The sequence below is a fragment of the Ranitomeya imitator genome, chromosome 1, assembly GCF_032444005.1.
Source record: "Ranitomeya imitator isolate aRanImi1 chromosome 1, aRanImi1.pri, whole genome shotgun sequence".
Taxonomy (NCBI): Eukaryota; Metazoa; Chordata; class Amphibia; order Anura; family Dendrobatidae; genus Ranitomeya; species Ranitomeya imitator.
The window spans coordinates 505,925,596-506,047,491 of record NC_091282.1 but is presented as its reverse complement, the minus strand read 5'-3'; the positions used below and the strand labels follow the sequence as shown (position 1 = coordinate 506,047,491).

The window sequence follows — 121,896 nt, the reverse complement described above, 5'->3', positions numbered from 1 at the left end:
CACCAAGATGGCGAGTGGCAATGACACCATAATTGCATCACCATACCACTTCTCTTTGTTCTGAAATGCTCTCCGCTCACAATTAAAGAGGATGCATTGCAGGCGCAGCACGATAAGATGGAGCAAGGAACCATACAGAGTGATTACACACAGCCCAGCCTCATCTCATCCCAATGTGGATTGGGTGAAAATGAGGAAGAGGAGGAAGAACAGGAGCTAGTTTCATGCACTATAGATGGTACTACCTGCACAACTGTCATACCGTCTGTTCAGCATGGATAGCCTGAGGACAGGAAGGAAGAGGAGGAGTAGGAGGGCATGGTCAGTCCTCCTCTTGGTGAGGACATGGAAGTCTTGCCTGTTAAACTCAGCCATGCGTGCCAGACTGCCATGTTATGCTGCCTTTCCCATGATCCTCACTTTCTCCAAATTTTGGGTGACAATTATTACTGGTTGGTGACACTTCTAGACCCATGCTACAAGAAGAATTTTCCTTCTCTTATTCCTGAGGCAGACAGGTCTACTTAAATGGGGCAGTACCAGAAGGCTCATGTTGCGGAATTATTACAAAATTTCCCATCTGAAAACTCTGGTGGCAGAGGTCACAGTTCGATGGACAACCAAGGAGTACAGGCGAGAGAGACAACTCCAATCCAGCAGAGGCAGGGGAACACTGGCAAAGTTCTGCGAGAGTTTTCTCAGACCCTCCCATGACACAGGCCCTGATGCGCAGGGTACTCTCACAAGGAGTGCATAGTTTGGGAAGATGCTGATGAAGTACCTTTCTGACCGTACCAACGTCCATCCTCTGTGCCTTACAATTATTGGGCATCCAAGCTGGATATGTGGCATGAACTGGCTCTCTACGCCATGGAGGTCCTGGCCTGCCGCTAGCATTTTGTCAAAGCAGGTTTTTAGTGCTGCTGGTGGAATTATAACTGATAAGTGCATCCGCCTGTCAGCTGAAAATGCTGACAGGCTGACTTATAAAAATTAACAAGGGCTAGATTGGGCCAGACTTCTCAACACCACCGAATGATAGCAGCATAAACTCAAGTCCAGTGTCTTTTTTTGGGAGGTCTATTCCCATGCACCTCTTCACACCCACACATGGGTATGCACTTCCTGATTTTGGTTATTTGCTGTTGTCCTCCTCCTCATCCTGAACCACCACATCACCAGGGTGACCATGGTCCGTGTTGCAACACCCACATAATTTTTTTTAAATGTGTTTATGATGCTCGTAAAAAAAATTTGTTATATAGTATGATCATGTTCGTCAACCCATGCACTTAGTGCATAGGCATTACAAGTATAAGAGACCCGCTCCTTTCTAATGGGAACATTTTTTTTTTTTTTTTAAATGAGACCCTCCACGTGTTTTCAAAGGGGTATTGGAGTGCCTCCAAATTTTTGGCAGCCCTTGCATTCACTGCGTAGGCAAACAGTATGGAAGACCCACCTCCTAATATTGGCAACCTTGTTTTCAAGAGGGCCTCCTGTACGTCTCTTCAAAGGGGTATTGGGGTGCATCCAAATTTTGGGCAGCCCTGCCAATCACTGCATACGCAATAGTAGTATAGGAGACCCATTTTTTAATAATGGGAATAACAAGCCATAGCCGGCTGATAGATGAATAGTAAAGGTCACCTGGTGGCCCTATAAATATAGGCTTTGTGACTTTTAGAGTTCCTCCTTCATATATGAAACAGGATGTGTCTGATGATGGGCCACACACACCATATGGTCAGATAAGGTTGTAAAATGCTAAAAATGACATTTCCTAGTGAATGCATTTTTCTTGGTTGAAATCAATGCTAAAGTTGAAAAACGCATCAAAAACACTAAGTGTACACATAGCCCAAGGTGTGGAGGAGCATTTTTGTTTTTGGTTATTTATTTTGCCTTATATACAAGTCATTACCCTGGAAAGGATGTTCCTTAACATATTTCCCAGGAAAATCCATTTTCATTTTTTTTTGTATGTTTTATTGTGAGTCTGTAAAAGTGGCATAAGACTGACAACATTGTTCACCGAAATGACCTGGGAGTCAGAAATGCTTCCAGGGGTCTTCCCCATGCTGTTCCCATGTCATTTGAGCATTGTTCCCATCGATTTCCTCAATTTCTAGTCCCACTGCAGACCGCCGGGGGGGCCGCCAGAAAAATGCTCGAGTTTCCCATAAACTTACATTGGGCTCATTGCTTGGGTCGAGCACCCTGAGCACTTCAATTTGCTCAACACGAGCATTTTAGTGCTCGCCCATCACTAATTATTAGTGATGAGCGAGTATGCTCGTTGCTCGGGTTTTCCTAAGCACGCTCGGGTAGTCTCCGAGTATTTATGACTGCTCGGAGATTTAGCTTTCATCGTGGCAGCCGAATGATTTACAGCTACTAGCCAGCTTGATTACATGTGGGGATTCCCAGGCAACCTCCACATGTGCTTAGCCTGGCTAGTAGTTGTAAATCATTCTGCTGCTGCGATGAAAACTAAATCTCAGAACACTAACAAATACTTGGAGATCACCAGAGCATGCTCAGGAAAACCCGAGCAATGAGTACACTCGCTCATCACTACTAATTATCACTAACAGCGCTGGGTTGCACAAAGCGCATTGACACAACATATTTGTCCTCTCTATAGGACATACTACAAAATAAAAATAAATAAATCAATAACAGGAGTATGCTGCCTTTCCAATGCAAAATCACGGCAAAATGCATCATGATTGGGTAAAAGAGGAAAAAAAATTAATTCCATAGATTCATAAGCTCTTTAAAGATAACAAATATTGAAGACAATCCATTTTGTCGCTGGTATATTTGACTATTATTTTATGTGAATACAAACCATTTGATGTGGATATGAAGAACTTCTACAAGCAGCCAGAAAAACAAGAAAAGACCAAAATGACATGTTACACAAAACTAATTTAATCAGTAAATTTTCTGCTTCATGGAATTAATTGCATAATAGCAAATTATATGTGGATGACATATTTAAGCCTTAATAATTGCTTTCCCAGTATTCTCTCCTTTGAGCATTCCAATGAATCCAGCCGGCATGTTCTCAAAACCATTGGTGATGTGTTCATGATATTTCACCTTGCCCTAAAAGAAAATAACGCCATAACTTAATTCTGTACAAATATAGAAGCACATCTACACTGACCAGTCTAATTAAGTGATCTCTCAAGTACCGACATGTAATAAAAGTTAGCAGTTTTACTTTATACATCCTACAATGTAGATTATATATATATATATATATATATATATATATATATATATATATATATATATATATATATATATATACATATTTTTTTTTATTGCAGTTTTGCAGAACCCCTTTAATGAAAGTCTACTTATCAGACTACATTATTTTACATTGAAGTTTATCTGACGTTTCAGGTGAACTTGCGGCATAATATCTGCGTTGGCCATTCGCTTCTCCTCTCTCCACGGAATCTTATCGGAGCTGTTATTTCCATCTCAGTAATGAGAAAATCTGTATTCACTAAACACAGATTTTAGCCATGAATTCAGATTGAAAGAGGAGTCAGGCTTGAGAAAAAAGTGGATTTCTTTGATGTAATATACTGTATGTAACAAAGTATTCTAGCTTCACTTTTCATGCTGATTTAGAGTGGGAAAAAAATACATACATGAAACAATGGTTACTCTTTAAAAGGGAACTGGTTACTTGATTCATGCCATCCAAACCACAGACAGCATGGATCAGATCCTGGCACTGCGATTGTAGAAAGGTAGATCTTCCCTGAAACCCTCTAGTGTTTAAGAAAAATCCACCGCTGGCATCTTCAAACCAATTTTTTCTCTGAAATGCCAGTGTTTCAGAGAACAATATAACTTGCTGCAATCTTGTAGGCAGCTTCTGATTCATGCCGTCAAGGATTTGGGCATCATAAACAGATTGCATCTTTAACCCCTTCACGCCGCAGCCCTTTTTGTTTTTCCGTTTGTTTTCGCTCCTCTTTTCCAGAGCCTTAACTTTAAATTTTTCAATCAATATGGCCATGTGAGGCTAAGCTCACATTTGTGTATGTGTCCTCAGCGTATCGTCTGCATGCGCAAACACATTCCAAAACGCATGCAAAAGCATACTTACGCCTGCACATCATCTTGTGCATGACACAAACCAAAACGCTGCGTGTGCATGCGTTTACATGCGTTTTGGCATGCGTTTGCATTTTTTATGCGCACGGTGGAGGCGGTGACATCATTTACTGGACATGCGCAGTCTAAAGTATGCATGCATATTTAACATATGCGTACACGTCCTTGCGTACCAATGCGTTCCCATAGACAGTAATGTGTTTTTTGGATGCAATCGTCCACATGCGGACAATTGCAAAATTTTTGACGCCTCAAAAAAATGCAACATGTGTTTGCTGGACCCTGCCGCACACCTCAAAACAACACATGCGTACACATCCGCAAGCGAGCGCATGCAAAAACATGTCCCTGCGTACATAATGTTAAAGATATATACGCATGAAGCATGTGGATCGATGCAGATCGTACGCTGCAGAGATGAAATGTGAACCCGGCCTGAGGGCTTGTTTTTTGCAGCACAAGTTGTATTTTTGAACGAAACCATTGATTTTACTATATTGTGTACTGAACAATGAGGAAAAAAATTCCAAGTGCAGTGAAATTGCAAAAAAAGTGCAATTCCACAACTGTTTTTTGGATTTTTTTTTTTACCATGTCCACCAAATAGTAAAATTGACCTGCCATTATGATTCTCCAGGTTATTATGAGTTCGTAGATATCAAACATTTATAGGTTCTTTTTTAAGTGGCGAAAAAAAAACAAAACTATTTATATATTGTAAGAAAAAGAAAATTTGTGTCATTTTACAAGATCTGTAGCTTCTCCATTTTTGTGATCTGGTGCGGGTTGAGGGCTTATATTTTGCGCGCCGAGCTATCGTTTTTATTGATAACATTTTGGTGTAGATCAGATCTTTTAATCACCCATTATTGCATTTTATTGCAATGTTGCGGCAACCAAAAAAAGGTAATTCTGGCATTTTGACTTTTTTAGTACTCCGTTTACTCATCGGACTAATTCTTTGCATATCTTGATAGATCGGGCGATTATGAATGCGGCAATACCAAATGTGTATATATTTTTTGCTTTATTTTGAATGGGGCGAATACGGGGTGATTTGAACTTTTATATTTTTTATTATTTTTAAAACTTTTTTTTCCCACTTTTCATTTGCTTCAATAGTGTTTATGGGAGACTGACTGAAAGGTGCGATAACCCGATCACCTCTGCTACACACAGAAGATGATCAGATCGCCTGTGTGTAGCAGAAATGCTCACTTGCTATGAGCGCTGACCGCTGGGAAGTGCTCATAGCAATCCTTCATTGACAACAGATGTCTGGTGCAGATCCCGGGTTGTCATGCCAACCCATTGGCGACACATGGTCATGTGACACGGGCACCAATAAGGGGGGAATTTGTGACATGGTTCCGGCGCGATCACATTAAATGCCGATGACCGAGATTGACAGCAGCATTTAACAGGTTAACAGCTGCGGGTGGATTGCGATTCCACCCGAGGCAGTTAGGGGCATATGTCAGCTGTTCAAAACAGTACTGACATGTGCCGGGAAAGATGTGGGCTCAGCACCAGAGCCCATTCAAAAAGGGAGAGAAACAACATGCGCTGTACATGTACGCATGCCGTGAAGGGGCTAAAGTTTTTATCCTCTTAATAAATTGAAGTCATCATATTATATAGCACTGTGTACACACAATTGCTCCTTTAGCCTTTCTACCCAGCTAATTCTTCTCTTCTCCATGAGTTCTATGACATCGCATGATTAAAAACTGACTAGCTGAATCTTTCTAAGCTCTATGTAGACACAGGAGGACTCTTTTTCCCTGCATGAATCATTACTGCAAGAGGCCCTACTGGTGGGGAGGGGGGGGGAGAGGGAGCAGCTGGGTCAGGAGACTAAGCGAAGGAAGACTCATCCAGGAAAAATAGACTTCCTGTTTTCTACATAGAGCAAAGAAAAGAGAACAATTAACTGGGTAGAAAGGCAGAATGAGAAATTGTAAGTTTACAGTGTTATCTAATATGATGATTGCAACTAATAGAGGATAAAAACTTTAATGGGAGGGCTTCAATTTACCTTCTGTAAAGGAGAATTTCTCAGGTCCTGTTTTGCTCTTTATTCATCAGCCACTACTGCAGTTTTTAAAATGGAATTTAGAACTACTACTTGTAGCTCAATTTCAAGTGTCTTACATGGCTTAATTGAGGTTTCTGAAAACAGGGCCTTTGAAGTCCTTTAGGATAGGGAACATCATATCAAACCATATAAGATGGGTACAAGGCACTGATTGATTTTACTTGGCAGTGTCTCCACTCCGATTAGAAGGGCTTTAAACCAATTTTCTGCAAAGTGAAACATCAAATTGGGCAAATGACACCTTTGAAGACTTCTGGAACAGAGCCATCGGCTGCTGAAGGAAAAAACTAAAACAAAACACCATTACATGTTCCTTTTAAAAAGGGGTTGATTTATTCAGATTTCTCCTCTCTCATATGCAGCTTGTCTGGCTCTTAGGCTAGGTTCACATTGCGTCAAGTACATGGCGTTAAACGGATCCGTTAAACGCATGTACAGAAAAGGAGCCAAATTTGTGTAAAAATCGTTGTCACGGTAACGCTTGCGTTAACGCACGTGATCGCGTTTTTCTCATTTGGATGTCCATTAGCGAAGTATCCGTTTGTCTGCGTTTGTCACTGTCAATAAAGTTATTTTTTTTTTTTTTTAAGATAGTTGATATATAGATAGTAGATAGATAGTTGTTAGATAGAAGTTATTAGATAGATGATAGATAAATAGTTTAGAAATAGTGTATAGATAGTTGAGAGTTGAGAGATAGATAGTAGACAACAAGTGGATAGGTAGATAGGATATGTGTGTGGAAATGTGTGGGTGGAAATGTGTGGGTGGGATAGTCCTCCTTTAATGGCCGAAATCAGATTTCCTGTCACATGACCACATGGACCACCCTCAAACGCTAATAAAACGTGTGGTTCTATTTGGAAATTTTTCATGATTTGCGTCTGGCTGCGTTTGCCATAGCCTTCTATGCCAGAATGAACGCTTCGGTTAGTATTGCGTTAGCTTAGCCGGACCCGAAAACGCTGCAAGCCGCGTTCCAAGGTCCGTCAGAAAAAAACGTTATGTGATAAACGCATGCCAATTTTGGCATGCGTCAGACAATGCAAGTCTATGGGCGCGTTAGTATGTGTGTTATATTGCGTTTTCAGTACTTAAAAACGTGTCCGTTAGACGGACTCACCTAGTGCAATGTGAACCTAGCCTTAGCAGGATTTTCTAAAGTCGGATCAATGGTGATCAGCTATTGTGTTGTGTTAAAAGTAGCGGTCTGTCATGCATTTTCACTGCAGCGACACGAATACTATTGAACCTTGGTAGTTCATGCCTTCTACAGTTATAGCCGAAAAAGTGTTGGCACCCTTGAAAGTGTTCCAGAAAATGAAGTATTTCTCCTAGAAAATTACTACAATTATACAGCTTTTGTTATACACTTTTTTTTTTCGTGATCCAATACACAAAGAAAATAAAGACAAATTGCACAATTTTCACACAAACCCCACAAAAAAAGGCTGGACAAAATTGTTGGCACCCTCAACTTAATATTTGGTTGCATATCACTTGGAATAAATAACGTCAATTAATGGCTTACTAAAACCATCAACAAGCTTCTCACACCTCCCTACTGGAATTTTGGACCACTCTTTTGCAAACTGCTCCAGGTCTCTCATATTTGAAGGGTGCCTTCTCCCAACAGCAATTTCAAGATCCTTCCACAAGTGTTCGATGGGATTTAGATCCGGACTCATTGTCGTCCATTTCAGAACTCTACAGCGCTTTGTTTCCATCCATTGCTGGGAGCTTCTTAACCCCTTAATGACCAGAGTTATTTTCGATTTTGCGTTTTTTGCTCCCCTTCTTCCCAGAGCCATAACTATTTTTTTGTCAAAATGGTCATGTGAGGGCTTGTGTTTTGCGGGATGTGTTGTACTTTTAAATGATTCCACTGGTTTTAACATATCGTGTACTGGAAAACGGGAAAAAAGTTCCAAGTGCAGTGAAATTGCAAAAAAGTGCAATTCCACAGTCTTTATTTTTTTCTATTTAATTTTGTATTTTACGATGTTCATCTGACCTGCCATTACGATTCTCCAGGTCATTACAAGTTCATAGACACCAAACATGTCTAGGTTCTTTATTTAAGTGGTGAAAAAAAGATGCCATTTCCCCGAGACCTGTAGCGTCTCTATTTTTTTGTGATTTTGGGGTTGGGTGAGGGCTTATATTTTGCGCGCCGAGCTGATGTTAAATTTTTTTTTATTCATACCATTTTGGTGTTGATACGATCTTTCAATCGCCTGTTATTGCAAGGTAGCGGTGACAAAAAAAATGTAATTCTGACGTTTTTAATTTTTTTCTCGTTATAACATTTAGGGATTGGGTAAAAAAAAAATTTATATTCATAGATCGAGCGATTCGGAACGCGGCAATACAAAACGTGTACTTTTTTATTGTTTTAGGGTGGTTTCACACTTGCGTTTTTGTCTGCAGCGTTTTTTGCACAAAAAAACGCATGCGTTTTTTTTCCTATATTTAACATTGAAAACGCATGCGTTTTTTGTTGTACGCGTTTGGTCGCATTTTGAAACGCATGCTTTTTTTGCTGCATGCGTTCTTTTTCAGAAATGCAACTTGAAGTATTTTTGAGAGGCTTTTTTTGACACATAAACGCATGCGTTTTTAAAGCAAACAAACGCATGTGCTTAAAAACGCATGCGTTTTTATAAAAAAAAACAGAAAACACACTGATATGCCACCCCCCACCATAAAGGTGATAAAGGGATCCTAATCCTAACCCTAAAGGGATCCTAACCCTAACGGAATCCTAACCCTAACCCTAACGGGATCCTAACCCTACCCCTAACCCTAAAGGGATCCTAACCCTAACGGGATCCTAACCCTAACCATAACTATTTCTGTTTATAGTGGGTTTTTTACTTTATTTTGATGATTGGCAGCTGTCACACATTTCTCAGCATGCGTTAAAAAAACGCAAACGCATGAAAAAACGCATGTAAACGCGTCAAAACGCGGCGTTTTTTTCACCACATGCAAAAATGCACGCATCAAAAAAACGCATGCATTTTGAAACGCAAGTGTGAAACCATTTTGAATGGGGCGAAAGGGAGGGGGGCAATTTGAGTTAAAAAAAATATATATTTTTCCCACTTTTTGAATGCTTCAACAGTCTCCATGGGAGACTAGAAGCTGCACGACTTTGATTGGATTTGCTACATACAAGTGATGATCAGATCGCCTGTATGTAGCAGAAATGCTCACTTGCTATGAGCGCCGACCACCGGGCAATCTGGCTTTGACAACTATAGAGGTCTGCAGCAGACCTATGGTTGTCATGTCAACCCATAGGTGACCCGCACTCACATGACAAGGGGGGGGGGTCATCAATGGGCGGGATTTCTGGTGCACTGACAGCGGCATTTAGCTAGTTAACAGCTGCAGGAAAATGGAGGCATCTTATAGTCCGTATGCAGGCTTACCAGGGGGTTGCTGCGATGGTGGAGCAGTGTCCGTTCCTTAGGAAGTCGGTGGTGGCATTCGTGTGGTGATTCTGCTTGCCAGATGTCAGTGGTGAGCATAGCTGAGTGCATCATTGGTTTCTAGGCAGCAATTTTCCTGAAGCAATAGGCCGCCTCCAGCAGCGCATGCACAAATGAAGATCTCGCCCCAACGCACTCACCGCCTCCAGCGGCTACTTTCCTGAGGCTGTAGGCTTCAGGGAAATGACTGCTGGAGGACGTGTATTCGCAGATTGAGTTTTCAGCTGGGCCGAGATCACAAATTGAGCATGCGATGCCTCCTGCAGCCCACGGCTTCAGGAAAATGACTGCCGGGAAAACAATGATGTACTTCTCTCTATTCACAGCCGACACCATGCCTCAGTATCGCCACACTGCTGCTGGCTTCCTGAGGAAGGGACTCATCTCCATACAACACACTCTGCCTGACTGCCAACACCAGGCCCACAGTATCGCACCACTGGGATACCCTCTCCTCCCATCCACTGATTCCTGAGGAAGGGACATGCCTCCTGTGTCTCCGCTCCACCACCACTGGCCCCCAGGTAAGGTACTTTGTATTTGAACTATAATATGGACCCTCATCTTATAAGAATTAATTCTTTCCTATTTCACACCCCAAAATTTGTGGTGCGTTTTATGATCTGGTGAGTCTTCTAATCTGAAAAATATGGACATAAATTACTCCTGTGTCAGGAACAGTCATTAACATACAAAAGAAATTTATCAGGGGAGAAAATTATCCATAGAAATAGAGAAGATGCCACAATGTAGAAACCACACTGTAATCGTGAAATCAGTAAACACAGAACTTTTACAATACACATTTGAGGAACACATAAGGTCCTAATGGAATATCTGAATTTCCATATTCATGTAATACCCACCAATTACCAGATATAACATTGTAATTACCTCCAAAACCCATTGAAGGAGTTCTTTTTGTCCTTCTTGGTACCGATTTGCCCAGCGCGTTACAATGAAGCCTTCCATGCAGAGTTGCTTAAAAAGAAGAGTGGGTTGTATATAAGGCCCTGTAAAAGACGCAGAACAAAATGAGACATAATTAGTTTACTACTAGTCTTATTAGGTGAATTACCAAGAATTGCCTAAATTTTCATGCGTCTTTTAAAATAAGATCTCCATATTTGAGAGAAAAGGCCTAAATGTGAGAGACATTACAAGAAGTCTTAGAGCACAGGACAATGCTTTTTATAGGGCTCTTGTTTCACTCCACTATAAAGGCAGGGGCAAACCACTGTAGATTTTCTCATCCAAGCAAATAACACTCTGATCAAACTCTGGTCAGCATAGTCATGCCATGAAGAAGGATCATAATTGATCTGAAACACATAGCATATCTACACTGTCCTGTTGATATGTTTTGTGGATTGTTTATTAAAGCCATACACTATTTCATTTGGATTGAGGGAGCTGGGCGTTTGATCGTTTTCCTCTCATTGCACATAGATCGTGTGATCCATGCTTCTGGTTGTGAATGATCTGGACTTTAATCAGTGTAATGTGATCCGATTTTCTTAGATCAGAATTTGAGCACACTGAGGAGAAGATGGAGAACAAAATTTCTCCATCTTCTCTATTGTGTTAGGCCGGCATCACACTAGGCGAATTAAAATACGGTCCGTTATTTACGGCCGTAACACGCAGAAATGTTCCCAAAATAGTGATCCTTATGTCATCCGTAGGCAGGGTGTGGCAGCATATTTAGCGCATGTCATCCTCCGTATATGTAATCCGTATGGCATCCGTACTGTGAGATTTTCTCGCCGGCTTGCAAAACGACATACAATGGATCCATGGGCTCAAATATTCGTTAAAACATATACACAGTCAATATATCTTCTATATATATAATTGTCTAAGGGTTTTTCCGTCTGTGTCTGTCTGTCTGTGTCTGTCTGTCCTGGAAATCCCGCGTCTCTGATTGGTCGAGGCCGCCAGGCCTCGACCAATCAGCGACGGGCACAGCAACGATGATGTCATAGAGGACGTAGAAATCCCATGTTTCTGATTCAGCGACGGGCACAATATCGACGTAGATGTCATAATTAGGGTTGAGCGAAACGGGTCGTTCATTTTCAAAAGTCGCCGACTTTTGGCAAAGTCGGGTTTCATGAAACCCGACCCCTGTGCGGGGTCGGCCATGCGGTACGCGACTTTCGCGCCAAAGTCGCGTTTCAATGACGCGAAAAGCGCCATTTCTCAGCCAATGAAGGTGAACGCAGAGTGTGGGCAGCGTGATGACATAGGTCCTGGTCCCCACCATCTTAGAGAAGGGCATTGCAGTGATTGGCTTGCTGTCTGCGGCGTCACAGGGGCTATAAAGGGGCGTTCCCGCCGACCGCCATGTTACTGCTGCTGATCTGAGCTTAGGGAGAGGTTGCTGCCGCTTCGTCAGAAGCAGGGATAGCGTTAGGCAGGGTCCATTAACCCCCAAACCGCTTGTGCTGTAGCGATTTCCACTGTCCAACACCACCTTCGGTGTGCAGTGATAGTGGAAGCTACATTTTTTTTTTCTCAGCGCTGTAGCTCATTGGGCTGCCCTAGAAGGTTCCTGATTGCTGCATTGCTGTGTGTACGCCGCTGTGCAAACCAACTGCTTTTTTCAAAGCACAAATACTCTTGTTCCTTCCTTTCTGCACAGCTATCTTTTTTGTTTGTCCACACTTTTTATTTAATTTGTGCATCAGTCCACTCCTTATTGCTGCCTGCCATACCTGGCTGAGATTACTGCAGGGAGATAGTAATTGTAGGACAGTCCCTGTTTTTTTTTTGTGGGAGATTAAGATTGGCATTTCTGCTAGAGTGCCATCCCTGTGTGTGCCATCTCTCACTCAGTGGGCCATAGAAAGCCTATTTATTTTTTTGGTTGATTTGGGTTCTAAATTCTACCTGAAAAAATCATTTTATTTTATTTTGTTTCTAAAGTCTCCCTGAAAAAAAAAAAAAAAAAAAAAATCAGTGGGAGATTAATATTGCCCTTTCTGCTTGTGTGCCAGTCTTGACTCCTGGGTGTGCCATCTCTCTCAGATAGTGGGCCATAGAAAGCCTATTTATATTTTTGGTTGATTTGGGTTCTAAATTCTACCTGAAAAAAATCAATAAATCAATCAGTGGGAGATAAATATTGGCCTCTGGGCTTGTGTGCCACTCCTGACTCCTGTGTGTGCCATCTCTCACTCAGTGGGCCATAGAAAGCCTATTTTTTTTTTATTTGGTTTCTAAATTCTCCCTGAAAAAATCATTTTATTTTATTTGGTTTCTAAATTCATCCTGAAAAAATCATTTTATTTTATTTTGTTTCTAAAGTCTCCCTGAAAAAAAAAAAAAATGGGAGATTAATATTGACATTTGTGCTTGAGTGACAGTCCTGCGTGTGTGGCATCTCTGTGATTTGGTGCCACAGAAAACAGTGTGTAACATTGTGCCTGATTTTCCTTGCGGTCTCACCAACCTGAAAAGGGATATCGAAATCATACTGAAGTTATAGCTCACCGTGTAAGTTGTTTGACAGCAACAAATAAAGTTACTTTGGTTAAGTTTTTAAAACAATGAGGAAGTCTGGTGCAAGAGGTCGTGGCCGTGGGCGTTCATTGTCAGCTGGTAATGATGGTAGTGGAAGTGGAGCATCAGGTGGTCGTGGGAAAAAAAATATTCCACCTAAGTCTGGAGCTGTGGAGCCAGGTTCGTCGTCTGGCTACACAAGGCCTCGAACGCTCTCTTTTCTGGGAGTAGGAAAACCGCTTTTAAAGCCGGAGCAGCAGCAGCAAGTTTTGGCTTACCTTGCAGACTCAGCCTCTAGCTCTTTTGCCTCCTCTTCTGAAACTGGTAAATGTAAAAGCAGCGCGTCGTTTGTGGATGTTCACGGTCAGGGACAAGTCGCTTCCTTGTCCTCTTCAGCAAAAACAACAACAAGAGAGAAGGATGCAGCAGGCGACACAACGGGTTACTCCATGGAGCTCTTTACACATACCGTCCCTGGCTTAGAAAGTCAAACAGTTAACAGGCCATGCCCATTACAAGTAGATTCTGACATGGAGTGCACTGATGCACAGCCACAGCCAGACTACTATGCTGGTCCTTTGACTCAGACCACAACATTGCCCTCTCAGGGTACTGATCCACAATCAGACCCTGATGAGACTATGTTGCCCCGTCACGAACGCTATACCACCGACCGACACGGTGACATAGACGAAGTTGCACACGAGCTAGAAGAGGAGGTTATAGATGACCCAGTTGTTGACCCCGATTGGCAGCCATTGGGGGAACAGGGTGCAGGCGGCAGTAGTTCTGAAGCGGAGGTGGAGGAGGGGCCGCAGCAGGCATCAACATCGCAACAGGTTCCATCTGCCGGGCCCGTATCTGGCCCAAAACGCGTGGCAAAGCCAAAACCTGTTGGAGGACAGCGTGGCCATCCGGTTAAAGCTCAGTCTGCTATTCCTGAAAAGGGATCCGATGCTAGGAAGAGTGCAGTCTGGCATTTTTTTAAACAACATCCAATTGATCCGCACAAAGTCATCTGTCAAAAATGTTCAACTAGCTTAAGCAGAGGTCAGAATCTGAAAAGTCTCAATACAAGTTGCATGCATAGACATTTAACCACCATGCATTTGCAAGCCTGGACTAACTACCAAACGTCCCTTAAGGTTGTAGCACCCTCGGCCAATGAAGCTAGTCAGCAACGCCACATCCCTTCCGTCACTGTAAGGCCACCATTTTCCGCACCACCGGCAGTATCTGTGCAGGTTTCTTTGCCAGCCCAAAGCAGTCAGGGTCAGGGAATCACCAGTTTTGTAGGAGGAAATACTGCATCTAGGGCACTGGCGGAAACAATACCGTCTCCAACCGTCTCTCAGTCTGCCATGTCCACCGGCACACCCGCTAGTTCCACGATCTCCAGCTCTCCAGTTCAGCTCACCCTACATGAGACTCTGGTTAGAAAAAGGAAGTACTTATCCTCGCATCCGCGTACACAGGGTTTTAACGCCCACATAGCTAGACTAATCTCGTTAGAGATGATGCCCTACCGGTTACTTGAAAGCGAAGCTTTCAAAGCCCTGATGGAGTACGCTGAACCACGCTACGAGCTACCCAGTCGACACTTTTTTTCCAGAAAAGCCATCCCAGCCCTGCACCAGCATGTTAAAGAGCGCATCGTCCATGCACTCAGGCAATCTGTGAGTACAAAGGTGCACCTGACTACAGATGCATGGACCAGTAGGCATGGCCAGGGACGTTACGTGTCCATCACGGCACACTGGGTGAATGTGGTGGATGCAGGGTCCACAGGGGACATCAATTTCGGGACAGTTGTGCCTAGCCCACGGTCTAGGAAACAGTTGGCTGTAGGCGTTCGCACCCCCTCCTCCTCGTCCTCCTGCAGAAGCGAGAGCTCTTCCACAGACCGCAGTGGCCCAATCACTCCATCGGCAGCTGACACTGTTGCACACCAGTTGTCCCATTATGGGCCAGCTACTGGCAAGCGTCAGCAGGCTGTATTGGCTATGAAGTGTTTGGGCGACAACAGACACACCGCGGAAGTTCTGTCCGAGTTCTTGCAGAAAGAAACGCAGTCGTGGCTGGGCACAGTAGATCTTGAGGCAGGCAAGGTAGTGAGTGATAACGGAAGGAATTTCATGGCTGCCATCTCCCTTTCCCAACTGAAACACATTCCTTGCCTGGCTCACACCTTAAACCTGGTGGTGCAGTGCTTATTGAAAACTTATCCTGGGTTCTCCGACCTGCTCCTCAAAGTGCGTGGACTTTGCTCACATATCCGCCGTTCGCCTGTACGCTCCAGCCGTATGCAGACCTATCAGCGGTCTTTGAACCTTCCCCAGCATCGCCTAATCATAGACGTTGCAACAAGGTGGAACTCAACACTGCACATGCTTCAGATACTGTGCGAACAGAGGCGGGCTGCTATGTGGGAGGATACACATACACGGGCAGGCAGTAGAATGGCAGACATGGAGTTGTCAGGTGTGCAGTGGTCGAAGATACAAGACATGTGTCAAGTCCTTCAGTGTTTTGAGGAATGCACACGGCTGGTTAGTGCAGACAACGCCATAATAAGAATGAGCAACCCGCCTAATGTGTCTGCTGATGCAAAGTTTGACGCACATAAAGGATCAGGCGTTTGCACCAGAGGAAAGCCTTGTTGACAGTCAGCCATTGTCTGGTCAGGGCAGTGTACAGGACGAGTTAGCAGGCGAAGAGGAGGTGGAGGACGAGGAGGATGATGATGGGGATGAGTATATTTTTAATGAGGAAGCTTTCCCAGGGGCACTGGAAATTGGTTGCGTGGCAAGGCCGGGTTCTGGTTTTTTGAGGGACACAAGTGACGTAGATTTGCCTGAAACTGCCCCTCAACCAATCACAACCGCAGATTTGACAACTGAAACTTTGGCCCACATGGCGGATTATGCCTTACGTATCCTCAAAAGGGACACACGCATTACTAAAATGATGAACGATGACGATTACTGGTTGGCCTGCCTTCTTGATCCTCGCTATAAAGGCAAATTGCAAAATATTATGCCACATGAGAACTTGGAACTAATATTAGCAACCAAACAATCAACTCTTGTTGACCGTTTGCTTCAGGCATTCCCAGCACACAGCGCCTGTGATCGTTCTCACACGAGCTCCAGGGGGCAGCAGACCAGGCGTGTTAGGGGTGCACACATCAGAAGTGGCGTTGGACAGAGGGGTTTTCTAACCAGGTTGTGGAGTGATTTTGCTATGACCGCAGACAGGACAGGTACTGCTGCATCAATTCAAAGTGACAGGAGACAACATTTGTCCAGTATGGTTACAAACTATTTTTCATCCCTTATCGATGTTCTCCCTCAACCGTCATTCCCATTTGATTACTGAGCATCAAAATTAGACACCTGGCCAGAATTGGCAGAATATGCATTGCAGGAGCTTGCTTGCCCGGCAGCTAGTGTGCTATCAGAAAGAGTATTCAGTGCTGCAGGTTCAATATTAACCGTAAAAAGGACTCGTCTGGCTACCCAAAATGTTGATGATCTAACATTCATTAAAATGAACCACAACTGGATTTCGAATTCTTTTGCCCCACCTTGCCCGGCCGACACCTAGCTTTCCTATGAAAAGCTCTTGCCTGTGGACTACTGTGAATTACTTTTCTAATGTCTAATTTGCTGCAGCTGATTGTCCAGCATACGACATGTGTACACCTCCCTAAATGGTCAAACTCCCCACACGGGGCCGTGGTATCGCCACTTGGCGCAAGCACCCGTGAGAGTGCTGTTTGTCTGAAGAGGTGGGTGTGCCCGCTTTTGGTCGACAGCACTGCCACTGGGTCACTCATAGTACAATAAAGTGTCTCTGGCGGTGGTGGTGCGCACCCAACGTCAGACACTGTTGTAACATGAGGGGCCCTGGGCCTGTACCGCCGGCCACAAGAGAGTTCACGCACCCCCAGGTCAAACATTGCTCTACCACTTCCACAGTTATCTCTCACACTTCCACCAATGTTTAGTCTATGTGCTGACATCCTTCCATTCCTGCCACTGACAATAACATTGTGTTGACATGTATGATGGTACTTAACATAGTCAGGGGCAGTGTCCTCTATTTACCATAGTAAATACTTTGCGCTAAATTAGTAGGTCTGAAACTACACAGATGATCCCACCCCTGTACCTAATGATTGCACCCTTTAGTGTTTTCGTTTTGTTTTAATGCGAGACATTCACATTTATTTATTGTTTTGGACTACTAACTGGCAGACACTCATTACAATCGGCCTCCGCTGACCAGACCACTGCTGCCCGTGTACCCCTGGAACCAATTTTAAATTGCCTACAGCCAGCCCAATTTATTATGTTAGGCCTTCGAAGCCTGTCTGCGGTCCCTCCTTCCACTAGGCCTCCACTGACCTGTCTACTGATGCCCGTGTACCCCTGGAACCAATTATAAAGTGCCTACAGCCTGTCCAATTTTATTATGTTAGGCCTTCGAAGCCTGTCTGCGGTCCCTCCTTCCACTAGGCCTCCACTGACCTGTCTACTGCTGCCCGTGTACCCCTGGAACCAATTATAAAGTGCCTACAGCCTGTCCAATTTTATTATGTTAGGCCTTCGAAGCCTGTCTGCGGCCCATTCTTTCTACTACTACTACACTGACCAGTCTACTGCTGCCCGTGTACCCCTTGAACCAATGTTAAAGTGCCTACAGCCCAATATTTTTTTATGTTAGGCCTTCGAAGCCTGTCTGCGGCCCGTTCTTTCTACTACTCCTCCACTGACCAGACCACTGCTGCCCGTGTACCCCTGGAACCTATTTTTAATTGCATAGAGCATCCTTTTTTAAATAGTAGGCGTACAAAGTCTGTCTGCGGTCCACTATTGAAATTGTCCTCCACTGCCCAGAGCAATGCTGCCTGTGTACCCCTGTAACCTTTTTTAAGCTGCAGTGAGCCACATTTTTGGTTTAAGGCCTACTACCTGTGTCTGTCTGCGCCACTCAGTTCAGCTGTGTTCCTTTGAAAAAAGCTGAGCGTCAATAGTATTGTTTTCAGCCTCTAGAAATTTTAAAACTGCATTGGGGCTACAACTTTGGTAGGGCCTACTAACGGTGTCTGCCGCCCCAAAGTGTTCCCCAGGTTTCGTCCACATTGCTTCGATCTTCCTACTCTCGTTTAGTAGTTGGTGAAAACTACACTGCATTAGGCCTACAAATTGGGTATGGGGTGTAGAGACGGTGTGTTCCACTCCAAGGTGTTCCCCAGGTTTCCTCTCCATTGCTTCAATCTTAATGCTCTCGTTTAGTAGTTGTTGGAAACTACACTGCATTAGGCCTACAAATTGGGTATGGGGTGTGGAGACGGTGTCTTCCACTCCAAGGTGTTCTCCAGGTTGCCTTTCCTGAGCTTCTATCTTCAGGCTCTTGTTAAATAGTGGTTAAATGGAACAACTGCATTTGGCCTACTAGTTGGGTTGGGGCCTACTATCGGTGTCTGCCACTCCTTGCTGTTCTCCTCCACTGAACAAAGCTGTGCCGCCTGTTTACTACGGTTGCCAATTTTGAACTGCATTTCGACTACTTACTGATTTGAGCCTACTCTCTGTGTCAGCCTCTCATTCCAGTTGTCCTCCACTGCAATGCCCCTGGTTAGTCCTGTGTTACCAATTTTGAACTGCATTTAGCCAACTTTATTCTTTGGGCCTATATCTGTGTTTCCTCCTCATCCTGCCCATTGCCCAGCCAGTGATAGATGAGTCTGCTGGTACATTGACCCATAACGCAACATTCCTCGTGCACGCTACACAACAAGATTGTGACCCTGCTAAAAGTCAGGTTCCTCTTCCCGCATACCATACCACCTTACATGGGGACAAAGAGGAAGGTGCAGATGAAAGTGCAGGTTCCTTCATCAGGTGGGGGGAGGAATACTAGTTGGCGACGTCACTGGCACAGGGCCTCTCATAGTACGCAAAAGTGTTGCTGCCAGTGGGAGGCGCCCCGCCGTGCAAACACACCGCTGTACTTTGAGGGGCCCGGTGCCAGTGCCAATGCCAACGAGTGGGCCCCCCCTGCTTGCTCAGGATCACAGCACTTGCAAAGTTGAAATACTTACCTCTCCCTGCTCCACTGCCGTGACGTGGTCCAGATTTCCTGGGCCCACTAATTACTTGAACCAGCCCTACCACCCACAACTTTAGCCAAATGACCCCCCAATTTCAAATGCCTTCCAATTATTATAAGGTAAATTACGATTGACAAGCTTCTGTAACAAGAATGGATGTTTTTGCCATTAAAATGGGCAGTGTAGATGTTTTCCTGGCCTCCACTCACTGCCGACTATGCTCCCCCATTGACTTGCATTGGGTTTCGTGTTTCGGTCGATCCCCGACTTTTCGCGATAATCGGCCGATTCCCCTCGACTCGACTTCTAAGATAGTCGGGTTTCGCGAAACACGGCTCGACTCTAAAAAGGTCAAGGTCGCTCAACCCTAGTCATAATGGTTGCCATGGCGACGATGATGTCATAAAGGTTGCCTCGACCAATCAGCGATGGGCACAATCTGCCGCGAATTCTGGAATCATCATTGTCCATATACTACGGGGACATGCATATTCTAGAATACCCGATGCGTTAGAATCGGGCCACAATCATATATATATATATGTGCCCGTCGCTGATTGGTCGAAGCAACCTTTATGAAATTGTCGCCATGGCAACCTGTTGCGAGTTCTGTTTTTGGGCTTCTTCTGGTGGTTACTGATGGTACTGGGTGACTTGTGTTCTCTGCGGTCTCTGGTGTCCACCTGTTCCATCAGGATATGGGAGTTTCCTATTTAACCTGGCTTTCTTGTCATTTCCTCGCCGGCTATCAATGTAATCAGTGTGTCTTTTTACCTCTGCTACCTGCTTCTGTAATCTTCAGGACAAGCTAAGTTTTGATTTTCCTGTTCCACGTTTTGCTTATTTTTTGTCTTAGTCCAGCTTGCAGATATGTGATTCCTTGCTGCTGGTTGCTCTAGTGGGCTGAAATTACTCCTCATGTTCCATGAGTTGGCACATGAGTACAAGTAATTTCAGGATGGTTTTTTGAAGGGTTTTTCGCTGACCGCGCAGTTCACTTTTGTATCCTCTGCTATCTAGCTTTAGCGGGCCTCATTTTGCTGATTCTGTTTTCATAACTACGTATGTGCTTTCCTCTTATTTCACCGTTATTACATGTGGGGGGCTGCTATTTCTGTGGGGTGTTTCTCTGGAGGCAAGTGAGGTCTGTGTTTCTTCTAATAGGGGAAGTTAGTCCTTCGGCTGGCGCGAGATGTCTAGGAATCATCGTAGGCACGTTCCCCGGCTACTGCTAGTTGTGTGTTTAGGTTCAGGATCGCGGTCAGCTCAGTTTCCATCACCCTAGAGCTCGTTTTGTTTTTTGTGCTTGTCCTTTTGTGATCCCCTGCCATTGGGATCATGACAGCAACCATTATGACATCTGAATCAGAAACGTGGGATTTCTACGTCCTTTATGACATCATCGTCGCTGTGCCCGTTGCCGATTGGTCGAGACCTGGCGGCCTCGACCAGAGACGCGGGATTTCTATGTCGATGCTGTGCCGGTCTCTGATTGGTCGAGGCCGCCAGGCCCCGACCAATCAGAGAGGCGGGATTTCCAGGACAGACAGACGGAAAAACCCTTAGACAATTTATATATATATACAGTGGGGCAAAAAAGTATTTAGTCAGTCAGCAATAGTGCAAGTTCCACTACTTAAAAAGATGAGAGGCGTCTGTAATTTACATCATAGGTAGACCTCAACTATGGGAGACAAACTGAGAAAAAAAAATCCAGAAAATCACATTGTCTGTTTTTATAACATTTTATTTGCATATTATGGTGGAAAATAAGTATTTGGTCAGAAACAAACAATCAAGATTTCTGGCTCTCACAGACCTTTAACTTCTTCTTTAAGAGTCTCCTCTTTCCTCCACTCATTACCTGTAGTAATGGCACCTGTTTAAAGTTGTTATCAGTATAAAAAGACACCTGTGCACACCCTCAAACAGTCTGACTCCAAACTCCACTATGGTGAAGACCAAAGAGCTGTCAAAGGACACCAGAAACAAAATTGTAGCCCTGCACCAGGCTGGGAAGACTGAATCTGCAATAGCCAACCAGCTTGGAGTGAAGAAATCAACAGTGGGAGCAATAATTAGAAAATGGAAGACATACAAGACCACTGATAATCTCCCTCGATCTGGGTCTCCATGCAAAATCCCACCCCGTGGGGTCAGAATGATCACAAGAACGGTGAGCAAAAATCCCAGAACCACGCGGGGGGACCTAGTGAATGAACTGCAGAGAGCTGGGACCAATGTAACAAGGCCTACCATAAGTAACACACTACGCCACCATGGACTCAGATCCTGCAGTGCCAGACGTGTCCCACTGCTTAAGCCAGTACATGTCCGGGCCCATCTGAAGTTTGCTAGAGAGCATTTGGATGATCCAGAGGAGTTTTGGGAGAATGTCCTATGGTCTGATGAAACCAAACTGGAACTGTTTGGTAGAAACACAACTTGTCGTGTTTGGAGGAAAAAGAATACTGAGTTGCATCCATCAAACACCATACCTACTGTAAAGCATGGTGGTGGAAACATCTTGCTTTGGGGCTGTTTCTCTGCAAAGGGGCCAGGACGACTGATCCGGGTACATGAAAGAATGAATGGGGCCATGTATCGTGAGATTTTGAGTGCAAACCTCCTTCCATCAGCAAGGGCATTGAAGATGAAACGTGGCTGGGTCTTTCAACATGACAATGATCCTAAGCACACCGCCAGGGCAACGGAGTGGCTTCGTAAGAAGCATTTCAAGGTCCTGGAGTGGCCTAGCCAGTCTCCAGATCTCAACCCTATAGAAAACCTTTGGAGGGTGTTGAAAGTCCGTGTTGCCAAGCGAAAAGCCAAAAACATCACTGCTCTAGAGGAGATCTGCATGGAGGAATGGGCCAACATACCAACAACAGTGTGTGGCAACCTTGTGAAGACTTACAGAAAACGTTTGACCTCTGTCATTGCCAACAAAGGATATATTACAAGGTATTGAGATGAAATTTTGTTTCTGACCAAATACTTATTTTCCACCCTAATATGCAAATAAAATGTTAAAAAAACAGACAATGTGATTTTTCTGGATTTTTTTTCTCAGTTTGTCTCCCATAGTTGAGGTCTACCTATGATGTAAATTACAGACGCCTCTCATCTTTTTAAGTGGTGGAACTTGCACTATTGCTGACTGACTAAATACTTTTTTGCCCCACTATATATATAGATATAGATATAGATATAGATATAGATATAGATATAGATATAGATATAGATATAGATATATAGAGAGAGAGAGAGAGAAAGAGATATATATATATATATACATATATATATTTATATATCTACGTATATATATATATATCTATATATCTATCTATCTATCTATCTATCTATCTATCTATCTATCTATATATATATATATATATCTCGTTCTCTCTCTCTCTCTCTATATATATATATATATATATATATTTGTCTAAGGGTTTTTCCGTCTGTCTGTCTTTCTGTCTGTCTGTCCTGGAAATCCCGCGTCTCAGAGACGGGCACAGCATCGACGTAGAAATCCCGCGTCTCTGATTGATTGGTCGAGGCCTGGCGGCCTCGACCAATCAGCGACGGGCACAGCGACGATGATGTCATAAAGGACGTAGACATCCCGCCAGGCCTCGACCAATCAGCAACGGGCACAGCGACGATTTTGTCATTAAGGACGTAGAAATCCCACGTTTCTGATTCAGCGACGGGCACAGTATCGACGTAGATGTCATAATGGTTGCCATGGCGACGATGATGTCATAAAGGTTGCCTCGACCAATCAGCGATGGGCACAGTCTGCCGCGAATTCTGGAATCATCATTGTCCATATACTACGGGGACATGCATATTCTAGAATACCCGATGCGTTAGAATCGGGCCACAATCTAGTATATGTATATACACACATATACATATATACACACACACACACACACACACACACACATAGAGCTTAAAAGGATTACAACAGTCAGTTTTTAATTACATGATGGCATATATCTAATGGAAAAAAGTAGAAATAACTAGGTGGAAAAGCAAAACAAGCAATTGTAAGTACACAGTACTATATAATATGATTACTGCAATAAATTAAGAGCGTAAAAATGTTGATGGGAGTGCTTCTTTAACCCTTTGCTCCTGAAGCCAGTTTCCATTTTTATAATTTAGTATTTTCCTCCATTATATATTTTTTCAACTACATAGCTCGTTTTTTTCATGGGAAGAATAGAAGTTTTGAATGAGATCATCCATTTATCCATTTTACAATATAATTAGTGAAAAATTGTTAAAAAAAAAAAAAATAAATACATAAATTAGATGCCCACATTTGTTTGTATTTTTTCTAGTTTTTTTTGGTATTCACTGCATGATATAATTGGCCACAAAGCATAATTTAACAAGTCGATATAATTAAGGCATCAAACTTGCGTAGATTTTTTATTTTTATTTTTTTTTTACAGTGCTGAAAAAAATTCAGACGTTTGTAACAAAAATCTGATTTGGGTCACCACCATTTTCTGAGTCCTGTAATATTTTTATTCTTCCATCAATTGAACTGTGTAAGGGCTTGTTTTTTTGAGGTTGCATAGAATGTTTTTAATCTCTTAAATTGCATATTTTAATGGAGGTGTGGTGTGACCAAAAAAAGGAAATTCTGACATTTTTATTTTTTTATGGCATATGTGTGAATTATTTTTATATTTTGGATTGAGCAGACATTTACGGATGCAGCGACACCAACATGTTTTATTTCTTAATTTCTAAATTTTTAAATATGGGCAAAGGGTGGGTTTTAAATGTTCATATTTTGAAAACCCTTATCTCCTTGTTTTTAGTCCACCCTTGGGGACCTACACTTACGATTGTCCAATCGCTTATACTATATACTAGGAGTAAAACACTGTTGCAGTATGTACTGATAATCATATTCTCCTATGAAGCTCAACCAAGATGCAGTAATGTGGGCCTTCAGCAGGCCACTGGCTTACATGGTAACCCATCAGTGAACCTTCAACACAGGGGAAGGGATGCTGGAAACTAGCACCAGTAGCTGTGCCTTTTAAACAATGTTAAGATATTGACAGTGATATTTAAATGGTTAACAGCAGCAATTGGAACTCGGCTCTGGCCACTGCTCTTAGCCATCAACACACACTGTCACGACCATAACTCATATACATTACCTGATTATGTGTTAATGTTAATAAGTTAACACAACCCTTGGTATTGAAAAGTCACCATACATCTCAAGTACAATCCCGTTCCTCCTGCATCTAAGAGGGCCACCAAGGTGGCACTGGAAGTGCAGTGGTAAGGCCAAGCCATACTTTTCCCATGTGGGGAGTAGGAAAGGCAGAAAGCCGGAGGAATAGCATGCCAGTCTGAGTGAAGGTCTTGCAGGAGTCAAATAGAGTGCACCAAGTAGGGCAAGGGTGCATGATCAACGTACCTCAGCTCCAGTGTAGAGGGTCACTAAAATAAATTAAAGTAATTATTTTCTATAGTAATAGTACCTGTTGGTGGAGTAGCATCATTATACATGGATATTGCACCACACACAGCAATTCTTCCAAATTCCTTCATTTGCGGTAGAGCAGCATCAGCAAACTTTCCTCCAACCTACAGAGCAGAGGTGAAAACATGTTCATTTTATACATTCATATTCACATTTATGGATAAATACCTAACCCTATCGCCTCTTCAGATTGCAGTTTCATTATATAATTATCAATTAGCATTCTGGCCAGTGAATAACTTTTTATTGTCTTTTGTTTTTTTAGCATAATCTAACATAATATTTACCAGTATGTCTATTAATATTTGTCAGCTCAACATTCACGATTTTCTTTGCTGTTTGGCTGGGTTTTCCGTCAGATAAGGCAGGGAATCGCAGCAGTTTACTGCCCTAACCAGAATTTTAAATAATCCTACCAAGATAAAGGGATGTGCACCAACAAGCCACTCTAGCTATTCATTCCCTAATGGAAGTGGTGGACACCTAAAATATTCTAAAGTTCCCACTTGTTCATCTAATATATGTAAGCATTTGTTTCATCTCCCACGTATACACAGAGAAAGAATTGAGAGGGTGTAGACCATGTAGCGGTGTTGGCTCCCCAGGATACAGTGAAAATGTTGACAATGACAGCAACCAAAAAAATGAAACATTAAATCACACACACCCAGTCAGGACTACTGCACTGCACCATTCAGAATGCCTAGAAATAGTAACTATGATGGCCTAATTTATCTAGTCATGCACCCGCCTAGTGTGGTAACCGAGGGTTCACTGGAGACTAAGAAACAATCAAATGAACGTCAGGGGTGGCCTATTGGTGGTGCAGCACAACAGCTTACAAACTTGACGAAATTACTCTAAACACACAGTTCTCCCCATTGGTGTGTAGACGGGTACTGCTCAGCCGGAGTTGGCACACGAGATGAAGTGGGTGCGGGGGGACACTCCTAGGTAGAATGCAGTTATTGATTTAGTTCTGCACTGAACAGTGTTTCCTAATGAAGAATGTCTTAAGTAAAGGTAAGTTCACATCAAGAGTGATTTATAAACCGTGGTGTTCACTTTAACAACCGCGTGACCATGATGGGGGGCTTTCCCCGGAACATCTCTGTATAATCCGGTAGATTCCGCTTTACTGCTGTAGTCTCCATAAGACACTGGTGGCTCCAGAATTGGAGTCTGCAGGACACTAGGGCTACTAATTGGCTGTATCTCCTAGTCTAAGTTTGTCACCAAACTAACTGTTTTCATGCACGCTCCCACCATGATCCCTGCAATGGGCCTGAGCTCAAGACTTACTGACCTTTGTCTGACCACTAAAGCTGCAGAATTGCATCTGCTTGGCTAATGACTGAGTAAGCAGGAGATGGAGAGACTCCGGGGATGGTATCACTTCTGACGTACTGGAGGGCTCTTCAGCTTCCTCTCTAATACCTTCTCCCAGAGATTTCAGTTCCACTCTCTCCTGCTGATAACATCACGGAAAGCTGCTCACCTGTAGGTGAAACTGGAGCAGGACTGAATCCCCTGTTAGGCCAGTCTCACACGTCCAGATATTTCCGGTACCGGAATTATCCGTGTCTGTGTGCCCCTGCGTTTATGTAGCACATCAGTGTGACACACGTGTGGCACATGTGTGCCACCCGTGTGCCCACTGGGTACCACACGGAGCGTGCAGGAGACAGCGCTAAAGTTTAGCGCTGTCCCCTGCATCGTGCTGAAACCGCGATTCATATCTTCTGTGCAGCAGCGTTTGCTGCAGAGAAGATATGAATAATCCATTTTTTTGTGGTTTTTCGTGTATAAAATAAAGGTCCATGTCCCCAGCCCCTGTGCCCCCCCCAGCTGTTCTGAAAATACTCACCCAGCTCCCTCGTTGGCTGTCGCTCCTTCCTCTCCTGGCCACACCTTCTACTGTATGCGGTCACGTGGGGCCGCTCATTTACAGTAATGAATATGCGGCTCCACCCCTATGGGAAGTGGAGCCACATATTCATGTCTGTAATCGGCGGCCCCACATGACCGCATACAGTAGAAGGTGCGGCCAGGACAGGAAGCAGCGACAGCCAACGAGGGAGCCGGGTGAGTATTTTCAGAACAGCACGGGGGCGCACAGGGGGTGGGAGGGACATAGATCTTTATTTTAAACACGATTATTCATATCTTCTCTACAGCAAAACGCTGCTGCAGGGAAGATATGAATCGCGGCTTCAGCACCTGTGGGGGGGGGACAGCGCTTACTGTAGCGCTGTCTCCTGCATGGCACACGGACTGCACACGGACAACATCCGTGTCCGGTACGTGTTTTACACGGACCCATTGACTTTAATGGGTCTGTGTAATACGTGCGCTCCCACGAACACCGACATGTCTTCGTCTTTGGCACACAGAGACACGGTCCGCAAAAAATCAATGACATCTGCACAGATGCATTGATTTTTATGTGTCTACGTGTGTCAGTGGCTCCGGTACGTGAGGAAACTGTCACCTCACGTATCGGAGCCACTGACGTGTGAAACCAGCCTTAACCAGTGCGGTCTTTGTCTCCCTAGGACACACAGCTCCATGGATGGGGATGCAACACACACTTTCCTGTGACACACTTCATGCTAGTTGCTTGCACTGCTCCCCCAGGCTGAGCTTCGTCTCGTGCTGTCAAAGTGCAGCCCAAACGAGTGTGTAAAACAAGCATTGTGTGCCCAGTGCACAAATGTACATTCAGCAAAATGAATCTGAGCGAAAATCCCTATTTTGGGCATATAAAACATTATGGCCCCAAAGAGTATGGGTTACAAGAAGCTCTGAACTGCCCTGTAATTGTAATATAAAATATGTTAATAAAAAAGCACTAATATTTTTACACTTTGTACTTACATTATCAAAAAAGCAGTCATAGCCTTCCGGAGAGGCCTTCTTCAGAGCTTCATCCAAAGATCTCACTGTCTTGTAGTTAAAAGCTTCATCAAAGCCAATATCTTTTAAATATTGGATTTTGTCATCTGAACCAGCAGATCCAACAACTTTACAGCCCTAAGGAGAAAATTGACAATTAAACGTTCCAATTACAACAGACAGTGGATTATGCACAGATAATCATTTATTAATTTTCAAGTCTTTGCCACCATGATTTCCAGTATTAAGTTCTGTTCACACCTGTCTTTGAATTTTGGTTCTCCTTTCTATGCGATTAGCACACCACAGAGAAGTGCCAAATGGCATGAACCTTACAAATTAATAGTATATGAGATGTTAGAATTTCCTATTGTGCCATTCGTGGCTATAATGAAAGCTATAAGGAAATCCATCAACCATGCTAGCACTATTGCTACAGAGGGTAATGCATCTCCTTGTGGAGTGAGTGGTAAACTGGCATATAGAGACTTATAAGGTTAGGTTCACATTGCGCTAATGCAGCCCGTTTAACGCATGCATCAAACGGGCTGCATTAACGCAAGTGCCGAATTGCCATCGCGCTAGCGCAGATAGAGCTAGCAGATGCTCTATCTGCGCTAGCGGTGACGGACCCGGAAACGCTGCAGCCCGCGTCCCAGGGTCCGTCACTCAATGACGGAACATCGCTAGCACACGCCTACTATGGGTGTGCGCTAGCGATGTGCCCAAAATAGAGCTCAATAGCAGTTTTAACGGACTGCGTTACACCGCGTTATGCCGCAGTGTAATGCAGTCCGTATAAAGGACTGCCACAACGCAATGTGAACTCAGCCTAAGCCATGTGATGCTCCCTGGGGAATTTGAGTATACAAGTAGTATTTTCAGAGCTCTAGTGCCACCTATTGTAAGCAGCAATCCAAGAAAAAAAAAAAAAGAAGCTTGCCACATGACAAAAGACGATCCAAAATAATTAAATATATAAATATGCGTTGATCATCTGTATAATGGCCTTCATACCCATTAGACAGCCATTTCTTCCAATTCCCTACACATTAAAATTCTGCCCAGCTAAAATCTGCTCAGTCCTGTGCCCATTTTGCGATAATCTTTGGCAAGAAAAGTAGAAAAATGGGTTAAAAAAAAAAAAAAATACAAAAACAAACCAAACAAAAGACGATGTGTCCAAGGCAGCCAACACCGCCCCCACCCTAGGCAGAAGACGTCCAGTTCCCAGAGGCATATGTGGCTGTGATTTTATCGTATTACTGACTGTCCTATTTCACTTTGACAAGTCTAGTATATGACACATCTGCTGTATACTATTTGGAGGAATAGAAGACCACAAAAAAAGTGCAATTTGCTCTTGGTCCTATAGGTATATATGTGTATATGCAGTTTAATCTGGTTTTACTGACTAAAGAAATATTTGTGATATTTTGGCTTTTTGTGGTTCTTTAAAACATATCAAAGTTGATGCATTTTTAGTGGTCAATTTCAGAAAATTGGCAAAACAAAATATTCTGCATATTTATATTTGCAGAAATAGTAATGTTTCAGAGTAATGAAACTTGTATGCATTAATTACACTGGTAAACCATGATTTTGGTGCCAACAATGCCTGAACGATTTTAGATTAAAGTTTATGGTGCTAATTAAGAATATGGACTTCGGTTTTGCCAGATTAGTTATTAAATATCTCAGAAACTAGAGCCAAATCAATCACAGTAGAATTCTGGCTTCAAAAAGTTGTTAATATAGCATTATAAGCCCGCAAATTGAAATACAAAATAATTATATGGGATATTACATTACCCAAGACACTGTTAAAGAGTGAAAAGACTAGGGTTGAGCGACCTTTACTTTTATAGGATCGGGTCGGGTTTCACGAAACCCGACTTTTTCAAAAGTCGGGTCGAGTGAAATCGGCCGATCCTATAAAAAAGTCGGGGTCGGCCGAAACTCGAAACCCAATGCAGTGCATTGGGTTTCCATGGTTCCCAGGGTCTGAAGGAGCGGAAACTCTTCTTCAGGCCCTGCGATCCATATTTTAGTGTAAAATAAAGAATTAAAATAAAAAATATCGCTATACTTACCCTCTGACGCGCCCTGGTACTAACCGGGAACCTTCCTTCCTTAGAATCAGCCTTCCAGGACCTTGCGGTGACGTCGCGGTGACATCGCGGCTTGTGATTGGCCGTGCGGCCGCCCATGTGACCGCTCGCGCGACCAATCACAAGCCGCGACGTCACCGAAGGTTCTGGAAGGGCTGATTCTTAGGAAGGAAGGCTGCCGGAAAGAAGCAGGGCGCGTCCGAGGGTGAGTATATTCCTATTAGGTATATACTCACCCTCGGACGCGCCCTGCTTCTTTCCGGCAGCCTTCCTTCCTAAGAATCAGCCCTTCCAGGACCTTCGGTGACGTCGCGGCTTGTGATTGGTCGCGCGAGCGGTCACATGGGTGGCCGCGCGAGCGGTCACATGGGTGGCCGCGCGGCCAATCACAAGCCGCGCCGTCACCGCAAGGTCCTGGAAGGCTGATTCTAAGGAAGGAAGGTTCCCGATTAGTACCAGGGCACGTCAGAGGGTAAGTATTGCGATATTTTTTATTTTAATTCTTTATTTTACACTTAAATCTGAATTCCGATACCAATTCCCGATATCTTAAACATATCGGGAATCGGTATCGGAATTCCGATTCTAGATTCAAAAGATCGCCGACTTCATGGCCGACCCCACACAGGGGTCGGGTCGGGTTTCATGAAACCCGACCTTGCCAAAAGTCGGCGACTTTTGAATATTTTCGACCCGTTTCGCTCAACCCTAGAAAAGACCAAAAGCTATGGCATTGTTGTTATCGCACACAAGTCACATTGGGGGTGTGCCTTATTTTTATGGATGAATTATCTCAAAAGCTAGACCAGTTCAGGAAAAAAAAGATTTTTTGAATAGAACACCCTCACAATACCTCAATCTATTAAATAAAAACAAAAAAAAATTAATACCTGAAAAAAATTCCACCTCTGTTATATGTAGCATTGAAATGAAAAATCATCGACATCATAGAAGCAAGAGCCAACTAAACATTTTCATTGTCAGATTTGAATTGATGAGGTCAAAATCATTAAGAAATGGCTGATTTCATAACTGAACCTGACCACTTTTGAAAATATGTAGAACAGCGTTACATAAACTGTAATGCAATAATTTGGCGTTGCATGGTCACGGCTTCTCTGTGCTGCCAGAAATTGTAACGTTCGTATTAAGAAATGGCCTTTGGTCACCAACCAAGGTCATATTTTTCTTTTTATTATCGGAAAACACCTGTGTCACGCTCACGCCCTGACTGGTGGGCGCGAGCTCGGGGGGTTTGTGGCCCCACTGTGCCACAAACCAGACTACCCTGGAAGGGGCGTGACTATAACAGCTTCCCTGCAGCTGCCAGGTGCTACTCCAGGGTGGTGTCTGGCTGTGGCTGCTGATCCCACTTGGGAGACAGGAACACCAGGATTGGTGCGGGCATTAGGCAGGACTGGCAGAAGAGCACGGCTGGAACACAGACGAGTAGGCTGGCACGGCTGAGACAGGGCTGGCAGAGACACGGCGGAGAACTCAGGGCTGGCGGAGACACGGCAGGAAACAGGACTGGCTAGGACAGCAGGAACACAGGACTGGAAGGCAGGGCAGGAACGGCAGGACTGGCAGGAACACAGGATTGGGAGGCACTGCAGAGAACACAGGACTGGAAGGCAGGGCAGGAACGGCAGGAACACAGGATACACAGGACTGGTTGATGTGGTGTATGAATCAGGCTGCACTCAGATGACACCCGAGTGCAGTCCTATTGTGAGAGTGATGAAGGAACAGGTAGGGACCTGTACACACAGAAGATGCAGGTACGGAAACAAGCCAGAAGGAAAGGAGAATGAAGGTACAGGTAGGGACCTGTTCACACAGGAGGTGCAGGAAAGGAAACAAGCAGAAAGTGGAACTAAGAAAAGAGAAGGAGAAGGCAGAGCCAAGAGCGGAGACGCTGGAGGTGGAGCCAAGAGCGGAGACGCTGGAGGCGGAGCCAAGAGCGGAGACGCTGGAGGCGGAGCCAAGAGCGGAGACGCTGGAGGCGGAGCCAAGAGCGGAGACGCTGGAGGCGGAGCCAAGAGCGGAGATGCTGGAGGCGGAGCCAAGAGCGGAGACGCTGGAGGCGGAGCCAAGAGCGGAGACGCTGGAGGCGGAGCCAAGAGCGGAGACGGAGCCAAGTGCAGAAACACAGGAGGCGGAGCCAGATAGTACCGCAAAGAGCGGAGCCACAGAGCAAAGCCAGAGAGTGTGAAGCAAGGTCTGAGTGCAGAGCCGCAAGAGTGCGGAGTATAAGCAGACAGAAAACACAAGGAAAGAAAGCAGGGAAGGAAGCCACGGACAAGGAGACCGAGAAAAGACAAAGTACAGACAAGGCAATAGAACAAGACACAGGGACAAAGACACAGGGACCACGATATTCTGCCTCCTGGAGGGCGGACTACAAGAACAAGGCAAAAGGACAGAGAAAAGCTCAGAGGGAGTAACTCAGAGCAAGGCCAGGCAAACTCAGCAGCTAAACACTAACTGAGCTAACACATTGCACAGGCCCAGACCACAGGGTGGAGCTGCACTATATACAGGAGGCCTCTTGGTAATTGGTCAGGAACTGATTAAACAGATGCACCTGATTCCTATAAGAACCAGAGAGTTCAGGCGCCGGCCCCCTATACACATAGCCATGAGGCATGCACAGAGCAGAGGAACAGACTATGGAGCTGGCAAGAAACAGAAACCACATCATGACCTGGAGCAGTGGGTAAGATTGTGTGAGAGATGTGAGGCCATGCTGTGATGCCAGCAGAGTTGTTACAACCTGCTTGGAGATTAGAATAATGGAAAGTCACTTTACCTATGTGGCGTCGGCGCGCCTGAAGTGAGTTCATTGGCCGTGAACTCACAGGACCCATCAGACGGCTTCGCAAGTAGGAGAGCTTTCTCACGCTCGAAGTGCCATCAGATGGGTAATAGCAGTTCACAGAGAGACGCTGAGCACACGGTGCTCAGTGTCTACTGGATGACAGGCTGCATGGTCGCATCGTGCAGCTTGCCATCTAGATGTAGCAGAGCTGGACCAGTCGAGGGACAAATGGATTAAAAGCATCTCTGTGGAAAGGTTAGGAATATTATTTGTTTTGTTTTTTGCCTCTTTTGTAGATGACGAGGGCATTGGGAGAATGGGTTAGGTCGTAAGTATGGTTTAATTAAGAATATTAAAAGGAGTGTGTCATTATTTCAACTAAAGAACTTTTTCATGGTTGTCTGTTTTCTTACAATGTGACACCTCTCCTTTACTAAACTCGAGGCCTGATGTCAGCTGTCAATACAAAGATGACATCAACCATCCCCCTTCCCCACCAACATTCCCAACGTGCCACCTCTATTTCTGGGGCGGCTGAGAGTTGATGTTTTAAGCCGGGAAGGGGGGGGCAGTATCCATGGGCCCTTCCTAGGCTATAATATCAGCCCACAGCTGTCTTCATAGCCTTTGCTGGTTATTATGGGGGACCCCACAATTTTTTTGAGGTCCCCCATTTTAATAGCCAGTAAAGGCCAAGTATATAGTTGTGAGCTGATAGTAATAGACTGGGAAGAGTATTACTCCTTCCCAGGCTATAAACATCTGCTCCAGCCGTCGACTTTCCCTCTGCTGGCTACAAAAATTGCGCTGGAGCCCACTCCATTTTTTTTTCCCAAAAATATTTTTTTTATTAATTAAATACATGTACAATATGCTGCACACACTGCACTAATTGTATTTGTAACAGACATCTATATATCTACTTATTCTATTTGTATTTACTGTATGTAATCCAGCTCTATCCTGTTGGCTCCTGCAGGGATTTTACAGTACACGACAGATGAATTGCCAGCTTTTCTTCTATCTATGCAACACATATTATAATTTGAAGAATATTTCCTTTAAAAATTATGTACAAGTGACAGAGAATTGTTCAATATGTATAAGCTCATGTTAAAAAAAAAAAAAAAAAAACCTCGCATTGCAGTCGGATAGGAATCACACTGCATTTGGATGTAAAATCGATGCTAGGTGTGAAACTTCAGATTGTACTCACATAAAAAAAAATGCATGACACTTGCATTACACTCGTCCGACTTTCCTGAACCAAAATCAGACAGGTTTTAAAATCGTTAGTGTGACTTCAGCCTAATGTGTATGTTGGAGGACCAACAATTAAGGCTGTTTACAGTTGCTAGTAAATGGTTGATCCCGATAACCGTGCATTAGGAAATAAACCTTACAAAGAACCCGTGGCAAGATGAGAAGTCAGCAGCTTTTTTGGTCTTATTCCACAACTCCCAAATGTACTGATTTTTTTTTCTTTAGAAATCCACTATACATTGCCAGACATAAGGGCTTTTTTCCTTAGTGTTAATTTTAATTGTCTTCATCAAGGAAGTAAGGCCGTACTGGGCCGCAGGCCTTCAAAGGGAGGACGCCATGACAGGGTTAAGTAATAATACATGAGAAAGCATTGGGTAGAAGGAATTTTGGGTGGGGAAGGGTTAATAAGTTTGAATCAGGGGAATGATGTATGGCCAGGGGGGGAATAGGGAGAGGAGGCGGAGTAAGGGTGGGCAGTATAAGGGGCAACGGCCATCTCAGTGGGGCAACCATTTTAGGTTCCCCACCGTACTAGAAACAAGCTCAGAGCTATTTTTTAGTTATGGAGATTGAGGCGATTCTGCAGCAATTGAGAGCTGCTGCGGGAACCAGGGGTGCGGGATGGCTGCAGGCATCCATTCAGGGCCTGCTGCCTGATGGGGGAGCCGTGCAACCCCAAGGATTAAGTGCAGGGCGACGGACTCGGAGGTCCAGGCCTCCGGAGCGCCTCAGCCCTGAGGCTACCCCCAGGGCCCGGCGCCATATTAGGAGCCCCTCTAGTGACCCTCCGGCCGCGGTCACGAAGCGACGGCACGTAAACCAGCGGCTGGGAGGAATCCGCAAAACCGGCGGGGCCTGCTACGGGGGGTGGTGTCGGCCTCCCCTGCAGCGATGGCGTCTGGAGGAAGTGTGGATCCAGGAGCAGGAGCGGCCGCTGCCCAAGCAGGAACGGGCTCGGCGGGGCAGAGAGGTACTGCGGTGCACACGAGGGCCTGCTAGTCAGGTGCCTTCAGCGCAGGGGGATAGCCGGCAACGCGAGCACTCACCGGCAGCAGCAGGAACCAGGGATCCAGGGTCAGGTACGGCTGGGGCCCCTTCGGTTCAGTCCCAGGCTCGGCGTTCATCCAGCAGCAGTGAGGAGTCGGCGGGGCAAGCACCAGCACGCAGGGTGGCTGATGAGTGGCAGTGGGGAAACTCCTCCCGCTCACTGGCTGCTGCTGCTACAGAGAGCAGAGCTCGAGGTCCCTGTGCTGCAGCTGGGAGGTAGAGGGAGGCGAAGCTGAACGCAGGCCTGGAGGGGATCGCTGTGAAGTAGGATGGAGGGAATCCGGCCACTGGGGAGGGGGAGAGGAGGGGGGAGCATGAATTAGGCCATTCATCTAGAAGAAGAAGAGCATCAGCCGGATTTGAACCAGGATATGTAGGACTCATGGACACTGGGGACGCAGCGGTCGAGTCAGGCCGGCTGAACACTACATCAACATCCATGGGACAGCACGAAGATGGAAGAAGCACACACCCAGAGAGGTCGCATCAGGACGCTGGACTGGCGGCTGCTGGGAACACAGCACCCAGGCAGCCAGGTGAGCGAGATGTCACTTCCTTTTACTTGCCTGTACTAGCCTCAAATGTGAACGCGAGGGGGGGGAGGATTTATCTGTGGAGGGGGCTAGTGGCGGCTCTGGTGTTTTATTACAAAGTCTTAAAGATTTAGTGCGTTTACATAGTTACATAGTTACATAGTTATTAAGGTTGAAGGAAGACTATATGTCCATCTAGTTCAACCCATAGCCTAACCTAACATGCCCTAACATGTTGATCCAGAGGAAGGCAAAAAAAACCCATGTGCAAAGAGTAAGCTCCACATTAGGGAAAAAAATTCCTTCCCGACTCCACATACGGCAATCAGACTAGTTCCCTGGATCAACGCCCTATCAAGGAATCTAGTGTATATACCCTGTAACATCATACTTTTCCAGAAAGGTATCCAGTCCCCTCTTAAATTTAAGTAATGAATCACTCATTACAACATCACACGGCAGAGAGTTCCATAGTCTCACTGCTCTTACAGTAAAGAATCCGTGTCTGTTATTATGCTTAAACCTTTTTTCCTCCAACCGCAGAGGATGCCCCCTTGTCCCTGTTTCAGGTCTATGATTAAAAAGATCATCAGAAAGGTCTTTGTACTGTCCCCTCATATATTTATACATTAAAATGAGATCACCCCTTAGTCTTCGTTTTTCCAAACTAAATAGCCCCAAGTGTAATAACCTATCTTGGTATTGCAGACCCCCCAGTCCTCTAATAACCTTGGTCGCTCTTCTCTGCAACCGCTCCAGTTCAGCTATGTCTTTCTTATACACCGGAGACCAGAACTGTGCACAGTATTCTAAGTGTGGTCGAACTAGTGACTTGTATAGAGGTAAAATTATATTCTCCTCCTGAGCATCTATGCCTCTTTTAATGCATCCCATTATTTTATTTGCCTTTGTAGCAGCTGCCTGACACTGGCCACTGAATTTAAGTTTGTCATCCACCCATACACCCAGGTCTTTTTCATTGACGGTTTTGCCCAGAGTTTTAGAATTAAGCACATAATTATACATCTTATTACTTCTACCCAAGTGCATGACCTTACATTTATCCCCATTAAAGCTCATTTGCCATTTATCAGCCCAAGCTTCTAGTTTACATAAATCATCCTGTAATATAAAATTGTCCTCCTCTGTATTGATTACCCTGCAGAGTTTAGTGTCATCTGCAAATATTGAAATTCTACTCTGAATGCCCCCTACAAGGTCATTAATAAATATGTTAAAAAGAAGAGGGCCCAATACTGACCCCTGTGGTACCCCACTGCTAACCGCTACCCAGTCCGAGTGTGCTCCATTAATAACCACCCTTTGTTTCCTATCCCTGAGCCAGCTCTCAACCCACTTGCACATATTTTCCCCTATCCCCATTATTCTCATTTTATGTATCAACCTTTTGTGTGGCACCGTATCAAAAGCTTTTGAAAAGTCCATATACACTACATCCACTGGGTTCCCTTGGTCCAATCCGGAACTTACCTCTTCATAGAAACTGATCAAATTAGTCTGACATGAACGGTCCCTAGTAAACCCGTGCTGATACTGGGTCATGAGGTTATTCCTCTTCAGATACTCCAGTATAGCGTCCCTTAGAATGCCCTCCAGGATTTTACCCACAGTAGAGGTTAAGCTTACTGGCCTATAGTTTCCGAGTTCAGTTTTTGTTCCCTTTTTGAATATTGGCACCACATTTGCTATACGCCAGTCCTGTGGCACAGACCCTGTTATTATGGAGTCTTTAAAGATTAAAAATAATGGTCTATCAATGACTGTACTTAATTCCTGCAGTACTCGAGGGTGTATCCCATCCGGGCCCGGAGATTTGTCAATTTTAGTGATTTTTAGACGCCGCCGCACTTCCTGCTGGGTTAAGCAGGTGACATTTAATTGGGAATTTTTATCACTAGACATTTTGTCTGCCATGGGATTTTCTTGTGTAAATACTGATGAAAAAAAGTCATTTAGCATATTGGCTTTTTCCTCATCCTCATCCACCATCTCACCCAGACTATTTTTAAGGGGGCCAACACTATCATTTTTTAGTTTCTTACTATTTATGTAGTTAAACAATATTTTAGGATTATTTTTACTCTCTCTGGCAATGAGTCTCTCTGTCTCAATCTTTGCTGCCTTGATTTGCTTTTTACAGAATTTATTTAATTTTCTGTATTTATTTAATGCCTCCTCACTACCTACTTCCTTTAATTCTCTAAATGCTTTCTTTTTGTCCCTTATTGCGCCCCTTACAGCTCTATTTAGCCATATTGGTTTCCTCCTATTTCGAATATGTTTATTCCCATACGGTATATACTGTGCACAGGTCCTATCCAGGATGCTAATAAACGTATCCCATTTTCTCTGTGTATTTTTGTGTCTCAGGATATCGTCCCAGTTAATTGCACCAAGATCCTCTCTCATCCGTTGGAAATTTGCCCTCCTGAAGTTTAGTGTCCTTGTAACCCCTCTACTACACATCTTTTTAAAGGATACATGAAAACTTATTATTTTGTGATCGCTATTTCCCAAGTAACCCCCAACCCTTATATTTGATATGCGGTCTGGCCTGTTGGTTAATATTAGGTCTAGCAGTGCCCCCCTTCTTGTTGGGTCCTGAACCAGTTGTGAAAGGTAATTGTCTGTCATAATTGTCAAAAACCGATTACCTTTGCTGGAACTGCAGGTTTCTGTTCCCCAATCTATTTCAGGGTAGTTGAAGTCCCCCATAATAATGACTTCTCCTTGAGTCGCAGCTTCATCTATTTGCTTTACGAGGATATTCTCCATTGCTTCCATTATTTTTGGAGATTTATAACAAACCCCTATCAGTAATTTATTATTTTTTCCCCCTCCCCTTATCTCCACCCACAGGGATTCTACATTTTCATTAAATTCACCTATATTATCGCGCAGGATGGGTTTTAAGGATGATTTTACATATAGACACACCCCTCCCCCTCGCTTATCTGTACGGTCATTTCTGAGCAGGCTATAGCCCTGCAAGTTAACAGCCCAGTCATGGCTCTCATCCAGCCACGTTTCAGATATCCCCACCATGTCATAATTATGCTCCAACAACATTAGTTCTAATTCGTCAATTTTGTTGGCGAGGCTTCTGGCATTAGTATACATGCACTTTATGTTCCTCTCTGTACTTCTATTTCTTAAATTATTAACTGTTCTGACCCCACCCCCCATGCCACCGCCACCCCCAACTTCCTTATTTGTGCCCAGGACTCTGTCTGCACTATCTTCCCCTCCTATAAAATGAATACCCTCCCCCCCAATTCCTAGTTTAAACACTCCTCCAACCTTCTAGCCATTCTCTCCCCCAGCACAGCTGCACCCTCCCCATTGAGGTGCAGCCCGTCCCTAGCGTAGAGCCTGTAGCCAACTGAGAAGTCGGCCCAGTTCTGCAGGAACCCAAACCCCTCTTTCCTACACCAATTCTTGAGCCACTTATTAACCTCCCTAATCTCCCGTTGCCTCTCTGGCGTGGCACGTGGTACCGGCAGTATTTCGGAAAATACCACGTTGGAGGTCCTTGCTTTCAGCTTGCAGCCTAATTCCCTGAAATCATCTTTAAGGACCTTCCACCTACCTCTAACTTTGTCATTAGTGCCAATGTGCACCATGACCGCTGGGTCCTCACCAGCCCCTCCCAATAATCTATCCACCCGATCAGCGATGTGTCGGACTCGAGCGCCAGGTAGGCAGCACACCGTTCGACGATCCCTGTCTTTGTGACAGATTGCCCTATCTGTTCCCCTAATAATTGAGTCGCCCACTACCAGCACCTGTCTGGCCTGCCCTGCTCTCCTATTTCCCTCCTTACTGGAGCAGTCACTCCTCCGGCTTTCAGAGGACATGCCTGGCTGCAGCAGTGCTACCCCTGTACTGGCACCCCCCTCATCTGCCAACTTAGCAAACTTATTGGGGTGTTCCAGATCAGGACTAGCCTCCCTGGCACTCTTCCCTCTACCCCGCTTCCTAACTGTCACCCAGCTTGCTACTTCATTGTCCTGCAGCTCCATCCCACCATCCCCCCCCTCATCTGTCCCATTGAGCGTCTGCTCCGTGAGCAGAAGACTCCTCTCCATGTTGTCTATGGATCTCAGTGTTGCCAGCTGCACATTTAGAGTCAGAATCTGGGTTTCCAAATGCACAACGTGCTCACATCTCGCACAGCAGTATGCACCCTCGATCGGCTGCTCAAGGACTGCATACATGTGGCAAGATGTGCACTGGATGGCATTAACAATCGTGGAGCACATTTCCTAATGGGGATTGCACCAGACAGAACAGTTCAATAAAAAAAAAAAATAAATACAAAGTATTAATAAAAATCAGACAGCAATTCAGTAATTCCTCCCCTGAAAACTCCCTGACTCCAAAGTCACTGAATCACAAGTCACACTTACCGCCGTCCACACTTACGCTCAGGCCACACTCAGCTCACTCACACTCGCTATGCTGAAGATTTATAGAGATTTTTTTTTTTTTTTTTTTTCCTAGTTCCCCTCAACAGCAATCAACCTTGCTGTTCAAATGCACTTCCAAAAAGGACTTGAGCCCCAAACAGCTGCCCCTTATAAACCCTTAACTATGAGCCCCCACCCTAAGTTAACCCTTATGAATATAGCTACCCCCAATTCAGCAACTCACACCAATTCACACAGGTATTTGTTAAAGGCTTTCCAAATACCTCTTCACTGAATCACAAGTCACACTTACCGCCGTCCACACTTACGCTCTGGTCACACTCAGCTCGCTCACACTCGCTCTGCTGAAGATTTATAGAGATTTTTTTTTTTTTCCTAGTTCCCCTCAACAGCAATCAACCTTGCTGTTCAAATGCACTTCCAAAAAAAAATGGGAGGCGGGGAGTACACAGGGCACGTTATCTCCTTTGGCGGCTTGGTTAGGTAATAGAAGGGGTATGGGGGATGGAGGAAGGGGTCTAGAGTCACGCCCTGTGGTCCAGAGCGAGGCAATGGGGGTTACTGCGGCGGCTGGGGATGTGGCGGCTTCGGGCAAAGCGATAACGGGTCAGGTATCCACGGCAGTTGATAACGGGGGCAAAGATAAGGATGAGGCAGTGCGTTTAGGGGATGCTGCGATAGGTGAAGTGTATGTCTGTTTTGAGGGGCCGCTGGGAACACATTTAAAGCAGGAAGTAAGGGATAGGATTTGGAAGGGGGAATACGTGGAAATATTCTCGCTTCTCCCACTCGAACGTTTTAATTTAGATAGGGTCAGACGGGATGAGTCTAAAAAGGAAGACGAGGAAGAGAGACGCTTTCGTTTGATACCCCGCACATTCAATAATTGGTTACAGGCTTTCGCTATATTGGCTAGCGTTATTGGGGAAAAAGCGCCAGAAAATTGTTCGCCCCTATTCTGCTATATGGATATCATAGGGGAGGCATATAGAGTATACGGGGGACAAGGATGGCTGAGATATGATGAGCAATTCCGCCAGAGGAAAGCAGTTCGTCTGAACATTAGGTGGGATCATAAAGACATGGCTCTTTGGATGAGAGTGACAGCCCCTGGTAAAGGGGGTCCGGGTTCACAATCGTTTCTTGGGGGCACCGGGGGTTCAGGGCAGTCAGGGCACTCGGTGGCAGTACAGAAAGGACTGTGCTTCTTATACAATGATGGCGCATGCAGGTTTGGTACCAAGTGCAAATTTAAACACGAGTGTTCCGCCTGCGGAGGTAATCACGGGGTGTCGAAGTGCTTCAAGGGAGGAAGACAGAAGGAATCTGAGGGTTTTGAAAAAAAGGGGTGACACCAGTTCGGCTGGAAGAGATGGAGCACTTTCTAAATAAATACCCGGACAAAGAGGCTGCAAAATTGTGGCGTGATGGTTTTCGGGAGGGATTCAAGATCCCTTTTGTCGACATGGAGGTGAGGTTATCAACTAAGAATTTGAAATCAGCCAGGGAATTCCCAGAAGTGGTCACTGAAAAATTACACAAAGAAGTGGCCTTAGGTAGAATGGCTGGCCCATTTGACACGGCCCCCATCGATAACCTGAGAGTGTCGCCATTGGGGGTTGTGCCAAAAAAGGAGCCTAACAAGTTCAGGTTGATTCATCACCTTTCATTTCCAAAGGGCTCTTCGATTAACGATGGAATTGACCCCCAATTGTGTTCTGTGTTATATACTTCTTTTGATTCGGCAATGTCGTGGGTTAGGAAATGTGGACAAGGGGCCATGTTGGCAAAGACGGACATTGAGGCAGCGTTTAGACTGCTACCAGTTCACCCGGACAGTATGCATTTGCTTGGTTGTTTTTGGGACGGGGGATTTTTTGTGGATCGTTGTTTGCCGATGGGGTGTTCACTGTCATGCGCCTATTTCGAAGCATTTAGTACATTTCTAGAATGGGTAGTTAAGGACGTGACAGGACTCGGTTCTTGTGTTCATTATTTGGATGATTTCCTGTTTGTCGGGTCAGCTTTTTCTTCGGATTGTTCGGTTTTACTTCACTCGATGGAAGGGGTGGCTAAAAGATTTGGCGTTCCGTTGGCAGCGGAAAAAACGGTTGGGCCTGTTACATCTTTGAGTTTTCTGGGTATTGAAATCGACACGTGGCAATGGAGTGTAGATTGCCAGAGGACAAACTGGTGAACATGAGATTGGAGGTGAAGCGCGTGGGTAGCTTGAAGAAGGTAACACTTCGCGAGGTACAGTCGTTGCTTGGTAAACTGAACTTCGCATGTCGGATCATGCCAATGGGAAGAGTTTTTTTGTCGTAGACTTTCATTGGCCATGGTTGGTGTTGTGAATTCTGTTGTTGAACTCCCTCCTGTGGTCGTGAATGGTACTTCGGCGAGTTCTGTCCATGGACTCCCTCTAGTGGCTGTGAGTGAAGCTGCTGCTTCTGAGGTTCCTTACACAGGTGACGTGGTTTATCCTTTGGTTGGCTGCTCTATTTAACTCCACTCAGATCGTTACTCCAGGCCAGCTGTCAATGTTCCAGTGCTGGTTCAGTTCGCTCTTGGATCTTTCTGGAGACCTGTCTCTTCCTGCAAGAAGCTAAGTCCCCGTTTGTTATTTTCTGTTCATAGCTTTCTAGTCCAGCTTGCTTTCATGATTTTGTCTTGCTAGCTGGAAGCTCTGGGATGCAGGGTGGCGCCTCCGCACTGTGAGTCGGTGCGGGGGTCTTTTTGCACACTCTGCGTGGTCTTTTGTAGTTTTTGTGCTGACCGCAAAGATACCTTTCCTATCCTCTGTCTATTTAGTTAGTCTGGCCTCCCTGTGCTAATACCTGTTTCATTTCTGTGTTTGTGACTTTCATCTTAACTCACAGTTAATATTTGTGGGGGGCTGCCTTTTCCTTTGGGGAAATTTCTCTGAGGCAAGGTAGGCTTTATTTTCTATCTCCAGAGCTAGCTAATTCTTAGGCTGTGCCGAGGCGTCTAGGCCTGTTAGGTACGCTCCACGGCTATTTCTAGTGTGTGTGATAGGATTAGGGATTGCGGTCAGCAAAGTTCCCACTTCCCAGAGCTTGTCCTGTGAGTTTAACCATCAGGTCATTCCTGGTGCTCCTAACCACCAGGTCATAACAGGTTGGGATTAGAGAGCCGAATCATTTCATACAGCTTAGGAGGGACCTGAAGGATGATTTGAAAGTTTGGGAATTTTTTCTGGAATCATACAATGGAAAGTCACTTTGGATTGCGCCAGTGGTCTCGGCGGAGTTTCTCGGCATCTTGGTCGATTCGGCGGACGAATCAGGTTTTTCTTTGTTCTTTCGGAACGAATGGTTAGTGGCCAAAAATGTGGAAAGATAACGGTCTGGTAGCGGATCTTACACTCTGCAAAGTTTTTCCTATCGTGGTAGCTTTGACACTATGGGGAGGCAATGTTTGAGACAAGAAAATATGTTTTCGTTGCGGCTCAATTGGGGCCATGGAGGCTATTAATTCGTTGTCATCATCAAAACACTCTCTTCTGCGAGTTTTGCAGCACCTGGTTTGGGTTGGTTTGAATTTTAATTTGTGGGTCACGGTGGAGCTTGGGGTTTTGAAATATAACAACATTCTTGAAGCGCTTTCTTCTTCACAGTGGGATCGTGTTCGGGAGTTGGCACCTCAAGTGCAACCCACAGGGAAGGTTTGTTCAGAGGCGCTATGGAATCTTCCGCTGGGGCAGTGAGAGACTTGTTGGCCAGATCGCTGTCGGCTGGAACTTGGTCGCATTATATGAGGGCCTGGGATTCTTGGGTACGGTGGAAATATCAGATGGGTGTGGATTTAGAGGACGAAAGCAAATTGATTTTATTTATCGGTCATATCTGGGAGACAGGATGGTCAGTGTCAAAAATCAATAATTCTTTATCAGGTTTGGCTTTAAACTTAGGGGGTTGAAGGATTTGACAAAATCGTTTCTGGTCCGGCAGGTGGTAAAAGGCTGTCGTAAAGGCTGGAAGGTGTCAGACGGTAGGCGTCCGGTGTCATATGAAGTTTTACTAAATCTGGAAAATCAGTTGGAGGCTGTGTGTTCGGATATGGGGGAAGTAATTTTGTTTAGATTAGCATTTTCTCTAGCATTTTTCGGTGCTTTTCATTTAGGTGAATTGGTTAGTCCTTCCAGGTATAAAAAAGGTGGTATACTGAGGCAGGATGTGGACATGTTTGGGGACAGGCTAGTGATATTTTTGCGTTCTTCCAAAACGGATACTGCAGGAAAAGGTTGTCGAGTGGTTCTTTTTGAGGTAAACGGCTCTCCAGTTTGCCCGGTAAAATGTTTGAGAGAATTCCTGTCTGGGCCAGGTTCGGGGGACTGCCCATTGTTAGTGCATAAGGATGGGTCATTCCTCTCCCGTTTTCAGTTTTTGACTGTATTTAGACGTTGTTTGGAAAAAGGGGGCATTCCAGCGAAGAATTTTAGTGGACATTCATTCCGGATTGGGGCGGCAACGGAGGCTGCCAGGAGGGGTTTGGGAGATGAAATGGTTCAGAGGATCGGTCGTTGGGAATCAGTAAGATTTCGTTCTTACATTCGCCCTTCTTTGTTGTGACGGATTGATCTAATTGACCGCGGTTTTCCTTTTTCAGTTATACAGTGTTGATGATTCTTTTCTATTTTCAGACCCGAGGTAATTACTTATTTGGATCATGGGTCATTCATTTGTCTATTGGGCGGCAGTGAGGGCCGACGTGCGTCCGGACGGGAGATAACTGGGAGTGCCCCGATCGCTTGGAACCCTGAGGTGGATCGGAAAAAGAGGTATGATGTGGAAGCAATTGCTGTCAGAATTCCACAGATTTGTTCGATTGGATCGGGTATCAGACTTGTTGGTGGTTCATTTGGGGGGCAATGACTTGGGCAAACGTCCCTGTAGGGAACTAATCAGGGATATCAAGTATGACATGTCAAGGTGAGGATTTAAGTTAAACAGAGCGATTTCACGTTTTATGGTGAGAAATGGGGCACTTGTGGTTTGGCATAAGGATCTAGAGTCTGGGCAAGGGGAATACTGGAGGAAAGATGGGGTCCATTTAAATGCGATAGGTCTAGATCTGTGGTGTCTGGCGATTCAAGAGGGCATTGAGAAAGGTATTTTGGTATGACGTGACATAAATGTTTGAGGGATCAGAACATTTATGCTGGTGGCGTGGGGGGGGGGAGGTCCTCGAGGTTGGTGGTGATGGAAATGGTGGATCGGAGGGGGGGGGGGGGATCTCAAAGGTCCTGGACTCCCCCGTGGGTGAACAAATTTGGAATGGAACAAAAGATCACATGGAGGTGATAGTTAGGATGCATGGGTAATTTTGGAGGAAATTGGCCGGGTGAGTCTATGGGCGTCTCTGAGCTGGAGCGTAGCGGCTAGAGGCAAGACGCGACCTGGAGGCCAAGTTTTTACGGTTATGGAGGACAAGTTTTATGGTCTGGAGGCCAAGTTTATTACATTTTGGGGCTTCGAGGACCGCCCTCCCCGTGGTTAATGTTTAATAAATAAACTGTTTGTTATTATGTGTTAATAAAACGGCTGCTGTGGCCAACTTATCCAAATAACCATTGTGGTCAGTTTTTATTTCAGATAAAGTGGTCGGGCCGTTAGGTTGAAGGGGTAAATGAGGAGTGAAAAAGGTGGGTAGAGAAACTCATGGGGATTCACGTATACCCAATTGTCAAGTGTTCATCACAGCGTTATACAGAGGAGGCTATAGACACCCCCACAGAATCTTCTGAACACATCCCCTCGATAAAGACTGTAATTTTAGTTAGTGCTAATTTTACAATCTCAGAAACCATATGGTGAATAGAAAAGAAACACAAAAACCCCAAACACTCATGTGAGCATTGGGAATAAAATAAGAGCACAAACTGTCCACTGTTGACCTTGTGACTGTCTTCGGTTTATCTTCTGAAAGAGAAGTATTGACTATTGTATAGCTTATGCAATATAGTCATATGAATTTTACCATGTCACACTCTGACTGCAGACTTAGGAATTCCTCCAGCACATACACTGTGAGCTGTGAGGATTCGCTGGTTTCTGACCCGGGGACCAGAGCGTATGTAAGTGTTAGGCCGCCGTCACACTAGCAGTATTTGTTCAGTATTTTACCTCAGTATTTGTAAGCCAAAACCAGGAGTGGGTGATAAATACAGAAGTGGTGCATATGTTTCTATTATACTTTTCCTCTATTTGTTCCACTCCTGGTTTTGGCTTACAAGTACTGATGTAAAATACTGAACTCATACTGATAGTGTAACTGCAGCCTTATACATATTTCCGGCTAGGGCCTGTCTAGTGCACGTGTCCTCGCTCACCATCTAGTAACGCAGACATTCCTATTCTAGTGATGTTGCCGTGCACTGGCCATAGCCAAATGGAGGGCATGACTACTGGCCGGGAGTATACAACTCGTACATACCCTCCGGTCCCTGGTCAGAAAAAGGCAGATCCCAGCAGTGCACAGTGGGTGACTGCAGACTTAACGATTTGGACCGGACAACCCTTTCAAGTGTCTATCTCAATATACTTCTATAGTAGTTAAAGCCAAATTGCAACAGAATTTATTGAAGAGACAAGACAATATATAATTGGAAACAATTTAATGTAAGACATTGTGGAACCCGTGGAAGCACTGGTCAGGTGCGAAACGGCCGTCGTTCAGCCCTCACATTCCTTTGGAATACACCCCCGTGCCATGATGTTGTTGCACTAATAAAGTTACCTGCACAGAAGATTGGTGAGTGCTGCCGTATTTTCTTCATATTTTAATGTAAGACATTGTATCCGAGATGAAGCCATTCAGCAAAACATTTATCAGGTGTGACCATAATTATGCATTAATCATTTCATAGCTTTATTTATTGGTTGTCTTGGCACACATTTCTGCTGTGTACACTTTACTCAGCACGTTAGCGACCGACTCTTCATTCTATATGTTCAACATCCTTAAACTAAACGTTTACTTTGATTCATAGAGCACAATTTAACTGTCTGATATTATTAGGTTTACCCACTGCTTTGTCTTGGATCTATGTCGTCTAGTTTAATATGGTGTTTGTTTTAAGAAACCATTGGATTTTTATTACAGTAGGTGTGACCTGTACTTTTTTTTTTCATATAGGTGTACACTTAAGTTTTGTATTCATATAGGACATTAACTTATTGCCAGAGCAACTGTATCTTGGTTTGTTTGTTTTTTTGTTTCACATTTTATGAAATAATTCTTGGCGAAACAGAAGTTATAAAAAAAAAAATTTATATAAAAACAAAAAATATTCACACCTTCTCAACATGTCAGTAAATACTTGTGAAACATTGAACTTTAAACCTTACCATGGAGTTAAATTTTTCTTGGATGGGTTCTTCAGGTTTCATAATGTGAAACTAAGATTGTATTGTTTAGATTAAAAATAGTATTATATTTATTATATTTCAAGGTTACTTTTGACTACCAAGTTTCTTTAAATCGGCACCATAGATTTGCAATGGGGTTAAGACTAGGGAAATTTCCAGGCCAATCTAATAGCGCAATAGGATTATCCCCAAACCACATTTTCCAACAGGCAGAAACATAACATGGAGCTAAACCCTGTGAAATATAAAGGTCACATAGTCTTGGAAAAGATCACGTGCAGAACTTTCAATTTCGACTCATTTAATTGATGGTGGTTTTTTTTGCCATTTACAGTCCCTTTTAAATCATACAAATTGTGCTCATATCTTTTGCTGTTAAACATCTCTATATCTTAATCATGGATGATTTAAGGTAGGTGTAATGAAATTTGAGTAAAATCTTCTCAAATTGTTCTTAATTAGGTAGCATTCGGACAGCAGTATAAATAGGAGCAAGATCGGAATGCAGTGCAAAGACTGGCCGGCGGCTCTTCAGACCAGAGCATGACAGCTTCATGTATTTCTATGGAGCTGTCTCTCTCAGAGTCGGGAGAGCCGCCGGCCAATCCGTACATTGTGGTTCGATCTCGCTCTGATTTATAAGGCCGTCTGACTGCACCCTTACATACTTTCTACTATCACTACTGATTAAGGACATTGTGGTCTCATTACAGATAATTCTGCCCCAATGTTCGTCTGGTCAGTTAACATGGGTTTAAGCTCACTGTAATCTTTTCAATCTGTGAGTGATGAAATTATATTTTTTCTTGGCATTTTAGCATTCAGACCTAATTCTTTCAGTCTCTGCTAAATCGTCCTTGCTTTCAACTTCAAACCATGTTGAGACATTCACTTTCTATGGACTCAAAAAATGCTTTTTTCCTGCTTATTCCAGTCTGGTTTTGTAGTTATTAAGTCTTCTTATACCTCTTCAAAAGTTTAGGAATTCATCCTTTGGTGACAATTTTACAAATTTTCTTCTAATTTCTTAAGCATATCTTTGCACGGAAAGCCAGGTCATACTAACCCAAGATTATTGTGCTCTTTTTTTTCTGGATATAATTCATATACGATAATGGAAAGAAAATTGTTGCCCTAAATTATACATCAAGTTAGCCTATCACTTTTCTGTTACAATAACGACGCTGTCAAGAATAAAACATCAAAAATGCCCTGATTACTAGGATATAGCCACCAAACATTTATGGCATATCCCAGGGATTTGTCGTAAAGGTGTGAAACCAAGATGCTTATTTAACAGCCACAGAATAACAGATGTACCTACTTTTATCTTGGCGATCTGTCCCACAATTGACCCGACTGCTCCAGCAGCGCAATTGACAAGAACTACATCTCCTTTCTTTGGCTTGCAGATTTCCAAAAGGCCAAAATATGCAGTTAAACTGATAAATAGAAACACAAAAATTGAGCTTGACTCGAGTTGCTACACATGCAGAACTTAAACACATGTTCACATTGACCACAAAACATATAAAACCTATAAAATATAAAACTGATAAATAAGATGGAAAATTGTGTTGATAAAGTGTTCATGTAAACCAATTGCTCCAGGAGGATCTATATATACACACCAAAATATGAGCTTTTGAAAATTCATCATTTAGTGGGATGAGGACAGTTAGAAGGATTGTAAAAACACGAGGCTGACTATAGTTTTGCATGGTTCCCATTTTGTGGGGCATTATCCCTTTTACCAAACGTCTTAAGGCAGATGCAATTACAAAACAGCTCAAAGCATGTTTTAGTGGCCGCAGTTTGGCAGATCATGTTGAGCAAGTCCAAAGTCCCCAGATACATTGAGATGCAATTTAGATTTTTAACCTTTTGTTTTTAGGGAATATAAGCCTTTGCTAGTTGTGTTCAGCATTGTCTGCTCTCCTTATAGAAAACACATGAATGCTAAGTCAAACATACTATTCATGAAACGTACTACAGTCAATATTCTGCCCCATTTCTGGTCAATATGGATTCTCATATACTTTTAGAAGTTCCACTGAAGTCAATTAAGCCAATCAGCTTGGTGGCTCAATGGCTAGCGTTGTTACTTTATAGCGCTGGGGTCTTGGGTTCAAATCCCACCAAGGACAACATCTGCAAGTAGTATGTTCATGTGTGAACTCTGGATACACCACCCTCCACCCCCTCAAAAAACAATGATAAGAAATTTAGATTGTGAGCCTCAAGGGAAACAGTGATGATAATGTCTGTATATTTAGTGGTGCTATATAAGTGACTAAAATAAGATTATTGTAAAGTTCTGCAGAATATGTTGGTGCTATGGAAATAAAAAAAAAAAAACACAAAGTCACTCATAGTTCAACAGTTCCAGCAGGAGCGAGGGCCCCGCTCACAAGCTATAACCTAATATGACCAAACAGAGACTAGAAGGCCCTGTGCAAGAACTGTAAATGCCCTTTTAATTCCCATAGCTCATCATGAAGTACATAACGTAATTACTGTACTTATTTCCAACAATCCACCTGTAATTTTTTAGCTGACACCCTTACATGGAATCTTATTAACAGTAGAAAACTGCTAGGATGACCATGGACCCCATAACCTATTGGACCCCTGTGCAGCTGCAAGGCTGCACCAATGGTATGTTCACCCTTGCAGCGCATGTCAGAGTGATGCTTAGGAATGAAGAGTAGTGCTGACTTGATCGAGAGATAGCGGCATCACAACTGTAATATATTACCTGAATGTTTCCCAAGTGTTAAATAAGTATTTCCTTTTGTTAATTCTTGTAATATTGTGCAATTTGTTAGAAATAAAAATAATTACAACTTACCCAGGCATGCCTACTGCTCCAACTGCCAGGGATTTAGGTAGAGCCTCGGGCCATTCAGAAAGCAGCGGATACATCCCTTTGCCATCAGATATAAAGTGTGTTGTCCAGCCACCTTGTGCAACATGATAACTGCCCACTGAGAATGCAGAATTTTTACTTTCTATTACCCTAGATGAGATAAAAAAAAAATCTATATGAAATATCTATTTGGCACAGTTTCCAGTGCCTTGTTCCATGTTTTCAATAGAAAAGCACTTTAACCCCTTAGTGACAGACAATTTGGTACTTAATGACCGAACCAATTTTTACAATTCTGACACTGAGGTTATAACTCTGGAACGCTTTAACAGATCCCGCTGATTCAGAGTTTGTTTTTTCGTGACATATTGTACTTCATGTTAGTGGTAAAATTTCTTCGATATTACTTGCAATTATTTAAGAAAAAAAATGGAAATATGGCGAAAATTTTTAAAGAGTTGCAATTTTCAAACTTTGTATTTTTATGTCCTTAAATCAGAGAGAAATGTCACTCAAAATAGTTAATAAATAACATTTCCCACGTCTACTTTACATCAGCACAATTTTGGAAACAAAATTTTTTTTTTTATTAGGGAGTTCTAAGGGTTAAAAGTTGAGCAGCAATTTCTCATTTTTACAACACCATTTTGTTTTAGGGACCACATCAGAAATTGAAGTCATTTTGAGGGGTCTATATGATAGAAAATACCCAAGTGTGACACCATTCTAAAAACTGCACCCCTCAAGGCTCTCAAAACCACATTCAAGAAGTTTATTAACCCTTTACGTGCTTCACAGGAACTGAAACAATGTGGAAGGAAAAAAAATGAATATTTAACTTTTTTTGCAAACATTTTACTTCAGAACCATTTTTTTTTTATTCTTACAAGTGTAAAAACAGAAATTTACAATAAATTGTGTTCTGCAATTTCTCCTGAATATGCCGATACCATACATGTGAGGGTAAACCACTGTTTGGGCGCACTGCAGAGCTTGGAAGTGAAGGAGCTCAGTTTGACTTTTTCAATGCAGAATTGGCTGGAATTGAGTTCGGATGCCATGTCACGCTTAGAGAGCCCCTGATGTGCCTAAACAGTGGAAACACCCCACAAGTGACCCCATTTTGGAAACTAGACCCTTTAAGGAACTTATCTAGATGTGTGGTGAGCACTTTGAACCCCCAAGTGCTTCACAGAAGTTTATAACGTAGAGCCGTGAAAATAAAAAAATAAATAAATAAATCGCATTTGTTTACACAAATATGATTTTTCACCTACAAATTCTTATTTTCACAAGGGTAACAGGAGAAATTAGACCACAAAAGTTGTGGTGCAGTTTCTCCTAAATACGCCAATACCCAATATGTGGGGGTAAACCACTGTTTGGGCGCACCACAGAGCTTGGAAGAGAAGGAGTGCCATTTTACTTTTTCAATGTAGAATTGGCTGGAATTGAGATCGGACGCCATGTCGCGTTTGGAGAGCCCCTTATGTGTCTAAACAATAGAAACCCCCAACAAGTGACCCCATTTTGGAAACTAGACCCCCCAAGGAACTTATCTAGATGTGTAGTGAAAACTTTGAATGCCCAAGCGCTTCACAGAAGTTTATAAAGTAGAGTCGTGAAAATAAAAAATATTTTTTTTTCCCCACAAAAAAGATTTTTTAGCCCCCAAGTTTTTATTTTCACAAGGGTAACAGGAGAAATTGGACCCCAAAAGTTGTTGTTCAATTTATCCCGAGTACGCTGATGCCCAATATGTGGGGGTAAACCACTGTTTGGGCGCACGGCAGAGCTCAGAAGGGAGGGAGCACCATTTGACTTTTTTGAGCGCAAAATTGACTGTCGTGTTTGGAGACCCCTGATGTACCTAAACAGTGGAAACCCCCCAATTCTAACTCCAACCCTAACCCCAACACACCCCTAACCCCAACCCGATCCATAATCCTAATCACAACCCTAACCCCAAAACAACCCTAATCTTCAACCCTAAATCCAACACACCCCTAATCCTAATCTCAACACTAACCTCAAACCTAACCCTAATCCCAATATACCCCTAACCCTAATCCCAAATGTACCCCTAATGCCAACCCTAACCCTAATACCAACCTTAATCCAAACCCTAATCCCAACTCTAAACCTAACTTTAGCCGCAACCCTAGCCCTAACTTTAGCCCCTAACCCTAGCTTTAGCCCCAACCCTAACCCAAGCCCTAACCCTAAATTTAGCCCCAACCCCAACCCTAAATTTAAGCCCAACCCTAGCCCTAAGGCTACTTTCACACTTGCGTCGTGTGGCATCCATCGCAATCCGTCGTTTTGGACAAAAAAATGGATCCTGCAAATGTGCCCGCAGGATGCCTTTTTTGCCTATAGACTTGTATTGCCGACGGATGGCCACACGTCGTGTCCGTCATGCACTGGATCCGCTGTGTTTTGGCGGACCATCGTCACAAAAAAAAGTTTCATGTAATTTTTTTTTTGTACGTCGCGTCCACCATTTCCACGCATGTGTGGCCGTAACTCTGCCCCCTCCTCCCCAGGACATAGACTGGGCAGCGGATGCATTTAAAAACTGCATCCGCTGCCCACGTTGTGCACAATTTTCACAATGTGCGTCGGGCCGACGCATTGCGATGGCCCCATACCGACGCAAGTGTGAAAGAAGCCTAACCCTAACCCTAATTTTAGCCCCAATCCTAACCCTAATTTTAGCCCCAAGTCCTTTTTCCTGCCGGGCGGCAGATGGCGGGCGCACTGCGCATGCGCCCGCCATTTTCTTTCCCTATGAAGAATCCGGCGGGCAGGAGAGGACACCGGTAAGTATAATAGGGTCCCCAAACCCCCCTATTTCTCTGTCCTCTGATGTGCGATCACATCAGAGGCTAGAATGCCAGATCGTTTTTTGTTTTTTTTGCGACCGCCGGTAAACAGTTAATTACCGGCGATCGCAAAACAGGGGTCGGTAAAACCCGATCATGTTCTTTGGGGTCTCGGCTACCCCTGGCAGCCGAGACCCCAAAGATCCTCCCGATGCCGGCTGGTGGGCGCACTGCGCCCGCCATTTTTCTGCCAGAAAAAGATGGCGCCGCCCATCGGGAGCCACGAGGAGCACCGGGGGAGACAGGTGAGTATCGGGGGGCTATTGGGCACCCCATTTCTCTGTCCTCTGATGTGCGATCACATCGGAGGATAGAGAAATTAAAAAGGGAAATTGCGTTTTTTTTTGTTTTTTTTTTGCGATCGCCGGTAAACTGTTAATTACCGGCGATTGCAAATGCAGGGGTCGGTAAAAAAAAACCCCGAATCATGTTCTCTGGGGTCTCGGCTACCCCCGGCAGCTGAGACCCCGGAAAACATCCGACTCTGGGGGGCGCCATTTACTTTTTCCACAGTGCCGTTAATTAACGGCGCTGTGGTTTAAGTACCCTTAGCGGCCGACGTTAAAAGGCGTATCGGCGGTCGTTAAGGGGTTAAAGGGAACTTTAGGTCATGTAATGTAAAAAAAAAACAAACAAACAAAAAAAACAAACAAACATGTTATTAACCTGCAAATATGTGGTTAATCTGCAGATTGTGTTTTAAAGCTGCCCTCTGCCTGCACTGAGAGCCCTACTGCCCCCGGAAATTAAATGTATTCCTCCTGGCAGTCTCTTTCAGCCATAGGGATGGGCCAGGATGAATTCAGTCACTGCTCAGTACAGAGTGAGTGGCAGATGAAATCACACCACAGGACTGAGGTCTGGCTGTATACCAATGAATTGCTGAACTTACTGTCACTCAGAGCCTGGGCCTGGTTACCGCTGCTTTTCACTATGTACTGAGTGGTGACTGGAGCCGCACCAGCCTGTGCCTTCGACTGAAAGCATGACCCTGCCAGGAGTATTAAAGCCAATATACTCCCAGCAGCTGGGCTTTCAGTGTGGTGGCCACATGGCTTCAGAGCGCTATTAATTTGCAGATTAAGAGAATATATATATATATATATATATATATATATATATATATATATATATATATATATATATATATATATATATATATATATATACAGTGGGGCAAAAAAGTATTTAGTCAGTCAGCAATAGTGCAAGTTCCACCACTTAAAAAGATGAGAGGCGTCTGTAATTTACATCATAGGTAGACCTCAACTATGGGAGACAAACTGAGAAAAAAAAATCCAGAAAATCACATTGTCTGTTTTTTTAACATTTTTTTTGCATATTATGGTGGAAAATAAGTATTTGGTCAGAAACAAACAATCAAGATTTCTGGCTCTCACAGACCTGTAACTTCTTCTTTAAGAGTCTCCTCTTTCCTCCACTCATTACCTGTAGTAATGGCACCTGTTTAAACTTGTTATCAGTATAAAAAGACACCTGTGCACACCCTCAAACAGTCTGACTCCAAACTCCACTATGGTGAAGACCAAAGAGCTGTCAAAGGACACCAGAAACAAAATTGTAGCCCTGCACCAGGCTGGGAAGACTGAATCTGCAATAGCCAACCAGCTTGGAGTGAAGAAATCAACAGTGGGAGCAATAATTAGAAAATGGAAGACATACAAGACCACTGATAATCTCCCTCGATCTGGGGCTCCACGCAAAATCCCACCCCGTGGGGTCAGAATGATCACAAGAACGGTGAGCAAAAATCCCAGAACCATGCGGGGGGACCTAGTGGATGAACTGCAGAGAGCTGGGACTAATGTAACAAGGCCTACCATAAGTAACACACTACGCCACCATGGACTCAGATCCTGCAGTGCCAGACGTGTCCCACTGCTTAAGCCAGTACATGTCCGGGCCCGTCTGAAGTTTGCTAGAGAGCATTTGGATGATCCAGAGGAGTTTTGGGAGAATGTCCTATGGTCTGATGAAACCAAACTGGAACTGTTTGGTAGAAACACAACTTGTCGTGTTTGGAGGAAAAAGAATACTGAGTTGCATCCATCAAACACCATACCTACTGTAAAGCATGGTGGTGGAAACATCATGCTTTGGGGCTGTTTCTCTGCAAAGGGGCCAGGACGACTGATCCGGGTACATGAAAGAATGAATGGGGCCATGTATCGTGAGATTTTGAGTGCAAACCTCCTTCCATCAGCAAGGGCATTGAAGATGAAACATGGCTGGGTCTTTCAACATGACAATGATCCAGAGCACACCGCCAGGGCAACGAAGGAGTGGCTTCGTAAGAAGCATTTCAAGGTCCTGGAGGGGCCTAGCCAGTCTCCAGATCTCAACCCTATAGAAAACCTTTGGAGGGAGTTGAAAGTCCGTGTTGCCAAGCGAAAAGCCAAAAACATCACTGCTCTAGAGGAGATCTGCATGGAGGAATGGGCCAACATACCAACAACAGTGTGTGGCAACCTTGTGAAGACTTACAGAAAACGTTTGACCTCTGTCATTGCCAACAAAGGATATATTACAAAGTATTGAGATGAAATTTTGTTTCTGACCAAATACTTATTTTCCACCATAATATGCAAATAAAATGTTAAAAAAACAGACAATGTGATTTTCTGGATTTTTTTTTCTCAGTTTGTCTCCCATAGTTGAGGTCTACCTATGATGTAAATTACAGATGCCTCTCATCTTTTTAAGTGGTGGAACTTGCACTATTGCTGACTGACTAAATACTTTTTTGCCCCACTGTATATACACACACACACACACACACACACACACACACACACACATATACACACACAAACACACATATATACACATTCTCACTTAAAGATTTTTCTGTATTTTCATGACTGTGAAAATTGTACATTCACACTGAAGGCATCAAAACTATGAATTAACACATGTGGAATTATATACCCAACAAAACAGTGTGAAACAACTGAAATTATGTCTTATATTCTAGGTTCTTCAAAGTAGCCACCTTTTGCTTTGATGACTGCTTTGCACACTCTTGGCGTTCTCTTGATGAGCTTCAAGAGGTAGTCACCGGAAATGGTTTTCACTTCACAGGTGTGCCCTGTCAGGTTTAATAAGTGGGATTTCTTGCCTTATAAATGGTGTTGGGACCATCAGTTGTGTTGTGCAGAAGTCTGGTGGATACACAGCTGATTGTCCTACTGAATAGACTGTTAGAATTTGTATTATGGCAAGAAAAAAGCAGCAAAGTAAAGAAAAACAAGTGGCCATCATTACTTTAAGAAATGAAGGTCAGCAGTCTGAAAAATTGGGCAAACTTTGAAAGTGTCCAAGTGCAGTGGCAAACACCATCAAGCCCTACAAAGAAACTGGCTCACATGAGGACTGACCCAGGAAAGGAAGACCAAGAGTCAACTCTGCTTCTGAGGATAAGTTTATTCGAGTCACCAGCCTCAGAAATCGCAGGTTAACAGCAGCTCAGATTAGAGACCAGGTCAATGCCACAAAGAGTTCTAGCAGCAGACACATCTCTACAACAACTGTTAGGCCGGGGTCAAACTAGACCGTAATACGGCCGAGTGCAATGCGATAAAAAAAAAAAAAAATCGCTTTGCACTCGGACCAATATTACCATATGGGGCCGCTCCCACCAGCCGACTTTTTCTCGGCCGTTTTCCTCGGTCCGAGACACTCGCAGCATGCTGCGATTGTCTCGGACCGAGGAAAACTCTCGGCTCACTCGCACCCATATAAGCCTATGGTTGCGAGTGAGACAGCGCACACCACTCGGATATCATCCGAGTGATGTGCGCTATAAGCGGACCCCAGCAATGGAGGAGATGGAGAAATTCATTTCTCCGGAGCTGTGCTCCGATCCTCCCTGTGCGAGAGAATTGGAGCACAGACGCATGACACTCGGCTCCTGCTCTGCTGCGAGCAGGAGCCGAGGGTCATTAACATATTGCATCCGATGCTCTCGCATCGGATGCAATACGCTAGTGTGACCCCGGCCTTAAGAGGAGACTTTGTGCAGCAGGCCTTCATGGTAAAATAGCTGCTATGAAACCACTGCTAAGGACAGGTAACAAGCAGAAGAGACTTGTTTGGGCTAAAGAACACAAGGAATGGACATTAGACCAATGGAATTCTGTGCTTTGGTCTGATGAGTCCAAATTTGAGATCTTTAGTTCCAACCACCGTGTCTTTGTGCGATGCAGAAAAGGTGAACGCATGGACTCTACATGCCTGGTTCCCACAGTAAAATTCACAAAAGAATGCCCATAAGTATAAATATCCCTAACCAGGGAAATAAAGACCACCGAATAAATACATACATATAGATGTATGATATAGATGTACTGGTTCCCACAGTGAAGCATGGAGGAGGAAGTGTGATGGTGTGGGGATGCTTTGCTGGTGACTTTGTCTTGGGGATTTATTCAAAACTGAAGGCATACTGAACCAGCATGGCTACCACAGCATCTTGCAGCGGCATGCTATTCCATCCGATTTGCATTTATTTGGACCATCATTTATTTTTCAACAGGACAATGACCCCCAAACTCACCTCCAGGCTGTGTAAGGGCTATTTGACCGAGAAGGAGATGATCTGGCCTCCATAGTCACCAGACTTAACCCAATCGAGATAGTTTGGGGTGACCTGGACTGCAGAGTGAAGTCAAAAGGGCCAACAAGTGCTAAGCATCTCTGGGAACTCCTTCAAGATGGTTGGAAGACCATTCCCGGTGACTACCTCTTGAAGCTCATCAAGAAAATGCCAAGAGTGTGCAAAGCAGTCATCAAAGCAAAAGGTGGCTACTTTGAAGAACCTAGAATATGAGACATATTTTCAGTTGTTTCACACTTTTTTGTTATGTATATAATTGCACATGTGTTAATTCATAGTTTTGATGCCTTCAGTGTGAATGTACATTTTTCATGAAAATACAGAAAAATCTTTAAAATGACAAGGTGTGTCCAAACTATTGGATATACATATACACAGAGTGGGCCATTTATATGGATACACCTAAATAAAATGGGAATGGTTGGCGATATCAACTTCCTGCTTGTGGCACATTAGTATATGGGAGGGGGAAAACTTTTCAAGATGGGTGGTGACCATGGCGGGCATTTTGAAGTCTGCCATTTTGGATCCAACTTTATTTTTTCCATTGGGAAGAGGGTCGTGTGACACATCAAACTTATTTAGAATTTCACAAGAAAAACAATGGTGTGCTTGGTTTTAAAGTATCTTTATTCTTTCATGAGTTATTTACAAGTTTATGACCACTTATAAAATGTGTTCAAAGTGCTGCCCATTGTGTTGGATTGTCAACGCAACCCTTTTCTCCCACTCTTGACACACTGATAGCAACACCACAGAAGAAATGCTAGCACAGGCTTCCAGTATCCATTGTTTCAGATGCTGCACATCTCGTATCTTCACAGCATAGACAATTGCCTTCAGATGACCCCAAAGATAAAAGTCTAAAGGGGTTGGATCGGGAGACTTTGGTGGCCATTCAACTGGCCCACAATGACCATCATGATGTTGTGTTGCCCTCTTTATGCCTTGAAGATGGCACGATCCATGATTTTTTTCTAGCAAGATGGTGCACCACCACATTATGGGTGTCAGGTTTGAGCATTCCTACATGAACAGTTTCCTGGAAACTGGATTGGTTGTCGTGGGCCAGTTGAATGGCCACCAAGGTCTCTCAAGCTGACCCCCTTAGATTTTTATCCATATATCTATCTATATATCTATAGCTAAACACATACACAGATTCCCTTTAACCCCCTTAACAGGCAATGATGTGCAGTGTCCATCATTGGATGCCTCCCCCTGTTTGGTGTAGGCTCCGGTGATGAGCTCAAGCTGATCTGATCAGCTGACATGTGCCCCTAATAACCGCAGATGGAATCGTGATCCACCCGCGGCTGTTTACATGTTAAATGCCGCTGTCAAACGGACAGCGGCTTTTAACATGCAATTGCAGGAAACATGTCATTACCTCCTCTCATCGGCACCTCTGTCACATGACCGCAGGTTGCCGATGGGTTGGAATGACAACCTGGGGTCTGCAGGAGTCCCCTGTCGTTGTCATAGCCGGATAGCTATGAGCGCCACCAAGCGTTCGGCGTTCATAGCAAGTGAGCATTTCTGCTACATAGAGCAGGGCTGCAGATAATTTGGCACATTAAGTATGCATTATAAAGAATTAGAGTGAAATTTATTACCTGGCAACTTGGGATCCTATCATTACATCCCCTTCATTCAGATGCCTTCTGCTATATGGCCTGTCAGATAGAAAACGGTTAGTTTACTGTCTCATTCACAAAACACTTAACCTTTCAAAAAAAAAAAAAAAATTCTCATATGTATAGTATTTAAAGACAAAAGGGCCTTATTCTGCTTGATGAACTGGGCCTTTTTGTGTACTTTATAAAGACAAAGTATTCATGACAGATTTCCTCAGATGGGGGCATTTCATAGTCTGTTTATAAACCACAATGCCAAGACTGACCAGGCGAGTCTCCCAGCACAAACTTACAAGGAGGACCAAGGTACACAGATAAATAAATCGGGAATCTTTGAAAAATAAAATTTTTTATTGTCGTGCCACCTGACATCAGTCCCCCCCATTTCTAGGTGTTTAGAGAACCAAGCAAGCTGGGTTTTACATATAAATTCAGCATTTTCTCCTCTTGTCAGCGGTGCTGAGAATACACAGTGGCATTCTCCTTCTGACAAGCACGTGGAGCCAGAGAATGTCCTCAAGGGCAACATTCTATATCTATTATGGGTCTATTCCCACATGGACTTTGATGAGGAATATTTAGGTTCTAGGTTGCATGTGGCTCAAATAGAAGCTGCATCTTCCAATGGGCCACAAATGGCCTAGAACTGACATTTAATTACAAAAGAATGTCTGTACTTTATGGGAAGGGAAAAAGAACGAATAGATATTACTATAATGATCGATACAACTTACCTCATATATGGGTCTACACTCCAAAAGACTGATTCCAACAAAATTTCTGAAAATGAATATATAAAATGACTTAAATTTAAATATAAAATGTGCAGAAATAAAGGTATACAGATAAAATAAAAAGTGAAGACAAAAAAAAATGTGCTTAATGTGTTTAATGATCAAATAAAATGTAAAAGTTAATTTTTATCTGGCAAAGGAAAAACCTTCCTAAACAAGAAGTTCACTGGTTAGGCCGCCATCACACTTGTGAGTTTTACGGACGTAAGAGCGCAGAAACTACGTCCGTAAAACTCGCATAATATATGGCACAATGATTCTCTATGCCCCTGCTCCTATCTGCCGTATTTTACTGATCAGTATTATACGGCTTTCTACGGCCGTAGAAAATCGCAGCATGCTGCGTTTGTCACCGTATTGCGCAAATAAAACGTCAATGAAAGTCTATGGAAGCCCCAAAAATACGGATTACACACGGACCAGCAGTGTGACTTGCAAGAAATACGCAGCGCTGTTAGAGAGAAAAGCCGGCAATTCAGTGCGGTGTACAGTAAAATCACACTGACAGCTTAAAGTAGAATAGGTAGAATAAATGTGTACATATATATATATATATATATATATATATATATATATATATATATATATATATATATATATATATATATATATATATGTCATTGAGACACATATATGTATATATATTAATGTTTCATCCAGCGGCTTTTGCTTTCTCCTTCCTAAACCCGACATGATATGAGACATGGTTTACATACAGTAAACCATCTCATATCCCCGTTTTTTTTTTTTGCATACTCCAGACTACTAATGTTAGTAGTGTGTATATGCAAAATTTGGCCGTTCTAGCTATTAATTTAAAGGGTTAAATCGCGGAAAAAATTGTCGTGGGCTCCCGCACAATTTTCTCCGCCAGAGTAGTAAAGCCAGTGACTGAGGGCAGATATTAATAGCCTGGAGAGGGTCCATGGTTATTGGCCCCCCCCCTGGCTAAAAACACCTGCCCCAGCCACCCCAGAAAAGGCACATCTGGAAGATGCGCCTATTCTGGCACTTGGCCACTCTCTTCCCATTCCCGTGTAGCGGTGGGATATGGGGTAATGAAGGGTTAATGCCACCTTGCTATTGTAAGGTGACATTAAGCCAAATTAATAATGGAGAGGCATCAATTATGACACCTATCCATTATTAATCCACTACTAGTAAAGGGTTAAAAAAAAACACAAACACTATTAAAAATTTTAATGAAAAAAAATCACAAAGGTTGTTGTAATAATTTATTCTACGCTCAATCTACTCACTGAAGACCCTTGATCTGTAACAAAGTCAAAATAATAAACCAACAATATACATACCTTCTGAAGATCTGTAACGTCCAACGATGTAAATCCATCTGAAGGGGTTAAAATATTTTGCAGCCACGAGCTCTGCTAATGCAGCGGTGCTCAGTGGCTGCAAAACCCCTGGGAATGAAGGTAAAGTAGGTCAATGACCTATATTTACCTTCATTTGCGGTGAGGCGCCCTCTGCTGGTTGTCCCTAGATCGTGGGAACTTTCCTAGAAAGCTCCCTGGCTCGAGTTCATAAGAGGGCGCCCTCTGCTGGTTGTCCTCATATGAACTCAAGCCTGGGAGCTTTCTAGGAAAGTTCCCACGCTCCAGGAACAACCAGCAGAGGGCGCCTCACCGCAAATGAAGGTAAATATAGGTCATTGACCTACTTTACCTTCATTCCCCGGGGTTTTGCAGCCACGGAGCACCGCTGCATTAGCAGAGCTCGTGGCTGCAAAATATTTTAACCCCTTCAGATGGATTTACATCGTTGGACGTTACAGATCTTCAGAAGGTATGTATATTGTTGGTTTATTATTTTGACTTTGTTACAGATCGAGGGTCTTCAGTGAGTGGATTGAGCGTAGAATAAATTACTACAACAACCTTTGTGATTTTTTCATTAAAATCATTTTTAATAATGTGTGTTTTTTTTAACCCTTTACTAGTATTGGATTAATAATGGATAGGTGTCATAATTGACGCCTCTCCATTATTAATTTGGCTTAATGTCACCTTACAGTAGCAAGGTGGCATTAACCCTTCATTACCCCATATCCCACCGCTACACGGGAATGGGAAGAGAGTGGCCAAGTGCCAGAATAGGCGCATCTTCCAGATGTGCCTTTTCTGGGGTGGCTGGGGGCAGGTGTTTTTAGCCAGGGGGGGGGGGGGGGGGGCAATAACCAAGGACCCTCTCCAGGCTATTAATATCTGCCCTCAGTCACTGGCTTTACTACTCTGGCGGAGAAAATTGTGCGGGAGCCCACGCCAATTTTTTCCGCCATTTAACCCTTTAAATTAATAGCTAGAACGGCCAAATTTTGCATATACACACTACTAACATTAGTACTGTGGAATATGCAAAAAAAAATGGTGATATGAGATGGTTTACTGTATGTAAACCATGTCTCATATCATGTCGGGTTTAGGAAGGAGATAGCAAAAGCCGGTAATTGAATTACCGGCTTTAAAGCAATCTCGCGCTGTATGAAGTAATAAATATATATATTAGTTTTTTGGTTTTTTTTACACATGGATCCCTTGTATAGCCGTATGTCGGTTTTGCAAGCCTGCGATAAAAACACGCAGTACGGATGCCATACGGATTACACGGAGGATGCCATGCGCAAAAGACGCTGACACACCCTGCCTAAGGAGGAGCTACGGACCTCTATTTTGGGGACTTTTCAGCGTATTACGGCCGTAATATACGGACCGTATTTTCATATGCTGTGTGTGACGCCGGCCTTAGTGTTGTGGCATTTACAAAATTTACCCCCACCCACAATGGCGATCCAACTCTTCTTAGCACTTGGTTTTAGCAGAAAATTGTAGGTTTTTATTGAAACATTTTGTTACATGACTGATGAATGTTTATTCCATTTTTGTGGCAACAAACTTCAAATATCACTTTTTCATGAAGTGACTCCAGCCTTAAAATGATACCTGGGTTAATAAAATCCTTTGTGTGGTTGTGGTTTAATCCTTATTTTCAGGATTTAGTTAATTATATGGCTGTGCTGTGGGGTGGCCTGTGTGAGGTTAACATATGGAGTATTATATACACATACTGGGGGGAAAGAAAAAAAAAAAAAAAAAAAAAAAAAAAAAAACACACACACACACACCTTCTGCTGCCCTGGAGCATAATCGCATGTGTACCAGAATGTTTTCTCCTCTTCAGCAAGATGGCTCCGCTGGCACATATGCAGTAGTAGCACCTCTATACACTAATAGCTGCTACTGCACAAATTATATTATAATATATATATATATATATATGTATTTCAGGATAACCTCAACCCTCAGAGGATTTTTCTCTTTTTCCTCCAGTATGTATATATAAATATTCTTTATGTTAAATAGGGGGCAGCTCAGTGAGGGATCAGTGACCCTCTTTATTCTTGGAATGGATAAAGAGGATGATTTGAACCTTAAAGGGAACCTGTCACCTGAATTTGGCGGGACTGGTTTTGGGTCATATGGGCGGAGTTTTAGGGTGTTTGATTCACCCTTTCCTTACCCGCTGGCTGCATGCTGGCTGCAATATTGGATTGAAGTTCATTCTCTGTCCTCCATAGTAGATGCCTGCACAAGGCAAGATTGCCTTGCGCAGGCGTGTACTATGGAGGACAGAGAATGAACTTCAATCCAATATTGCAGCCAGCATGCAGCCAGCGGGTAAGGAAAGGGTGAATCAAACACCCAAAAACTCCGCCCATATGACCCAAAACCAGTCCCGCCAAATTCAGGTGACAGAGTCCCTTTAAAGGGAACCTGTCATCAGGCTTAGCCGATATAAGATACGACCATCGCCTTTCAGGGCTGATATACAGCATTCTATATTTCTGTTTATCTGCCCCAAACCCGACCTGTAAGAGAAGAAAAATAACTTTTATTCTCTCTTCTTGGTCCGGCGCCTCCCATCTTCTTACGATCGCCGTCCTCCTTCTTGCTTCGTGTGGATGACGCATCCCTGCATCATCAACATAGTCCGCTCGGCACTGCGCTCCTGCAACAGAATCCTTATCTGCTCTGTTGAGGGCAGAGCAAAGTACTGCAGTGCGCCGGGAAAGGTCAGCGAGGCCCAGCGCATTGCAGGATTTTGTTCTGCCGAGCAGACCGTGTGGATGATGCAGGGAGGGACAGTAAGTAAAGTGTGTGTATTGCGTTAGGATTAATAATTGGTCACATATCATTTACATACTCTAATAGAAATAGCGTTTATCACACTTAGGCATATTTCATAGTCCTTTATTTTGATGCTCTTATGCATCTTTACGTATAATGAACTCTTCATGTAAGTTTGTATACAGAGGAATGTAGGAGAATGTCTAAATTAACATATGTTTATGCATTACTAATATTGGTTTTCACGCTCTCTCTTCCCTCTTTATACAATTGTTTTGCACATCGGAGCACCTTTGCGCTTTATACGCACCTATAGTGCACTTGTCCTTTACATTTTCCCACTTTGTATAGAGTGTGTGTTCAAGTGCCGCTTAAACTGCATCTTTACCTTACGGTGAGCGCTCACTCAGACTTCCGATTGTGGGTTGCCGCGGAGATGCATCTGTGTTGCTTCTGGTTCCGCCCCCTGTCTTGATGCCTTGGACGGGGGCGTGGACTAGCGCCACGTTTCGCTGACCGGTGGTGACGTCACACCCGGCTTGTCGATGTGAGCGCCATTACAAACTGCTGCCACCACTGATTAACCACGCTATAAAAGCAACCACATGCCCACCTACCTCCAGAATAAACAAGTTAGATTATACTCACCCAGGGGCGGGCCCGATGCGGTCCGATCCTATGGGTGCTGTGGTGCAGGTCCAGCGCCTCCTATCTTCATGCGAAGACGTCCTCTTCTTTGCTTTCTGTCGCAGCTCCTGCGCTGGCGTACTTCGTCTGTCCTGTTGAGGGCAGAGCAAAGTACTGCAGTGCGCAGGCGCCGGGAAAGGTCAGAGAGCCCCGGAACCTGCACACTGCAGTACTTTGCTCTGCCGTCAACAGGCCAGATAAAGTACGCCTGCACAGGAGCCACAACAGGAAGCAAAGAAGAGGACATCATCGTATGACGGTGGGAGGTGCAAGACCCGGACCGCGATGCCCATCGAACCGCACAACACTGGGACCGCCCCTGGGTGAGTATAATCTAACTTGTTTTTCTCTTACTCCCATGACGGCACCACGGAGAGAGGGATCCGCCCTCAGGGACAGGAAACCCACAGGTTAAAAAGGCGGGACCTCTCCTCCACCTCAGTTTGGTTTCCTGTCCCTGACGGGGAACCCACAGTTACCTGACGTCGCGGGATACCGGGGACCATCTGGCCGAATTCAGGCAGCGGGGGGCCCTGCCGCGGTCGTAGGTGGAGGTTCTCCCTGAAGGCACAATCCGGGGTCGGCGGGCCTTGTACGAATGTGCAGGGAAGAGGCAGTGAAGAGGACACCAGTCTGCCTCTTTCCTTCAGCAGCAGCAGCTGGTAATAGGTAGCGGCGGCTACCTGGTATGTTACCGCCGGCTTAGGGCCCCGGGAGGAGGTGGCGGCGGTCACCAGCAGGAAGCGCCAACAGGAGACAGCAGCGGCGGCTGCTGCAAGGCTTCCGTCCCTCCTGGGAGCCGACAGGAGCACGCGCGCGCGTGGGGCTGGCGGCGCATGTGCGGCGGTCATTTCCGGGTCGGCGCAGGGCACCTCTGGGAATCTGGATGCTGCTTTGCGCCGTATGCTACAATATGAAAGCGGAAGAAAAAGAACGCTAGGGGCGAAGCCGCTGATCAACAAGTTTAAAAAAAAAAATAAAAAAAAACAGCTAGCAGAGGAAACTGCAATCCCCGCAGAGAGAAACGCCCGCAGCAGCGCCATCACCCGCAGCGGAGACCGCAACAGCAGGGCGGACCTGTGCAATGCCACAACTCGGGATCCCAATGCAGCAGAGGCTCCAGCGGATCCGGGAGAAAATCAACGGTTCAAATGGAGGAGGCTTCCCCAAACACCAGAACCGGTATCTCCCCCACATTAGGAGGGTAAGTGACCTCCGTGAATGTATATATTCCAAATAGGGATTCATTGTGGAAAGGCACATCGAAAATTACACATAAAGTGTGCCCACTTTGCTCCACAAATTTACCCGCTACCTGGGTAAAGAAACTCTATGCGACATGCTTAGAGAACACCATAAGTGAAGAAACCCCAAGATTCACTTCTGATCTTAAGGACTTAATTAAGTCTCAAGTGAAAGATGCGCTGAAAAGCGTAAAAAACCGTAAAAGAAACGCCAGGCCAGACATAAATCCCAGGAGTCTAGCGTTAACTATAATTCAGATAGCTCTACGTCCTCCTTTGCATCCTCAAAGGGTGGAATCTTATGTTTGACGGACTAGAACAAAGGAATCGCAGGGCGTTCCTGTTAAATAAAAAATTCGGGCCCTAATAAAAAAGGAGTGGTAAAGACCAGATAAAAAAGTCTGTTAACACCTAAGAAAAAATACCCATTCTACCAAAATTAGATGTCGCAATTGCGAAGACCTCTAAAAAAATAAAAATAATAATTTTTTGCATTGCCCTTTGAAAGCATAGGAACTCTCAAAGACCCTATGAATAAAAGGGCCGACATCTTCTTAGAAAAGGCTCCTGGGAAGCAGCTAGCGGGGGTTTAAATCCCGGGATAGCTGCTACATGTACTGCCAGAGCATGACTAGATCACCTGGAGACCCAATTAAAAGATAAGACTTCAAGAGAATCTATACTAGTCTCGGTGTCAGTAATGAGGGGGCCGCAGCATGTATAGCGAACTCCTCCATAAATTCAGTGAGACTGACAGCAAGATCAGCCTCATTCTCAAACGCAGCAAAAAGAGCGCTATGACTGAAGTGCTGGCCAGATGATCTACAAACTAAGGCCAAGCTTTGCTCCATACCATGTCAGGGCGAATTTTTATTCAGGCCTCCCTGGATGATATTCTTGGGAAAGCTGTGGACAAAGTAAAATAAAAAAAAACAAAAAAAAAAAACATAGTAACATAGTTAGTAAGGCCGAAAAAAGACATTTGTCCATCCAGTTCAGCCTATATTCCATCATAATAAATACCCAGATCTACGTCCTTCTACAGAACCTAATAATTGTATGATACAATATTGTTCTGCTCCAGGAAGACATCCAGGCCTCTCTTGAACCCCTCGACTGAGTTCGCCATCACCACCTCCTCAGGCAAGCAATTCCAGATTCTCACTGCCCTAACAGTAAAGAATCCTCTTCTATGTTGGTGGAAAAACCTTCTCTCCTCCAGACGCAAAGAATGCCCCCTTGTGCCCGTCACCTTCCTTGGTATAAACAGATCCTCAGCGAGATATTTGTATTGTCCCCTTATATACTTATACATGGTTATTAGATCGCCCCTCAGTCGTCTTTTTTCTAGACTAAATAATCCTAATTTCGCTAATCTATCTGGGTATTGTAGTTCTCCCATCCCCTTTATTAATTTTGTTGCCCTCCTTTGTACTCTCTCTAGTTCCATTATATCCTTCCTGAGCACCGGTGCCCAAAACTGGACACAGTACTCCATGTGCGGTCTAACTAGGGATTTGTACAGAGGCAGTATAATGCTCTCATCATGTGTATCCAGACCTCTTTTAATGCACCCCATGATCCTGTTTGCCTTGGCAGCTGCTGCCTGGCACTGGCTGCTCCAGGTAAGTTTATCATTAACTAGGATCCCCAAGTCCTTCTCCCTGTCAGATTTACCCAGTGGTTTCCCGTTCAGTGTGTAATGGTGATATTGATTCCCCCTTCCTAGGTTTTCCCAATCAGTCTCATAGACGGCCCTTTTCAAGGTTGAGGATGGGAGGACGAGATTTAAAGGCAGAGGCTTCATGTTTAACAAACAGGATAATAAGCGGCCCCAATGAAGGTGCGCCTCAGGTAGGAGGGAGACCGACATACTTTCTCCAAGTCGAAAAAAAAAAAAAAAAAAAAATCAGTAAACATAATCAAGACGGGTCTGAAGTTGAATTTCCATACGATGCCACATCATCAATTTGTCGCAACACCACAGAGGGAATCAGAGATCAAATAGCTGGCCATTCAAAAGTAAGTCTACAGTCTCCTTTTTAAAGAACGTCCTACAGGAGGTCCTACAGCAGGAGGGGACAACAGGTTTCTACTCCCCTCTTTTTCTATGGACAAAGCCAGATGGAACTTTCAGGACAATAATAAACCTGAAGAACTTAACCAAATACCTTATGATAGACAGCTTCAAGATGGAAACAATAAAATCATGTGTCAGAACCCTTCATCCGTCTTGCTTTATGACTGTAATAGACCTAAAGGACGCATACTACCATGTGCCGATCCATCCGGATCACCGAAAATATCTGAGTGGCGGTAGTGATGCAAGGGGAATTGAGGCATTATCAGTTCAAAGCTCTCCCCTTTGGTCTTGCCATAGCCCCGAGGGTGTTTAAAAAATTAATGGCAGAAGTGATGACTCACATAAGGGAACAAGAGGGATTAATTGTTCCTTATCTGGACGACCTCCCAGTGATGGGCAGATCCTCTCTCCATTGCAGTTAGCAGTCGGACAAAGTGACGACAGCCCTATCAAATCTGGGTTGGGTTTTGAACCTAGAGATATCCAAAATTATCCCAACACAAGTACAGCAGTACTGGGGGACAATAATAGACTAAAAAAAAAAAAAGTCGTCTAACAGAGTTAAAAATTTCCAACATGACACAATTGGTGGAGCACTTATAACATTCTCCAGTCTTTTCTTTAAGGAAAGTAATGTCTATATTAGGATCGATGACAGCCTGCATCCCGACGATCCAGGGGGCTCAGTATCATTCCAGAGATCTCCAGTGGGAAATCCCACCTAGAGGGAGATTTAGGAAAGCGCTTGGAAAACTCCTCGCAGACAATGACTTCCCTAGCCTGGTGGATAGACTCGACCAATCTCGCCAGGGGGGTTCCATGGATATGGCCGGTCTCAGTAACCCTCAACACGGATGCAATTCCATGGGGTTGGGGAGCTCACTTAAAAGATCAAATTGCCCAGGGGCCATGGTCAGAGGGGGAAAGCTCTTCACTTCAAACATGAAAGAGTTTTTTGGCAGTAAATACGCGCTAGACCATTTCTTAGTTCCCCTCCGTTCCCATCACGTAAGGGTACTGACAGACAACAGGACGGTAGTGGCGTATTTGAATCACCAGAGGGGTACGAGGTCCCAATCCCTGATGGAAGTAACGAAATCCATTCTTTTTCAAGCAGAATCCAACCTATCCTCCCTAACAGCCCTACTTATCAAAGGGTCAGAAAATCAGACAGCAGATTTCTTAGCAGAACACAGCTAAAACAGGGAATGAAACCAGCAAATATTCAATCACATAGTGGACCGTTGGGGGACCCCGGATATAGATCTATTCGAGAGCAGTCAACACCAGAAAACAGAGAAATTCTGTCCAATAAATCCACGGGGGAATCCAGAGACCGTAGACGCCTTTCTAATTCCCTGTAATTTCCAAATAACATACGCCTTTCCCCCGATAGCATTGATTCCATTAGTCCTGGGGAAATTCCAGGACGACAGAGCAAAGATGATCATGATAGCCCTTTTTCTTTTGGCCAAAAAGAACGCGGTTCCCAAGGCTACGCCTAATGTCGGTAACAGACCCTTGGGTCCTCCCTGAATCTTCTGCGCCAGGGGCCAATAAACCATCCACAAGTAAAAAAAAAAAAAAAAAAACTTGCATATGGCAGCCTGGAATTTGAGAGGGAACTTTTGACCAGGAAGGGTTTTCTCCAAATTTAGTCTGAACTCTGTTAACCAGTAGGAACCGAGTAACTACCAGTGCGTATGGCAAAGTCTGGAAAAGATTCCTCTCTAATTCAGGTATCAGCTTATCGGGAGAGACCCCAGTTCAGGAAATACTAGAATTCCTCCAAAAAGGATTAGAGAAAGGCTTGGCAACGAGAACTCTAAAAGTTCAAGTCGCAGCATTGGGCGCCCTTTATAACTGTGACTGGAAAGGGAACACTAGATTAAAAGGTTCGATAAAGCTTTAACTAGATCTAGGCCAGTGGTACATCATGCTACGCTTCCTGGGATCTGAACGTAGTACCTTCTGCACTAACCAAAGCGCCTTTTGAACCCTTATCAGGCTTCCTTAAAAATAGTTTCCCTGAAAACCTTCCTTCTGGTAGCACTAACCTCGGCTTGCAGGATCAGTGACTTACAGGCTCTATCAGCTTATCTGCCTCTAAACCAGATATAAAAGGACCGTGTAGTCTTTAAAACTGATCCATCCTCCCTTCCTAAAGTGGCATCACGCTTCCATAGATCCCAGGAGATATCCTTACCATGGTTTTGTCCAAACCCCAAAAAATAAAAAGGGGAAAAACCTTGCACACACTGGATGTGAAGAGATGTCTCACCCAATATATATATCAGCCATGAGGGAGTGTAGGAAAGGGAGGTCTCTGTTTGTCTATTTTCAGGGGCCAAACAAAGGACACAAAGCATCAACAGCCACGTTGGCAAGATGGATATGGGACGCCATTGCCCTGTCATACGCCTCATCCAAGGAAGCCACTCCAGAAGGAATTAAGGCTCATTCAACAAGATTGGTGGCGACCTCTTGGGCAGAGCGAGCTGGAGCATCACTTGACCAGATATGTAGAGCAGCCACTTGGTCCTCTTCCTCTACTTTCTTTAAGCACTACCAGCTTGACCTATCTTCCTCTTCAGACTTAACCTTCGGGGGAAGGGTTCTGGAGGCAGTAATCCCACCCTAAAACTCACATCCTATGAAATTCTCTCCGTGGTGCCGTCATGGGAGTAAGAGAATATCGTAGTTACTCACCGATAACGGTATTTCTCTGATCCCATGACGGCACCCGTATATTCCCTCCCTTCACATATGGGTGTGCACACTTCTAGTTAGCCATTAATGCTTAGCCACGCGGTGGGGAAAAGAAAAAAAAAAAAAAATTTTAATAACAATATAATGATGATAAACGATGACTTGAAAGACTTTCTGTGTGTGTAAATAACTACTTAAGTTACATATGAAGTCCTGTCAAGGATCTAAAAAACAAACTGAGGTGGAGGAGAGGTCCCGCCTTTTTAACCTGTGGGTTTCCTGTCCCTGAGGGCGGATCCCTCTCTCCGTGGTGCCGTCATGGGATCAGAGAAATACAGTTATCGGTGAGTAACTACGATATTCTTCTCTTTCAGGTTACATCCGGGGCTTATCTACAGCATTACAGAATACTGTAGATAAACCCCTGATGGCGGTGGCCTTAGCTTATAGGCAAATTTTGGGGTGACAGATTTCCTTTAAGTGTTTGTTATCCAAGAAGTAATATACAGACCACTCTTGGATAACCCTTTTAAAGTATGCAAAATTGGGTTACATTACCTCCATCTTTTAAAGGTGGCAGCTCTTTTTTTATAAGCTTGAAGTCCTCAGGTTTTGGTGCACCATCAAAGTGCTTCACCATTGTCCAGGACTTGGATACAACCATTATTTTTTTTATTCACCTAAAAAAAAAAAAAAAAAATAAGAATAATTTATAATATACATACAGTACATCTACTAAAATTGCCAAACACTGGACTCTATATAAGTACTGGTCAACAAATGGATCATCTGTTGTATCAGAAGAGAGAAATGGAAATGTTTGAAGACAAGTCTTCATTATTCAAAGTCGCTTCTCAACCACATTGGTAAGGGTATGCCAAGGAAACATCTCAGAGGACCATTCATAGAACTTAAGGGTCAATGAGCTTTAATAATAATAATTAGTGTTGAGCGACTTTTACTTTTATAGGATCGGGTCGGGTTTCACGAAACCCGACTTTTTCAAAAGTCGGGTCGAGTGAAATTGGCCGATCCTATAAAAAAGTCGGGGTCGGGGTCGGCCGAAACTCGAAACCCAATGCAGTGCATTGGGTTTCCAATGGTTCCCAGGGTCTGAAGGAGAGGAAACTCTCCTTCAGGCCCTGCGATCCATATTTAAGTGTAAAATAAAGAATTAAAATAAAAAATATCGCTATACTTACCCTGTGACGCGCCCTGGTACTAACCGGGAACCATCCTTCCTTCGAATCAGCGCTTCCAGGACCTGCGGTGACGTCGCGGCTTGTGATTGGTCGCGCGAGCGGTCATGCGACCAATCAGAAGCCGTGACGTCACCGCAGGTCCTGGAAGCGCTGATTTGAAGGAAGGAAGGCTGCCGGAAAGAAGCAGGGCGCGTCCGAGGGTGAGTATATACCTAATAGGAATATACTCACCCTCGGACGCGCCCTGCTTCTTTCCGGCAGCCTTCCTTCCTTCGAATCAGCGCTTCCAGGACCTTCGGTGACATTGCGGTGACGTCACGGCTTCTGATTGGTCGCGCGAGCGGTCACATGGGTGGTCGCGCGACCAATCACAAGCCGCGACGTCACCGCAGGTCCTGGAAGCGCTGATTCGAAGGAAGGAAGGTTCCCGGTTAGTACCAGGGCGCGTCAGAGGGTAAGTATAGCGATATTTTTTATTTTAATTCTTTATTTTACACTTAAATCTGAATTCCGATACCAATTCCCGATATCTTAAACATATCGGGAATCGGTATCGGAATTCCGATTCCAGATTCAGAAGATCGCCGACTTCATGGCCGACCCCACACAGGGGTCGGGTCGGGTTTCATGAAACCCGACTTTGCCAAAAGTCGGCGACTTCTGAAAATTGCCGACCCCTTTCGCTCAACCCTAATAATAATCTCTATTTTTATATAATGCTAACATATTCCTCAGCGCTTTACAGATATTATCGTCGCTGTCCCCGATGGGGCTCCCAATCTAAATTCCCTATAAGTATGTCTATGGAGTGGGGGAGGAAACCCACACAAACACAGAGAGAACATACAAACTCCTTGCAGATGTTGTCCTTGGTGGGGATTTGAACCCAGGACTCCAGTGCTACAAGGCTGCAGTGCTATCCACTGAGCCTACGTGCTACCCATGCTTTCTACATTAAGTGCTCATTCCCACTTGCAATGAAATCGGACCAATGCAATCCGATAAAAAATAAATAAGATTGAAATTGGACCAATGTTATTCTATGATTGTGTGTTCATTTCCATTTTTTTTCCAGCTCAGATCATTATGGGCGAGGTCTTAAGTATGGTTTAATTAAGAATTTTTAAAGGAGTCTGTGTCATTCTTTCAATTAAAGGACTTTATTCTGGGTGTCTGTGTTTCCTTACAATGTGACAATGTGGTTAGTAATGGGGGAGTCTTACTGACGCCTTTCAATTACTAACATCGGGGTTTGATGTCACCTAATATCAAACCCCCCCCCAACTATCACCCCACTTGCCACTGCTACAGGGCAAGTGGGATGAGCGAGGCCTAGTCCCAGAATTGGCGCATATTAGAGATGCACCTTTACTGGGGCAGCTGAGAGCTGATGTTTTTAGCCAGGGAGGGGCAGTATCCATGGCCCCTTCCTAGGCTATTAATATCAGCTCGCAGTTTTCTGCATAGCCTTTGCTGATTATTAAGACTATGTGCACAAGTTGCGGATTGGGGTGCAGAATTTTCCGCACAAAATCTGCATCTCCTGGCAGAAAACGCAGGTGCAGATTTGCCGCGGATTTTGTGTATTTTTGTGTGGATTTTCTGTGTTTTTTACCCCCTGCAGATTTTTATAATGGAAGGGGTCAGAAATGCTGCAGTTCCGCACAAAATAAGTAGAATGCTACTTCTTTTGATCCGCAGCAGTTTTCATGCAGATTTCTCCGCACCATTAGCAGAGCATTTTTTTTTCTATTGATTTACATTGTACTGTAAATCACTTTGCGGAACTGCAGCGTTTCTGCACGGAAAAATCCGCTGCGGACCTGCACTAATTCTGCATCGTGTGCACACAGTCTTATTATAGAGGGACTCAACATCTTTTTTGGGGTTCCCCCATTTTAATAGCCAGTAAAGGCTAAGTATACAGTTATGAGCTGATGTTAATAGCCTGGGAAGCTCCATGGGTATTGCCCCCTTCCCAGGCTTTAAACATCGGCCCCCAGCTGTCTGCTTTCCCTCTGCTGGTTACGAAAACTGTGCAGGAGCCCATTCCATTTTTTCCCAAAAATCATCTTTTATTAATTAAATACATGTACATTAAGCTGCACACACACTGTACTAAATGTATTTGTCACTGACATCTATATATCTACCTATTCTATATGTATTTACAGTATGTATTCCTTCTCTTCTACCCTGTCGGCTCCTGTAGTGATTTTACAGTACACGGCAGATGAATTGCCTGCTTTTCTTGCATCTATGTAATATATTATATACAGTGGGGCAAAAAAGTATTTAGTCAGTCAGCAATAGTGCAAGTTCCACCACTTAAAAAGATGAGAGGCGTCTGTAATTTACATCATAGGTAGACCTCAACTATGGGAGACAAACTGAGAAAAAAAAATCCAGAAAATCACATTGTCTGTTTTTTTAACATTTTATTTGCATATTATGGTGGAAAATAAGTATTTGGTCAGAAACAAAATTTCATCTCAATACTTTGCAATATATCCTTTGTTGGCAATGACAGAGGTCAAACGCTTTCTGTAAGTCTTCACAAGGTTGCCACACACTGTTGTTGGTAAGTTGGCCCATTCCTCCATGCAGATCTCCTCTAGAGCAGTGATGTTTTTGGCTTTTCGCTTGGCAACACGGACTTTCAACTCCCTCCAAAGGTTTTCTATAGGGTTGAGATCTGGAGACTGGCTAGGCCACTCCAGGACCTTGAAATGCTTCTCACGAAGCCACTCCTTCGTTGCCCTGGCGGTGTGCTTTGGATCATTGTCATGTTGAAAGACCCAGCCACGTTTCATCTTCAATGCCCTTGCTGATGGAAGGAGGTTTGCACTCAAAATCTCACGATACATGGCCCCATTCATTCTTTCATGTACCCGGATCAGTCATCCTGGCCCCTTTGAAGAGAAACAGCCCCAAAGCATGATGTTTCCACCACCATGCATTACAGTAGGTATGGTGTTTGATGGATGCAACTCAGTATTCTTTTCCCTCCAAACACGACAAGTTGTGTTTCTACCAAACAGTTCCAGTTTGGTTTCATCAGACCATAGGGCATTCTCCCAAAACTCCTCTGGATCATCCAAATGCTCTCTAGCAAACTTCAGACGGGCCCGGACATGTACTGGCTTAAGCAGTGGGACACGTCTGGCACTGCAGGATCTGAGTCCATGGTGGCGTAGTGTGTTACTTATGGTAGACCTTGTTACATTGGTCCCAGCTCTTTGCAGTTCATTCACTAGGTCCCCCTGCGTGGTTCTGGGATTTTTGCTCACCGTTCTTGTGATCATTCTGACCCCACGGGGTGGGATTTTGCGTGGAGCCCCAGATCGAGGGAGATTATCAGTGGTCTTGTATGTCTTCCATTTTCTAATTATTGCTCCCACTGTTGATTTCTTCACTCCAAGCTGGTTGGCTATTGCAGATTCAGTCTTCCCAGCCTGGTGCAGGGCTACAATTTTGTTTCTGGTGTCCTTTGTCAGCTCTTTGGTCTTCACCATAGTGGAGTTTGGAGTCAGACTGTTTGAGGGTGTGCACAGGTGTCTTTTTATACTGATAACAAGTTTAAACAGGTGCCATTACTACAGGTAATGAGTGGAGGAAAGAGGAGACTCTTAAAGAAGTTGTTACAGGTCTGTGAGAGCCAGAAATCTTGATTGTTTGTTTCTGACCAAATACTTATTTTCCACCATAATATGCAAAAAAAAATGATAAAAAAACAGACAATGTAATTTTCTGGATTTTTTTTCTCAGTTTGTCTCCAATAGTTGAGGTCTACCTATGATGTAAATTACAGACGCCTCTCATCTTTTTAAGTGGTGGAACTTGCACTATTGCTGACTGACTAAATACTTTCTTGCCCCACTGTATGTATTATATGTGTATATATCTATTCTAACCTGTCACTCTGATTTACCTGTATGCGTCGCATGAATTGCTGATATATATATATATATATATATAATTATGTGTAAATGACTTCGAGAATTTTTCTATGTAAAAGCTCATGTTAAAAATCGCTTTGCAGTCAGATAGCAATCACACTGCATTTGATGTACATGGCATGCTAGGTGTGAAAAATCAGATTGTACTCGCATAAAAAAAGCATGACACTCACATTACACTCGTCTAACTCTCCTGCATCAAAATCAGGCCAATTTTATAATCGCAAGTCTAGGAGTATGTGTGGTCATTCTGGAATGTTCTAAGTCACAATAAACAAATGTGTGTGAATAAAGAAAGTCTTGTGGCAAGAAATGAACATTTTTCCCTCTCTCTCTCCTAGAGGAGAAAGCAAAGAATGATAGTTGTTATTTTACTTTAACCACAAAGTCAACTGATGTTAACATTTGTCAAGTCATTCCTGAGCTCCTGCACCTCTTACATAATAAGGTGGATGTAGGGTTAATCAGTTACCATAGCTTCCACTCAGTATGACACAGCATATAGCTTAGCACTACCTGTTTCTTTGACAGCCCAACTTTAACTCATTGTGGTACAGCAATGTAATAAAGCATTAAGTTTACCAGGTCCTTTAACATTAATGGCTTATCCTTAGGAGATTGGTGTGGATGCAGAGAATAGAGCACAATCAAGGAACTGTTTTAATAAATCATTATCTTCCTGCAATTACTGCACTACCCTTCATTCTTTACCAGGCTCAACACTGAATGTTTAGTAGCTGCTGTATTACAGATTACTAAAGCATTAGGCTATATTCACACTTTGCGGATTTTGCTGCGGATCTGCAGCAGATTTGACCGCTGCGGATCCGCAGCAGTTTCCCATGAGTTTACATTACAATGTAAACCTATGGGAAACAAAAAAACGCTGTGCACATGCTGCAGAAAAATCCGCGCGGAAACGCTGCGGATTACATTCCGCAGCATGTCACTTCTTTTCTGCGGATTTTCACCTGCTCCAATAGAAAACTGCAGATGAAAATCCGCAGAAGAAACCGCAGTAAAAACCGCAACGGGTTTTCACTGCGGATTTTGGAATTCTGCTGCGGAAAAATCCGCAGTGGAATCTGCAAAGTGTGAACATAGCCTTATCATTTATGTGAATCGAACGGACCTTTAGGCCGGTGTCACACTTAACGTGTGAAAAATCGGTCCGATTTTCTCAGCCGAGAGTCGCACAAGTGTTCTCTGTATGGTCATCCGTGTGTAATGCATTTGCAATGCGATTTTCTCGCATCTAAGTATCTGTATGACCCTACATTTCTCACTGCTTTTCCCCAATTAATTTAATGGCTCATTGGGCTGAAATGAGCAAAATGTGTGCGTATTTCTCGCAAGTCACACTGATGGTCCGTGTGGTGTCTGGTTTTTCCTCGCACCCATAGACTTGCATTGGCGAGACTCGGCAGATATACTGTGCAAATTGCGGCATGCTGTGATTTCACTCGCACGTAGAATGTGCCCAAGAAAAAAAAAAAAAAAATACGGTGATGTGAGCTGCCCCCATAGATTAACACTGGTCCGAGTGCTATGCGATATTTTCTCACATAGCACTCGTCCGTATCATAATGGTCTTTCTCAGAAGGCACTGAGTCTGCAGTCACTACATGATTACTGGATCGTGACAGTATGCAATACGCATACTGTGTTCCTAAGGCTAGGTTCAGATTGCGTTAGTGCAATCCGTTTAGTGCCTAGCGCTAGCGGATTGCGCTAACGCAATGTGTTGTAAAGGGGTCGCGTTAAACGTCCCCGCTCTCGCAGATCTCCGATCTGCGAGAGTGGGGTACGGACCGCGGGCGCGCCTTGGACGCTGCAAGCAGTGTCCGCGGCGCGCCACAAAACACCGGCACATCGCTAGCGCGTGCCGAAAATGGCATGCGCTAGTGATGCGCGTCCCCATTGCTGTTAATGGGCGCGCTAACGGACGCGTTGCACTGCGTTAATTTCGCCATGCAACGCTGTCCATTAGCACGGTCCCATTAACGCAATGGGAACCTAGCCTAAGGCCGGTGTGTGGTCACATACCAACTAGACGCTTTGCTCAATTATCTTCTATTCGAAGAAGCAGGGTGAGACTAGTCAGCATGTGACCACAAGGGTTACTAGTTCTAGCACTTCCAACAAAGTAGACACTCCAGCTCCAGCAAGATGGATAAAAAGTTGCAAATTTTATTAATCCAAAGTGGCAATAAAAGCAGAAAAATTCCTTACAAAAAGTGGACCAGACAGGTGATTGTAAGAATACGGCTACGCGTTTCGACCTATAGCGGTCTTACTCATGCCCATGTTGCTCCAGGAATGAGCGCGCTATATCTCCCATACAGGCTTAAGACACGCCCCCCACATCACATGACAGGTTCGTAAGGTCCTAGAGCTACAAATGTCTGAACATATTAAAAATAGACTATAACATACACAACATACTAAAACACTAACAATAGTGATACATGATTTCACTTTTCTTGTTCATGCCTGCAGGATAACGAGTATTTAGATTGTAGATCCAAAAAGCCTCTCTAGTGAGCAGGCGTCTCCTTGAATCTCCTCCGCGATGTGACATATACACTTTCTCAATACCCTGCACCCTTAGAGCGGTGATGTCCCCATTATGTTGTAAATTAAAATGTCTCGATACCATAGAGATATTTTTATTTGTATTTCTTATATTGGGGTTAATAGCGTCTCTAATGTGTTCAGTTATTCGAGTTTTTAATTTACGTGACGTACACCCTATATAAGAGATCTGGCATAATATGCAATCTACCTTATATACCACATTTTTCGTATGGCAATTTATAAAACTATTTATTTTATACTCTTTGGTATTATCCGAATTCTGGAAAATGTTACTTACTTGTATATGTGCACAGGTGCTACATGCAGAAGTCCCACATCTAAAAAAACCCTTACATTCCAGCCATGTACTGGATCTGGGTTTATTGGAAACAGAGGAAGAGTTTGGGGCAATTGAATCACCAATAGTACGTGCCCTTCTCGCCACCACATTTATTCCATCCTTCAAAATATCCGACAATATTTCATCCTCATATAGGATAGATAATCTCCTGTTGATAATACCTTTGATTTGATTGAATTGGGAGGAAAATTGCAAACACACATAAGGTTTTTTGTCATAGATTATCACTATTTGGAACTAATAAATCCTCCCTCCGTTTTCTATTGACTACGTTTGCGGCTCTTCTTAAAGTCCAACTAGGGTATTTACGGTTTTTAAATTTGTTGTTTAATTTATTAAATTCCTTCTGTCTATCCTCCTCCCCACTGCAATTGCGTTTGGACCTAATAAATTCTCCCACAGGTATGGATCTAATAGTGTGGGCTGGATGGCTACTCTCCGCGTGCAGCAATGTGTTCCCACTAATGGGTTTTGTATGCGTCTTACTTATAATTTTCTCCCCAACACATCCGCACAGATCCAGATCCAAAAATGAAATGTTAAACTGATCACAAACAAAAGTGAACTTGATACCGCAATCATTAGAATTAATGTATTCTACAAGTCCCGGTATGGCAGAGCTGGAGCTGCATGGGCATGAGTAAGACCGCTATAGGTCGAAACGCGTAGCCGTATTCTTACAATCACCTGTCTGGTCCACTTTTTGCAAGGAATTTTTCTGCTTTTATTGCCACTTTGGATTAATAAAATTTGCAACTTTTTATCCATCTTGCTGGAGCTGGAGCGTCTACTTTGTTGGAAGTGCTGCTGCTGGACGTCTGGATCAGGACGGGCTCCTGTGCTCCGCTTTCGATGGTCTGGTTGGTGAGCTGGCTGCGACTTTTTTAGTCGTTTTTTTTTCTTCTTGTTTTTGTTACTAGTTCTACTTTTTCTCGACAATTTATAAAAAAAAAAAAAAAATCAATATATTTTACCGACATTGTAAAACTATAATAAATCATTATGATTATAAGTGATACATGCCTACAACACATAATTCTGTACGAAGATACATTCACTGTAAAATGATGGCAATTGCAGTAAAATTATTCGTATAAGTTATGCATGTTAGCTTAAAAAAAAAAAAAAAAAAAAAATCACTGACAATTTTTTTTTTACATGGACAGGGCAAAAATGTACCCTATTTTTATGGACTGTCCTGAAATGTATGGACAGTTGGCAATCCTGGTGAATACATTCAGTCATGTTATTGCATCCCCGCACGGGGAATCGTAACAGTGTGCACATCGCACCCTCATGATTCAACAGTCACAGAGTCTCTGCAGATTTTTCTTTGGAGAATAGACAACCCCTTCAATAGAAGGCATATGCATACTAAGGGTATGTGCACAGGTTGCGCTTTTGACGCTGCGGATCCGCAGCGGTTTTCCATGTGGTGTACAGTACAATGTTAACCTATGGAAAACAAAAACCGCTGTGCACATGCTGCGGAAAAAACCACATGGAAACGCTGCGGTTTATTTTCTGCAGCATGTCAATTCTTTGTGCGGAATCCGCAGCGGTTTAACATCTGCTCCATATTAAAAATCCGCAGGTGTAAAACCGCAGTAGAATCCGCACAAAAACCGTGGAAAATCTGCAGAAAATCCACGATAAAAAAAGAAAAACGCAGTGATTTTGCCCTGCGAATTTATCAAAATCTGTGCGGAAAAATCCGCACACCAGGACGCAGCGTGGACACATACCCTTAAACTATGTTCCCACAATGAGCTTTAGGCTTTTTTTTTGGCGCTGCACATTTTAACTGGGTAAAAAACAAAACAAAAACAGGACGTATCAAAAACAAAGTAGCTTTATTTAAAGTATGACACACCAACGAGAAAGAAAAACGCATGTTCATGTGAAAAAAAAAGTACACAAAAATGCAATGAAAAACCACAAGTAACCTCATTTAAATAACAGGTGCAAAAAATATGCAACATCAAAAGCTCACTGTGGGAACGTTGTGTTTTTAAGCATTTTTAATGCAAATTTTTACTGCCTTTTAGGCTATGTTCACACTTTGCGGATTTTGCTGCGGATCCGCAGCGGATTTTACCGCTGCGGATCTGCAGCAGTTTCCCATGAGTTTACAGTACAATGTAAACCTATGGGAAACAAAAAACGCTGTGCACATGCTGCGGAAAAAAACGCGCGGAAATGCAGCGGATTACATTCCGCGATAAATCCGCAGTAAAAACTGCGACGGGTTTTCACTGCGGATTTTGGAATTCTGCTGTGCAAAAATCCGCAAAGTGTGAACTTAGCCTTACAGTATCATCAAAGTCTATGAGATGTCAGACATCTCGTTCACACTGCTTTTTTTTTGTCCTTGGAAATGGAGCATGTGACTTCAGCATTTTTTTTTTTCTCTTCAGAATATTCCATCAATGGGTGAAAGCAATGGATGGCGTAAAAAAAAAAAAATACTGAAAAAAATGCATGCATCAGGCTTTGCTATGTTTTGGGTACTGAAGGCTGATGAAGTAGAATCAGATTTTTTTTTTTTTATTTACTAAACTTTATCAGCATGCACAAGAGACAAATTTACCCTGACAAAAACACAGCAAATAAAAAAAAAAAAAAAAAAAAAAAAAAACACGCAACAAAAACAAAGCAAAACCCGTTTGTTTTTTTTGCAGCAAGTTTCTTACTGCCAAGAGAGAAGGTCTTGCCTGTGGAAAAAAAACACCATGTGTGAACATAGCCTAATAGCATAAGACGGATGGTGGGCAGCATGGTGGCTCAGGGGTTAGCACTGTTGCTTTGCCGTGCTGGGGTTCTGGGTTCAGATCCCACCTTGACAACATCTACAGAGTTTGCGTGGGTTTCTACTAGGTACCCTGGCTTTCTCCTACGCATCAAAGACATACTACTGATGGGGACGTTGATGATCATGTATGTAAAGTGCTGCAGAATGTGCTGGCGAGCAGAATAATGTGCAATCTAAACGTTTTGTAGTCAGTTCGTTAGCTGTATAGCGCAAATGTACAAGTACAAGATTTTCTCTAAAACAATTCCATGACCTGCTAAGTATGGCTACGTAACAGATACAGTGCAGTTTAACATATGAATATAGAAGTCTTTCTATACTAAGGCTGAAGAAGACGCAAGTCCCTAGTAGAGAAAATGCTGCATTACCATCAGCGCTTTCTAGGAATCTGGAGATGTACCTGCTATAAGTGAAGGTTCGCTGATCTGGTGAGGGAAAGCGTGCTGCTGATCTGACCACAGACTGGTTACTGTCCAGGAAGAAAGTCCGCACACAACTCTGACGCCTGCCGTGATGCTACGTGGCCCCTCCTTTCATAAAACAGTGCAGCTGCTGCCTTAAGGGAGCTAAAGCTGAACTTAATGGCTGCCCCCTGCACCGCCTCGCTACACGGAAGACTCCAGATATTGTGTTAGTCTATGCCTGATAAAGAGACCTGAGTAGTCTGGAAAGCTTGCAATTTGTTACCATCTTTTCAGTTAGCCATTAAAAGGTATCAACCACTGAGGACTCTCAATTCTAAATATTTCCCTGCACAGAAGGAGGACAGCAGGCTCCTTTGTGATAAGTTATTGTCACGCCAGGGACTAGTGAACAGTGCTTGAGTAACATGGAGAAGTGCAGGAGGTTTTGGTTCTTATTCTAAAGTTACATGACGTCTTTAGCAAGAAGTTGTATAATAAAAGCTGTTTAATTACATTTTCTGTACAGAACTGACAAAAACTCTAAATTGTTGTTTTTAAATAACAAACGAGTGCACACAAATAACAGAGGTGGCATCAGCTTGTATCACAGGAGTCCATTCACACACTACAACACAGGTAATATGCCAACTAATCTCGTCTAACCCTGCTGTTCTGTTCGTATTGGCTATACACTTGTATTGTTCGGGTCAATATGACCTATTAAGGTCTGCTAATTTTGACATTTACCTACTCTAAGCGTATTAATTGAATGCCAGTTGCATTATTTCATTGTATGTGAACATGGTTGGTCAAAAACAAATGGAAAACTAAAATCAAAACTTCAGTTTGCTTTATTTTCTTTAGTGAAAGATTGTACATGTTCACTTATTGCTATATTCAGGAGTTCTTACATTCTACACAGAAATAACTCAGATGTGATTTACATAAATATTACTACAACCAGAACATGACCTATTTGTTTTATCACAGGAAGATGGACAAATGCTGCATCTTTTCCTTTTTAGGCTTTTTCCAGAGCTGGTGGAGACTTGATCCTACCGACAACTTTAAATCATGTCTAGGGTGCTTACTGAAAGTGCAGCTAAAGCAAGAAAATGAAGTTATATTCCACTGCAGCTACTGGTTTCCATCAGAACAGTGTTACTATGTTAGGGCTGTAGCAGGCACAGCACACTACACAAAGCTGTAATCCCTTCCCCTGCACCATAGCTCCCAACCATTCAGGAATCAGCGGGCTGTCCTGATTTGAGGGCTCAGTCCCCCAGCTTCTGATATTCACCTTCACCTTTCTCCCACAGCACTCAGTTGCTCCTCCTTCTCAGGGGGGTGGGGCAGAATTTCTCTCAGCAGTGCATAAATTAAACCATGGTATTTACCCATCTCCTATGATCTCATCTCTCATGTGAGAATTTGATAATCATTCTTGACCTCCATTGCAGACATTGCACACAGAGGCAGATTATATGTCCATAGAGATGCATTGTACATAACAATGTATTTCTATGGTCCTAGTATAGTGTACTGTGGTGAAAAAAAATCAGATTTTTTTGTTCCTATAAAACTACTGAAAATAATAAAAAGCAATTTAAAAAAATGTATTTTTTCCATGAGTCTCCTTGTATTTGAACCCACAACTTTCAACACTGCAAGGTAAAGCTACTGAGCCACTGGTTTCAGCGATGTAATGTGAGAATTTTGTATACTTAATTTATATTGCCGGCTGAGACTCTACAGGCAGATTGTACTGATAAATTCTACATAGCAGGATATTTCTATGTATTTGTATTCTAGAAGATTTTTTCATCCTATAAAATTACTAAAAATAATTTACAACACTTGATAATGAAAAAAAACGAACGTAATTTTTAATGCTTTTTTTTTTTTTTTTTTTAAATACACAAATCAGCAAATAACAGACACATTTAGTGTCCCTGCTAAAAACCAGGATAGTGTGATTGACTTTTGCTCTGTTAAACCCATAAAAAAATGCAATAATGCTGCGTTCTTTTTACTGCTTTTTTTATGCAAGTGTTCTCATCAAACAATGCATAAAAATCCTCTCTGATTATTGCATGTTTCATGTTTTTCTGTTATGCATTTTTCACCATATTTGATGCATTTTTGGTGCATATACGAATCGGCTGAAATGTGCAGTTTGGTACTTTTTTTCTCTGGAGGCTTCTATGTGGATCCTAAACAAAAAGTATGTAAAGAACTGCAGTTGCTTTTTTAAGTGCAGAATCAAAGCTTTTCGATTCTGTAAAAAACATATTAAAAATGCGGCTTCATGTCTGTACATCAAATAAGAGGTAAAAGGAAAGGCAGGAGCCCCAGCCTCGGTGTGGTTAAAGGCTGACATGATGAGTTGGAGGGAAGAGGAGTTATTATCAAGAAGGAGGTGGGGTCAGTGTACAAGGGGCCATATGCAGTAAAAGGGGATGAGGTTTCACATTATCCCACTTTCAGTGCAATTAACAGCTCTGTGACCCCCCCGGAAATTTGCTCATGAATGGCGTCGAACAGCTATTGGAGCATTTGAGTACGGCAGCCAGCATACATCCCACAAGCTGGCTGGAATTATAGGCGTCTGACATCGTTGGTGGGCTAGCAGGGACTACGGCGACGTCATCGCTGCTTGGTTGCGGCCTCCATACGGCTCCCCCGAATCAGCATCTGCGCAGCATCCCCTACAGGGACCCTCAAGGCTCTTAATCTTGATAACTAGTGATGTTTGCTGATAGGCTAATTTTAATTTATACATTGTGTTATCCAGCCAGCATGAAAACCTATGCAAATAGATTAAATAATCAAGTAATTATACTGGATCTCATCTCCATTCTTACCCTTTTTATAAATACTGAATGAGGGACACTTGTTAAGTATAAAATAGGTTACATGCTTCTGTATAGTCTGTCAGTGACAGAGAGAGAGACAGCCAGAGATTCTGCCAAGACATCCAAACATCCAGGGGACCCTACAGGACTGCTACCAATAAATCATGGCTCCATCATGAGGGACACGGATCAATCATTCTACAGAAAATAACCTAACGGACCTCGGTCCCTTTGGAAGAATACAGATGTGCTCCATTGACCATCACTGAACCATGCATACATTTAGAGAAAGACAGGATTGGGACCTGACGGTCACTTGGCTCCATGGAGACCTTCAGAGAAGCCAGGTTGTGGCCTTCAGGTCAACTGGCCTTGACCTGAATGGACTGTCATCTTCCTACACTTATCATTACCTCCTCTCTGTGTGAGTGCTACAGGTGGGGTAGTCGGCCCTGGGAGCTCTGAAGTAACTATTGTCATTATCCCGGCGTGAAAGCGGAAGGATGAGACTCTATAATGTGCACCATCTTGGGGTATTTTTCTGGGACTGTTCTACGTGTTATCAGCCTGATTTTTGGTTCAAGAAAGCATTGCCACACTGTTTTACCCTCACCCCGCGTTGTCTGAGTAGCATTATGCCCATGTTAAAGGGAGAGCTGGCATGCAGTGGAACAATCCCTGGTCCATGCGGTTTCGGCTTGCGGACCTGGGCACCCGTCAAACCCTCGTGTCTCCACTCTGGAAAATCCTCCCTATCCTTCCCCCTGGTTCCATTAATGTGTCTCGGATGTCCCAGACTTCAAATGAAATGGACATTGGGTTGTTCTCAACTGTGTCACCTGCCCATCCATAGCCTTCTGGTCCATCCTCCTTATCATTCCTGCCAGTTTCCTCCAGTGTGGTACAGCCTTCTAGGGCCCATACAACCAAGACCCTTCTACCTCCACCCTTTGTCTCCCAGTCAGTAGATGGTTCATTAAGAAGAAATGGGGTGTCAGATGTCACAGAAGGGCATGTGGATTCAGGATTTATGGTTGATGAAATCACAGCTCCTTCACCTTATCTTTATGTTTCCAAGAGCTGCTCTTTCCTCCTATCATTATATCTCCTCTCCAGGAGTAGCTTGTAGTCAGGGGCTAGGCTCCACTGGCTTGGGACAGATGGTTGAGGGTCCATCAGACATGGGTCAGTGAAGGGGTCAGGGAGATTTTGACAAACATCAGAGACATGCTAATCCGTTTGGCAGGGGTGTTACAGAACCCCCAGCACCAAGAATATGCTATGCAGTATATATTATGTATAATAGGTTCCATGTGAAATGCATCAGTCCACAGGCTGCGCCCCTGGGCAGAGAGGACAAGATATCCCCCTTCTGTCCTTCCCCACCTTTGTAATTCCCCCAGTAAAAATCAGCAGGCTCCGGCCCCCTGCGGCTATTGTAATGTATGTCTAGCCTGCTTTTTCTATTGGCCTGCCCTGTGTATCTGTGTTATATATTCTGTGTGCTGTAAATAAAGTGAGTTCTTTTAGACTGGAAATACGTGGGGTAGCAGTCAGCTTTTATATGCTCTCACGTAACCAAGGAATTCCAGCCAGCGTCCTTCATTCAGAATCCAGCAAAAGCAGAGTGGACCTCCTGAAACACGGGGTGGTACTGAAAGAGGTACCCCAGCTTGTTAGACCCCGTTACAAGGGGTAAGGCAACCAATGCTCATCTTGCCGAGTGGGTTAGTCCTCAAACTAATAGAGAAGGATTTAGATAGAGTGTGGTTGGGGGCTTAGTGCAAGTTTCTGACCCGATCTTGGTATCTATGCAGACTGAAAAAGAGAAAGAAGATAAGATTCATCTTGATAGTAGGGTGCAAAGGGATTTGTGTGTTTGTTTTCAAGGTCCCCAGGGTGCACATCTAAAAAAAAATATGGAAAGAGGAATACATCAAAAAAATTTCTCTGCTACCTTTAGAAAAATTCAATTTAGAGAAAAGTAAAAAGGAAAATAGTGAATAGGAAGAAGAGGAGAAATTAAGATGGTGCTTGACTCCTGCGACATTCATTAACTGGCTTCAGGCCTTTATGATTCTGGCCAGTGTTATAGGGGAAAAGGTGCCAGAGAACTGTTCTCCCCTATTCTGTAATATGGATTCTTTTGGGGAGGCTCATAGGTTCTACAGGGGGGAAGCTTGGCTGAGATGTGACAAACATGTTAGCATAAAGCTATTCCTCCTGCCATAAGATGGGATCAAAAGGATAATAGGCCTTTGGTTGCAGGTAATGGCATATCAGTCAAGCCTGGGAATCAGGGAATGAGAAGTCAGTCAAGGCAATAAGGACCTCAAAAGCCAGGCTTATGTTGGCAATTTAATGAAAGCCAGTGAAATTTGGAGAAAATTGCAAATTTAAGCATCTCTGCTAAAATTGCAGTGGTTCTTCAAGGTGCAGATAGATGTTTCAAGAAGAACAAGACAAAGACACTTACCAGTGAAATTAACTGCGATGCTTCGCTATCTAAATAGATTTCCCGATCAAGAAAAGGCGAGGTTGTTGACAGCAGGTTTTGAAGAAGGTTTTAAGATTCCCACCCCTTCATTTAAAATCCCATGTGTCTTTAGGAACTTTAATCAGCACATGAGTATGTAGATGTGGTCTCACAGAAGTTAGGGAAAGCAGTGGTTTGGGGACATATCTCAGGGCCATTGTCACAGGTTTACCATGACAGAGAGGAGTCAGAAGACCGCAGTGTCTGATTTCTCCTACTCCTGCACTGATTAGGCCTCTTTCACACTTCAGTCTTTTGGCGTCAGTCACTACCGACATAGTGACGGATTGACGGATCCGTCACAATTGTTGTGAAAACGGTTCTAACGGATCCGTTTTTTTGACGGATCCGTTATTTGGGGGTTGTCTGGGAGAAGTATCTACTTTTTGGAGCATGCGCAATTGAAAAAACGGATTGGGGCGACGGATCCGCCGAAAAAACGGTTGCGGCGGATCCGTCGCCCATAGGCGCCCATTCTATGGAATGGCGGACGCGACGGATCCGTCGCGATCCGCCATTTCGGCGTTGACAAAAAACGTTCCAATGTCCGTCTATTTTCAGAAAACGTCCGCCAAATGTCGACGGATCCGTTGCATGGCGGATGGAACGGACGACCATCCGTCACAATCCGTCACTAATGCAAGTCTATGGGAAAATAACGGATCCGTCAAAAAAAATGACGGATCCGTTATTTGAGGAAAATGGCGGTTTTAGACTGACGCCAAATAACTGAAGTGTGAAAGAGGCCTTAGAAGCACTTCACCTCCATATTAAAAGGTGCAGGTTTCTTTTAGCTGTGCAGGGGTTATTTTGCTCAGTGAGAGCTCCTGGAAGCTTTTATGCAGTTAGGCACTCAGCTGTTCACGGTTAGCCACTCCCCTCTCCTATAATCTGTGTCCTGGCAAGCACTCATTGCCAGAGCTAGCTCATGCTGCATGGCTAATAGATGGTGGTTGGTGATGGTTTGAGAAGGCATTTGGTGGATTTATCTGAAACTATTGCAGGCTTTGGGTGAGTGTTAATTCCCCTCCTACGTTGGTTTGACCCCATCCTCCACTCCTCAGTGTATACCTCTCTTGTTTGATTGGTATTTTCTTTTATCCCTCTTTATATTACCTTGTTAGTTGGGTTGGTTTATTACAATACATTTCTACTACCTCTTCCCTGGGTGGGGGAAGGGTATAAACTGAGCATGGATTCAGGAGCTAAGGCAAGGTTTGTGGCCCCTGTGCCCTCACCATTAGAAGTAATCCGGGGAACAGGGCACGCTAGGGTGCCCCTAGCATTAGGGACAGGACAGGATTCATGACAGCCATTTAAGGAACCCCCTGTTTCAGATTTGGTTGTTTCCCATTTGGGGATTGTACCCAAGAAAGAGCTGAATACGTTTCAACTGATTCAACATCTTTCCTATCCCCATGGTATGTCAGATAATGATGATATTGATCTGGAGTTTTGCATATATCGTTTGACAAGGCAGCATGTTGGGTGAGAATGTGTGGAATCAGCTTTTAGGTTGTTGCCAGTTCATCCGATTAATGTTTGAATGTTGGGTTGTTTTTGGGATGGAGCATATTTTGTGGAAAGGTGTTTGCTCATGAGCTGTTCTTTATCCTGTGCATTATTTGAGGCTTTTATTTCATTTTTGTAGTGGGTGGTTTGCAACATTTCTGGTTAGACACTCTATTTGACATTCACTATTTAGATGATTTTTTATGTATCGGTTATTCTTAAGGCCATAGAGTGGGTGGCAATACTGTTCGGTGTCCCTTTAGCAAAGGGCAAAACTGAAAGACCGACCACATGCATTTGTTTTTTGGGGATTGTTATGGATTCGGAGAAATGGGAATTTCAGCTTCCTGAAGAAAAAGTAGTGGGACTGAGGGCTGAAGTAGTCAGGACTAGAGTTGAGCGACCTTGACCTTTTTAGAGTCGAGCCGGGTTTCGCGAAACCCGACTATCTCAAAAGTCGAGTCGAGTGGAATCGGCCGATTATCGCGAAAAGTCGGGGATCGACCGAAACACGAAACCCAATGCAAGTCAATGGGGGAGCATAGTCGGCAGTAAGTAGAGGCCAGGAAAACATGTACAGAGCCCATTGTATTGGCAAAAACATCCATTCTTGCTACTGAAGCTTGTCAATCGTAATTTAGCTTATAATAATTGGAAGGCATTTGAAATTGGGGGTCATTTGGCTAAAGTTGTGGGGGGTAGGGCTGGTTCAAGCAATTAGTGGGCCCAGGACATCTGGACCACGTCACGGCAGTGGAGCAGGGAGAGGTAAGTATTTCAACTTTGCAAGTGCTGTGATCCTGAGCAAGCAGGGGGGGCCCACTCGTTGGCATTGGCACTGGCACAGGGCCCCTCAAAGTACAGCGGTGTGTTTGCACGGCGGGGGCGCCTCCCACCGGCAGCAACACTTTTGTGTACTATGAGAGGCCCTGTGCCAGTGACGTCACCAACGAGTATTCCTCCCCCCACCTGATGAAGGAACCTGCACCTTCATCTGCACCTTCCTTTTTGTCCCCGTGTAAGGTGGTATGGTATGCGGGAAGGGGGACCTGACTTTCAGCAGGGTCACAATCTTGCAGTGTAGCGTGCACGCGGAATGTTGCGTTATGGGTCAATGTACCAGCAGACTCATCTATCACTGGCTGGGCAATGGGCAGGATGAGGGGGAAACAGATATGGGCCCAAAGAATAAAGTGGGCTAAATGCAGTTCAAAATTGGTAACAGGACTAACCAGGGGGCATTGCTTTGTTCAGTGGAGGACAACTGGAATGAGAGGCTGACAAAGAGAGTATGCCCAAATCAGTAAGTATTCTAAATGCAGTTCAAAATTGGCAACAGTAGTAAACCGGTGGCACAGCTTTGTTCACTGTAGGAGAACAGCAAGGAGCGGCAGACACAGATAGAAGGCCCCAACCCAACTAGTAGGCCTAATGCAGTGTTGTTTTCAACAACTACTTAAGAAGAGCCAGAAGATCGAAGCAATGGAGACGAAACCTGGGGAACACCTTGCAGTGGAACACACCGTCTCTACACCCCATACCCAATTAGTAGGCCTAATGCAGTGTTGTTTTCAACAACTACTAAAGTAGAGCCAGAAGATCGAAGAAATGGAGACTGGAGAGGAAACCTGGGGAACACCTTGGAGTGGAACACACCGTCTCTACACCCCATACACAATTTGTAGGCCTAATGCAGTGTAGTTTTCAACAACTACTAAACGAGAGTCAGAAGATCGAAGCAATGTAGACGAAACCTGGGGAACACCTTGGAGTGGAACACACCGTCTCTACACCCCATACCCAATTTGTAGGCCTAATGCAGTGTAGTTTTCAACAACTACTAAACGAGAGTCAGAAGATCGAAGCAATGGAGAGGAACCTGGGGAACACCTTGGAGTGGAACACACCGTCTCTACACCCCATACCCAATTTGTAGGCCTAATGCAGTGTAGTTTTCAACAACTACTAAACGAGAGTCAGAAGATCGAAGCAATGGAGAGGAACCTGGGGAACACCTTGGAGTGGAACACACTATCTCTACACCACATACCCAATTTGTAGGCCTAATGCAGTGTAGTTTTCAACAACTACTAAACGAGAGTCAGAAGATTGAAGCAATGGCAAGGAAACCTGGGGAACACCTTGGAGCGGCAGACACCATTAGTTGGCCCTACCGAAGTAGTAGCCCCAATGCAGTTTTCAAAATCCTAGAGGCTGAAAACCAGACTATTGACGCTCAGCTTTTTTCAAAGGAGGACAGCTGTATTGAGTGGTGCAGACAGACACAGGTAGTAGGCCTTAAACCAAAATTGTGGCTCAATGCTGTTTAAAAAAAGTTACAGGGGTACACAGGCAGCATTGGTCTGGCCAGTGGAGGACAATTTGAATTATGGACCACAGACAGACTTTGTACGCCTACTATTAAAAAAAGGATGCTCTATGCAATTAAAAATAGGTTCCAGGGGTCCACGGGCAGCAGTGGTGTGGTCAGTGGAGGAGTATTGGAAGGAGGGACTGCAGACAGGCGTAGTTGGCCTAACATAACAAAATTAGGCTGTAGGCACTTTAAAATTGGTTCCAGGGGTACACGGGCAGCAGTGGTGTGGTCAGCGGAGGACAATTTGAATTAGGGACTGCAGACAGACTTTGTAGGCTGTCCCCTGTGGACCATGCATCCAACACATTAACCCAGTGCGCCGTGAAGGACACGTAACTTTTTGTGGACATGCCTACTGGTCCATGCGTCTCTTGTCAGGTGCACCTTTCTACTGTTTGATTGCCTGAGTGCTATGACAATGCAGACTTTTTCATGCCGGTGGAGGGCTGGGATGGCTTTTCTTGCAAAAGAAGTGTCGACTGGGTAGCTTGAATCGTGGTACAGCGTAGTTCATCTGGGCTTTATAAATATAAAACAAAGAAAAAAAGTAGGCTCCATGCACTTTCAGCTGGGTTCCAGGGGTACACGGCCAGCATTGGTCTGGTCAGTGGAGAACTATTGGAAGAAGGGACCGCAGACAGGCTTAGAAGGCCTAACATAATAAAATTGGGCTGTAGGCACTTTATAATTGGTTCCAGGGGTACACGGGCAGCAGTGGTCTGGTCAGTGGAGGACAAGTGTAAGGAGGGACCGCAGACAGGCGTAGTAGGCCTAACATAATAAAATATGGCTGTAGGCACTTTAAGATTGTTCCAGGGGTACACGGGCAGCAGTGGTCTGGTCAGTGGAGGACTAGTGGAAGGAGGGACCGCAGACAGGCATAGTAGGCCTAACATAATAAAATATGGCTGTAGGCACTTTAAAATTGGTTCCAGGGGTACACGGGCAGCAGTGGTCTCGTCAGTGGAGGCCTAGTGGAAGGAGGGCTCGCAGACAGGCTTCGAAGGCCTAGCATAATAAAATTGGGCTGTAGGCACTTTAAAATTGGTTCCAGGGGTACACGGGCAGCAGTGGACTGGTCAGTGGAGGACAAGTGTAAGGAGGGACCACAGACAGGCGTAGTAGGCCTAACATAATAAAATATGGCTGTAGGCACTTTAAAATTGGTTCCAGGGGTACACGGGCAGCAGTGGTCTGGTCAGTGGAGGCCTAGTGGAAGGAGGGACCGCAGACAGGCGTAGTAGGCCTAACATAATAAAATATGGCTGTAGGCACTTTAAAATTGGTTCCAGGGGTACACGAGCAGCAGTGGTCTGGTCAGTGGAGGCCTAGTGGAAGGAGGGCCCGCAGACAGGCTTCGAAGGCCTAACATAATAAAATTGGGCTGTAGGCACTTTTAAATTGGTTCCTGGGGTACACGGGCAGCAGTGGTCTGGTCAGTGGAGGACAAGTGTAAGGAGAGACCGCAGACAGGCATAGTAGGCCTAACATAATAAAATATGGCTGTAGGCACTTTAAAATTGGTTCCAGGGGTACACTGGCAGCAGTGGTCTGGTCAGTGGAGGACAAGTGTAAGGAGGGACCGCAGACAGGCGTAGTAGGCCTAACATAATAAAATATGGCTGTAGGCACTTTAAAATTGGTTCCAGGGGTACACGGGCAGCAGTGGTCTGGTCAGTGGAGGACTAGTGGAAGGAGGGACCGCAGACAGGCTTCGAAGGCCTAACATAATAAAATTGGGCTGTAGGCACTTTAAAATTGGTTCCAGGGGTACACGGGCAGCAGTGGTCTGGTCAGTGGAGGACAAGTGTAAGGAGGGACCGCAGACAGGCGTAGTAGGCCTAACATAATAAAATATGGCTGTAGGCACTTTAAAATTGGTTCCAGGGGTACACGGGCAGCAGTGGTCTGGTCAGTGGAGGCCTAGTGGAAGGAGGGACCGCAGACAGGCGTAGTAGGCCTAACATAATAAAATATGGCTGTAGGCACTTTAAAATCGGTTCCAGGGGTACAAGGGCAGCAGTGGTCTGGTCAGTGGAAGCCTAGTGGAAGGAGGGCCCGCAGACAGGCCTCGAAGGCCTAACATAATAAAATTGGGCTGTAGGCACTTTAAAATTGGTTCCAGGGGTACACGGGAAGCAGTGGTCTGGTCAGTGGAGGACAAGTGTAAGGAGGGACCGCAGACAGGCGTAGTAGGCCTAACATAATAAAATATGGCTGTAGGCACTTTAAAATTGGTTCCAGAGGTACACGGGCAGCAGTGGTCTGATCAGTGGAGGCCTAGTGGAAGGAGGGCCCGCAGACAGGCTTCGAAGGCCTAACATAATAAAATTGGGCTGTAGGCACTTTAAAATTGGTTCCAGGGGTACACGGGCAGCAGTGGTCTGGTCAGTGGAGGCCTAGTGGAAGGAGGGACCGCAGACAGGCTTCGAAGGCCTAACATAATAAAATATGGCTGTAGGCACTTTAAAATTGGTTCCAGGGGTACAAGGGCAGCAGTGGTCTGGTCAGTGGAGGCCTAGTGGAAGGAGGGACCGCAGACAGGCGTAGTAGGCCTAACATAATAAAATATGGCTGTAGGCACTTTAAAATTGGTTCCAGGGGTACACGGGCAGCAGTGGTCTGGTCAGTGGAGGCCTAGTGGAAGGAGGGACCGCAGACAGGCGTTTTGGGCCTAACATAATAAAATATGGCTGTAGGCACTTTAAAATTGGTTCCAGGGGTACACGGGCAGCAGTGGTCTGGTCAGTGGAGGCCTAGTGGAAGGAGGGACCGCAGACAGGCGTAGTAGGCCTAACATAATAAAATATGGCTGTAGGCACTTTAAAATTGGTTCCAGGGGTACACGGGCAGCAGTGGTCTGGTCAGTGGAGGACAAGTGTAAGGAGGGACCGCAGACAGGCTTAGAAGGCCTAACATAATAAAATTGGGCTGTAGGCACTTTAAAATTGGTTCCAGGGGTACACGGGCAGCAGTGGTCTGGTCAGTGGAGGACTAGTGGAAGGAGGGACCGCAGACAGGCGTAGTAGGCCTAACATAATAAAATTTGGCTGTAGACACTTGGAATTCTCTTGCAGGGGTACACAGGCAGCATTGGTGTTGTCAGCGGAGGCCGATTGTAATGAGTGTCTGCCAGTTAGTAGTCCCAAACAATAAATACATGTTAATGTCTCGCATTACAACAAAATGAAAACACAAAACGGTGCAATCATTAGGTACAGGGGTAGGCTCCTCTGAGTAGTTTAAGACCTAGTAATATGGCGCAAAGTATTTACTTGGGTAAATATAGGACACTGCCCCTGACTATGTTAAGTACCATCATACATGTCAACACAATGGTATTGTCAGTGGCAGGAATTTAAGGATATCAGCGCATTGACTAAACATTGGTGGAACTGTGAGCAGAGGAAGAGGAAAGCCTTGATGACAGTCAGCCATTGTCTGGTCAGGGCAGTGTACAGGACGAGGTAGCGGGCAAAGAGGAGGAGGAGGACGAGGAGGATGATGGGGATGAGTATATTTTTAATGAGGAAGCTTTTCCGGGGCCACTGGAAATTGGTGGCGTGGCAAGGCCGGGTTCTGGTTTTTTGAGGGACACAAGTGACGTAGATTTGCCTGAAACTGCCCCTCAACCAAGCACAACAGCAGATTTGACAACTGGAACTTTGGCCCACATGGTGGATTATGCCTTACGTATCCTCAAAAGGGACACACGCATTACTAAAATGATGAACAATGACAATTACTGGTTGGCCTGCCTCCTTGATCCTTGCTATAAAGGCAAATTGCAAAATATTATGCCACATGAGAACTTGGAACTAATATTAGCAACCAAACAATCAACTCTTGTTGACCGTTTGCTTCAGGCATTCCCAGCACACAGCGCCCGTGATCGTTCTCACACGAGCTGCAGGGGGCAGCAGACCAGAGGTGTTAGAGGTGCAGAAATCAGAAGTGGCGTTGGAAAGAGGGGTTTTCTGACCAGGTTGTGGAGTGATTTTGCTATGACCGCAGACAGGACAGGTACTGCTGCATCAATTCAAAGTGACAGGAGACAACATTTGTCCAGTATGGTTACTAACTATTTTTCATCCCTTATCGATGTTCTCCCTCAACCGTCATTCCCATTTGATTACTGTGCATCCAAATTAGACACCAGGCCAGAATTGGCAGAATATGCATTGCAGGAGCTTGCTTGCCCGGCAGCTAGTGTCCTATCAGAAAGAGTATTCAGTGCTGCAGGTTCAATATTAACCAAAAAAAGGACTCGTCTGGCTACCCAAAATGTTGATGATCTAACCTTCATTAAAATGAACCACAACTGGATTTCGAATTCTTTTGCCCCACCTTGCCCGGCCGACACCTAGCTTTCCTATGAAAAGGTCTTGCCTGTGGACTACTCTGAATGACTTTTCCAATCTCGTAACTTGCAGCAGCTGATTGTCCAGCATACGACATGTTTACACCTCCCTAAATGGCCAAACTCCCCACACGGGGCCGTGGTATCGCCACTTGGCGCAAGCACCTGTGAGAGTGCTGTTTGTCTGAAGAGGTGGGTGTGCCCGTTTTTGGTCGATGGCACTGCCACTGGGTCCCTCATAGTACAATAAAGTGTCTCTGGCGGTGGTGGTGCGCACCCAATGTCAGACACACTGTTGTAACATGAGGGGCCCTGGGCCTGTACCGCCGGCAACAAGAGAGTTCCCCCACCCCCAGCTCAAACATTGCTCTACCACTTGCACAATTATCTCTCACAGTTCCACCAATGTTTAGTCTATGCGCTGATATCCTTAAATTCCTGCCACTGACAATACCATTGTGTTGACATGTATGATGGTACTTAACATAGTCAGGGGCAGTGTCCTATATTTACCCAAGTAAATATTTTGCGCCAAATTACTAGGTCTGAAACTACGCAGAGGAGCCCACCCCTGTACCTAATGATTGCACCCTTTTGTGTTTTCGTTTTGTTGTAATGCGAGACATTAACATGTATTTATTGTTTGGGACTACTAACTGGCAGACACTCATTACAATCGGCCTCCGCTGACAACACCAATGCTGCCTGTGTACCCCTGCAAGAGAATTCCAAGTGTCTACAGCCAAATTTTATTATGTTAGGCCTTCTAAGCCTGTCTGCGGTCCCTCCTTACACTTGTCCTCCACTGACCAGACCACTGCTGCCCGTGTACCCCTGGAACCAATTTTAAAGTGCCTACAGCCCAATTTTATTATGTTAGGCCTTCTAAGCCTGTCTGCGGTCCCTCCTTACACTTGTCCTCCACTGACCAGACCACTGCTGCCCGTGTACCCCTGGAAACAATTTTAAAGTGCCTACAGCCATATTTTATTATGTTAGGCCTACTACGCCTGTCTGCGGTCCCTCCGTACACTTGTCCTCCACTGACCAGACCACTGCTGCCCGTGTACCCCTGGAACCAATTTTAAAGTGCCTACAGCCCAATTTTATTATGTTAGGCCTACTACGCCTGTCTGCGGTCCCTCCTTCCACTAGGCCTCCACTGACCAGACCACTGCTGCCCGTGTACCCCTGGAACCAATTTTAAAGTGCCTACAGCCATATTTTATTATGTTAGGCCTACTACGCCTGTCTGCGATCCCTTCTTCCACTAGGCCTCCACTGACCAGACCACTGCTGCCCGTGTACCCCTGGAACCAATTTTAAAGTGCCTACAGCCATATTTTATTATGTTAGGCCTACTACGCCTGTCTGCGGTCCCTCCTTACACTTGTCCTCCACTGACCAGACCACTGCTGCCCGTGTACCCCTGGAACCAATTTTAAAGTGCCTACAGCCATATTTTATTATGTTAGGTCTACTACGCATGTCTGCGGGCCCTCCTTCCACTAGGCCTCCACTGACCAGACCACTGCTGCCCTTGTACCCCTGGAACCAATTTTAAAGTGCCTACTGCCATATTTTATTATGTTAGGCCTACTACGCCTGTCTGCGGTCCCTCCTTCCACTAGGCCTCCACTGACCAGACCACTGCTGCCAGTGTACCCCTGGAACCAATTTTAAAGTGCCTACAGCCATATTTTATTATGTTAGGCCTACTACGCCTGTCTGCGGTTCCTCCTTACATTTGTCCTCCACTGACCAGGCCACTGCTGCCCGTGTACCCCTGGAACCAATTTTAAAGTGCCTACAGCCCAATTTCATTATGTTAGGCCTTCGAAGCCTGTCTGCAGGCCCTCCTTCCACTAGGCCTCCACTGACCAGACCACTGCTGCCCGTGTACCCCTGGAACCAAGTTTAAAGTGCCTACAGCCATATTTTATTATGTTAGGCCTACTACGCCTGTCTGCGGTCCCTCCTTACACTTGTCCTCCTCTGACCAGACCACTGCTGCCCGTGTACCCCTGGAACCAATTTTAAAGTGCTTACAACCCAATTTTAATATGTTAGGCATTCGAAGCCTGTCTGCGGGCCCTCCTTCCACTAGGCCTCCACTGACCAGACCACTGCTGCCCGTGTACCCCTGGAACCAATTTTAAAGTGCCTACAGCCATATTTTATTATGTTAGGCCTACTACGCCTGTCTGCGGTCCCTCCTTCCACTAGGCCTCCACTGACCAGACCACTGCTGCCCGTGTACCCCTGGAACCAATTTTAAAGTGCCTACAGCCATATTTTATTATGTTAGGCCTACTACGCCTGTCTGCGGTCCCTCCTTACACTTGTCCTCCACTGACCAGACCACTGCTGCCCGTGTACCCCTGGAATCAATTTTAAAGTGCCTACAGCCCAATTTTATTATGTTAGGCCTTCGAAGTCTGTCTACGGTCCCTCCTTCCACTAGCCCTCCACTGACCAGACCAATGCTGCCCGTGTACCCCTGGAACCAATTTTAAAGTGCCTACAGCCATATTTTACTATGTTAGGCCTACTACGCCTGTCTGCGGTCCCTCCTTACACTTGTCCTCAACTGACCAGACCACTGCTGCCCATGTACCCCTGGAACCAATTTTAAAGTGCCTACAGCCATATTTTATTATGTTAGGCCTACTACACCTGTCTGCGGTCCCTCCTTACACTTGTCCTCCACTGACCAGACCACTGCTGCCCGTGTACCCCTGGAACCAATTTTAAAGTGCCTACAGCCATATTTTATTATGATAGGCCTACTACGCCTGTCTGCGGTCCCTCCTTACACTTGTCCTCAACTGACCAGACCACTGCTGCCCGTGTACCCCTGGAACCAATTTTAAAGTGCCTACAGCCATATTTTATTATGTTAGGCCTACTACGCCTGTCTGCGGTCCCTCCTTACACTTGTCCGCCACTGACCAGACCACTGCTGCCCGTGTACCCCTGGAACCAATTTTAAAGTGCCTACAGCCCAATTTTATTATGTTAGGCCTTCCAAGCCTGTCTGCGGGCCCTCCTTCCACTAGGCCTCCACTGACCAGACCACTGCTGCCCGTGTACCCCTGGAACCAATTTTAAAGTGCATACAGCTATATTTTATTATGTTAGGCCTACTACGCCTGTCTGCGGTCCCTCCTTCCACTAGTCCTCCACTGACCAGACCACTGCTGCCCGTGTACCCCTAGAACCAATCTTAAAGTGCCTACAGCCATATTTTATTATGTTAGGCCTACTATGCCTGTCTGGGGTCCCTCCTTACACTTGTCCTCCACTGACCAGACCACTGCTGCCCGTGTACCCCTGGAACCAATTTTAAAGTGCCTACAGCCCAATTTTATTATGTTAGGCCTACTACGCCTGTCTGCGGTCCCTCCTTCCAATACTCCTCCACTGACCACACCACTGCTGCCCGTGTACCCCTGGAACCAATTTTAAAGTGCCTACAGCCCAATTTTATTATGTTAAGCCTTCGAAGCCTGTCTGCGGGCCCTCCTTCCACTAGGCCTCCACTGACCAGACCACTGCTGCCCGTGTACCCCTGGAACCAATTATAAAGTGCCTACAGCCCAATTTTATTATGTTAGGCCTTCTAAGCCTGTCTGCGGTCCCTCCTTCCAATAGTTCTCCACTGACCAGACCAATGCTGGCCGTGTACCCCTGGAACCCAGCTGAAAGTGCATGGAGCCTACTTTTTTTCTTTGTTTTATATTTATAAAGCCCAGATGAACTACGCTGTACCACGGTTCAAGCTACCCAGTCGACACTTCTTTTGCGAGAAAAGCCATCCCAGCCCTCCACCGCCATGAAAAAGTCTGCATTGTCATAGCACTCAGGCAATCAAACAGTAGAAAGGTGCACCTGACAAGAGACGCATGGACCAGTAGGCATGTCCACAAAAAGTTACGTGTCCATTACGGCGCACTGGGTTAATGTGTTGGATGCATGCAGAGGCGTAGCTAGAGCTTTTGCCGCCCGGGGCTGTTCCCGAGTTTGGCGCCCCCCCCCCCTCCCCCATCTCAATACACACAAAGGTTACCAAAAATGGTTTTCCTGTTTTGTAGAACTTAAACTGAGCCTAATGGTGTCACTCCCACATGCCAAACCTGTGACTTAATACCACCACACCATGACGAGACCACATAGTGACCGAATAATACTACATACAAGGGACAAATACCACAACACAATTTCCAGACCACATATTACCACCACATAGTGACTGAATACTACAATACTGATCAGTAGTTAAAAAAAAACCACAATACTATCACCATAAGTGCCAGTATTCACAGGAGAACTGTATTTAGTATGCAGTGTCTGTGCAGAGGTAATACAGAGATCACTGGTGACATTATACACAGGAACTCTGTATATAATGTATAGATAATACAGTGATCACTGGTGACATTGTACACAGGACCGCTGTATATAGTATACAGTGTATAGTGTCAGTGTATAGGTAACACTGAATCACCAGTGACGTCTCTAGGTGAAGTCCTTCATCTTTCATCCAGCACAGACCGCCATCATTCCTTCCAGCCAGGACTCGTTTCTGCAGGAAATAACACAGTTATCTCGAGCTCCGCTTGCAGAACACATTACTTAATTTTTCACAACTTCTAAATTACACCACATGAAGAAAAAAAGGTGATATAGTGTCACTCTACACAGTAACAGGACCGCCCCCCCATTTAAAACAGTATACTCAAAAAATAAAATAAATACATCACTGCAGTAATAATATCCCTTAATTAGTCTCTATGGTAATACTATTCCCCACCCTGGCCCCGTTTATCTCATTCCTGGCTCCAGCCATATGTTCTCGCATCCTGCCCTCATGAGTATCCATTCTACCCCATATGATCTCCCCATCCTGCCCCACCAGCCTCCATCGTATCCGTCCTGCCCCATGATCCAATCCTGCCCCATGATCCAATCCTGCCCCGTGTCTCCAATCATGCCCCGTATCTACATTCTGCCCATGCCTCAAGTCCTGCCCCCAGTGTGTCCAGCAATCTGCCCCAGTGTGTCCAGCATATTACCCTCATGTTGTCCAGCATTGCCCCAGTGTGTCCAGCATATTACCCCCAGTGTGTCCAGCAATCTGACCCAGTGTCCAGCATTGCCCCAGTGTGTCCAGAAATCTGCCCCAGGGTCCACAGTGTGCACAGCAATCTGCCACAGTGTGCACAGCAATCTGCCACAGTGTGCACAGCAATCTGCCACAGTGTGCACAGCAATCTGCCACAGTGTGCACAGCAATCTGCCACAGTGTGCACAGCAATCTGCCACAGTGTCCAGCATTGCCCCAGCGTGTCCAGCAATCTGCCCCAGTGTCCAGCATTGCCCCAGTGTCCAGAAATCTGCCCCAGGGTCTCCAGCATTGCCCCAGTATATCCAGAAATCTGCCCCAGTGTGTCCAGAAATGTGCCCCAGGGTCTCCAGCATTGCCTCAATGTATCCAGAAATCTGCCCCAGGGTCTCCAGTATTGCCCCAGTGTGTCCAGCATTGCCCCAGTGTGTCCAGCATTGCCCCCAGTGTGTCCAGCAATCTGCCCCAGTGTGTCCAGCATTGCCCCCAGTGTGTCCAGCAATCTGCCCCAGTGTCCAGCATTGCCCCAGTGTCCAGAAATCTGCCCCAGGGTCTCCAGCATTGCCCCAGTATGTCCAGAAATCTGCCCCAGGGTCTCAAGTATTGCCCCAGTGTGTCCAGCAATCTGCCCCAGTGTCCAGCATTGCCCCAGTGTGTCCAGAAATCTGCCCCAGGGTCTCCAGCATTGCCCCAGTATGTCCAGAAATCTGCCCCAGGGTCTCCAGTATTGCCCCAGTGTGTCCAGCAATCTGCCCCAGTGTCCAGCATTGCCCCAGTGTGTCCAGAAGTCTGCCCCAGGGTCTCCAGCATTGTCTCAATGTGTCAAGAAATCTGCCCCAGGGTCTCCAGTATTGCCCCAGTGTGTCCAGCAATCTGCCCCAGTGTCCAGCATTGCCCCAGTGTGTCCAGAAATCTGCCCCAGGGTCTCCAGCATTGCCCCCAGTGTGCACAGCAATCTGCCCCAGCGTGCACAGCAATCTGCCCCAGCGTGCACAGCATTGCCCCAGCGTGCACAGCATTGCCCCAGCGTGTCCAGCAATCTGCCCCAGTGTCCAGCATTGCCCAAGTGTCCAGAAATCTGCCCCAGGGTCTCCAGCATTGCCCCAGTATGTCTAGAAATCTGCCCCAGTGTGTCCAGAAGTCTGCCCCAGGGTCTCCAGCATTGCCTCAATGTGTCCAGAAATCTGCCCCAGAGTCTCCAGTATTGCCCCAGTGTGTCCAGCATTCTGCCCCATGGCCTCCAGTATTGCCCCAGTGTGTCCAGCATTCTGCCCCATGGTCTCCAGTATTGCCCCAGTGTGTCCAGCATTCTGCCCCATGGTCTCCAGTATTGCCCCAGTGTGTCCAGCAATCTGCCCCATGGTCTCCAGTATTGCCCCGGTGTGTCCAGCAATCTGCCCCATGGTCTCCAGTATTGCCCCAGTGTGTCCTGCATTCTGCCCCATGGTCTCCAGGATTGCCCCAGTGTGTCCAGCATTCTGCCCCATGGTCTCCAGCATTGCCCCAGTGTGTCCAGCATTCTGCCCCATGGTCTCCAGTATTGCCCCAGTTTGTCCAGCAATCTGCCCCATGGTCTCCAGTATTGCCCCGGTGTGTCCAGCAATCTGCCCCATGGTCTCCAGTATTGCCCCAGTGTCTCCAGACAGAGTCAGACATAAAGAAAAAAAAAATCCTCACCTCTCCCGTTCCTAGCGCAGGTCCGGTGCAGCCAGTCAGCGTCTCTCCGGCTCTGAACGCTCAGGACAGAGAGGCTGAGCGGCGCACAGTGATGACGTCATCGCGCCCTCTGCCCTGAGACGTCGCAGAGTCAGAGGGCGCTGAAGACGCTGCAGCTGCCGCAGGAACCAGGAGAGGTGAGTATTAGAGCGGAGGCCGGGGGTGGGGGGAGCCTGGTCTTGGCGGCGGACGGCGCCGCCCGAAGATTTAAAGGGCCCGCGTCTTTTTTTTTTTTTTTTTTTTTCTTTTCTTCCTCCTCCTGCAGCGCCGGCCGCCCCCCGCATTGTGCCGCCCGGGGCGGCCCGCCCCCCCCGCACCCCCTTCCTACGCCACTGGATGCATGGTCCACAGGGGACAGCCTACAAAGTCTGTCTGCAGTCCCTAATTCAAATTGTCCTCCGCTGACCACACCACTGCTGCCCGTGTACCCCTGGAACCAATTTTAAAGTGCCTACAGCCTAATTTTGTTATATTAGGCCTACTACGCCTGTCTGCAGGCCCTCCTTCCAATACTCCTCCACTGACCACACCACTGCTGCCCGTGTACCCCTGGAACCAATTTTAAAGTGCCTACAGCCCAATTTTATTATGTTAGGCCTTCGAAGCCTGTCTGCGGGCCCTCCTTCCACTAGGCCTCCACTGACCAGACCACTGCTGCCCGTGTACCCCTGGAACCAATTTTAAAGTGCATACAGCCATATTTTATTATGTTAGGCCTACTACGCCTGTCTGCGGTCCCTTCTTCCACTAGTCCTCCACTGACCAGACCACTGCTGCCCGTGTACCCCTGGAACCAATCTTAAAGTGCCTACAGCCATATTTTATTATGTTAGGCCTACTACGCCTGTCTGCGGTCCCTCCTTACACTTGTCCTCCAATGACCAGACCACTGCTGCCCATGTACCCCTGGAACCAATTTTAAAGTGCCTACAGCCCAATTTTATTATGTTAGGCCTTCGAAGCCTGTCTGCGGGCCCTCCTTCCACTAGGCCTCCACTGACCAGACCACTGCTGCCCGTGTACCCCTGGAACCAATTTTAAAGTGCATACAGCCATATTTTATTATGTTAGGCCTACTACGCCTGTCTGCGGTCCCTCCTTCCACTAGTCCTCCACTGAACAGACCACTGCTGCCCGTGTACCCCTGGAACCAATCTTAAAGTGCCTACAGCCATATTTTATTATGTTAGGCCTACTACGCCTGTCTGCGGTCCCTCCTTACACTTGTCCTCCACTGACCAGACCACTGCTGCCCGTGTACCCCTGGAACCAATTTTAAAGTGCCTACAGCCCAATTTTATTATGTTAGGCCTTCGAAGCCTATCTGCGGGCCCTCCTTCCACTAGGCCTCCACTGACCAGACTACTGCTGCCCGTGTACCCCTGGAACCAATTTTAAAGTGCCTACAGCCATATTTTATTATGTTAGGCCTACTACGCCTGTCTGCGGTCCCTCCTTCCACTAGGCCTCCACTGACCAGACCACTGCTGCCCGTGTACCCCTGGAACCAATTACAGTTAGGGCCAGAAATATTTGGACAGTGACACAAGTTTTGTTATTTTAGCTGTTTACAAAAACATGTTCAGAAATACAATTATATATATAATATAGGCTGAAAGTGCACACTCCCAGCTGCAATATGATAGTTTCCACATCCAAATCGGAGAAAGGGTTTAGGAATCATAGCTCTGTAATGCATAGCGTCCTCTTTTTCAAGGGACCAAAAGTAATTGGACAATGGACTCTAAGGGCTGCTATTAACACTGAAGGCGTCTCCCTCGTTAACCTGTAATCAATGAAGTAGTTAAAAGGTCAGGGGTGGATTCCAGGTGTGTGGTTTTGCATTTGGAAGCTGTTGCTGTGAGCAGACAACATGCGGTCAAAGGAACTCTCAATTGAGGTGAAGCAGAACATCCTGAGGCTGAAAAAAAAGAAAAAATCCATCAGAGAGATAGCAGACATGCTTGGAGTAGCAAAATCAACAGTTGGGTACATTCTGAGAAAAAAGGAATTGACTGGTGAGCTTGGGAACTCAAAAAGGCCTGGGCGTCCACGGATGACAACAGTGGTGGATGATCGCCGCATACTTAATTTGGTGAAGAAGAACCCGTTCACAACATCAACTGAAGTCCAGAACACTCTCAGTGAAGTAGGTGTATCTGTCTCTAAGTCAACAGTAAAGAGAAGACTCCATGACAGTAAATACAAAGGGTTCACATCTAGATGCAAACCATTCATCAATACCAAAAATAGACAGGCCAGAGTTAAATTTGCAGAAAAACACCTCAAGAAGCCAGCTCAGTTCTGGAAAAGTATTCTATGGACAGATGAGACAAAGATCAACCTGTACCAGAATGATGGGAAGAAAAAAGTTTGGAGAAGAAAGGGAACGGCACATGATCCAAGGCACACCGCATCCTCTGTAAAACATGGTGGAGGCAACATGATGGCATGGGCATGCATGGCTTTCAATGGCACTGGGTCACTTGTGTTTATTGATGACATAAGAGCAGACAAGAGTAGCCGGATGAATTCTGAAGTGTACCGGGATATACTTTCAGCCCAGATTCAGCCAAATGCTGCAAAGTTGATTGGACGGCGCTTCATAGTACAGATGGACAATGACCCCAAGCATACATCCAAAGCTACCCAGGAGTTCATGAGTGCCAAAAAGTGGCACATTCTGCAATGGCCAAGTCAATCTCCAGATCTAAACCCAATTGAGCATGCCTTTCACTTGCTGAAATCGAGACTTAAGACGGAAAGACCCACAAACAAGCAAGACCTGAAGGCTGCGGCTGTAAAGGCCTGGCAAAGCATTAAGAAGGAGGAAACCCAGCGTTTGGTGATGTCCATGGGTTCCAGACTTAAGGCAGTGATTGCCTCCAAAGGATTTGCAACAAAATATTGAAAATAAAAATATTTTGTTTGGGTTATGTTTATTTGTCCAATTACTTTTGACCTCCTAAAATGTGGAGTGTTTGTAAAGAAATGTGTACAATTCCTACATTTTCTATCAGATATTTTTGTTCAACCCTTCAAATTAAACGTTACAATCTGCACTTGAATTCTGTTGTAGAGGTTTCATTTCAAATCCAATGTGGTGGCATGCAGAGCCCAACTCGCGAAAATTGTGTCACTGTCCAAATATTTCTGGCCCTAACTGTATAAAGTGCCTACAGCCCAATTTTATTATGTTAGGCCTTCTAAGCCTGTCTGCGGTCCCTCCTTCCAATAGTTCTCCACTGACCAGACCAATGCTGGCCGTGTACCCCTGGAACCCAGCTGAAAGTGCATGGAGCCTACTTTTTTTCTTTGTTTTATATTTATAAAGCCCAGATGAACTACGCTGTACCACGGTTCAAGCTACCCAGTCGACACTTCTTTTGCGAGAAAAGCCATCCCAGCCCTCCACCGCCATGAAAAAGTCTGCATTGTCATAGCACTCAGGCAATCAAACAGTAGAAAGGTGCACCTGACAAGAGACGCATGGACCAGTAGGCATGTCCACAAAAAGTTACGTGTCCATTACGGCGCACTGGGTTAATGTGTTGGATGCATGATCCACAGGGGACAGCCTACAAAGTCTGTCTGCAGTCCCTAATTCAAATTGTCCTCCGCTGAACACACCACTGCTGCCCGTGTACCCCTGGAACCAATTTTAAAGTGCCTACAGCCTAATTTTGTTATGTTAGGCCTACTATGCCTGTCTGCGGTCCCTCCTTCCAATACTCCTCCACTGACCACACCACTGCTGCCCGTGGACCCTTGGAACCTATTTTTAATTGTGTCCCTCAAAAAACCAGAATCCGGCCTTGCCACGCCACCAATTTTCAGTGGCCCCGGAAAAGCTTCCTCATTAAAAATATACTCATCCCCATCATCCTCCTCGTCCTCCTCCTCCTCTTCGCCCGCTACCTCGTCCTGTACACTGCCCTGACCAGACAATGGCTGACTGTCATCAAGGCTTTCCTCTTCCTCTGCTGCAGACGCCTGATCCTTTATGTGCATTAAACTTTGCATCAGCAGACGCATTAGGGGGATGCTCATGCTTATTATGGCGTTGTCTGCACTAACCAGCCGTGTGCATTCCTCAAAACACTGAAGGACTTGACACATGTCTTGTATCTTTGACCACTGCACACCTGACAACTCCATGTCTGCCATCCTACTGCCTGCCCGTGTATGTGTATCCTCCCACAAAAACATAACAGCCCGCCTCTGTTCGCACAGTATCTGAAGCATGTGCAGTGTTGAGTTCCACCTTGTTGCAACGTCTATGATTAGGCGATACTGGGGAAGGTTCAAAGACCACTGATAGGTCTGCATACGGCTGGAATGTACGGGCGAACGGCGGATATGTGAGCAAAGTCCGCGCACTTTGAGGAGCAGGTCGGATAACCCCGGATAACTTTTCAGGAAGCACTGCACCACCAGGTTTAAGGTGTGAGCCAGGCAAGGAATGTGTTTCAGTTGGGAAAGGGAGATGGCAGCCATGAAATTCCTTCCGTTATCACTCACTACCTTGCCTGCCTCAAGATCTACTGTGCCCAGCCACGACTGCGTTTCTCTCTGCAAGAACTCGGACAGAACTTCTGCGTTGTGTCTGTTGTCGCCCAAACACTTCATAGCCAAAACAGCCTGCTGACGCTTTCCAGTGGCTGCCCCATAATAGGACAACTGGTGTGCAACAGTGGCAGCTGCGGATGGAGTGGTTGGGCGACTGCGGTCTGTGGACGAGCTCTCGCTTCTGCAGGAGGACGAGGAGGAGGAGGAGGGGGTGCGAACGCCTACAGCCAACTGTTTCCTAGACCGTGGGCTAGGCAGAACTGTCCCGAAATTGATGTCCCCTGTGGACCCTGCATCCACCACATTCACCCAGTGTGCCGTGATGGACACGTAACGTCCCTGGCCATGCCTACTGGTCCATGCATCTGTTGTCAGGTGCACCTTTGTACTCACAGATTGCCTGAGTGCATGGACGATGCGCTCTGTAACATGCTGGTGGAGGGCTGGGATGGCTTTTCTCGAAAAGAAGTGTCGACTGGGTAGCTCGTAGCGTGGTTCAGCGTAGTCCATCAGGGCTGTGAAAGCTTCGCTTTCAACTAACCGGTAGGGCATCATCTCTAACGAGATTAGTCTAGCTATGTGGGCATTCAAACCCTGTGTACGCGGATGCGAGGATAAGTACTTCCTTTTTCTAACGAGAGTCTCATGTAGGGTGAGCTGGACTGGAGAGCTGGAGATCGTGGAACTAGCGGGTGTGCCGGTGGACATGGCAGACTGAGAGACGGTTGGAGACGGTATTGTTTCCGCCGGTACCCTAGATGCAGTGTTTCCTACTACGAAACTGGTGATTCCCTGACCCTGACTGCTTTGGCCTGGCAAAGAAACCTGCACAGATACTGCAGGTGGTGCGGAAAATGGTGGCCTTACAGTGACGGAAGGGATGTAGCGTTGCTGACTAGCTTCATTGGCTGAGGGTGCTACAACCTTAAGGGACGTTTGGTAGTTAGTCCAGGCTTGAAAATGCATGGTGGTTAAATGTCTATGCATGCAACTTGTATTGAGACTTTTCAGATTCTGACCTCTGCTTAAGCTAGTTGAACATTTTTGACAGATGACTTTGCGCTGATCAATTGGATGTTGTTTAAAAAAATGCCAGACTGCACTCTTTCGAGCATTGGATCCCTTTTCAGGCATTGCAGACTGAGCTTTAACCGGATGGCCACGCTGTCCTCCAACAGGTTTTGGCTTTGCCACGCGTTTTGTGCCAGATACGGGCTCGGCAGATGGAACCTGTTGCGATGTTGATGCCTGGTGCGGCCCCTCCTCCTCTGTTTCAGAACTACTGCCGCCTCCACCCTGTTCCCCCAATGGCTGCCAATCGGGGTCAACAACTGGGTCATCTATAACCTCCTCTTCTATCTCGTGTGCAACTTCGTCTGTGTCACTGTGTAAGTCGGTGGTATAGCGTTCGTGACGGGGCACCATAGTCTCATCAGGGTCTGATTCTGGATCAGTACCCTGCGAGGGCAATGTTGTGGTCTGAGTCAAAGGAACAGCATAGTAGTCTGGCTGTGGCTGTGCATCAGTGCACTCCATGTCCGATTCAACTAGTAATGGGCATGGCCTGTTAACTGTTTCACTTTCTAAGCCAGGGACGGTATGTGTAAAGAGCTCCATGGAGTAACCCGTTGTGTCGCCTGCTGCATCCTTCTCTGTTGTTGTTTTTGCTGAAGAGGACAAGGAAGCGACTTGTCCCTGACCGTGAACATCCACTAACGACGCGCTGCTTTTACATTTACCAGTTTCAAAAGAGGAGGCAAAAGAGCTAGAGGCTGAGTCAGCAAGGTAAGCCAAAACTTGCTCTTGCTGTTTTCCTACTCCCAGAAAAGGGAGCGTTCGAGGCCTTGTGTAGCCAGACGACGAACCTGGCTCCACAGCTCCAGACTTAGGTGCTATATTTTTTTTCCCACGACCACCTGATGCTCCACTACAACTACCATCATTACCAGCTGGCAATGAACGCCCACGGCCACGACCTCTTCCACCAGATTTCCTCATTGTTTTAAAAACGTAACCAAAGTAACGGTATTTGTTGCTGTTAAACAACTTACACGGTGAGCTATAACTTCAGTATGATTTAGATATCCCTTTACAGGTGGGTGAGACCGCAAGGAAAATCAGGCACAATGTTACACACTCTGTTTTCTGTGGCACCAAATGAGAGAGATGCCACACACGCAGGACTGTCACTCAAGCACAAATGTCAATATTAATCTCCCACTATTTTTTTTTATTTTTTCAGGGAGAATTTAGAAACCAAATAAAAAAAAAAATAGGCTTTCTATGGCCCACTATTTGAGAGAGAGATGGCACACTCAGGAGTCAGGACTGGCAGACAATTAGAAAGGCCAATATTAATCTCCCACTGTTTTTTTTTATTTTTCCAGGGAGAATTTAGAAACCAAATAAAAAAAAATAAATAGGCTTTCTATGGCCCACTATTTGAGAGAGAGATGGCACACTCAGGAGTCAGGACTGGCACACAAGCAGAAAGGCCAATATTAATCTCCCACTGTTTTTTTTTAATTTTTTCAGGGAGAGTTTAGAAACCAAATATAAAAAAAAAATAGGCTTTCTATGGCCCACTATTTGAGAGAGAGAAATGGCACACTCAGGAGTCAGGACTGGCACACAAGCAGAAAGGCCAATATTAATCTCCCACTGTTTTTTTTTATTTTTTCAGGGAGAATTTAGAAACCAAATAAAAAAAATAAATAGGCTTTCTATGGCCCACTATTTGAGAGAGAGATGGCACACTCAGGAGTCAGGACTGGCACACAAGCAGAAAGGCCAATATTAATCTCCCACTGTTTTTTTTTAATTTTTTCAGGGAAAACTTAGAAACCAAATAAAAATAAATAAATAGGCTCTCTATGGCCCACTATTTGAAAGAGAGATGGCACACTCAGGAGTCAGGACTGGCACACAAGCAGAAAGGCCAATATTAATCTCCCACTGTTTTTTTTTATTTTTTCAGGGAGAATTTAGAAACCAAATATAAAAAAAATAGGCTTTCTATGGCCCACTATTTGAGAGAGAGAGAGAGATGGCACACTCAGGAGTCAGGACTGGCACACAAACAGAAAGGCCAATATTAATCGCCCACTGTTTTTTTTTTTTTCATGGAGAATTTAGATACCAAATAAAAAAAAATAAATAGGCTTTCTATGGCCCACTATTTGAGAGAGAGATGGCACACTCAGGAGTCAGGACTGGCACACAAGCAGAAAGGCCAATTTTAATCTCCCACTGTTTTTTTTTTATTTTTTCAGGGAGAATTTAGAAACCAAATAAAAAATAAATAAATAGGCTTTCTATGGCCCACTATTTGAGAGAGAGAGATGGCACACTCAGGAGTCAGGAGTGGCACACAAGCAGAAAGGCCAATATTAATCTCCCACGGTTTTTTGTTATTTTTTCAGGGAGAATTTAGAAACCAAATTTAAAAAAAATAAATAAATAGGCTTTCTATGGCCCACTATTTGAGAGAGAGATGGCACACTCAGGACTGGCACACAAGCCCAAAGGCCAATATTAATCTCCCACTGTTTTTTTTTTTCAGGGAGAATTTATAAACCCAATAAAAAAAAAAGAAAAAAAAAAGGCTTTCTATGGCCCACTATGTGAGAGAGATGGCACACACAGTGATGGCACTCTAGCAGAAATGCCAATCTTAATCTCCCACAACTTATTTTTTTAGGGAGAATTAAAAAAAAAAACAGGGACTGTCCTACAATTACTATCTCCCTGCAGTAATCTCAGCCAGGTATGGCAGGCAGCAAGAAGGAGTGGACTGATGCACAACTTAAATAAAAAGTGTGGACAAACAAAAAAGATAGCTGTGCAGAAAGGAAGGAACAACAGGATTTGTGCTTTGAAAAAAGCAGTTGGTTTGCACAGCGGAGTACACACAGCAATGCAGCTATCAGGGAGCCTTCTAGGGCAGCCCAATGAGCTACAGCGCTGAGGAAAAAAAAATGTAGCTTCCACTGTCCCTGCAAACAAAAGGTGGTGTTGGACAGTGGAAATCGCTACAGCACAAGCGGTTTGGTGGTTAACGGACCCTGCCTAACGCTATCCCTGCTTCTGACAAAGCGGCAGCAACCTCTCCCTAGGCTCAGATCAGCAGCAGTAAGATGGCGGTCGGCGGGAACGCCTCTTTATAGCCCCTGTGACGCCGCAGACAGCAAGCCAATCACTGCAATGCCCTTCTCTAAGATGGTGGGGACCAGGACCTATGTCATCACGCTGCCCACACTCTGCATCCACCTTCATTGGCTGAGAAATGGCGCTTTTTGCGTCATTGAAACGCGACTTTGGCGCGAAAGTCGCGTACCGCATGGCCGACCCCACACAGGGGTCGGGTCGGGTTTCATGAAACCCGACTTTGCCAAATGTCGGCGACTTTTGAAAATGAACAATCCGTTTCGCTCAACCCTAGTCAGGACTCAGCGGGTTAAAAAAATGATGTTGAGGGAAGTGCACTCTCTGCTTGTTAGGCTTAATTTTTCATGTTGCATTATGCCTATGGTTAGGTTTTTTTCTCTGAGTTTGGCTAGTTCTACCGCCAGGGTACAGGCTACTTATCATTACGTTCAGCTATCCGATGAGCACATAGCAGATTTGGCAATTTGGGGGAGTTTTTGGAAACATTATAACGGTCGATCGTTGTGGATGGATGGGGTGATGGATAACTTTGAGCTCAAACTGTATACAGATGCAGCCAGCAGTTCAGGTTTTAAAGCCTATTTTAAAGGGCAGTGGTGCGTAGGCAAATGGTCAGAAGAATGGGTCAAGGTTGGTTTAGTAAAAAATATTGCAATGCTTGAGATTTTCCCTATACTGGTGGCAGTGACTGGAAAAGGGGGCTTTCGAACAGGAGAGTTTGTTTCAATTGTGATAACATTGGGGTAGTATTGGCAATTAATAGTATCACAGCATCTTATCCCCCAGTGATTTGGGTGAAGGAAAGTGTTGCAATGTTTTCCATCAATCATTGTCTAGGCATGGATAATTTGATTGCTGACTCAGTCTCTTGTTTCCAGTGGGAGCGATTTTGTGTCTTGGCCCCAGATGCAGAGGACAGAGGTTTCGATTGCTCTCCGGAATTTTGCAGTGTGGACTCCGAGTCGCTGAACCCTTGTTTAGGTCACCTCTTGCTAGCAGCACTTGGACGGTATACCAGTTGGTTCAGCAGCGATGGGGGAGTTGGTTGCGCTCTTTCGGTCAGAAGTTGTCAGAGGATGGTCAGTTAGAGTGTTATTATTGTGATTAAGTAAGGGAGCAGTTGAGGAGAGGTCATCAGCAAAAGTTAGTTGTGTGGTCTTTGGTTTTAAGAATTGTAGAGATGTAACAAAAATATTTTTGGTCAGACAAGCATTAAAGGGTTTTTATAGGGGCAGCAGGTGCAAGGATAGCAGTTTATTTCAGTTTGTTAGAGGGGTTAGGGGGAGTTCATATAAGTTTATAGATCTCAGTTTGAGGTGTGTCTTTTTCATTTAGCTTTATTGCTTGCATTTTTTGGTGCTTTGAGAGTTAGGCTAGGTTCACATTGCGTTAAGTACATACCATTAAACGGATCCGTTAAACGCATGTACAGAAAAGAGCCAAATTTGTTGAAAATGTGTCTTCACGTTAACGCATGTGACTGCGTTTATGTCATTCTGATGTCCGTTCGTGAAGCATCCGTTTGTCTGCGTTTGGCACTGTCAATAAAGTTGTTCTCTTTTTTTTTTCCTTTTGTCAGCGTCGGGTGTGGGTGCATACTGAACTTCTGCTAGCAAGATGTTTGTGTCTGAGCTCGTTAGATTTCGCTTGATGCAGTTGCGACTTCGGCAGAGAAAGCGTATTTCTCAAAGGAGATATTGGATACATGAAGTGAATTTATTACGGAATACATATGGTGCCTTTCACACCCTGTATGTTCAGCTTTGGGATCATCCCTTTAAATTTCAACGTTATCTATGGATGTCCATTGAGACCTTTGATGTTCTGCTCTCGCATGTGAAGGATGAGATACATCATTAGCGCAGCACTTTCCGTGAAAGCATTTGTGCAGAGCAACGTTTAGTGGTGACTCTGAGGTAATTATCCTTTTTTTGAACATTCTTCTATTGACAAAGACAAGATGTAATTTATCGTGGGGCATAATTATGTACATTTAGGCAATTGTATTCCATTTTAACTTTCCTTTTTGTTAGTTGTCCTTTAAAATCCTAACAATATATATTTTTTTTCTTTGTGATTGCCGACAGATATCTGGCTACCGGAGAATCATTTGCATCACAGCATTTTTAATTTAGACTTGGGAAGTCAACCATTTGCCAACTGGTTCATGAAACTTGTGATGCCGTTTGGAACAACTTGCAACCACTTGTGCTACCAACCCCGACAACGGAAATGTGGCTAGCGATTTCACAACATTTCGAGGATGTGGCAAATTTCCCAAATTGCATTGGTGCCGTGGATGGCAAGCACATTCGTATTCAGAAACCAGCGCATAGTGGATCCCTATACTATAACTACAAAAAATTATTTTCTATTGTATTGATGGCTATTGCGGATGCTAGATATCGTTTTGTAGCTGTGGGTATTGGTGCGTATGGACGGACGAACGATTCCAGAGTCTTCAGAGACTCCAACATGGGGAGATGTTTGTACAGCAACAACTTCAACATACCCTCAGCACGACCTCTTCCGGGGACCGAAGGCCCAAGTTTGCCCTATGTTTTAGTTGGGGATGAGGCGTTCCAACTCGGACAAAATCTCCTAAAGCCGTACTCAAGTCATAAGGCCCCGTCACACATAGCGAGATCGCTAGCGAGATCGCTGCTGAGTCACAAGTTTTGTGACGCAACAGCGATCTCAGTAGCGATCTCGCTATGTGTGACACGTACCAGCGATCAGGCCCCTGCTGTGAGATCGCTGGTCGTGTCGGAATGGCCTGGGCCATTTTTTGATCATTGAGGTCCCGCTGACATCGCTGAATCGGCGTGTGTGACGCCGATTCAGCGATGTCTTCGCTGGTAACCAGGGTAAACATCGGGTTACTAAGCGCAGGGCCGCGCTTAGTAACCCGATGTTTACCCTGGTTACCATCGTTAAAGTAAAAAAAACAAACACTACATACTTACCTACCGCTGTCTGTCCTCGGCGCTCTGCTTCTCTGCTCTGGCTGTGAGCGCCGGGCAGCCGGAAAGCAGAGCGGTGACGTCACTGCTCTGCTTTCCGGCCGCTGTGCTCACAACCAGAGCAGAGAAGCCCAGCGCCGGGGACAGACAGCGGTAGGTAAGTATGTAGCGTTTGTTTTTTTTACTTTAACGATGGTAACCAGGGTAAACATTGGGTTACTAAGCGCGGCCCTGCGCTTAGTAACCCGATGTTTACCATGGTTACCCGGGGACTTCGGGATCGTTGGTCGCTGGAGAGCTGTCTGTGTGACAGCTCTCCAGTGACCAAACAGCGACGCTGCAGCGATCCGGATCGTTGTCGGTATCGCTGCAGCGTCGCTAAAGTGTGACGGTACCTATAGTCTAAACTCCACAAGGCGCATTTTTAATTATCGCTTGAGCCGGGCAAGACGTTATGTGGAGTGTGCCTTTGGTATTTTGACCTTGAAATGGCGTATATTACTAACTTGCATGCAACTGCAACCTGAAAATGTGGACCATGTAGTGAAGGCATGCATCTGTCTGCACAATTTTGTTTCCAGGCATGAACCCCAGGTGGTTCACCCTGATGACTGTGATTCGAACCTCATCAGCAGAGATTCGACTGCTGTTCGGTCTACAGTTGAAATTATGAGGATTCGTGATCAATTTGCTAATTACTTCACACATGAAGGCTTTGTTCCATGGTAAGACATACACGTGTGAAAATGTTGAAGCCTGATGATATTTTTGAAATATGTGGGGCAATTTTTGTTTGTTTGAGTTTCCATAACCTTATCTAGTGTAAAAAGTTCAAGTCATACAAGAATATGAAATGTTAAAGTAACAGTTTACTATAAATCATAAAAAATATTTCAACCTCAGTGTTGGTAGACATTTTAACATAGGATATCCCATAGGGATGAACAAAAACATACACAAAAAACTTTGGTGAACTAAAATTAACCCCTTAGTGACAGAGCCAATTTGGTACTTAATGACCAGGCCAATTTTTGCAATTCTGACCACTGTCACTTTATGAGGTTATAACTCTGGAACGCTTCAACGGATCCCGCTGATTCTGAGATTGTTTTTTCGTGACATATTGTACTTCATGTTAGTGGTAACATTTCTTCGATATTACTTGCGATTATTTATGAAAAAAATGGAAATATGGCGAAAATTTTTAAAATTTTGCAATTTTCAAACTTTGCATTTTTATGCCCTTAAATCAGAGAGATATGTCATGAAAAATAGTTAATAAATAACATTTCCCACATGTCTACTTTACATCAGCACAATTTTGGAAACAAAATTTTTTTTTGTTAGGGAGTTATAAGGGTTAAAAGTTGACCAGCAATTTCTCATTTTTACAACACCATTTTTTTTTAGGGACCACATCACATTTGAAGTCATTTTGAGGGGTCTATATGATAGAAAATAATGAAGTGTGACACCATTCTAAAAACTACACCCCTCAAGGTTCTCAAAACCACATTCAAGAAGTTTATTAACCCTTTATGTGCTTCACAGGAACTGAAACAATGTGGAAGGAAAAAATGAACATTTAACTTTTTTTTGCAAACATCTTAATTCAGAACCATTTTTTTTATTTTCACAAGTGTAAAAACAGAAATGTAACCATAAATTTTGTTATGCAATTTCTCCTGAATACGCCAATACCCCATATGTGTGGGTAAACCACTGTTAGGGCGCACCGCAGAACTTAGAAGTGAAGGAGCGATCTTTGACTTTTTCAATGCAGAATTGGCTGGAATTGAGATCGGACACCATGTCACATTTAGAGAGCCCCTGATGTACCTAAACAGTGGAAACTCCCCACAAGTGACACCATTTTGGAAACTAGACCCCTTAAGGAACTTATCTAGATGTGTGGTCAGCACTTTGAACCCCCAAGTGCTTCACAGAAGTTTATAACGTAGAGCCGTGAAAATAAAAAATCGCTTTTGTTTACACAAAAATGATCTTTTCGCCCACAAATTCTTATTTTCACAAGGGTAACAGGAGAAATTGCTCAACAACTTTTGTGGTCTAATTTCTCCTGAGTACGCTGATACCCAATATGTGGGGGTAAACAACTGTTAGGGCGCACCGCAGAGCTTGGAAGAGAAGGAGTGCCGTTTTACTTTTTCAATGTAGAATTGGCTGGAATTGAGATTGGACGCCATGTCGCGTTTGGAGAGCACCTGATGTGCCTAAACAGTGGAAACCCCCCACAAGTGACACCATTTTGGAAACTAGACCCCTTAAGGAACTTATCTAGATGTGTGGCGAGCACTTTGAACCCCCATGTGCTTCACAGAAGTTTATAACGTAGAGCCGTGAAAATAAAAAATTGCATTTTTTCTACAAAAATGATCTTTTTGCCCACAAATTTTTATTTTCACAAGGGTAACAGGAGAAATTAGACCACTAAAGTTGTTGTGCAATTTCTCCTGAGTACGTCGATACCCAATATGTGGGGGTAAACCACTGTTTGGGCGCACCGCAGAGCTTGGAAGAGAAAGAGTGCCGTTTTACTTTTTCAATGTAGAATTGGCTGGAATTGAGATCGGACGCCATGTCGCGTTTGGAGAGCCCCTGATGTGCCTAAACAGTAGAAATCCCCCACAAGTGACCCCATTTTGGAAACTAGACCCCCCATGGAACTTATCTAGATGTGTGGTGAGAACCTTGAATGCCCAAGTGCTTCACAGAAGTTTATAATGCAGAGTCGTGAAAATAAAAAATATTATTTTTTTCCACAAAAAAGATATTGTAGCCCCCAAGTTTTTATTTTCACAAGGGTAACAGGAGAAATTGGACTGCAATAGTTGTTGTCCAATTTATCCCGAGTACGCTGATGCGCCATATGTGGGGGTAAACCACTGTTTGGGCGCACGGCAGAGCTCGGAAGGGAAGGAGCGCCTTTTTGGAATGCAGACTTTGATAGAATGGTCTGTGGGCATTATGTTGCGATTGCAGAGCCCCTGATGTACCTAAACTGTAGTAACCCCCCACAAGTGACCCCATTTTGGAAACTAGACCCCCCAAGGAACTTATCTAGATGTGTGGTGAGAACTTTGAATGCCCAAGTGCTTCACAAAAGTTTAGAATGCAGAGTCGTGAAAATAAAAAATATTATTTTTTTCACAAAAAAGATTTTGTAGCCCCCAAGTTTTTATTTTCACAAGGGTAACAAGAGAAATTGGACCCCAGAAGTTGTTGTCCAATTTATCCCGAGTACGCTGATGCCCCATATGTGGGGGTAACCCACTGTTTGGGCGCACGGCAGAGCTCAGAAGGGAGGGAGCACCATTTGACTTTTTGAGCGCAAAATTGGCTGTCGTATTTGGAGACCCCCTGATGTACCTAAACAGTGGAAACCCCCCAATTCTAGCTCCAACCCTAACCCCAACACACCCCTAACCCTAATCCCAACCTCATCCATAATCCTAATCACTAACCCTAACCATAATCACAACCCTTACCCCAAAACAACCCTAATGTCAACCCTAACCATAACCCTAATCAAAACCCTAAATCCAACACACCCCTAATCCTAATCTCAACCCTAACCTCAAACCTAACCCTAATCCCAATACACCCCTAATCACAACCCTAACCTTAACCCTAATCCCAAACCTAACCCTAATCCCAAGCGTAACCCTAATGCCAACCCTAACCCTAATACGAACCCTAATCCAAACCCTAACCCTAATCCCAGCTCTAACCCTAACTTTAGCCCCAACCCTAGCCCTAACTTTAGCCCCAACCCTAACCCTAGCCCTAGGGCTACTTTCACACTTGCATCGTTTGGCATTCCATCGCAATCCGTCGTTTTGGACAAGAAACGGATCCTGCAAATGTGCCCGCAGGATGCGTTTTTTGCCCATAGACTTGTATTGCCGACGGATCGTGACGGATGGCCACACGTCGCGTCCGTCGTGCACTGGATCAGTTGTGTTTTGGCGGAGCGTCGGCACAAAAAAAGTTCAATGAAACTTTTTTTGTACGTCGCATCCGCCATTTCTGACCGCGCATGCGTGGCCGTAACTCCGCCCCCTCCTCCCCAGGACATAGATTGGGCAGCGGATGTGTTGAAAAACTACAGCTGCTGCCCACGTTGTGCACAATTTTCACAACGTGCGTCGGTATGTCGGGCCGACGCATTGCGACGGCCCCGTACCGACGTAAGTGTGAAAGAAGCCTAACCCTAAGTTTAGCCCCAACCCTAACCCTAAATTTAGCCCCAACCCTAACCCTAAATTTAGCCCCAACCCTAACCCTAAATTTAGCCCCAACCCTAACCCTAAATTTAGCCCCAACCCTAACCCTAAATTTAGCCCCAACCCTAACCCTAAATTTAGCCCCAACCCTAGCCCTAACCCTAGCCCTACCCCTAACCTAACCCTACCCCTAACCCTACCCCTAACCCTAACCTAATCCTACCCCTAACCCTACCCCTAACCCTACCCCTAACCTAACCCTACCCCTAACCCTAACCTAACCCTACCCCTAACCTAACCCTACCCCTAACCTAACCCTACCCCTAACCCTACCCCTAACCCTAACCTAACCCTAACCCTAACCCTACCCCTAACCCTACCCCTAACCTAACCCTACCCCTAACCCTAACCCTACCCCTACCCCTACCCCTAACCCTAATTTTAGCCCCAACTGCTGTTCTCCTGCCGGCCGGCAGATGGAGACAGATGGCGGGCGCACTGGGCATGCGTCCGCCATGTTCTGCTGCCGGCGGCCAGGAGGAGCAGCAAGAGGATCCAGGGACCTAGGTGAGTATGCTAGGGTCCCCGAATCCCCCTATTTCTCTGTCCTCTGATGTGCGATCACATCAGAGGACAGAAAATTACACTTTACTTTTTTTTTTTTTTTTTTTGCGGTCGCCGGTAAACAGTTAATTACCGGCGATCGCAAAACAGGGGTCGGTAATACCGACCCCGATCGTGCTCTTTGGGGTCTCGGCTACCCCCGGCAGCCGAGACCCCAAAGATTCTCCCGGTGCGGGCCGGCGGGCGCACTGCGCATGCGCCCGCCATTTTGAAGATGGCGGCGCCCACCGGGAGACACGAGGAGCATCGGGGGAGCTAGGTGAGTATTGGGGGGCCACCTGGGACCCCTTTTCTCTGTCCTCCGATGTGCGATCACATCGGAGGACAGAGAAATTAAAAAGAGATCGCTTTTTTTTTTTTTTTTTGCGATCGCCGGTAAACGGTTAATTACCGGCGATCGCAAATGCGGGGTGGGTTAAAAACCCCCCGAATCATGTTCTCTGGGGTCTCGGCTACCCTCGGCAGCCGAGAACCCGGAGAAAATCGGCCTCTGGGGGCGCTATGGACTTTTTCCACAGCGCCGTTAATTAACGGCGCTGTGGTTTAAGTACCCTTAGCGGCCGCCGTTAAAAGCGTATCGGCGGTCGCTAAGGGGTTAAACCCCAAAAATGTAAACGCTGTAATTGCAACAGGTTGGTGAAAGTGAACAGTACTTATAGACTGTGATATTGTCTGCCCAACTGTATGATGGACTGCTACATTGCCTCTGCTGTTCCATGCTAGGTTCACCCTGGCCTCTGTATTGTGGGTTGTAGGCCGGCATGTCCATGCTTCATGTTCTCGAGGAAGTGGGTTCCTGGGGGCCCAAAAATTCCTCAACTAGGTCATTAAGTCTTTGCCTAAACATAATATTTCTGTGCGCCGGGATATTTTGAGCTACAGGCACATAGGACAAAAGCAGGAGCTTCCACTCATTGGCTGCATATACAGACTCACGGGATTGCAAGTCCGTAATTTCCCGCCTCAGGTCTCTGTGTTCACGGGCACTGACAACAGAAGCCACAGTACTTCTCTCCACAGATCGTGGCTCGCTCATGCCAGACACATCTTCAGCGCCTGTCTGCTGGTTTGGTTCCAGTTACGATGGCTCCGGTTCCCCTGCCTCTCTAGGCGCAGCGGTACTGCATATCGTTCAATAACAAAAAAAGAAAAAATCAATTATTTTAATTTATACAATTTTTTCTCTTTCACACCTAAAGCTTTCTACTTACGAGCGCTGTAACAAAGTTTTTTGTAGAAACAGCAATTGCTCATAATGCACATAAGGGGTGACCCGTTTGCCACCAGATCCACTGGGTGTGTTTTGGCAGTTGCGGAAGTCCAGTAGAAAGCGATCCTTAATAGATCTCCAACGGGTATGGACAGCATCGGCTTTAAAGTAAAAAAAAAAAAAAATTACAAAAATTTTTTGACAGCTTGCAATCTTTACATTTCGCAAGTTAACTTCATCAATATTTACCAATTTTTTTCTTAGAGGATGCCGACTTCTCCATATGTCGTGGGTCAAATTGCCATATGATTTTATCCCACACAGTGGCGTAGGAAGGGGGGTGCGGGGGGGGCGGTCCGCCCCGGGCGGCACAATGCTGGGGGCGGCCGGCGCTGCAGGAGAAGAAGATTAAAAAAAAAAAAAAAAAAAAAAAAAAAGACGCCCCTTTAAATCTTCGTGCGGCGCCGTCCGCCGCCACGACCAGGGCCAGCTCCCCCCACCCCCGGGTCCCGCCCCCGCCCCGCCCCCGCCCCCCGCTCTAATACTCACCTCTCCTGGTTCCTGCGGCTTCAGCGTCCTCTGACTCTGCGACGTCTCAGAGCAGAGGGCGCGATGACGTCACTACTGTGCGCGCCGCTCTGCCTCTCTGTCCTGAGCGTCGCAGAGCCGGAGAGACGCTGACTGCACCGGACCTGCGCTGGGAACGGGAGAGGTGAGGATTTTACTTTTTTTTTTTTTTTCTTTATGTCTGACTGTCTGGGGCTGGGGCAATGCTGGACACACTGGGGCAGTACAGGAGACCATGGGGCAGATTGCTGGACACACTGGGGCAATACAGGAGACCATGGGGCAGATTGCTGGACACACTGGGGCAATACAGGAGACTATGGGGCAGATTGCTGGACACACTGGGGCAATACAGGAGACCATGGGGCAGATTGCTGGACACACTGGGGCAATACAGGAGACCATGGGGCAGATTGCTGGACACACTGGGGCAATACAGGAGACTATGGGGCAGATTGCTGGACACACTGGGGCAATACAGGAGACCATGGGGCAGATTGCTGGACACACTGGGGCAATACTGGAGACCATGGGGCAGAATGCTGGACACACTGGGGCAATACTGGAGACCATGGGGCAGAATGCTGGACACACTGGGGCAATACTGGAGACCATGGGGCAGAATGCTGGACACACTGGGGCAATACTGGAGACCATGGGGCAGAATG

At 44.9% G+C, this 121,896-nt stretch overlaps 1 protein-coding gene and 1 long non-coding RNA gene across 2 annotated transcripts; both read right to left on the bottom strand.

The window, feature by feature from the left end:
- Positions 1-2,914: 2,914 nt before the first annotated feature.
- LOC138676820 (prostaglandin reductase 1-like) lies at positions 2,915-82,615 on the bottom strand. Its single transcript, XM_069766472.1, has 10 exons — positions 82,397-82,615; positions 71,644-71,765; positions 60,161-60,206; positions 59,406-59,465; positions 50,251-50,418; positions 48,724-48,841; positions 27,762-27,917; positions 24,883-24,988; positions 10,633-10,751; positions 2,915-3,114 (listed from the first exon to the last, which is right to left on the bottom strand). Exons 2-10 carry the CDS (start codon positions 71,747-71,749, stop codon positions 3,004-3,006), a joined length of 990 nt encoding a protein of 329 aa, XP_069622573.1. The 5' UTR covers positions 71,750-71,765; positions 82,397-82,615; the 3' UTR covers positions 2,915-3,003.
- Positions 82,616-120,061: 37,446 nt separating this feature from the next.
- Positions 120,062-120,982, bottom strand: LOC138657909 (uncharacterized). Its single transcript, XR_011317252.1, has 3 exons — positions 120,911-120,982; positions 120,663-120,822; positions 120,062-120,572 (listed from the first exon to the last, which is right to left on the bottom strand). It is a non-coding gene; the product is annotated as an uncharacterized lncRNA (long non-coding RNA).
- Positions 120,983-121,896: the final 914 nt, after the last annotated feature.

Excerpts from the sequence above, each read along its gene's own strand:
- LOC138676820 (XM_069766472.1), bottom strand. The coding sequence starts at position 71,749 with ATGGTTGTATCCAAGTCCTGGACAATGGTGAAGCACTTTGATGGTGCA. Across the intron at positions 48,842-50,250 it reads GGAGCAGTAGGCATGCCTGG|TTTAACTGCATATTTTGGCC; the intron begins GTAAGTTGTAAT and ends TCTATTTATCAG. Across the intron at positions 27,918-48,723 it reads GACAGATCGCCAAGATAAAA|GGCTGTAAAGTTGTTGGATC; the intron begins GTAGGTACATCT and ends TTTTCTCCTTAG.